The 115,658-nt window shown below is 45.2% G+C and overlaps 1 protein-coding gene across 4 annotated transcripts; it reads left to right on the top strand.

Moving 5' to 3' along the window:
* Positions 1–12,760: 12,760 nt before the first annotated feature.
* On the top strand, positions 12,761–76,986 carry LOC141272683 (amine oxidase [copper-containing] 3-like). Of its 4 annotated transcripts, none has more exons than XM_073683642.1 (4): positions 12,761–14,478; positions 54,510–54,795; positions 72,493–72,622; positions 74,218–76,986. In XM_073683642.1, exons 1-4 carry the CDS (start codon positions 12,897–12,899, stop codon positions 74,503–74,505), a joined length of 2,286 nt encoding a protein of 761 aa, XP_073539743.1. In that variant the 5' UTR covers positions 12,761–12,896; the 3' UTR covers positions 74,506–76,986. The 4 variants fall into 4 exon arrangements, with proteins under 4 accessions (XP_073539743.1, XP_073539746.1, XP_073539745.1 ...); XM_073683645.1 differs by lacking the exon at positions 12,761–14,478 and adding an exon at positions 15,814–15,950; XM_073683644.1 differs by lacking the exon at positions 12,761–14,478 and adding an exon at positions 20,454–22,165.
* Positions 76,987–115,658: the final 38,672 nt, after the last annotated feature.

Genomic DNA, 115,658 nt, shown 5'->3' with positions numbered 1-115,658 from the left:
AAAGTATCGGAACTCCGATACCGTGAATATCGGTCGATACCCGATATTTCAGTATCGGAATGCTCAACACTAGTAAGCAGCATGGGGGAATAGGTCTTCTTCAGTTTACAGCACAGACCTGGAGAGCTGATATTCCAGAAAAATTTGAAATTTATTTACAGGATCCATTGAAGGTCCCAGTTGTTAGACCCCCATGATCAAGTGATGTCCTCTCCTAGTAATATGCCATCTCTTTTTGAGGGGTAAACCTATATAAGGCTGAGTGCCCACGCAGCGTTTTTCAAGCGTTTATGCTGCGGAATTTCCGCAGCATAAACGCCTGTGAAACGCTAGGTAATCCGCACCCCATGGTCCCCAAGGGGATTCCGCATGTTCTATGCACATGCTGCGGATTTTTCCGCAGCGTTTATGCTGCGTACAAAAATCCGCAGCATGTCATTTAATTTTGCGGAAGAGCAGCGGAACTCCCGCCATTGACTTGCATTGAGACGCATAGAAACCGCAACTGTACATTTTTACAAGCGGCTTCTATGCGTCTCTATGTGCGGATGGTACCCAGTTCTGGAGGAGAGAAGACTCTCTTCCAGACCTGGGTATCATTGTACCTGTAAAAAAAAGAATAAAATAACAAAGTTTTTATTCACCTGTCCGGCGGCTTCTCTCTGAATGCCGGCATCGCTTGAAGACCTGCGGTGATGTCACAGTCATGTGACCGCAGGCCCTTCACCGCTCTGTCTCGCGATATGCCGGCAGCCAGGAACCAGACAGGAACGAGCGCTGCAGCCACGCCGGGGCCTCGGGGGTGAGTATAGCTTTATTTGTTTTCATTTTTACGGTTCACACTGTATAAATCCATGCTGTTTGCATGGATTTATACAGTGTGACCTAGTTGTCAAGCACTTTCCAAGTGATGCTATCGCCTGGAAAGCGCTTGTCAATCTGCATGTGGATCCACATGTATTCTGCAGGAAAAACGCATGCACAATCTGCATGCGTTTTTTCTGCCAGGGAGATGCAGAAATTTTCTGCTTAATTTCTGCATTGTGGGCACATAGCCTAAAACATGTATTGAAACTGTATTGTGTGTGTGTGTACTGATGTTAACCACCAGAGAGCAGCACAGTACATACTTTAGATCAAAGATGCACTGCCATTTTTAACACAGGCCACATTTAGATCTACCAATGGCAAATGCTGCACTACCACCTAAAGTAGTTTTATTTCTGATAACTTGCTCTTATTTGGAGAATGAGGGTCCGCGCTTCTCCTATTTAGCACTTTAGAGAAAAAGGATTGAGATGATCATACATAAGTGTAGCTTTTTCAGATTGTAGCTTCAGAGAATTACAGAAACAGCCGAGCATTTCATCGCTTGTAAATTAGGATGGAGGAGGTCACATTCCTGCAAAGCATCTTCTCTCCAGAGTAGTAAACAGAGGAGTTGCAATTACAGGCTGCATCTGGCCCCTGCGGCAGACAGTGCACCCCTGATTTGGCTCCATGGTCTCCCACCTAGAGCTACAGTTGCAATAAAAGCTATTCAACCCCCATTGCAATTTAGGTTTGTTAGCAGAAAGTTTGTAAATTTTTCTAATTGCAATAGACCAGTGAAAGCAGAACAATATACATAATTCAACATAAACTAATATAACAATTGGTTTCTTCAAATTCACTACAAAATGCCAGGTTTAATGACTACTGCAGTCTCAGAATTATTCAGGTCCTCCATAACAACCCTCTTTTGTGTTTAATAGAGCACCTCTAGCTGTTATGACTTGCTGTAAACATAATACACAGGCACCAGCTTCTGATGCGTTCCTGAGGATCTTCGCTATTCCTCTTGTTCAATAGCCTTTAGTTCACTAAATTGCTGGGTTTCCATGCTGCTACCGCCATCATCAAATACCAGATTGTCTATACCAAAACAGGATAGAAACAAGTTTAAAAATTTGGTGCGATGCTGGAAAGAAGTCTCTTGCTGCGTTCTTTGAAGGTTCTTTATTATCCCCCATGCGTTTCAATGCCGTAATGGCATCTTTATCAAGTGTAAAAAAAAAAACCACAGGTTAAGGTACCGTCACACTTAGCGACGCTACAGTGATCCCGATAACGATACGACCTGTCAGGGATCGTTGCTGCATCGCTGTGTGGTCGCTGGTGAGATGTCAAACAGTCAGATCTTCCCAACGACGCAGCAACGATACGGCGACCCGTAGCGACCTGTATAACGATGCAACGCAAATGCACGCCTATGTGTCTCAGTTCTGCGTCGCCAACGAGGTCATTGGTAAGGTGTCAAACACAGCGATGCATGCTACCCAGCGGGACTTCAACGATCAAAGAAATGTCCAGACCATTCCGACACGACCAGCGATCTCACAGCAGGGGCCTGGTCGCTGCTACGTGTCAAACGTATCGAGATCGCTGCTGAGGTCGCTGTTGCGTCACAAAACTTGTAACTCAGCAGTGATCTCGCTAGCGATCTCGCTTAGTGTGACGGGGGCTTTACTCGCAGTGGTACATGGAGATATTTATACACCAAAATGGGTTACAAAACCCTTTGGTACCACCCACTGAGGAGTTGGGATTCAAATAAAGGCCTGGAAGGCAGGAAGAATTGATACAAAAAAAATGGTGTACGGAGTACAAGAATTACTGCCATAAAGAGTTGATAGGACAAATGGTGTCTAACTATGGAAAATTAAGCATTAGAAATACCTGTAATGGAAAATTGCTAAGAGATGATTAAGAATGAATAAAAATATGAAGGAAGCGGAATTAGAACCTTGCAGAAGAATAACATCTAAAATAGGGAAGAGAAAGGGAGGACTAATATATAGCCATGTTAGCGATTGAATGGAGAGTGGGGTGGGGAAAAATAAGACAAGGATTGGTAAAGAGGTGGAGGAAACAACGATGTGGAGACAAAAGACATGGGCAGGACAAAAGGAGTTAGTTGGTGAGGAGAGAACACAGTACAAGTGTCTAACCTGGAAAGAGGCTGAACTGATAGAAGTATGAAGGAGAGTATAAGTTCAGCCTACCAATTGGGCAATTCCAGATGCAAGATTGCGTTTGGGTATATTAATGTTTTACCCTATTGTGTGCTTCTCCCTTCACAGTTACTGTTTCCTCAAAAATTGTCTATGGCAGACCTGGGCAAAGTGTGGGAATAAGCGACCCTTTGGCTATTCCAGTGCAGAAAATAGCAAAAGGCAATGGTACTCACCAGCCAAGGTTTCAAGAAAAAATGCACACCAGGACACGGCCGGCCCCCTTTTGTTAGAAGGAGGTAACACAGGTGCAGAATGCTAATGAACAATCGCCCTCACCCACTCTCACTGGAGGGGCGACTGTGTGAATTGCACCCTACTGCAAGTTTCATCTGTGTGCAGTTTTAGTGCTGGGCAGTCGCCCCTCCAGTGAGAGTGGGTGAGGGCGATTGTTCATCAGTATTCTGCACCTGTGTTACCTCCTTCTAACAAAAGGGGGCCGGCCGTGTCCTGGTGTGCATTTCTTCTTGAAACCTTGGCTAGTGTGTACCATTGCCTTTTGCTATTTTCTAAAAATTCTGTCTATTGTTCTGGCTATGCTGTCTGTTTCTATTCCAGTGCAGCCAGTGGACTAGCACAGCCAAAGGGTTGGCTATAGTAGCATCCTGCACCACATTCCCACCCCCCACTCAATCAGTGAGCCTATGCATCTGAGAGCACAACAGGCGAAATTACGTTGCTACAGTGCGCCAGCTGTGCCTCAATACACTGCACAGACATGAACAGTGGGGGAATGGGGTTAGGGGGAGTAGCTTTATTTTTTTTTTAATTGGGTTTGGCAGTACATTTTAGGGACCTCATACTATCCCCTAAGGAGGCTGTGTGGGGGCATCATTAACTATTTGGGGACATTATGTTGCGTAAGTGGGCTTTGTGGTGACAAGCTCTGTGAGGACATCATACAGTGTGGGGGGCTTTGTGAGGACATCATACTGTGTGAAGGGACTTGAGAGAACATGCTGTATGGTCTACTTTATCGGAACATCATACTATTTAAGGAGCTTTGTAGGTACATAAAAGGGGGGCATTTTGGGAGATCAGTGTTTGAGAGGACTTCCTACGTTTTTGAAGGGTTGTGTAAAGGATAATACTGTATATTCATCATGATACCAAAGCAGAATTACAGGAGCATATGATTTATTAACTTTTATAAAAAAGCAGTAAATTCTATGGTGTTTAGCTGTTACAAGTAAGAATGCTTGTTACATTAAGCCTTATCATAACATTTATTTTCAGTAGTAACGAGCCAACATGCCTAATTCTGCTCAATATTAAGTGATAACAATTAAAGGGGTAGTCCAGACTTAGCACAAAAGTCTGCAGTCACTCTGTGTCTGCAGACTTGTGAATCCTCACATCGCGTGCTATGAGGACTCTCCAGTGCTAGCAGCGAGATCAAGCGATCATGCAACCGCAAGTATGTGATATGCGACCTCACTTGTATTGCACGAGGCAGTGCATGTCTAGTCGGAATGTGGCCCGAAGTATGCATATTTGCAGTCACAAGACTGTTTGGACTCGCTGCCAGTATCCTAGCATTCTCACAGAATGTGCTGCACTCGATGAATTTGTGAGTCTAGAGTCTTATAGTGATTTTATATATACCCAAAAAAACTGGGAGCAGTATATTGATATCCCAGGATAAGAAGATGTATATTCTTATACCTTGTTAGCCAGTAGATAGAAAAATATTTAGATTTGAGAGTCCTCAGTGGTTGATACCTTTTAATGGCTAACTGAAAAGATGGTAACAAATTGCAAGCTTTCGAGACTACTCAGGTCTCTTCATCAGGCAAGTATAACACAAAAACCACGGAGGACTCTCAAATCTAAATATTTTTCTATCTACTGGCTAACACGGTACAAGAATATATATTTTCCCTATATCAAAATGGAGGATACCAGAATGTACCGCATCTTCATGGAACTTAAGCCACTTCTGAAGAAACAGGAAACTGGTACAGCGATGGGAAGTAAAATGGCTCCACAGTACGCAAATCTTTTCATGGCCAAGCTTGAAAGTGACTTTTTGTCCTCATATCCCATCAGGCCTCTGGCCTACTATCGTTTCATTGACGATATTTTAATCATCTGGACGGGGTCTGAGCAACAGCTGAAGATGTTCCATGAACACTTTAATCAATTTCATCCCACCATTAACCTAACACTCAACTACTCCTGTACTGAAATTAACTTTTTGGACACCATCTTCAAGCTACAGAACAATGAAATGGAGACATCCTTGTACCGGAAACCAATCGATCATCCTACATACCTTAAATGGGACAGTTTCCATCCAAAACACATAAAAAACTCTATTGTTTACAGCCAAGCCATCAGATACAATCGGATATGTTCCAACCAGATGGATAGAGACAAACACCTTGATGGCCACAAAGACCTTTTTGAATCAGGGCTACCATCCGAGAACAATTGAGAACCAGATTACAAGAGCCACCAGAATATCAAGGAATCATCTCCTACATTACAAAACTAAACAAGAAAGCAACCGGGTGCCTCTAGTAGTCACCAACAATCCAAATCTGGAGGCGCTAAGAAGAGCTGCACGGAAACTACAACCCTTACTACAAAAAGATGCCCAATTACTATCCATATTTCCAGACCCCCCACTTCTGTGTTTCAGGCAGCCCCCAAATCTAAGAAGCATCATTGTCCGAAGCTCCCTGTCATCTCCACCAGCTACAGGAACCTTTCCTTGCAACCAGAAAAAATGTAAAACCTGTCCATGTATAACGACCACAGACAAGATAAAGATCCCCAATTCACATCAGGACTATAAGATCCCAGGTACGTTCAGCTGTATCACATCTAATGTAGTGTACTTAATTATATGTACCAAATGTCCAGCTGGGGGTCTTTATGTAGGGGAGACAGGGCAAAAACTTAGAACAAGGATGAATCATCATCGCCACACAATAAAAGAAAAAACAATAGATCTGCCTGTAGCCAAGCATTTTTGTTCCCCTGATCACAGCATAAAAGATATGAAATTACTAGTATTAAAAGGTAACTTCAAATCTCAAAGAGAAAGAAGAGTCTCAGAATATAAACTGATGGTGACCTTTAACACTTTCAGAGCAGGAATGAATGTGTCACATGGATTATGTCATTCTACATCAACTAAGGAATGTGCTCCTCAGACTCTCAGACCTGTGAGGTCATCACAACACTGGACACAGGACAATAAAACCTTCACACTCCTTATCTATTAACTGCTAAAATATTTATAGCCAGAACTGTTTATTTCTTCCATAATAACTCTGTTTTTCATCACCTGTCTTACTTTTTCTTTTTTTTTTCTCTTGTGTGTTTATTGTGTATAAATATGTGACTCTTCAGATTTTGTGTTATACTAGCCTGATGAAGAGACCCAAGTAGTATCGAAAGCTTGCAATTTGTTACCATCTTTTCAGTTAGCCATTAAAAGGTATCAACCACTGAGGACTCTCAAATCTAAATATTTTTCCAGGATAAGAAGAGATTCAAGAAAAAAAAATGACATGTCTCCGTGTGGTTCACATGGTCCGTGTGAAAACACTTTCATGTGTGCAGCCCCATAGATTATAATGGGTATGCATATATACGTGTCTCTGGTACGTGTGTGAGTTGTCACCACACGTACCGGAAACATAGGCGTGTGAAGGGAGCCTTACTGTGCATCTGAAACTTCCATGCCTGCTGCCATCAAATCTATTTGCAGGTCTTCTGCAATTACTCAAGGCAGTCAGAGCTAACTTCTTAATGCCATGACCCAATATTGTAGCATGTTCCTTAACTTGAGACAACCCCTGAAAGGCGAATGTAGCTCTTAGAATTATTCAGTCTCCTAAATAGAATCCCTTTATAAGACTGCAGTAGTCAGTAAAAAAACAACAACACATATTAGTTGTGTTGAGCTATGTAAATTTGTTCTTGTTTGGTTTATTGCGAACAGCAATTAATTTTCTTTGGCACTGTAAGCAGATACAGGCATAATTGTTTTGGAATGAGGAGGTAGTTGTTGCACCTGGTGGCTGAGGGGCTAGGAAGGTCTTTTTGCCACACAGTGGGACATCATGCCCATGGTAGTTAGGGGGGTTGGGGGAGATACTGTGCCGGATTTAATTTTAAAGCCAAGGAGCTCGAAGATACTTCTTCTCTTTCAAAGTTGTAGTTTATTACTTGTAAGGGTGGTCTACTGTGTTGCTGTGAGGGGAAAACCCTGAAGTGGCCTTGGGGCTTGGCTGTTTGTGGCCTGTTCATTTGCTAAGGATGAAAGTACGTGGAGATTGTGCAGCAGTTCTCTATAGCTGTAGCATAGTATGGTTTACACTGTCATTCATTGCTGTTACCACCAGGGGCAGTACAATACCAAACAAAGTTGTACAATTGAGTCGTCTCTTGCCTTCAATTCAATATGACGACATAGGTGACAGGTTGTTCACATGTGGAGATGAGACCTTTGAGCTATTACAAATAACTGTACTAGTTTTACATAACTTTGGCTATGTGAGCTAGGAAGTTAAGTGATTATTACTGCTCTGTACTACACTGCAAATCAGTAGATTACATAATTGTGGAAGAAATTAGAGGTCAGAGCAGGATTAGGCCTCATGAAGTCCGAAGGATTTTTTTCTCGTATGCAAAAAAAACCTTTTTTTTTATTCTTTTTTTGGGTCCATGTATCCATTTTGTCTTTTTGTTTTTCTTATGTGAAAAAAAAATCAAAATTTATACCTATGAAACAGTAAGAGACGACAGATTGCACACACTACTTATATGGTGTCTGTTTTTACTGTTCATTTTTCACCGCTGGTGTCCTGGGTTCAAATCTTACCAAGGACAACATCTGCAAGGAGTTTGTATGTTTTCCCCGTGTTCACGTGGGTTTCCTCCGGGTTCTCCAGTTTCTTCCCACACTCCAAAGACATACTGATTGGGGCTCACAGTCTGAATTCCTTATGGGGACGGTGATGATAATGTGTGTGAAGGGCTGTGGAATATGACGGTGCTATATAAGCATATAAAATAAATACTTAAATATTGATTGGTTATACGACTTTACTGTGTGTATATTTGCCAGTGTTACCACCTAGCAGGTAACTAACCTGTCTTAAGTATGTCTAAAATGCTTTGTTCTTTCAGAAAACTTTACATAAATCAATAGTACAAGTGAATATAGGAAACATTTGTAACATATAGGAAACATTTGTAACATATCTAATCAGAGAAATATGATTCTTTCACCACTTACGAGAGACTTCTTCTTTCCCTCCTTCAAGGCTCCTGACCATCCACTAAAAAAAAACAACAAAAAAAAAACCCCAGCTTAAATCCATATTGCTCAAAGCAAAATAAATTGCCAGCACAGTGAGGTATCAGGCTACACCTCCTATTATGCTATATAGAGAGAACAGAGAAGGAGTGAACAGCACCCAGCACAGTGAGAAACAGGCACACATCCTGTTGCAGCTTCAAGCAAGGCTGCGTGCCCACTATGCGTTTTTCAAGCGGACTTTCCGCAGCGAAAACGCTTAAACACTTGGTAATACGTGCCCCATGGTCCCCAATGATAATCCGCATGTGCTGTGCACATGCTGTGGAAATTTCCGCTGCGGATTATCATTGCGGAAAAATACGCAGCATGTTCATTAATTTTGCGGACATGCAGCGTAATTGCCGCCATTGACTTGCATTGAATCGCATAATATCCGCATGAGCACATGTGGATATTAAGCGATTCAATGTGCGGATGGTACCCGGGTCTGGAGAAGAGGACGCTCTCATCCAGACTTGGGTACCTCAGAACCTGTTAAAAAAAGAATTTGAAATAAAAAATAAAGATTATACTCACATTCTGATGGCCCCCGGTCTTTTCTCCGCTGCGTTCAGTCTGTTGTACGGCTCGCGGTGGTGTGAAAGGACCTTTCATGACGTCATTTAGTCATGTGACAGGTCTAAAAGTAGATCTTTCTGCAAATATTAAACAAGTGTTCCGCTATTTTTTTTTCAATTAAACCTGCGTAAATGTTAGTGTAGTGCTATGTTTGTGTGATAATATACTCACTGATCGCTGTCTTCTCATGTACCTGACTCCATAATGACTTCACAGTAACAGTTCGTCTTTGCAAACTTCCATCTTCTCTGGTCTTCTGCAGCACATCCCGACAAGATGCCCTTAAAGATGAGTGTCATTATAATGTGCCTTGAATAAACCCTATGCTGTGCCCTTGAAAAAATGAATTGCTCCTCACTATGCTCCCTGCAAAAAATATTACCCCTCACGGTCCCGCTTACTTTGTATGGCCTCCACGCTATCCGCTTCTATAAAATATTCCCACCACATCATCCCCCTAATATACTATGACCACAACACTGTCCGCCATTGTGTATTATGACCATCACACTGCCGCTTTTATAAACTAAAACGCCACTGTCTACTGTTATAAATTATACCCACCCACTACACCTTCCTCAATTATGAACTGATTTCCACACTGTCCCCACATCATGCAGCCCTCTCTTCACAATGTTCCACTCGTGCTGTTCCCACTCCATACTGAGCCTTCCAAGCTGCCCCTCTCCATACTGTGCCCTCACACTGCCCCTCTCTATACTGACCCCCCCATGCTGCCTTTTCTCCGTACTGATATACCCATGCTGCCCCATCTCCATAATGAGACCCTTCATGCTGCCACCTCTCCACAATGAGACCTCCATGCTGCCTCTTCTCCATACTGCCATACTGTGACCCTTCACACTGCCCCACTTTTCATACGGAGTCCCCTACTTTGCCCCTCTCCATACTGGTGCCCTCTCTCCATACTGACCCGCCCATGCTGTACCCAGTCTATAGTAATAGCCCTCCTAACCCCAAGTCTACAGTAATAATCCCCTAAACCCTAGTCTATAGTAATAGTCCCCCCTACCGCCCTGACTACAGTAATAGTCCCCATAGCTCCCAGCCTACAGTGATAGCCCCCCTAACCCCCAGTCTACAGAAATATCCTCCACTAACCCTAGTCTACAGTAATAGCCCCCCTAACCCCTCGAATCTTCAGCTCTATGAGCCCTTACCTGCTCCTGTGTTTGTCCTTCCCTGGCTCTGGTGGCTGTTTCCTCCTGGTCACTGTCTTCTTCCAGGCTCCGGTGTCTGTCCTTCTCTGCGGACCCTGTTACGGATGCAGCACGATAAGATTACTTAATCGCGTTGCAGGTATGTCAGCAGCATTTGGACGTCACAGCACCTCAGAGCTGGGAGCTGATTGGCACTCTTCTGACCCGGAAGTGCCAGCGCATGCAAATTAATGAAGTTGCCTTCTCCCCCTTCAACCGAAAAGACAGCGGATTTACAGTGCATTGTGAAAGTATTTGGCCACCTTGAACTTTTCTACCTTTTGCCACATTTCTGGCTACAAACATAAAGATATAAAATTCTAATTTTTTGGGAAGAATCAACAACAAGTGGGACACAATCGTGAAGTGGAATGAAAACTCAAAAGTGGGGCGTGCAATATTATTCGGCCCCCTTGAGTTAATACTTTGTAGCGCCACCTTTTGCTGTGATTACAGCTGCAAGTCACTTGGGGTATGTATCAGTTTTACACATCGAGAGGCTGAAATTCTTGCCCATTCTGACTTGCAAAACAGCTTGAGCTCATTGAGGTTAGATGGAGGGCGTTTGTGAACAGCAATTTTCAGCTCTTTCCACAGATTCTCGATTGGATTCAGGTCTGGACTTTGAGTTGGCCATTCTAACACCTGGATACGTTTATTTTTGAACCATTCCATTGTAGATTTTGCTTTATGTTTGGGATCATTGTCTTGTTGGAAGATAAATCTCCGTCCCAGTCTCAGGTCTTTTGCAGACTCCCACAGGTTTTCTTCCAGAATGGTCATGTATTTGGCTCCATCCATCTTCCTATCAATTTTAACCATCTTCCCTGTCCCTGCTGAAGAAAAGCAGGCCCAAACCATGATGCTGTCACCACCATGTTTGACAGTGGGGATGGTGTTTTGAGGGTGATGAGCTGTGTTGCTTTTACACCAAACATATCGTTTTGCATTGTGGCCAGAAAGTTAGATTTTGGTTTCATCTGACCAGAGCACCTTATTCCACATGTTTGGTGTGTCTCCCAGGTGGCTTGTGGCAAACTTCGAACGAGACTTTTTATGGATATCTTTGAGAAATAGCTTTCTTCTAGCCACTCTTCCATACAGACCAGATTTGTGCAGTGTATGACTGATTGTTGTCCTATGGACAGACTCTCCCACCTCAGCTGCAGATCTCTGTAGTTCATCCAGAGTGATCATGGGCCTTTTGGCTGCATCTCTGATCAGTCTTCTCCTTGTTGGAGATGAAAGTTTAGAGGGACAGCGGGGTCTTGGTAGATTTATAGTGGTCTGATACTCCTTCCATTTCAATATGATCGCTTGCACAGTGCTCCTTGAGATGTTTAAAACTTGGAAAATCTTTTTGTATCCAAATCCTGCTTTAAACTTCGCCACAACAGTATCTCAGACATGCCTGCTGTGTTCCTTGGTCTTCATGATGCTCTCTGCACTTGAAACAGCACCCTGAGAATATCACAGAACAGGTGCATTTATAAGGAGACTTGATTACACATAGGTGGATTCTATTTATCATTACCAGTCATTTAGGACAACATTGGATCATTCAGAGATCCTCACTGAACTTCTGGAGTGAGTTTGCTGGACTGAAAGTAAAGGGGCCGAATAATATTGCACGCCCCACTTTTCAGTTTTTAATTTGTTAAAGTTTAAAATATCCAATAAATTTCGTTCCACTTCACGATTGTGTCCCACTTGTTGATTCTTCCCCCAAAAATTAGAATTTTATATCTTTATGTTTGAGGCCAGAAATGTGGCAAAAGTTAGAAAAGTTCAAGGGGGTCAAATACTTTCACAATGCACTGTATCTCATTGTCTAAAGGGGTAGGGGGGAGATTTAAAAAAAAAAAAAAACTACTTTACCTCCCTCTTTGTGTCGCCCCTGAAACCCGCCACCCTAGGCACCGGACTACCGGTACCTAGTAGCAAATGCTGGATACAAGTCAAATAATGGCCAGCGACCTTGTCATTCCTCATTAACTCACACACCACAGCCTATTCTGAAAGGTTAGCTGAAACAACAGGCACACTTGAAAGACTTGTAAGAAAATGATCGTTTAGTGGGAGCATAAAGAAAAACAGATTGTTTTCCCAGTACTTGTTTGCTGTTTTCTCCCTTATATTCAGACATTTTTGTATTTCCTCCCTCCCCTCGATAAGAGGCAGTTGCAGAGACTGTCATAAACATTGATGGACATCGGATTGTAAACGATTATTGCATGAACATTCACATATAATTTATGGCATCAATAAAATGAACAAAAGTAACTTTATAGAAATATATTATTGGCAAGGATGTTGTTAGACTGGGCTGGCATGATATAATATGTGTAGCATTTATGAATGAGGGCTTTGCACTAAAATTAAAAAAGACATTTGCCACTGTTTTTTTTTTAAAACAAAATTTCTTTGAGTGGCTTAAGCCTAAATGCATTGTTGTATCCCATGAAAAAATGTTTTGTGCATCTTCACGTTGCACGACTGTATATGTAGAGTCATGTGTGGATATGTTACAGGTTAGGGTTAATTAAAAGAGTTAAAACAAATCACATAATCTATTCTTCAGCATCTAGTTCCTTTCCTCCTCCCAGTTTTCTTGTAGGATTCAGCAAGTTAAATAGGCAGGAATGAGCGGTAGAAATTCCTTCTGAGCCAAGACACGGAGTTCAAACCTTTACACTGGAGGACCTGATGGTTTAATGAAAGGCAAACATGAATGTTAAAATAGTCACTACGTTTCTGATCCTGGCAGTTGTCACCATTTTAGCTTTGGTTTCTGTACTTCTGTTTGGATCCAGATTGAAATCTTGTAATTCTGGGGATCAGAAAACCTCTGTTTTCAAGCACAATGATCAGAGCTTGGTGTTTGCAGACCTAACACCTGAAGAACTGGCCCAGGTAGTGGATTATCTTAAGAAGAACATCAAGGAGAATCTAGTGGACATCTCTAATGCTGACCCTTCTTCCAACTGCATATATTCGGTGGAATTACTGCCTCCCAGCAAACAAAATGCCTTATCGTATCTAGACAAAGGAGGACCTAAGCCCAGGAGAGAAGCAATTGCTGTTGTATATTTTGGAAGTCATTCAGAACCTGAAATTAAGGAGTTTGTTGTGGGACCTCTTCCAAATCCTACATACAGGAATGATGTTACTCTTCAGAGATATAAAAACAAACTGCTTTATCATCGTAGACCAGTCATTGGCAGTGAGTACAAACAGATACGAAAGCACTTTCTTCTTAAAGAGTACAGCAAGGCAAAAAGTTTCCTCAAGGAAGTATTGGGCCATAATGAGTCCAACACTGAATTTTTTGCTGCTTTGACTAGCGCTCCAAGAGGTTTTGCATCTGGAGAGCGGAAAACCTGGTTTGGCCTCTTCTTTAACACACAAGGTAGTGGATATTTCCTGCATCCAACTGGGTTAGAAATTTTAATGAACCATAAGGACCTTAACTGTAGTAAGTGGAGTGTGGAAAGAGTGTTTTATAATGGTGAGTACTTTGAAAGCCTGTCTAAATTGGAGGAGAAATATAAGAAGGGACAATTGAAGGTAGTGAAATTGAAAATGCCACATCTTGAGAATAACATTGCTTCTCTGAATTCCCCAAAAAGTTCAGTCTCTGATATCCCTATGCAGTATGAACCACAAGGTGTTCGATATAGCGTGAAGAACAACCAGGTGCTCTTCCAACACTGGAGTTTTGCATTTGGGATTAATGTAAACAGAGGACTCAGGTTATATGATATCAAGTTTAAGGGGGAAAGGATAGTCTATGAGCTTAGCATCCAAGAAGCTATCTCTGTGTATGGGTCCAATGCTCCTGCTGGAATGTCAACAAGGTACATGGATGGACACTTTGGCATTGGTCGTTCTTCCTTCCAGTTGGTTCGTGGCATTGACTGTCCATATATTTCTACATTCATAGATACCCATTACTTGCTTGACTCAGACAGCTCTGTTCTTAACAAAGGATCCATTTGCATATTTGAACTAAACTCTGGTATTCCTTTGAGACGGCACTTCTCAACTCTTGGATCTTCTTACTACGGTGGTTTGGCCAACACTGTTTTAATTATTAGAACCATTGGCACGCTTGGAAACTATGATTATGTGTTTGACTTTATGTTCTATCAAAATGGGGCTATTGAGTCAAAAGTTCATGCAACAGGATATATAACGACATCTTTCTTCATGGATGGAGGAGTGCAACATGGAAATAGAGTGGGGCCTCATACTCTGGGGACCATCCATACACATTTTATAAACTATAAGGTAGACATGGATGTCGGAGGTAAGTAAACCTCTATATTTATATATTTAACCTCTTCAACCTTAATATTTTAACTATCAGTAGATGCTTCACAACAAGTTATCCACCAATAACCACAAACCTAAAGTAGTTCTTATTTAGGCTAAGGATAAAAGACATCACTGGTTGTGCCAAATGAAGATACGTGTTTTCATAATGTGGCCTTGCATTTAATGACTGTCAATTAATGGGGTTTCACTGTGACCCATGACCTACCACAACAAGAACATCTAACATGCTACATTGCCCCTATAGACCTCTAGGCAAGTAGCGTACAACTTATGACTGTCATGCAACTTGTTTGCGATTTGGCTGAATTTTACTGCCAAATTGTACCTATATAATATTTGCTCAGCAGTAAGTCACAGACCAGCTGCAAAAATATTTTTGGCTGTGCAACCTTCCTGAGATTTGCTGTCACAAAACCAGTGTCATGGTGTAGCTCTAGCCTTACTGCATTGGCAGCAACATCAGTGTCAAACTTCAGTAAGTAAATAGATAATCTTATTAGTATAGCAATTCCCCTGTATTCACTGGCTGAGTGAGCAGTCAAGTGATCACAAGCCTCTGATTTATTGCCCACTTGTGCTGGGAAAACAGGTGAATCATGACTGTGTGCGCATTGCACACTGACAATTTGGCAATCGGCAGTCACATAGAGTAACTGCAGAAATTTCTCTAGAGCCTGAAAAAAACTTTTAACCCATCACTTGCCAAATTAGCAATTTTCATTTTTTGTTTTTTGGACCTAATTAGAAAATCTTATTTGCTAGAAGCAAAAAATTAGGCGTCCCAAAAAAAGGACATTGGTAGGTAATGGGTTAAGGGAAAGCAGTAAATATGCAAAATGAGAAGAGATCCTGCTTTTAGCTTATACTATAAAGGGATATGGGAAGTGGTGCCAAAGATATAAAGTGCTGATTCTCTGCACTGGATAAGACTTTTGAATGTAAGCGGAATCTAAAAAGGGATTATGAACCCGTCACCCAGCCAATATGAGCGTTAATAAGTATATAACTACTATAAGGTAAGCAAATATGTAAAGATGCCCATATTACTACCAAGTAGATAAAGCAGAGATGCTTGTCTTCAGTAGAAAGTGTGTTTGTTTTTAACTCTTAAGGGTTTTTCCGTTCATAACTTTCTGTCCTCTATATGTCTACGCTGGATTAAAATAATATCAGTGTTGCTCTCTGTCTCCCAGAGTCCAGCACTATCTCTCCATCGCTGCGGCAGTATCTGGTTACTGGCTGCAATGGTGGTGACACGACTACAGCTCACATCAATGCTGCAGCCAATCACTAAGCTAAGGACTCATCACTACTGCAGCCTATCACCAAGCTGAGTGGTTAATGGCATCTACATAGCGTAGCCGTTGGGCTTAGTGATCACCATTGCAGCCAGCAAACAAAGACCAGAAAAGCGGGGGAGAGGCAGCTCTGGACTCTGTGAGAGTGAGTAACATTGATTTTATTACTTTAACAAAGCGCATGCCTACAAAGGATTTTATGTAAATGGAAAACCCCTTTAAGCTGACCATACACTTAAGATAAATGTTACCGATGTTTCTCCAATCCCTCCATACACATGCACACTTCCCTGAGCCAAGCATGCAGGTGTTGTGAATGAATAGTGGGCTTCATGATCAGTCATGTTTAAATCCGACAGCCTAATCTTTCATATACATTAATTGGTTGGCCAGTTTTGGGATGGGGTAGTTGTTGCTCCTGTTGGTTCAGGGGCTACAAAGGTCTTTTTGCCACATAGTAGGACATCATGTCCATGGTAGTTGGGGGGAGATACTGTTCTAGATTTAATTTTAAGGCCAAGGAGCTTGAAGTTACTTCTTATCTTTCAAATTTGTAGTTTATTACTTGTAATTGTGGTCTACTGTGTTGCTGTGCGGGGAAAACCCTAAAGTGGCCACGGGGCTTGGCTACTGTCTTTGGCCTCTTTGTTTGCTAAGGATGAAATGTAAGTACATGGAGATTGTGCTGCCGTTCTCTATAGCTTCAGCATAGTATGGCTTACACTTTGTGTCATTCATTACTGTTAACACCAGGGGTAGTACAATACCAAACAAAGTTGTACAATTCAGTGGTCTCTTGCCTTCAATTCAATGTGATGAAAGATTTCATAGGTGACAGGTTGTTCACATGTGGAGATACGTCTAAGGTCTCATTACAAATAACTGTACAGGTTTTACATAACTTTTGTTAAGTGAGATAGGAAGTTAAAGGAGTTGTCTGGGCTTTCTGTATAATTTGTGTATGTGTATCTAGGCTGCAGAATGTCGGCAGTTTTTAATATACTCCCTGTCTGCATGATGTCGTAGATAGCACACCTAGTCATGTGAGCAGCTCTCACCTGATTCTGGAGGAGCTGCTCACTCTCTGACTAGGAAAGAAAAGGCTTCTGCGTAGGTGAGTATAATGTGCTGTGTGCATCTGTAGTAGTGGTGGAGGCGATGGTCTGCCCCCTGACACTTCAAAGGGTTGGATGTGCGTTCTTAAAGATAGAACCCTCTGGGGCTGCAGTTTGGCCTCGGTAGGGTTTACTGTAACAGCCGACCCGGTAGAGGGAGGGGAAACTGAGTGCTAGTGTCAAGTGCAGAAAATGACAGTCAGTGTAGAGCAGTATAGTGAAAGTGGCAAGCATCAGCCTTGAGTTAAGGGCTGCTAGGGACAATGTGGGCCTAGAGTCCTGGACAGTTGATTGCCAGAGAACCCCTCCACAGTAGTCCCCTTTCCTGGCCTAGGAGACTCGAGAAAGACGTCGGGCCAGGGGGCACATTGTGTCTGCGAAGCTGCGGAAGATAACAGACTCAAACTCTTAGAGGCGGAGTGAGTTGGGATACAGATATACTGTCAATGGTAGAGAAGAATCCCTAGGGCTAGAGAAGATAGCAGAAGGGATGCTTTACCTAAATATGGAACCAGGGCTGAAGAAGTATTCAGTACTTGTGGGAAAGATGACAACCCTGTTGGGCCTTATCCTTTGTACCTGCCTTTAAATACTGTCAGTCTCCAAGTAAAGTTTTGGTTGTTTTTATGAGCCTTGTATCCCCTGGATTGATTGCTGCCCTGGTTCCAGAAGAGGAATTCCTGAAGTCAGAGGAGGCCTGTGGGCCATAAGTAAGTGGGTAGCGCCACATACACAGCAACACACCAGGATGGGGACACACTTTGTCTGTAGGGTGCCAGAGCGAGCGGAGGCAGCAACTTGCCCACGACTAGCTCTCTTGGACACCTTATCCATCCATCCGTTCCTCCCTCATCCATCCATCCATCCCTCCTTCATTCATTCATCCTTCCCTCATTCATCCTTTCCCTCATCCATTGCTCCCCCATCCATCCTTCATCCATCGCTCCCCCATCCATCCCTCATCCATCCATCCATGCATTACTATAGACTGAGGCTCTGCAGCAGCTGAAATGTATTATGTGGTATATATGTACAGTACAGACCAAAAGTTTGGACACACCTTCTCATTTAAAGATTTTTTGGTATTTTCATGACTATGAAAATTGTACATTCACACTCAAGGCATCAAAACTATGAATTAACACATGTGGAATTAGATACTTAACAAAAAAGTGTGAAACACCTGAAAATGTCTTATATTCTAGGTTCTTCAAAGTAGCCACCTTTTGCTTTGATGACTGCTTTGCACACTCTTGGCATTCTCTTGATGAGCTTCAAGAGGTAGTCACCGGAAATGGTCTTCCAACAATCTTGAAGGAGTTCCCAGAGATGCTTAGCACTTGTTGGCCCTTTTGCCTTCACTCTGCGGTATATATATCTGTATATATATCACTATAGACTGAGATTCTGCAGCAGCTAAAGTGTATCTCGTGGTATATATTGTAATGCAGCGGCTTGCTGTATTGCTAAAATGTCCATGGGGTGTGTTCTGGCTGACCATGTACCTCCCCATCAGGTGACTGATCAGATGACTGTGACAACATCACAGGTCCTGTGCGCACAGAGGGATATATATCTGGGGGGGAGGCAAGAGACCTGATCCCTGTGTCTGGGACACCATTAGTCCTGGAAGGCACGTGGCCTGGAGACCACGACTGGTGAGCCTTAAACCACAGCTTTGGCAGAACAGAGCTGATAGAAGCAGCTAAAACCCGGCAAAGGTAAAAACGGTGCTTTATATGGACATTGATGTTACCTTGCTCAAGTCTGTATCTGAAGCCAAGCGGGCATAGCTGCCACTGAAAAGGCTCTAGGATATTACATGTGTACATTCCTGCGAGCCACTGAGATGGACTATGTTATAAGCAGTTTATGATGTGTAATAAATTGCTGGGCTTTAGATTACGGGAAAACGTTGCATGTGTGCTTTAATTGACCCAGTGAAGTGAATGCCCCTCAACATGATCAATAGCGCTACCTCACAATTGGTTAGAGAATGCGGGCAACTGCAGCCTGGTTGCAAGGGGTAACGGCACATGACGACAAACGTGGATGCAAGCATCTGGCTGTGGCTTGGTGGGGCCACGAACATTAAAGCATGTGGCTGTAACTCGGCGGGGTTACGAAAATTGTCGTCAAACTCAAACCTGGTTTGCTGTGGCTTTTTTTTAAAAGTACCCACTACAGGTGTGGTTGTCCAAAAGGGGGCGGTGTCTCAAAAGGGGGTGGAGCATACAAAACCAGAATTGGTTACTGGTCGTGTGTTGGTACCGCCTAAAAATGACAATTCGACTGCTGATAACTGGGTAGCTCCAGTAGAAGGGGTTGTCATCAAAGTGGGAGGTGACTTGTTGGTCCACAACACCATGGGGAGTGACACAGACCCCACAGCTGACGGTGACACTACGAAAATAGAAAGAGCGTTCGGTCAGGAGGAGTTAAATGAGGTGAGAAAGTCCCCTTCTCATCGTCGAAGGCACAAGGGCCGCAAAAAAGTTGCTCCTGTAACCTTTGCTGAAAGGGTAAATAAAGAAAATGCAGTGCTGTGTGCCTTTATTCCGGGTGTGGATCCTCCTTTAGAAGCAGAGGAGATCAAGATGGATGAGGAGGTGACGTTGCCAGCAGCAACCTCCGGTACAGTATCAGACAACAAAGAAGATCAAGAGGAAGAGTTGGATGCAGTTCTGCTGATTCAGTACAAACAGGAATTTTTGTTCTGCTGATTCAGTTAAATATTATATACATTTCTCTTCATGTTTTTAATTAGAATCTAGAATAAAGATTTTGTTTATGAACACACTGCTATTATTTTGAACACTTCTATTATGCTATATAGAGAGGAAAGAGGAGGAGTGAAGAGCACCCATCACAGTGAGAAACAGGCAGACATTTTCGGCTGCAGCTTCAAGCAACTGTTTAACTTCGCTCCAGTGCTGGAGTCACAGCCACACAGCTCAGTACTGCTGTATAATGTCTTCCATGCTGCGGCTTCACTCTGTGAGAAAGAGGAGCAGCAATTCATCTTCCTGTGTCTGCTATTTAAGGGAGACATTATAGCAACTAGCCCCCTCCCACTAGTTGGGAAAAACTGCTAAAAAATTTAGGATGCAAGTCAAATAATGTCCAGAAACCGTGTCATTCCTCATGACGTCGCACATCACAGCCTATTTTGAAAGGTTAGCTGAAACAACAGGTACACTTGAAAGGCTTGTAAGAAAATGATAGTTTAGTGGGAGCATAAAGAAAAACAGATTGTAAAGAAGATTCCCTGTACTTGTTTGCTGTTCTCCTCACTTGAATGCAGACTTTACACTAAAAATATAAAAGACATTTGGCACTGTTTTTTAAAACAAAATTTCTTTGTGTGTGACTTAAGCCTAAGTACATCGTTGTGTCCCTTAAAGAAATGTTTCCTACAGCTTCATGTTGCAAGACTGTATAAGTAGAGTCAAAGCTGAATGTCTTACAGGTTAGGGTTAATTTAAAACGTTAAAAACAAATCACATCTATTCTTCAGCATCTAGTTCCTTTCCTCCTCCCAGTTTTCTTGTAGGATCCAGCAAGTTAAATAGGCAGGAATAAGCTGTAGAAATTCCTTCTGAGCCAAGGCACGGAGTTCAAACCCTTACACTGGAGGACCTGATGGTTTAATGGAAGGCAAACATGAATGTTAAAATAGTCACTACGCTTCTGATCCTGGCAGTTGTCACCATTTTAGCTTTGGTTTCTGTACTTCTGTTTGGATCCAGATTGAAATCTTGTAATTCTGGGGATCAGAAAACATCTGTTTTCAAGCACAATGTTCAGAGCTTGGTGTTTGCAGACCTAACACCTGAAGAACTGGCCCAGGTAGTGGATTATCTTAAGAAGAACATCAAGGAGAATCTAGTGGACATCTCTAATGCTGACCCTTCTTCCAACTGCATATATTCGGTGGAACTACTGCCTCCCAGAAAACAAGATGCCTTATCATACCTGGACAAAGGAGGACCAAAGCCCAGGAGAGAAGCAATTGCTGTTGTATATTTTGGAAGCCATTCAGAACCAGAAATTAAGGAGTTTGTTGTGGGACCTCTTCCAAATCCTACATACAGGAATGATGTTACTCTTCAGCGATATAAAAACAAGCTGCTTTATCATCGTAGACCAGTCATTGGCAGCGAGTACAATCAGATACGAAATCACTTTCTTCTTAAAGAGTATAGCAAGGCAAAAAGTTTCCTCAAGGAAGTATTGGGCCATAATGAGTCCAACACTGAATTTTTTGCTGCTTTGACTAGCGCTCCAAGAGGTTTTGCATCTGGAGAGAGGAACACCTGGTTTGGCCTCTTCTTTAACACACAAGGTAGTGGATTTTTCTTGCATCCAACTGGGTTAGAAATTTTAATGAACCATAAGGACCTTAACTGTAGTAAGTGGAGTGTGGAAAGAGTGTTTTATAATGGTGAGTACTTTGAAAGCCTGTCTAAATTGGAGGAGAAATATAAGAAGGGACAATTGAAGGTAGTGAAATTGAAAATGCCACATCTTGAGAATAACATTGCTTCTCTGAATTCCCCAAAAAGTTCAGTCTCTGATATCCCTATGCAGTATGAACCACAAGGTGCTCGATATAGCGTGAAGCACAACCAGGTGCTCTTCCAACACTGGAGTTTTGCATTTGGGATTAATGTAAACAGAGGACTCAGGTTATATGATATCAAGTTTAAGGGGGAAAGAATAGTATATGAGCTTAGCATCCAAGAAGCTATCTCTGTGTATGGGTCCAATGCTCCTACTGGAATGTCAACAAGGTACATGGATGGACACTTTGGCATTGGTCGTTTTTCCTTCCCGTTGGTTCGTGGCATTGACTGTCCTTATTTTTCTACATTCGTAGATAGCCATTACTTGCTTGACTCCGACAGCTCTGTTCTTAACAAAGGATCCATTTGCATATTTGAACTCAATTCTGGTATTCCTTTGAGACGGCACTTCTCAACTCTTGGATCTTCTTACTACGGTGGTTTGGCCAACACTGTTTTAATTATTAGAACCATTGCCACCCTTGGAAACTATGATTATGTGTTTGACTTTATGTTCTATCAAAATGGGGTTATTGAGTCAAAAGTTCATGCAACAGGATATATAAGTACATCTTTCTTCATGGATGGAGGCGTACAACATGGAAATAGAGTGGGGCCTCATACTCTGGGGACCATCCATACACATTTTATGAACTATAAGGTGGACATGGATGTCGGAGGTAAGTAAACCTCTATATTTATATATATATATATATATATATAACATCTTAAACCTTATTCTTTTTATAATCAGTAGATTCTTCACAACAATTTATCCGCCAATAACCACAAACTTAAAGCTTATTTAGACTAAGGATAAAAGGCAACACTGGTTGTGCCAAATGAAGATCAGCATTTTTCATATTGTGACCTTATATCTCATATGTCCGACTTTCCAGAGATTTGCTGTCACAAAACCAGTGTCATGGTGTAGTTCTAGCCTTACTGCATAGGCAGCTACATCAGTGTCAAACTTCAGTAAGTAAATAGATAATCTTATTAGTATAACAATTCCCCTGTATTCACTGCGTGAGTGAGCAGTCAAGTGATCACAAGCCTCTGATTTATTGCCTACTCGTGCTGGAAACACAGGTAAATCATGACTGTGTGCACATTGCAGACTGTCACAATTTGGACAGTGACTGCAGAAATTTCTCTAGAACCTGGAAAAAAATTTTAAGGGAAAGCAGTAAATATGCAAAATGAGAAAAGATCCTGCTTTTAGTTTACAATTACAATCTAAAGGGATAATGAAAGTGCTGCCAAAGATATAAAATGCTGATTCTGTGCACTGGATAAGGCTTTTGGATGTAAGCGTAATCTAAAGAAGGGATTATGAACCCATCACCCAGCCAATATAAGTGTAAATAAAGATATAACTACTATAAGGTAAGCAAAGTAAGTTTATATGCCCATATTACTACCAAGTAGATGAAGCAGAGATACTGTCTTCAGTAGACAGTATGTTTGTTTTTAACTCTTAATATTCTTAATGGGTTTTCCGTGTATAACTTTCTGTCCTCAATAAGCTGGCGCTGGATTAAAATAATAACATCAATGTTACTCTCTCCCTCTCCCAAAGTCCAGCACTGCCTCTCAGTCGCTGCACTGGTATCTGCTTACTGGCTGCAGTGGTGGTGACACGACTACAAAACTCATCAATGCTGCAGCCAATCACTAAGCTAAGCACTCATCACTGCTGCAGCCTATCACAAGACTTTGTGGTTTCTGCCGTTTGCATAGCACAGCCGCTGAGCTTAGTGATTGGCTGCAGCGGTGATGTGCGTTGTAATTGTGACTTCACCATTGCAGCCAGCAAACAGACATCAGAAAAGGGGAGGAGAGGCAGCTCTGGACCCTGTGAGGATGAGTAATATTGATTTTATTGAGCCAAGCATGCAGGTGTTGTGAATGAGTAGTATAGCTGCAGGGTCAGTCATGTATAAATTGAACAGCCTATGCAGAAGTTTGCAGTAGTCAAGGCGGGAGGTGATGAGGGTGAGCACTAGTGTTTTTGCAGATTCTTGATTGAGGAATGTGCGGATCCGGCAGATATTTTTGAGTTAGAGTTGGCAGAAAGTGGAAAGGGCTTGGATATGTGGTTTGCAGGAGAGATTAGAGTCCAGGGTTACCCCGAGGCAGCGAGCTTACAGGACTGGGAAGAGTGGGCAGCCATTGACTTTGATGGATAAGTCAGTTGTGGGGGTTGAGTGAGATGGGGGAAAGATGATAAGTTTTAGAAATCTAGCAGAGAAGAAAGATGAAATAGCGGACTCTGATTCTGGTTAGTAAGGAGGTGATATCAGGTCCAGAGAGATAGATCTGTGTGTTGTCAGCATAGAGGTGATACTGAAAGCCGTGAGACTCTGAGCTGTCCCAGGCCGAAGGTGTAGATGGAAAAGAGCAAGGGTCCTAGAACTGAGCCTTGGGGACACTGACAGGGGGCGAGATGAGGAGATGTATGAGTTGGAGAATCTGAATGTTCGGTCTGTTGGGTATGGGAGATCCAAGATAGGTCCAAGTCTATGATGACAAGATATGAGAGAATCTGTAGTAAGAGGGAATGGTCCACTATGTCGAAGGCAGGTGACAGGAAAGTAGTGTTGCTTGGATTTGGCAGTTACTAGGTCAGTGGTGACTTTAGTCAGGGCAGTTTTAGTGGAATGCTGCATATGGAAGCCAGATTGTAAGTGGTCAAAGAGGGAGCAGGAGGAGAGGTGGGAAGACAGTTCAAGATGGACTTGGTGTTCCAATAATTTTGAGGCATAGGGGAAAAGTGATATGGGGCGATAGCTAGACAGAGAGGATGAGTCAAGGGAAGGCTTTTAGAGGATGGGTGTGATCGAGGCATATTTGAAGGATGAGGGGAAGACATCAGTTATTAGTGACAGATTGAAGAGATGGGTAAGGTTTTGGATGAGGTGGGACGGGATTGGGTCAAGTTCGCAGGTGGTGAGATGTGATTTGGAGAGGAAAGAGGTAAGTTGATCTTCCGTAATGGCGGAGAAGCTGGTTTTGGGGGAGGAAGGTTGAGTAGATATGAGGAGGGCCTATGGGAACTTTAGGCAAAAGCTTTGCCTGATGGTGTCAATCTTCTGCTTGAAGAATGAGGTAAAGTCTTCAGTGGAGATGAGAGGGAGGGAGGAAGCACTAGGAAACGGAGAAGAGAATTGAAAGTACTGAATAACTGTTTAGGGTTGTGAGACAAGGAGGATATGAGAGATGAGAAGTATGTTTTGCTGCAGTGAGTGTCGACTTGAAAGCAATGAGGAAGTGTTTGAATGCAATGAAGTGCTCATTGGAGTGGGACCTTTTCCATCTCCACTCAGCAACCCTGGAATCCCATGTCAGTTCTTTAGTCAGGCTGGTGTGCCAGGGTTGCCTGTTGATTTAGCAAGCTTTGGTATGTGTGAAGGGGGCGACTGATTCGAGAGCTGCAGGTGTCGTAGTGTAATATAAAGCGGCAGCAGCATTTGTAGCTTGTAAGGAACTTATGTCTGTAAGAGGGAGAAGGGATTCCGAGAGTGAGTGTAGGTCGAGGTGTTTGAGATTTCTGAGAGGATGTTCAAGTTTGTGGAGTGGGAGTAGTGGACCTGGAGAGAAGAGGCAAGAGAATGTAAGTAGGTTGTGGTCAGGAAGAGGGAGAGGCATATGAGGTTAGATAGCGAACAGAGGAGGGTGAAGATGACATTCAGTGTGTGGCACTCTTTGCGAGTGGCTGTGGAAGACCATTGAGCAAGGCCGAATGAGGAAGTGAGAGATAAAAGCTTATATACAGCTCAATGGGAAGTGTCAATGGGGATGTTGAAGTCACCCATGACGATAGAGGGGATGTTAGCGGAAAGGAAGTGAAGTAGCCAGGTGGTGAAGTTGTCAAAGAAGGTGATGGCTGGCCCTGGGGGGTGGTAAATGACAGCCAGTTGGCGGGGCAATAGATGCGTACACCGTGCATCTCGAAAGAGAGGAGCGTAACGGAGGGCGGCAGTGAGATTTAGGTGCGAGAGCAGTTATCTGACAAGAGAAAACCAGCTCCTTCTCCATGCTTGCCGCTGAGAAGGGGGGTGTGGGAAAAGTGGAATCCACCGTACAAAAGTGCATCTGGAGAGTCTGTGTCAGAGGGGGTAAGCAAGTTTTCCGTGATCCCGAGGAAGGAAAGTTTATTAGTGATGAAAAGATCATGAATGTAGGAAAGTTTGTTGCAGACAGAGCGCACGTTCCATAGAGCTCCTGTTAGATGGATCGGGGAAGAGGTTGAATATAACATTAGAGAAGTTGTGAAAATTCTTGACAGATCGTGCATGAGAAGTGAAGGTGATTGTGAGGATGTGATGAGGAGGACCGGGTTTGGGAGAGATATCGCCGGCAGTGAGGAGATGCAGAGGAAGTGTTAGCAAGTGGGAGCAGGAGAGGGCATGAGGTGACTGTCTGTGTTTGGAGACAAAGAATTGTATGTTGAGGAACAGATCTGAGGGGAGGTGAGATGCATGGGGAGGATGAAGGGAGAGATAACCAGTTCATTACTAGATGTAGGGATTAGGGGGGTAAGTAGAAAGTGGAGGACTATAGGGGAGATAGTGAAAACAAACAGAAACATTTTTTTACTATGACTGTGTATTTAATTACCTTCAGTTCCAATTCTGATATAATTCAGTGCAGCACACGTGTATGATACACTTGCGTGATACTCTTGGCAGACTACATCGGCAGACTCCTTACTCACAATTTATTTGCAAACAAATACATTCAGGTGTGAAGCAGAGGTGAGAGGCCTGAGTTCATCTTTATCAGATAATTACAATTGAGACAGATGCAGCATATAACACAAGCAAAGTAAAACAGGTTGGTCATAAAGAAAAGTGGTGAGCGTAGGTCGTGCACTGGTCAGCTTACAAACATACCGACTTAATGCACACAGGAGAGGTAAGATTTATCACAGAGTTTGGAACGCTGGGTAACATACCTGTAAGAAGAATAGATAGCTAGATATTCTGATTAGAGTGCGATGGTTATAGATGACAAGGTACTTCTTATCTTTCAAAGTTGTAGTTTATTACTTGTAAGGGTGGTCTACTGTATTGCTGTGAGGGGAAAACCCTGAAGTGGCTTGGCTACTGTTTGTGGCCTCTTCGTTTGCTAAGGATGACAGTGGAGATTGTGCTGCAGTTCTCTATAGCTGTAGCATAGTATGGCTTACACTTTGTGTCATTCATTACTGTTACTACCCGGGGCAGTACAATACCAAACAAAGTTGTACAATTCAGCCGTCTCTTGCCTTCAATTCAATGTGATGACATAGGTGACAGGTTGTTCACATGTTGAGATACATCAAAGGTCTCATTACAAATAACTGTACTGGTTTTACATAACTTTGGCTATGTGAGCTAGGAAGTTAAGTGATTATTATCGCTCTTTTACTACACTGCAATTCAGTAATTACACAATTGTGGAAGAAATTCGAGGTCAACGCAAAGTTAGGCCTCATCAAAACATCTGTGGGGTTTTTTTGCAGATGAGAAAAAAATCTAAATTTTTTCTTTTTTGGTCCATATATCAGTTTGTCTTTTGTTTTTCTTGTATGAAAAAACAAATTAATCAAAACTTCAACCTATTAAACAGTAAGAAACATATTACACACAAATAAAACTTGTATGGTATCCAATTGCTGTTCATTTTTCACCTCTGAGGTCCTAGGTTCAAATCCCACCAAAGAGAACATCTGCAAGGAGTTTGTATGTTCTCCCCGTGTTTGTGTGGGTTTCCTTCGGTTTCCTCCCACATTCCAAAGACATACTGATAGGTAATTTAGATTGTGAGCCCCACTGGGGACAATGATGATAATGTGGAATTAATGGCGCTATGTAAGGGAGTAAAATAAATACAGAAATATTGATTGGTTATATGACTTCATTATGTATTTTCAGTGTGTATATTTTCCAGTTTTACCACCTAGCACTAACCTCGCTTAAATATGTCTGAAAGGCTTTCTGTTCTTTCAGAAAAATTTACATAAATTAATAGTACAAGTGAATATGGGAAACATTGTAATATATCTAATCAGAGAATTTTTTTTCTCCACTTACCACAGACCTCTTTCCCTCCTCCCAGCCTCCTTACCATCCACCAAAAAAAACAGCTTAAATCCATATTGCTCAAAGCAAAATGAACTGCCAGCACAGAGAGGTATCAGGCTGAGGAAAGAGGAGGAGTGAAGAGCACCCATCACAGTGAGAAACAGGCAGACACATCCTGTTGCAGCTTCATGCAACTGTTTAACTTCGCTCCAGTGCTGGAGTCACAGCCACATAGCTCAGTACTGCTGTATAATGTCTTCCATGTTGTTGCTTCTCTCTGTGTGTGCTACAGAAAAAGAGGAGCAGCAACTTCTCCCACTAGTTGGGAAAAACTGCGAAAAAAATTTAGGATGCAAGTCAAATAATGTCCAGAAACCGTGTCATTCCTCATGACGTCGCACATCACAGCCTATTTTGAAAGGTTAGCTGAAACAACAGGTACCATTGAAAGACTTGTAAGAAAATCATAGTTTAGTGGGAGAATAAAGAAAAACAGATTGTAAAGAAGATTCCCTGAACTTGTTCGCTTGTCGCCTCACTTATACTCAGAGAGTTTGCTATTTCTCCCTCCACTTGATAAAAGGCAGATGCAGAGAGTGTCATACACATCTGGTTGTAAAGGATTTTGCATGAACATTAACAAATCATTTATGGCATCAATAGAATGAACAAAAGTAACTTTTCATATATTTCTACATCGGCAGGAATGTAGTTAGACTGGGCTGGCATGATATAATATATATAACATTATGAATGAGGACTTTATACTAAAAATATAAAAGACATTTGGCACTGTTTTTTAAAACAAATTTTTTTTGTGAGTGGCTTAAGTACATCGTTGTATCCCTTAAAAAAAATGTTTCCTACAGTTTCATGTTGCAAGACTGCATATGTAGAGCTGGATATGTTACAGGCTAAGGTTAATTATAAAAGTTAAAAACAAATCACATAATCTATTCTTCAGCATCTAGTTCCTTTCCTCCTCCCAGTTTTCTTGTGGGATTCAGCAAGTTAAATAGGCAGGAATGAGTGGTAGAAATTCCTTCTGAGCCAAGGCACGGAGTTCAAACCTTTACACTGGAGGACCTGATGGTTTCATGAAAGGCAAACATGAATGTTAAAATAGTCACTACGCTTCTGATCCTGGCAGTTGTCACCATTTTAGCTTTGGTTTCTGTACTTCTGTTTGGATCCAGATTGAAATCTTGTAATTCTGGGGATCAGAAAACATCTGTTTTCAAGCACAATGATCAGAGCTTGGTGTTTGCAGACCTAACACCTGAAGAACTGGCCCAGGTAGTGGATTATCTTAAGAAGAACATCAAGGAGAATCTAGTGGACATCTCTAATGCTGACCCTTCTTCCAACTGCATATATTCGGTGGAATTACTGCCTCCCAGCAAACAAGATGCCTTATTGTACATAGACAAAGGAGGACCTAAGCCCAGGAGAGAAGCAATTGCTGTTGTATATTTTGGAAGTCATTCAGAACCTGAAATTAAGGAGTTTGTTGTGGGACCTCTTCCAAATCCTACATACAGGAATGATGTTACTCTTCAGAAATATAAAAACAAACTGCTTTATCATCGTAGACCAGTCATTGGCAGCGAGTACAATCTGATACGAAAGCACTTTCTTCTTAAAGAGTACAACAAGGCAAAAAGTTTCCTCAAGGAAGTATTGGGCCATAATGAGTCCAACACTGAATTTTTTGCTGCTTTGACTAGCGCTCCAAGAGGTTTTGCATCTGGAGAGCGGAAAACCTGGTTTGATCTCTTCTTTAACACACAAGGTAGTGGATATTTCCTACATCCATCTGGGTTAGAAATTTTATTGAACCATAAGGACCTTAACTTTAGTAAGTGGAGTGTGGAAAGAGTGTTTTATAATGGTGAGTACTTTGAAAGCCTGTCTAAATTAGAGGAGAAATATAAGAAGGGACAATTGAAGGTAGTGAAATTGAAAATGCCACATCTTGAGAATAACATTGCTTCTCTGAATTCCCCAAAAAGTTCAGTCTCTGCTATCCCTATGCAGTATGAACCACAAGGTGCTCGATATAGCGTGAAGCACAACCAGGTGCTCTTCCAACACTGGAGTTTTGCATTTGGGATTAATGTAAACCGAGGACTCAGGTTATATGATATCAAGTTTAAGGCGGAAAGAATAGTATATGAGCTTAGCATCCAAGAAGCTATCTCTGTGTATGGGTCCAATGCTCCTACTGGAATGTCAACAAGGTACATGGATGGACACTTTGGCATTGGTCGTTCTATCTTTCAGTTGGTTCGTGGCATTGATTGCCCCTATTTTGCTACATTCATAGATACCAATTACTTGCTTGACTCAGACAGCTCTGTTCTTAACAAAGGAACCATTTGCATATTTGAACTCAATTCTGGTATTCCTTTGAGACGGCACTTCTCAACTCTTGGATCTTCTTACTACGGTGGTTTGGCCAGCACTGTTTTGATTATTAGAACCATTGCCACCCTTGGAAACTATGATTATGTGTTTGACTTTATGTTCTATCAAAACGGGGTTATTGAGTCAAAAGTTCATGCAACAGGATATATAACTACATCTTTCTTCATGGATGGAGGCGTGCAACATGGAAATAGAGTGGGGCCTCATACTCTGGGGACCATCCATACACATTTTATAAACTATAAGGTGGACATGGATGTCGGAGGTAAGTAAACTTCTATATTTATATATTTAACCTCTTAAACCTTATTCTTTTTACAATCTGTAGATGCTTCACAACAATTTATCCACCAATAAACACAAACCTAAAGTAGTGCCAAATGAAGATCAGTGTTTTCATAATGTGACCTTGCATCTCATGACTGTCAATTAATGGGGTTTCACTGTGACTCATGACCTACCACAACAGGAACATCTAACATGCTACATTGCCCCTATAGACCTCAAGGCAAGTAGCGTACAATTTATGACTTTCATGTGACTTGTTTGTGATTTGGCTGAATTTTACTTCCAAGTTGTTGTTAGAAAAAACCTAACAGGAGAGTTCTATCTTGCTGGTCACATGACCTTTTTTGCCTATTTAATCCTGCTCCGCCCTCCTGGCCATGCTGGACTTCATTGTAATTTCTACTCTTTAGCTAGCCAGGTGCTTTGTAACCTTTCTCAGTCAGTTTTGCTAGGTCTTCGGACCTCTATGTTCTATGTTGCTTGTTTGTCTTTTTACTGCTACAATTTCTGCTAGGAGGTGTCCATCTTTCTCCCAGTCCCTAGTTCTTGTAGGGATCCCTTCCTCACATCTATAGGTCTTCGTTCAGACTAGCCGAGGGCTTTAGCGGGTCTGATCGCAGGATCAGGTTCCCCGTTACATCGTAGGGATCTAGCTTAGTTCTATTGTAGGGACAGATCTCCTGTCTTTCCTTAGTGCTTGTAGCAGATCATAACAGTTGTAGCGCTATAATATTTTCTCAGTAAGTCACAGACCAGCTGCAAATATATTCTTTGTTGTGCAACTTTCCTGAGATTTGCTGTCACAAATCCAGTGTCATAGTGTAGCTCTAGCCTTACTGCATTGGCAGCAACATCAGTGTTAAACTTCTGTAATTAAATAGATAATATTATTAGTATCACAATTCCCCTGTATTCACTGCGTGAGTGAGCAGTCAAGTGATCACAAGTGACCACAAGCTTCTGATTTATTGCCCACTTGTGCTAAGAAAACAGTGAATCATGACCATGTGCGCATTGCACACTGTGACAATTTGGCAATCTGCAGTCACATAGAGTAATTGCAGAAATTTCTCTAGAGCCTGAAAAAAACTTTTTTAGGGAAAAAAGTAAATATGCAAAATGAGAAAAAATCCTGCTGTTAGCTTACAATGTAAAGGGATATGGGAAGTGGTGCAAAAGATATAAAGTGCTGATTCTGTGTGTTACACGCCCGCCGCTAGGTTCAGGTAGGGGCAAGACAGGTTGCATGAATTCTTTGGAATCCTGAGGGAACCGTTACTCAGGGTGACCATAGACCATGTGCTGCAGCTTCTCTCAGGCACACAGGGGTATTGACCCTCAGGCACAGACACGTAGGTTGTTTCACTTGCTGACCAGATACACTTGACAAGAGTCCTCATAAATGGTAGAACAGTAGCATTTAATAAGAAGCCGCACAGCCAGTGCAAGTTAAGTCTTATGAGCAACAGGCTCCAGTGACAAACAGTACAGTTTCCTTAGCAGCACAGAAGTTCACAGTCTTCCCAGTAGTACAGGACAGCACAGTTCTATTGCAAAGGCACAATAATGAACACTGCATTCTTTACAGCACAGTGAGATGGAGGAGGGGGGGTTGCTGAGGCAGATGATCCCTGTGACACCATTTCTTCCAGTCCTTATCTTTCTGCCTGACAATACTCTGCACTGTTAGTTCAGGAACTCTACCTGACCTGTGCTTAGCTTCACTCCTGACTTGAATCCTTTTCACTTGCAGGGGCGCTTCTTTGAGATACAGAACACACACAGCACCTTTCCCTTTGGCTCCAGCCAGACAGTAAACAACTTCCCCACAATCCCCCTGGGGCTCTGCTAAAACACTCCCCATCTCCTGTGACTGTGTTAACCCCTCTAGTTGCTGAATGCTTCTGGAGCACAACACTTCCTGTTGCGTGCTTGTGACGCGCCCCTGGGCCTTCGTCGCGCGGCATCGTGCGCACGGGAGCTTACCCGGAGCCGGATCTGTTGAGGGTTGTAGTCTCGTGGCGGTGACCCGGTCCGTGCCCAGGGAGTCAAACTGAGCGGCGCTGTATTAGCGGTAGATGTTGTACGACTACGCCACCCGTTGATTGCGGCTATGAGGCCGCCGCTGCAGGGCAGACCGCTGAGGCCGGTGATATGATTGTGCAGCGTAGATGGTATAACCCCCAACGGGAGGGGTATGGCCTCAGGGCAGCAGATGTGAATGATGGTGGTGATGATGGTGCAGCAAGAAAGCTCAGAGACCTGTGATGCAGTTTCAGGGTCTTTACTCACGGGTGTTGTTCCGGTCACTCCAGCCAAGAGTGACCACCCGAGCCGTGCAGCGTCCACCAGGTGCGGGACTCGGCTAACCCCCAGGCAGTTCCGGAGCGTGGTCTTAAGCTCCCCTCTCTCTCTCTCTCTGGCCGTCCCCACCAGGGATCCACCTTTGTCCGGTTCCCTTGGGTCTCTCAATGGTAAAACCTTTTTATGGCTTTCCTGACCCTACTCGTGGTGTACCTTCCTGGTGAATGTGGTGAGGGTCGTGGCAAAACTTGACCACGACCTCCGGTTCCTGGTTAAGGATGTTTGCCTCTGCCAGTTTGGGATCCGGTACCTCTCTGTGCCAACCCTTCACCCTTTTTGGTCACTCTTGGGATCTCAGGGTTCCCTCTCTCCTTGCGTCTCTGGGCCTCTCTTTCTCCTTCTCTCTGCTTCAGGCCTGGCCCTGGAGCTGGGCCCAGCCAGAGCCACAGCTCCCTGTCAGCCCTCTCTGGCTGTACTCTCCCACAGCTTCTCCTCAGACTGACTGACTCTGACTCTAGATGGTGCCCACCATATATACTCCCTCTATGTGTGAGCCCAGGTGACTAGCACCCAATGGGCTCCTACCTCTATGCCCAGAGCCCCTCCCCTATCTGCCCCTACACTACTGGGATGTTCCTCCCCCCCTCCCACTCCAGCCAGGGACAGACGCTGTCGTACCTGCACATCTAACTGGTGGGAGTACCGTAGTTCTGTCCCCCGGAAATGGGATGAGTGTAGTGCATGCAGCTAACTGAGCTCAGTCCCACACTCCATCCTTACCCGGGAGTGGAATACCACACCTCTGGTTGAGGTGCAATACCCCTGTAGCAACCGAGTCCTCAGGGTGCTACATTCCCCCCTGGTAAACCACAGCACGTCCTCGGGCTGTAATAGAGCAAAACAATATAAAACATACAAAAATATTAAAGTGCACTTACATATAAAACATAACTATAACTCATCCCTTTATGGGAGGTACTTTTTTTTTTTTCTCTAAACGTTACAGGTATAAAACATTTTCCTTAGTCATAATAAAATATCTGACTGATGCCACCGGAACTCTTTTGGCACATAACTTCACATTATTACTCTAGCAGCATATAACTTTCAATATAATCTTGACTTCTGGCCACTGTGCAACTCGTGACCAGGTAAAAGTGCAACAGTCACAAAAAAACAGTTCCTTATAAAACCGGTAGGGGGTGCCTTAGGAAGCGCAACTATTTACAGGATGGCCACTCTCAGTCCTCGGCCAGTGGGGAAAAAGGGATGGCCGCTCACAGTCCTCAGCCTGGTTATGGATAGGGACACACGGGAACAATTCACTAGTCCCAACGGGGACCATATTCTATTTAGCAGCAGTTCTTGTACCCTACGGGTAACTATGTACAGTTCCACTTTACCGTACTTCAGTAACGGCATCCTCCTGCTCCTTCCCGCGGGTAGTCTTCAAACCCGTCCGGGTCCTCTTGTTTCTCTTCGTACTGTAGCTCTTCCTCGGTCAGTCGGTGCACATGAAGAGCATATGGTCCCTTAGCACACTGATGCCGGGTGAAGGTGACCTCGTCACCCGGGTAAAGGTCACGTCCTCTGTGTCCCTCCGGCAGATGACTCTCGACATCTCTGCGGGTGACAAAGACGTCGCCGGGGGTTCTGTGATCCCGGATAAAGCCCCAACCGTGCTCCAGTTGGAACTTGATTATGGTCCCGGTGGCGCGGGGACCGTGGGCTGCACGGGGGTTTCGCCGGGTCCGACGTTTCTGCTCTGGACTTGCAGCCGCTCCTCACGGACCCGCCTTTCCCGCCGTTCCCGGTCGAAGACCTCCAGCTGTTGCCGGCAGCACTCCGCTCGCTGGGCTGCGGCCGCCCGGGTCTCGTGGGTAAACCCAATGAGGTTTTCTCCGGTGGGGTCCCATTCGAATTGGGCCTCCTCCAACGGGAGCGGGACGATCTTGACAGGCGCCGGAGCTGGGATTAGGGGTTCACACAAGGGCCTTTCCCTCCGGAGTCGTGGGTTGGTATACTCCGGTGGCCATTCGAACGGCAGCCCGTCCGGGCTAGTGTGCTGCGCGTACAGGTCCTCGCCCAGTGGTGGCACTGTGGAGGTAGAGGGCGCTGTGGGGGCAGCGGCGCCCGGGGATTCCTGGCAATGCGTCCAGGCCGGAGGCATCCTGAATGTGAAGGGCGCTTTAGAGGCAGCGGCGCCTGGGTCCACCAGGTCTTGCGACCAGGCCGGTGGCATGATAGAGGTAGAGGGCACTTTGGAGACAGCGGCGCCCGGGGGTACTCGGCCCTGCGACCAGGCCGGGAGCGCTTCCTGCTTGGCCGCGCTCAGAGTTGAGGCGCGTGACGTCACAGGGGGCGTGGCCGCGGCTCCTGCCGCTTGAGGCCTAGTTTGGAGCGGTGGCGGTGCAGCAACGGGCACGGTAGGTGGGATTTCGGGCTCTGCAACGGGGAGCTGGGGCAGGCTTACGGCTACTTGGCTTGGGGTGGTGACGTCCCCTTTACCTGCTTCCATCTCTTCAGCTCCTTCCACGGCGTCATCTCCGGCCTTCGTCCCTCCTGCACCATCCTCAGAGGCTGTCAGACTCCTCGTCTCGGGTGGCGTCCTTTGCTGGCGGGTTCCAGCTTGCGTAGCCATCTCTCTGCTCCACTCTGCCAGCACCTCTCGCTGCACTCTGGCCATCCTCCGAGCCAAGCCCTCCAGTGCAGTCTGTGCATGCTCCCGATCTCGGGGGAGCTGTGCCAGAATCTCCACCAGGCCTTCTGGGGTGGCGGCCTGCAACTGTCTCCTGACCACAGGGTCGGTGCTGCCTGACTCTCCCTCCATCTCCGGGTGCGATCTTTCCAGACTCCTCCAGGCTGCACCCATCCTCTCTCTTTTGTTCTTGATCCGCCCACTTTTTGGGTGGTCCCGGGGCAACTTGGTGATTGTCAGTTCCAGGGGCAGCCCCCTCATTCTGATGGACATCTCTACCATTGCAGTCTCTGCTGGTGGGGGCGGTCTCCGCTTTTGGCGCTCTTCTGGGACCAGGCCCACGATGGGAGGTGGTCTCTTGCCACCCTCTGGCACGCCCATAATGGCGTCCGCTCTGCCAGGGCGGGAAATCGTCTCAGATGGCGGGAATCGTCTCCTAATGGCGGGAAACTCCGTGGATGGCGGGAAAAGGCTGCAGATGGCGGGCAACCGGCGGGAAATGATCCGAGATGGCGTCCAATGGCGGGGACCCTCCGGAACTGGCGGGAGACTTCTTCTTACGGTACATATAAACTTTTCTTCAGGCACGCAGTACCCGGTAGTTGTGGGCACGTAATCCTGCCGACTACGCCAAAGTTGACGCGCCCCTGGGCCTTCGTCGCGCGGCATCGCGCGCACGGGAGCTTACCCGGAGCCGGATCTGTTGAGGGTTGTAGTCTCGTGGCGGTGACCCGGTCCGTGCCCAGGGAGTCAAACTGAGCGGCGTTGTATTAGCGGTAGATGTTGTACGACTACGCCACCCGTTGATTGCGGCTATGAGGCCGCCGCTGCAGGGCAGACCGCTGAGGCCGGTGATATGATTGTGCAGCGTAGATGGTATAACCCCCAACGGGAGGGGTATGGCCTCAGGGCAGCAGATGTGAATGATGGTGCAGCAAGAAAGCTCAGAGACCTGTGATGCAGTTTCAGGGTCTTTACTCACGGGTGTTGTTCCGGTCACTCCGGCCAAGAGTGACCACCCGAGCCGTGCAGCGTCCACCAGGTGCGGGACTCGGCTAACCCCCAGGCAGTTCCGGAGCGTGGTCCTGAGCTCCCCTCTCTCTCTCTCTCTGGCCGTCCCCACCAGGGATCCACCTTTGTCCGGTTCCCTTGGGTCTCTCAATGGTAAAACCTTTTTATGGCTTTCCTGACCCTACTCGTGGTGTACCTTCCTGGTGAATGTGGTGAGGGTCGTGGCAAAACTTGACCACGACCTCCGGTTCCTGGTTAAGGATGTTTGCCTCCGCCAGTTTGGGATCCGGTACCTCTCTGTGCCAACCCTTCACCCTTTTTGGTCACTCTTGGGATCTCAGGGTTCCCTCTCTCCTTGCGTCTCTGGGCCTCTCTTTCTCCTTCTCTCTGCTTCAGGCCTGGCCCTGGAGCTGGGCCCAGCCAGAGCCACAGCTCCCTGTCAGCCCTCTCTGGCTGTACTCTCCCTCAGCTTCTCCTCAGACTGACTGACTCTGACTCTAGATGGTGCCCACCATATATACTCCCTCTATGTGTGAGCCCAGGTGACTAGCACCCAATGGGCTCCTACCTCTATGCCCAGAGCCCCTCCCCTATCTGCCCCTACACTACTGGGATGTTCCTCCCCCCCTCCCACTCCAGCCAGGGACAGACGCTGTCGTACCTGCACATCTAACTGGTGGGAGTACCGTAGTTCTGTCCCCCGGAAATGGGATGAGTGTAGTGCATGCAGCTAACTGAGCTCAGTCCCACACTCCATCCTTACCCGGGAGTGGAATACCACACCTCTGGTTGAGGTGCAATACCCCTGTAGCAACCGAGTCCTCAGGGTGCTACACTTGTGTTACTGCTAATTGTTGCTGAATGCTTTTAAAGCAACAGCACTATTTCTGCATGTCACACGCTGCAACAGCACTACTTCTGCATGTCACACTCTGCAACAGCACTACTTCTGCATGTCACATGTGCACTGGATAAGACATTTGGATGTAAGCGGAATCTAAAAAGGGATTATGAACCCGTCACCCAGACAATATAAGTTTTAATAAGGACATAACTACTGCAAGGTAAGCAAAGTAAGTAAAGATGCCCATATTACTGCCAAGTAGATAAAGCAGAGATACTTGTCTTCAGTAGACAGTATGTTTGTTTTTAATTCTTAGGCCACGGCCCCACTATCAGTATTTGGTCAGTATTCGGTCAGTATTTTTTCTCAGGAGTGGGTTATAAATGCAGAATAAGTGACTTGTTTCTGTATACCTTTTCTCTGATTGTTCCTCACCTGGTTTTGGCTCCCAAACATGAGAAAAAATACTGACAGAATACTGACAAAATACTGATAGTGGGGTCGTGGCCTTAAGGAGTTTTCCGTTCATAACTTTCTGTCCTTTATAGGCCGGCGCTGGATTAAAATAATAACATCAGTGTTGCTCTCTCACTCCCAGAGTCCAGCACTGCCTCTCCGTCGCTGCGGCAGTATCTGCTTACTGGCTGCAGTGGTCATGACACGACTACAGCGCATATCAATGCTGCAACCAATCACTAAGCTGAGTACACATCAATGATGCAGCCAATCACAAAGTTCAGCACTCCTCACTGCTGCAGCATATCACTAAACTTAGTGGTTCATGACATCTACATAGCATAGCAGCTGAGCTTAATGATTGGCTGCAGCGATGATGTGCACTGTAGTTGTGACTTCACCATTGTAGCCAGTGGGGACACGGAAGCTGCAGCCAGAACATGATACAACAATGTCACATCATCACTGGGATTAGCAGCATTTAAATGGTAACACAGGAGCAACTGGAAATAGCTCTGGTTGCTGCTGTTACAGGTATGTTGAGGGCTAAGTTCCTTAACCCACTCCATACATCACATCCAATATATGGCATACTATTGCATGTCGGTATAGGGTGAAAAGCCCTGTTCTCAGGATCAGTTGGATCTGACTAGATAGGTGATAACTTTTGATGTTGGAATTAATCCTCTAACACCCCATTCACTGTAAAGGATTTCATCTAATTTAATATATATTGCCCTTTTTTCATATTCCTGGCCTTTACCAATTGGAAATTCTCAATAACTACCATCTTCAGTAAATAAATCATGTTCAAGTAATGGACCAGATATTCATAGCCATAAATCAGAGGTGCACAAGCTTTTCTGGTCCAAGGGTCACATTGGCATGTTGAATCAAGGGCCGGAGACTTAAAACTTATAGGTGTATTACCATCTGAGACATTTCCAGCATGTCAAAATTATATGCCATGAATGCCTGATGGATAGTTGTAGAGAAACCAAAAACAAGAAAAATACCCAAATAACTGGAAGTAAATGGATAGATCGCACAGTACAAAAATAATAATAAATAATAAAGGGTATTTAGTTAACATAATTTTGATCAAAATAATGTAAAAGCTATCCCGCCACGTCACGGCAACCCTTATGGGACAGTCCTAACTCTAATATTAAAAACCTTACCATTTGTCAAGTGACATACACATGCACAAGGGCAGAGAGACTGGATCTCTAGTGTAAGCATAAGCCTGAGGCAGAATGAGCGTCTCAGCTCAGACAAAGGGCGGCCACACCCTTTTATATGCACTAAAGCATACTGAACTGCAAAGAAAAAACCTGGAGGTCTGAACTGAAACGTAAATTGATGTGCATGCAAAATGTAAATGCATGTTCACACAAGGGCATTAAACAGAGAGAATCCAAAAGCAAGAAAAATACCCAAATAACTGGAAGTAAATGGATAGATCGCACAGTACAAAAATAATAATAAATAATAAAGGGTATTTAGTTAACATAATTTTGATCAAAATAATGTAAAAGCTATCCCGCCACGTCACGGCAACCCTTATGGGACAGTCCTAACTCTAATATTAAAAACATTACCATTTGTCAAGTGACATACAGTACAGACCAAAAGTTTGGACACACCTTCTCATTTAAAGATTTTTCTGTATTTTCATGACTATGAAAATTGTACATTCACACTGAAGGCATCAAAACTATGAATTAACACATGTGGAATTATATACTTAACAAAAAAGTGTGAAACAACTGAAAATATGTCTTATATTCTAGGTTCTTCAAAGTAACCACTTTTTGCTTTGACGACTGCTTTGCACCCTCTTGGCATTCTCTTCATCAGCTTCAAGAGGTAGTCACCGGAAATGGTCTTCCAACAATCTTGAAGGAGTTCCCAGAGATGCATAGCACTTGTTGGCCCTTTTGCCTTCACTCTGCGGTCCAGCTCACCCCAAACCATCTCGATTGAGTTCAGGTCTGGTGACTGTGGAGGCCAGGTCATCTGGCGTAGCACCCCATCACTCTCCTTCTTGGTCAAATAGCCCTTACACAGCCTAGAGTTGTGTTTGGGGTCATTGTCCTGTTGAAAAATAAATGATGGTCCAACTAAACGCAAACCGGATGGAATAGCCTGCCACTGCAAGATGCTGTGGTAGCCATGCTGGTTCAGTATGCCTTCAATTTTGAATAAATCCCCAACAGTGTCACCAGCAAAGCACCCCCACACCATCACACCTCCTCAATGCTTCACGGTGGGAACCAGGCATGTAGAGTCCATCTGTTCACCTTTTCTGCGTCGCACAAAGACACGGTGGTTGGAACCAAAGATCTCAAATTTGGACTCCTCAGACCAAAGTGCAGATTTCCACTGGTCTAATGTCTATTCCTTGTGTTCTTTAGCCCAAACAAGTCTCTTCTGCTTGTTGCCTGTCCTTAGCAGTGGTTTCCTAGCAGCTATTTTACCATGAAGGCCTGCTGCACAAAGTCTCCTCTTAACAGTTGTTGAAGAGATGTGTCTGCTGCTAGAACGCTGTGTGGCATTGACCTGGTCTCTAATCTGAGCTGCTGTTAACCTGCGATTTCTGAGGCTGGTGACTCGGATAAACTTATCCTCAGAAGCAGAGGTGACTCTTAGTCTTCCTTTCCTGGGGCGGTCCTCATGTGAGCAAGTTTCTTTGTAGCGCTTGATGGTTTTTGCAACTGCACTTGGGGACACATTCAAAGTTTTCCCAATTTTTCACACTGACTGACCTTCATTTCTTAAAGTAATGATGGCCACTCGTTTTTCTGCTTTTTTCTTGCCATAATACAAATTCTAACAGTCTATTCAGTAGGACTATCAGCTGTGTATCCACCTGACTTCTGCACAACACAACTGATGGTCCCAACCCCATTTATTAGGCAAGAAATCCCACTTATTAAACCTGACAGGGCACACCTGTGAAGTGAAAACCATTTCCGGTGACTACCTCTTGAAGCTCAGCAAGAGAATGCCAAGAGTGTGCAAAGCAGTCATCAAAGCAAAAGTTGGCTACTTTGAAGAACCTAGAAAATAAGACCTATTTTCAGTTGTTTCACACTTTTTTGTAAAGTATATAATTCCACATATGCTAATTCATAGTTTTGATGCCTTCAGTGTGAATGTATAATTTTCATAGTCAAGAAAATACAGAAAAATCTTTAAATGAGAAGGTGTGTCCAAACTTTTGGTCTGTACTGTACACATGGACAAGGGCAGAGAGACTGGATCCCTAGTGTAAGCATAAGAGTGAGGCAGAATATATGGATAGTTGTAGAGAAAGGAGAACCTGCCCCTATGGGAATAATAGGGGTTATATTTTTCCGTAAGTAATGTGACATGCAAAAGTAGTGTCACATTCAGCAACTACTAGAAGTAACACAAGCACATGAGACGGGAAGTTTTGTGCTCCAGAAGCATCGAGCAATTAAAGGGGTTAACACAGTCACAGGAGAAGGGGAGTGTTTTAGCAGAGCCCCAGGGGGATTGTGGGGAAGTTGTTTACTGTCTAGCTGAAGCCGAAGAGAAAAGTGGTGTTTGTGTTGTATCTCACAGAAGTACCCCTGCAAGTGAAAAGGATTCAAGTCAGGAGTGAAGCTAAGCACAGGTCAGGTAGAGTTCCTGAACTAGCTGTGCAGAGTATTGTCAGGCAGAAAGATAAGGACTGGAAGAAATGGTGTCACAGGGATCATCTCCCTCAGCAAACCCCCCCTCCATCTCACTATGCTGTAAAGAATGCTGTGTTCATTAATGTGCCTTTGCATTAGAACTGTGCTGTCCTGTACTACTGGGAAGACTGTGAACTTCTGTGCTGCTAAGGAAACTGTACTGTTTGTCACTGGAGCCTGTTGCTCATAAGACTTAACTTGTACTCCCTGTGCAACTTCTTATTAAATGCTACTGTTCTACCGTTTATAAGGACTCTTGTCAAGTGTGTCTGGTCAGCAAGTGAAACAACCTACATGTCTGTGCCTGAGGGTTAATACCCCTGTGCAAAAATGGATGAGCTGGGGGAAAAAGAAGCTGAAGATGTCATGGGGCCATTCCTCCAGGAACTAACACAGTTTCTAACCAGTTTGAAGTTGGAGGATGGAGGGGCGGCACCAATTACCAAAAGCAGGAATCTCCCTCCACAAACTGAACTACAGGAATTGAAAGAACTATTCAAAGCCCTAACAACAGCCCTGCAGAAATCGACCAAAACCTCTGAACGGGTGATAGACTCAGACAGGAACTTTAACCTGCTGAGGTTAGATAAATAAGGGAGACAGTACTCTCGAACACCACAAATCACCATAAGGAAAGAATTCATGATCCTGGGACAGATTGGAGAGTGTGAAGAGAAAGAAAGACTGTCTTATAAGAACTTGTTGCACCAGATTGATGCAGGCTTACAGAAAGGCTACCAGCCAGATGAGATCGTTGAGGGGGTGGTGAAAGCGATCAGCCCAGGCCTGAACCTCCGTATTATGCTAGAAATGAAGAGTCAATTGAACTTGCAACAGCTGAAGATGAGTTTAAAAGGGCACTATAAAGAACAGAGTACTTCATAATTGCTCCACCGACTCATTAACCTCTCACAGAAAAATAATGAATCACCCCAAAATTTCTTGTTCAGAGCAATTGAACTGAAGGATAGACTGTTTGCATCCAGAGATGTAGAAGCGGAAGGGAAGTTTGATGCTGGACTAGTCCAGAAGATCAATGAGATCCTTGAGATCATTGGAAATGGGGTTAATCAGCAAAGACATCAAGTTGCAGCTGAAACAGTAACTAGAAGATCCTGGCATTCTGGACGAAGTCCTAATTGAAAAAAAATAATGAGGCAGCTAGTTTGGAGTCATAGAGCAAACAGAAGTTAAAGAAAGGTTCTGCTCCTAAAATCACCAAAATGAGTCAGCTGAAGTTGGAGAACCCTAGTGACCAGTCCAAAGTTCATCATAGAGACCGTCCAGTGCTACCTCCGAGAGTGAACCTTAAATCACCAACAAAAGAGAGGACCGCCAGCGCTGACTAGGAGGAAGTAATAGGAGAACTGCGAGCCGAGTTGATTGAGGTAAAAAAGTTGATTCATTCCAGGCCAAAACCGGTATCACTCAAACCCAGGAGTGGGTTCCAAAACAGAAGATACCCGGCTCGTGAAGCATGCCGTTCGTCAAATCAAAGTACGGTGTGTGTCCACTGTCTATGATGTGGTGAGGAAGAACATTATGCCAATGGTCACGGTCGTTTGGGTTAAAAGACAGGAGGCTACCAGTGCGAGGCAGCTGGTAACCGTAACCGCGACACGGAGGAGGCCCCAGAAGCTAATCCAAATCTCACCAAACCCCAGAACTGCGCATGAGGTAAAACGGCTGCGTCAGTACTATCCCCAAGTATGTTCCCGTGTACAACAGCTGCAAGGGAGACAGGGGCATCAGTTACTTAATGCCCAATGCGGAGGTCAAACGATGTACTCCTGGTAGGAGGATTCCTTGGTCCGTAAAGATAGCCTAATTGGTGAACAGTGCTTTATACAGTGCCAGCTAGATGGACTCCTAGTAAAAGCACTGTGGGACACAGGAGCCCAAGCTAGCCTTTTAAATGAAGAATGGAGAAGGCGCTACCTGCCACACACTTGCTTTCGGTCACTAAAAGAACTCTACAGCAAAGCCGTCAACCAGACCGAAATCCCTTTCATAGGCTGGATGGAAGTAACTTTCCAACTCAGGGCCACGAAGAATAGCAACGCCATCGAGCTTTTGGTACCTTTTCTCGTGACCAGTGATCAGAACGTGGCAGAGGATCCTATCCAGGCTTATAATGTAATCAGTGAGGTCATCACGAAACACAAGGCAGGGGCACTGGTGGTGAATGCATCGCTCGCCATACCCAAAGTCGTGGCGGAAAATGTCATTCATAGAGTAAAGAAAGCACAGAATACAATGGACCTAAAAGAAGTCAAAGTAGGCTGGCGCCCAACCATCATCCCTGCAAACCTAATGGTGGGTGTGAGGTGTGGAGTCCAGGTAGAACCGGGAAGAAAAGTTCAGAAAAGACTGCTCTTGCCAAAAGACTCCTCAGAACTTCCGGAAGGCCTAGTTGAATGTGAGGCTGTGCTTACGATTCCTACTGGTGGGTTTGCTCGAGTGACCGCACTGGTGAATACTACGAGACACGAAATTAGACTAGATCCAAAGACTGTGTTAGGTCACATCAAAATCGTTAAAATGGTATATCCAGCCAGTGTACGACCAGCCCAGGGGTCCGTAGTGAATTCAGTCTCCCCACCATGGAACAGGAGTTGCCCAGGGGAAGAACTTGCACGACCCACCTCAGAGTCCTGGGATCCCCCAGTACCCCTGGAACACTTGTGTGCTGAACAACGAGTGTCTTTCATTCTCCAAAGATGACTCTGATATAGGCTGTATCCCATCGTTGCAGTTGATAATCAATTTGAAAGACATGACCCCTGTAACCAGAAGTTACATGTCTGTCCCGAAACCATTACACCGTGAAGTGAAAGAGTATTTACAAGACCTAATCAACAGAGGTTGGGTCCTAAAGTCAAAATCATCTTATTCCTCTCCTATTGTTCGTGTTAGGAAGAAGGGCGGTACGTTGAAACTCTGCTGTGATTACCGGGAACTAAACCGAAAGTCAGTACCTGATTGGCACCCGATACCAAAGATTCAAGATAACCTGGATAACCTATCAGGAAGTAGCTGGTTCTCTGTCCTTGATCGGGGTAAAGCATGCCATCAAGGGTTTGTTGAAGAGTCCAGTAGACTTTTGACAGCATTCATCACACCGTGGGGATTATATGAGTGGATCCGCATACCGTCTGGGCTCAGTTCAGCTCCCGCAGAATTCCAGAGGAGCATGGAGACATGTGTAGAAGGATTGAGGGATGATATCTGTCAGCTGTACTTGGATGAGAATGTGGTACACATCAAAACCTGCCGGGAGCATATTGAGCATGTGAGGACCGTACTACAACGGTATCAACAACACGGAGTTAAGTTGACCCCAAAGAAGTGTGAACTGTTCAAAAGGCAAGTCCGATTTCTAGGGAAAATTGTGTCCGGAAAAGGATATAGCATGGACTCAGCAGAGATCGCTCTGTTACTGACCTTAAAAGACAAGCGACCCTCTACCGTCGGGGAGTTGAGGCAGATATTAGGATTCCTCTCATACTATCGTACTTGCGTTCAGAACTTCTCCAGGATTGCCACCCCACTATACCTCCTCTTGGGGGGAATGACAGAGATAACAACAGCCATGGAGAGAAAGAAGAAAGCGAGTAGAACGGGGCTTAAAAGAAACAACGCAGTTTCGTCCTAACAGCCCACTTTCTGGACAGCAGAGCACCAGGAAGTATTGGAAGAACTAGTAGACTACCTAGTAAAACCACCCAACCCATATTGGGATATCCTGATTTCAATTTCCCATTTGTTCTTCATTGTGACTCCTCTCAAGTTGGACTGGGAGCTGCGCTGTACCAGCATCAAGATGGAAAATTGAGGGTCATCGGTTACGGTTCGAGAACGTTGACAGACGCCGAGAAGAAGTACCATCTACATTCCGGAAAATTAGAGTTCCTGGCATTGAAATGGGCTATCTGTGAACGATTTAGAGATTATCTCTACTATAGCAAAGAGTTTGAGATATACACTGACAACAACCCTTTGACTTATGTCCTTACTACAGCGAAACAGAATGCAACGGGTCAGAGATGGGTTGCTGAACTAGCTGACTTCAATTTCAGCATCAAGTACAGGCCAGGAAAATGCAATGCGGATGCTGACGGATTTGCAAGAATGCCACTAGAGCCTGAGGAGTTCATGCAAGAATGCTCGGAGGAAGTCAGTCTGGAAGCAATTGAGAGCACTACCCAAGCAGTACAAGCTTATCAGGAGGAAGACGCACCATTGTGGTGTCCATTGACTGTGGAAACCACCATAAAAGCGAGAGAACAGGATCACCCCCAGTCTATTCAACAACTACCAAAAGGGAAAATCCGAAGAGCACAATAAGATAATTGGTAAAATACTACTTTATGTGGACCAAAATCAGTTTCCAAGTAAACGAGAGAGAGACAATGATTTAATAGCAGTATCTGTTTTACGTAAATAATGGACGAAGCTCTACCTCAGTGAAGACGGTATCCTGTATCGTAAAGGAGTACAAAACCGGCAGTTGGTACTACCCAGAGTATTCCGTAGGTTGGTCTTCAAAGTACTCCATGAAAACATGGGACACCTGGGAGTGGAAAGGACAACCAACTTGATCCGTGAATGTTTCTTCTGGCCCTACATACAGAGAGATATTGAGAGGTACGTGACCAGGGAGTGTGGGTGTCTGAAAGATAAACGTCCCAACACATCAACCCGGGCACATATGGGCAACATCCAAACTACGTATCTGTTTGAGATGGTCTCAATAGACTTTTTACATCTCGAGATGTGCAAGGGTGGTTATGAATACATCTTGGTGGTGATGGTGTTATGTTCTGCTACCAGAGCTAAGGAAAGAGAGGAGATCTGTCCCTACAATAGAACTCAGCTTAATCCCTACGATGTAACAGGGAACCTGATCCTGCGATCAGACCTGCTAAAGTCCTAAGCTAGTCTGTACGGAGACCTATAGATGTGGGGAAGGAATCCCTACAAGTACTAAGGACTGGGAGGAATATGGGACACCTCCTAACAGAAATAGTAGCAGACAGACGAACAAACAAAATATATAGAACATAGAGGTCAGTAGACCAAGCAAACTAACAGAGCAAGACACAGAGCACAGGCTAGCTAGAAAGTAGATATACAATGAAGTCCAGCAAAGCCAGAAGGGCGGAGCAGGCTTAAATAGGCCAACAAGGTCATGTGACCAGCAAAGGAAAAAAAAACTAAGAGCAAGGTTCTAACAGTACCCCCCCTTCTAAGAGGATCCTCCGGATCCCCTAGGACCAGGCTTATCAGGAAATCTCCTGTGAAACGCTCTGATAAGTCTGGACGCGGAAACATCATCCGACCTCACCCAAGAGTTATCCTCGGGTCCGAAACCTTTCCAGGCCACAAGATACTGCAAACTACCTCTATACAGTCTAGAGTTAAGGATGCGAGAAATTTCATATTCCCCGTCCTCCACCACCGGAGGAACAGAGGCAGAGGCGTCACAATCCGATTCAACAGCTTTTTTCAACAGAGAGACATGAAATACCGGATTAATTCTCCAGGAGGTAGGAACCTCCAACCTAACAGCAGATTGGTTGACAACCTGAAGCACCTTAAAGGGCCCTACAAACTTGGGACCCAATTTCTTAGAAGGAATCCTCAACCGCAGATTCCTAGAGGACAACCAAACCATGTCACCAACAGCGAACAAAACCTCCTGTCGTTTCCTATCAAAGTAGTCCTTAGATTTTCTGTTGGCCTCCTGAAGATTACCACGCACATCCGTCCAAACTCTCTCCAAATCACCGGAAAAATTCTCCTCCTCAGGCACGGCAGATCCCAACTTGGAGAACGATCCAAACGACGGATGTCTCCCAGAACAACAAAAAAAAGGCGAACAACCAGCAGAAGAAGATGTATGATTGTTCAGAGCAAATTCAGAAAGTGGCAGAAACTCAGACCACCCCTCTTGATTGTCTGTCACAAAACAACGCAAGAACTGCTCAACATCCTGGTTTTTCCTTTCTGTCTGGCCATTAGATTCAGGATGATATCCGGACGAGAACGATAAATGAACTCCCAACCTGTCACAAAAGGCCCGCCAAAAACGAGCCACGAACTGAGGACCCCTATCAGAAACAATGTCAGTAGGAACGCCATGAAGTCTGAGTCTGACAATTTCCTTGACAAAGGCCTTAGCGAGAGTTTTAGCGCAGGGCAGTTTGACAAAGGGAACCAAGTGACACATCTTGCTAAAACGGTCCACGACCACCCAGATGACAGTAAAACCCTCAGAGGGGGGAAGGTCAGTTATAAAGTCCATAGCCAAATGTGTCCAAGGAGTACTGGGAACCTCCAAAGGACAAAGCAACCCCGCAGCAGGAGTATGTGAGGACTTAGATCTAGCACATATAGTACATTGACGCACCCACTTAATGACTTCCTTCTGCCATCCAGGCCACCAAAAACTGCGACCCACCAGTCTCTTGGTCTCAGAGATTCCGGGATGACCTGCCAACCGAGATTCGTGACACTCAACAAACAAATCTCTCCTAAAGGTCCCAGGCACAAACAACCTCCCATGAGGAGTGTTAGAAGGGGCATTCTCCTGTGCTTTAAGAATCTCATTTTCCAAAACGGAGTCCAAAGCAGCTATCACAACACCTTCTTGTAAAATGTTCTCCTCTTTCTCAGCACCGACTATGGGAGAAAAACTGCGAGACAAGGCATCCGCCTTAACATTCTTAGTACCAGGGATGTAAATAACGGAGAAATTAAACCGCGAGAAAAACAGTGCCCACCTAGCCTGACGGGCATTCAGGCGCTTGGCAGCATCAAGATATATCAGATTTTTATGATCCGTAAGAACCTGAACGGGAAATTCCGCACCTTCCAAGAAGTGGCGCCAGTGTTCAAATGCGAGTTTAATAGCCAATAATTCCCGATTACCAATATCGTAATTCAGTTCAGTCTCCGAAAATTTTTTTGAAAAAAAGGCACAGGGATGTAATCCATCCCCGTTATCCTGAGACAATACTGCGCCAACCCCCACAGAGGAAGCATCAACCTCAGCCAAAAACGGCCTAGTAACATCAGGCTGCATAAGGATGGGAGCAGAGGTGAACCTCTCCTTGAGATACACAAAAGCTTCAATGGCCTCAGAAGACCACTGAACAGCATCAGCACCTTTCCTGGTGAGATCAGTCAGAGGTTTGACAATACTAGAAAAAATTTTTATGAATTTTCTGTAGTAATTGGCGAAACCCAAAAACCTCTGTATCGATTTCAAACCAATAGGCCTAGGCCATTCCTGCACAGCCTGAACCTTAACCGGATCCATCTCAAAACCTTTGCTGGAGATAATGTAGCCCAAAAAACTAATTCTCTGTACAGCGAACTCACATTTCTCCAGCTTAGCAAAAAGCGAATTGTCCATTAATAACTGTAATACCTCACGCACGCTCCGCCAATGAGACTCCAGATCCGGCGAATAAATCAAAATGTCATCCAAATACACAACCACATTTTTGCCGATCAAAGGTCTAAGGATGTCATTAATCAGATTCTGAAAAAATGCAGGAGCATTAGTAAGACCAAAAGGCATAACCAGATTCTCAAAATGACCCACAGGAGTGTTAAAAGCAGTCTTCCATTCGTCACCCTCCTTCATGCGCAACAGATTGTATGCCCCCTTAAGGTCAATTTTAGAGAACCACTTGGCCCCCATTAACTGGTTAAACAGATCAGGAATCAATGGCAGTAGGTAAGGATTGCGTACAGTAATTTTGTTAATCTCACGAAAATCCAGACAAGGACGTAAACCGCCGTCCTTTTTTTTTACAAAAAAAAATCCAACCGCCACAGGAGACTTAGAGGGCCTAATGTGACCGGCGGCCAAACTTGTCTGTATGTATTCCTCCAAAGCCTTCCTCTCAGGAATAGTAAGGTTAAATAAACGACTTTTAGGAAGAGTCGCTCCAGGGACAAATTCAATAGAACAATCATAGTCTCTATGGGGAGGCAAAACCTGCGATTCCTTCTCAGAAAAAACTCTCCAAAAATCCTGAATAGGAACAGGCAATTCTCCCCTATCCAAAGCTGTAATACGCCCGTTACAACACTTGTCATAACATTTATGGCTCCAGGATTTAATTTCACTGGTAGACCAATCCAGTACAGGATTGTGAAATTTTAACCAGGGCAATCCCAATATTACTGGAGAAGGCAAGTTATTCAAAACTACCAAATCCAATTTCTCATGGTGAACACCATTAATAGTGAGAGGAAATTCACAGACCTTGAGAGTAATATTCTTCAAAGGGGAACCATCCACAGAAACCACAGCAATGGGGGATGATAAAGGTTCAGGTTTTAAATTGAGTCTTTCCACGAATCCCCCATCAATTACATTCAGAGTAGACCCGCAATCAACAAATACCCGAAATTCCATTAATTTTTTCTGAGCAATCGTGGAAGCAGCTAAAAATATACCCTTGGAATTTAAACAGGCAATACGGGCGTGACTGACCATTTTTTTTTCTTTCTTCATACGAAGCTCACAGCCTTTAATCAAATGACCAGATTTTCCGCAATAGAAACACAAGCCTTCAGAAAATCGACGGTCTTTTTCTTGAGAGCGAGGTGTCACCGATCCAATCTCCATCGGTTCACCACTGTTAGTACACACATTCTCATAACCAGAAACTGACATAGCAGAGGATTTGCTCTCATTAACCCTTGCACGCAGTCTTCTATCCACCCGTATAGCTAATTGCATAGCCTGTTGCAAATCTTCAGGTGTAGTATAAGCAATTAGCAGGTCTTTAACCCTTTCACTGAGCCCAGCAAGAAATAGACTTTTCAGAGCAGAATCGTTCCACCCTGTTTGAGTAGACCAATGACGGAAATGAGTACAATATTTTTCCACATTACCTGATCCTTGTTTTAAACGTCTCAACTCAGTCTCAGCTGATGCGACACGGTCAGGATCATCATATAATAGTCCCAAAGCAGAAAAAAAACTATCCACTGATCTGAAGCATGTATCACTAGGTTGCAAAGAAAAGGCCCACTCCTGAGGCTCTTTGCGCAAAAGTGACATTATGAACCCTACGCGCTGGGATTCATCCCCAGAGGACTTAGGTCTCAAACGAAAATACAATAAGCAAGCATTTTTAAATGAAAAAAATTCTCGGTGTTCACCAAAAAATAAATCCGGCAAACATACCTTAGGCTCCAAGAAATGTGCTCCAGGACAGTTACTCACGTGCTGACGGAGCTCGGCCACCTCCAGAGAGAGTCCCTGCAGGCGATGAACCAAATCCTGAACCGACACCATGATGGAACAGAAAAATCTTTCCTTAGAGAATTTGCGGGCTGGACTTACTGTTATGTTCTGCTACCAGAGCTAAGGAAAGAGAGGAGATCTGTCCCTACGATAGAACTCAGCTTAATCCCTACGATGTAACAGGGAACCTGATCCTGCGATCAGACCTGCTAAAGTCCTAAGCTAGTCTGTACGGAGACCTATAGATGTGGGGAAGGAATCCCTACAAGTACTAAGGACTGGGAGGAATATGGGACACCTCCTAACAGAAATAGTAGCAGACAGACGAACAAACAAAATATATAGAACATAGAGGTCAGTAGACCAAGCAAACTAACAGAGCAAGACACAGAGCACAGGCTAGCTAGAAAGTAGATATACAATGAAGTCCAGCAAAGCCAGAAGGGCGGAGCAGGCTTAAATAGGCCAACAAGGTCATGTGACCAGCAAAGGAAAAAAAAACTAATAGCAAGGTTCTAACAGATGGACCATTTCATTCGATTTCCTCAAGCATATTCCACCACCAATAAATCAGGTCGAACAGCGACAGAGAAGATTTTCAATGATTTTGCTTTGAGGTTTGGGTTCCCTATGAGATTACACCATGACCAAGGAAGAGAATTTGAGAACCAGCTCTTTGCCAAGCTAGGAAAGAACTGTAGAATTCAGAGATCCCACACAACGCTCTATCACCCAGAGGGTAATGGGCAAGTGGAACGTTTTAACTGGACATTATTGTCAATATTGCGCACTTTAACAGCTGATGAGAAGAAAGACTGGAAGAGTTCCCTGTCAAAAGTGGTACATGCCTATAACTGTACAAAGAGCGATGCAACGGGTTACTCATCCTTTTTCCTATTGTAAGAACAATCGCCAAGACTGCCAATCGACATCATGTTCAATACTCCGGTGTCAGAGACTTATAGAACGTATCCGGAGTACGTTCGGAAATGGAAAGAACGGATGGCAGAGCCATACAACATAGCGTCCAAAGTGGTTACGCAAGGACAGAGCAAGAGTAAGGAGTACTTTGATCGAAAATGTTATGGAGCAGAATTGGCACCGGGAAGCCAGGTGCTAGTCAAGAACGTACGTGAGAAAGACGGTCCAGGAAAACTTTGTTCATACTGGGAAGACAAGGTGTATGTGGTCATAAGGAGGAAAGCTGATGACAGCCCAGTGTATGAAATCCGATTGGAAACGGGAGACAAGAAAGCAAGAATAGTCCATCGGAATTTACTGCTACCCTGTGATTATCTCCCACCACAACAAGACTTCCCAGAAGTAGACCGACATCGTCCGAGATCGACTAAGGGACCACCACAGACTGAAGCTCTGGAGGTGAATAGTGACCTTGAAAGTTCCTATGGAGAAGAACACACCGTTGTATTTCTCGGACCGGCAAGGAGAGGGATGTACCATCCTCAGGAAAGTGAACTAAGTCCTGAGGCTTCAGAGTTCATACCAAGGAGTACAGAATAAGTCCAATTCAGATCTGATGATCGAACACCGGCCACTGAAGAGACCAACCGACACTCAGGAGGAGCGGAATTACCAGACCTTTTGGAAACAAGCACCTCAGTAGAAGTACAGGAACTTACAGAGGCAGCTCCAAGAGCATCTGAGGAAGCACGGGAAATGAGTGCGGTGGAAGAAACTTCTGTGACCGAAGAACCCATCGTCTCTGAGGAAGAACCCACCAGGAGGATGTTGACTCAAGAAGTGAGGAGGCCCGTGATGCTGACGTATGAGACACTTGGTGAACCAAGTCAAGTGCCAAGGATGGTTGACTGGAAACGGGTATCTCTGCCTGCGGACCAGGTAACCCCACTTGAGTGGTGTTCAGCACCGAGAGGCAGTATGAAAGATGTTACCTGGTGGAAAGACTTGTTTTCATGCTTTGATTTTCCTTAAAAGACTTTGTAGAAACAAAGAACTGTTAAAGCATAGAGAGGGAGAGCTGATTGAAGAGATGCTGATTGTTTTAATTGTGTTGTTTATTTCTTACAGGCATCCTACGAGAAAAAGGTTATAAGATTAAGTTGTTATCAATGTTTATGAATGTTATACCAATTTCACAATGCCAATTTGTATATAAAGTTATCCAACTTTCATCAGTGTCTCAGAATTGGTCAGATTGACCAATTAAGACGAATATTGAGGATGACATTCAAAAAGGAGGGAAGAGTATGACATGTAGAAGTAGTGCTGCTGCTTTAAATGCATTCAGCAACTATTAGAAGTAACACAAGCACATGAGACAGGAAGTGTTGTGCTCCAGAAGCATCCAGCAACTAAAGTGGTTAACACAGTCACAGGAGAAGGGGAGCGTTTTAGCAGTTCCCCAGGGGGATTGTGGGGAAGTTGTTTACTGTCTAGCTGGAGCCGAAGAGAAAGGTGGTGTGTGTGTTGTATCTCACAGAAGTGCCCCTGCAAGTGAAAATGATTCAAGTCAGGAGTGAAGCTAAGGACAGGTCAGGTAGAGTTCCTGAACTAGCAGTGCAGAGTATTGTCAGGCAGAAAGATAAGGACTGGAAGAAATTGTGTCACAGGATTCATCTCCCTCAGCAAACCCTCCCCCACTCCTCCATCTCACTGTGCTCTAAAGAATGCTATGTTCATTAATATGCCTTTGCATTAGAACTGTGCTGTCCTGTACTACTGGGAAGACTGTGAACTGCTGTGCTGCTAAGGAAACTACGGTTTGTCACTGGAGCCTGTTGCTCATAAGTAACTTGTACTGGCTGTGCTGCTTTTTATTAAATGCTACTGTTCTACCGTTTATGAGGACTCTTGTCAAGTGTGTCTGGTCAACAAGTGAAACAACCTACGTGTCTGTGTCTGAGGGTCAATATCCCTGTGTGCCTGAGAGACGTTGCAGCACATGGTCTATGGTTTCCCTGAGTAATGGTTCCCCCTGGATTCCGAAGAATTAATGTAACCTGTCTCGCCCCTATCTGAACCTAGCGGCGTGCGTGTAACAGTAAGCACTTAGGAGAGGGGAAGGCCATCCGTGAATGTGGCTCTCCCCAATATAAAGTTAAAAGAAGTCAGTCAAATTGACTGTTCAAACCAAGTACAAGCGCTCTGTGCAACCTTGGTGTGGCCAATCATGGCCCTTCTTCACTCTATGAAGCCAGAGCTGTCAATCAAAGAAGGGGGAAGAGATAGGGTGAAGAGATAAAGGGAAAACAAGCAGGTGGGAAGGGGAACTTAATATGATTCGCCCCGCCATGATGCACTAAGTACCTGTGCTTGGTTTCAACAGTTATTCTGTGCTGACAGAGTCCTTTTAAATGCCATAAACTACAATGTATAGAGCTACAATCACAGGGGCCACCTATAAATCTCATATACATCTTGCTGGAGTAATAAAGAAAGGGTCAAGGGGCCCCATTCTCCTAAAATATATGGGGGATACAGAGATGTCTATGTGCCAACCCTCTTTTCTTTGTTATGGAAACTAAATGCAAACAGCCACACACCGACAAACATTTCTATGACCAAATGGATGGGGGCCTCATGGTACTTAGGTTGTGCTCCTCTGCCATAGATTACCAGTATGAGTGATCATTATCAGGCGATTTTGGACTTAATGATCCCTACATCTGTGATGGTCTTAGAGCTTGCACAGAATTAGAAAATATGACTTTGTGTCTTACATTATAGCTCTTCTTCACTGAAGTTAATGGGGTTCAGCTATAATACCTCACACTCTGTAGACAGGTCGGCAATGCTTTTGGGAGAAAGTATCCATGTTTTTTTAATCCTATACAATATTTTTCTTGAAAACTCTACGTACATGAGGACAAATTTAGAGCACAAGAAAAGTCACATTTCTTTGATGTGTTTTCTGTCATTTATGATTATGCATGATATCTTATTAACACTATGTGAATTTTTGCCTGTAGGAATAAATAATTCTCTGGTTGCTCATGATATGGAGTTTGAAGAATTGCAAGTTCCCTGGAATCCAGAAAGACATTTGCAGAGAACTAAGCTTACCAAGAAAGTGCTGGTTTCTGAAGACCAGGCAGCATTTGAGCAGCATGGCCCCATGCCTCGTTACATGCAGTTTGCCAGCAAACACAAGAATAAGTGGGATCATGAGCGTTCTTATAGGATCCAGATGGTCAGCTTTGCAGGAGATTATCTTCCAGAGAAAAGTTCTGTACACAACTCAATGAACTGGGCCAAGTAAGTGCAGTGTTGTAATGTCATTCAATATCTATCATCTATACGCTAGAGAATGACAAGTGCTTATTTAACACTTCTAATTGAGTAACACTTCTAATCAAGTGGGAATTGTCCAAAACACAGAAACATTTTTACTATGAGTCATGTTGAGGGCATTACTCTCAAAGTAAGTATTTTTGTGCCCTGTCCACCCTCTATCTCCGTTGCCTGATGACGTCTTCTTTATCAGAAGCTCTGACAGTGGAGATAGAAGCAGAGTGCCAGTGCTGCACTCACCTCTTCCATAGCGTCCATCAACCAGGATCTAGGACGTCTTCAAAGGGGGCAGCGATGTAAGAAACTAGTGAGTAACTGCAGCGCTACTCTCTGTGACATCCTGTTTCAGGAGGGGCAATGGACGCTGCCAGGCAGGGGCGGACACAGACTGTAGTGGGCCCCTGTGCAAGAAATTTTTGGGGGCCCCCCCCCCTGCGCTTCATAAGGCAACAAAGTTATGTAAACATAACCCCCCCATGTGCATCTCTCGCCCCCCCCCATGTGCAGCTCTCATCCCCCCCATGTGCAGCTCACCCCCCCGATGCATCTCTCATCCCCCCCCGTGCATCTCTCACCCCCCCATGTGCATCTCTCACCCCCCCATGTGCATCTCTCACCCCCCCATGTGCATCTCTCACCCCCCCATGTGCATCTCTCACCCCCCCATGTGCATCTCTCACCCCCCCATGTGCATCTCTCACCCCCCCATGTGCATCTCTCACCCCCCCATGTGCATCTCTCACCCCCCCATGTGCATCTCTCATCCCCCCTATGTGCATCTCTCATCCCCCCCATGTGCATCTCTCATCCCCCCATGTGCATCTCTCATCCCCCCCATGTGCATTTCTCATCCCCCCCATGTGCATCTCTCATCCCCCCATGTGCATCTCTCATCCCCCCCATGTGCATCTCTCATCCCCCCATGTGCATCTCTCATCCCCCCCATGTGCATCTCTCATCCCCCCCATGTGCATCTCTCATCCCCCCATGTGCATCTCTCATCCCCCCATGTGCATCTCTCACCCCCCCATGTGCATCTCTCACCCCCCCATGTGCATCTCTCACCCCCCCATGTGCATCTCTCATCCCCCCCATGTGCATCTCTCACCCCCCATGTGCATCTCTCATCCCCCCCCATGTGCATCTCTCACCCCCCCCCATGTGCATCTCTCATCCCCCCCACTCCTAGTTAATTAATTGTATTTAAGAAAAATAAAACTTGTTATACTTACCCCCATGCGATCCCTGCAGAATCCTGGCGCTCGTCCACGTCGCTGCCACCAGGCTCTCCTGACGTTCGGCCATGTGACGGTGCCACATACATAGCCAACAGCTTTTGTTTTGGCCAAAAGATTTTTAAAGCCGCCACCACGATAAGGTAGACTCTTCTGGCCGGGCCCTACTCTAACCTATTAAAATTTTCTTAAAATATCCAATACTCTTTTTAGATATATTTTTATTTAGTTTTCTTTAAGGGAATGTGTCATATACATTTTTTTTTTAAATGACCAATAATACCACATACAGGGAATACCGCCACACCATCACCAGACCACATATTACCACAACATAGTGACCGAATAATACCACACAGAAGGGAGAAAAACTGCCACACCATGACCAGACCACATATTACCACCACATTACTAATATTACCACCACATTACTAATATTACCATAAGTGTCATTATACACGGTAGCTCTATACATGGTATGTATAATGTAAGTGTCCAGGTAATCTAGTGATCACCAGTGACATTATACACAGGAGCTCTGTATATAGTGTCAGTGTACAGGTAATACAGTGATCACCAGTGACATTATACACAGGAGCTCTGTATATAGTGTACAGGTAATACAGGGATCACCAGTGACATTATACACAGGAGCTCTGTATATAGTGTACAGGTAATACAGGGATCACCAGTGACATTATACACAGGAGCTCTGTATATATTGTCAGTGTACAGGTAATACAGTGATCACCAGTGACATTATACACAGGAGCTCTGTATATAGTGTCAGTGTACAGGTAATACAGTGATCACCAGTGACATTATACACAGGAGCTCTGTATATAGTGTACAGGTAATACAGTGATCACCAGTGACATTATACACAGGAGCCCGGTACATAGTATATAGTGTAAGTGTACATGTAATGCACTGACTCACTGGTGACGTCTCTAGGTGAAGTCCTTCGGCTACGCTTTTCTCCTTCATCCAGCACAGACCGCCATCACGTCTTCCAGCCAGGACTCGTCTCTGCATAAAATAACACAGTTATCTAGAGCACATTCCCCAACTTCTACATTACGCAGCTGAATACAGACGTGCATCCACCATCAATATATGGTTAGTTATTATGCAACCTACCATTCCAAATATAAATTGTAATCCACCACGGTGCCCCCATTAACTGTAAATAGGCACTTAATATATAATTTAATTAGAACCTCTACTCTATACTTCCTGCTCCCCGCATTCATTATTTACATGCACCCCCTGCCCCAATTCATTATATCATGTCCGTGCTCTCCCCACCCCATCGTCATTTATCATTTACTCTCCCCCACCCCACATTCATTATGTGCAGCTCATTATCCCCCTACTCCTAATTCCCCCATGTGCAGCTCTCACCACCCCATGTGCACATCTCCCATCCCCCTCCCCCACATGTGCCCCTCTCTCACCCCCCCCACATGTGCCCCTCTCTCACCCCCCCCCACATGTGCACCTCTCTCATCCCCCCCATGTGCAGCTCTCACCACCCCCCCACGTGCCCCTCTCTCATCCCCCTCCCCCACATGTGCCCCTCTCTCACCCCCCCCCACATGTGCCCCTCTCTCATCCCCCCCATGTGCACCTCTCTCACCCCCCCCATGTGCACATCTCTCATCCCCCTCCCCCACATGTGCCCCTCTCTCATCCCCCTCCCCCCCATGTGCATCTCTCATCCCCCCATGTGCATCTCTCATCCCCCCCCATGTGCAGCTCTCACCACCCCCTCCATGTGCACCTCTCTCATCCCCCTCCCCCACATGTGCACCTCTCTCATCCCCCTCCCCCACATGTGCACCTCTCTCATCCCCCCCATGTGCATCTCTTATCTCCCCCCATGTGCATCTCTTATCCCCCTCCCCCATGTGCATCTCTTATCCCCCTCCCCCATGTGCATCTCTTATCCCCCTCCCCCATGTGCATCTCTTATCCCCCCCCACATGTGCACCTCTCTCATCCCCCTCCCCCCACATGTGCACCTCTCTCATCCCCCCCACCCCATGTGCACCTCTCTCACCCCCCCCACCCCATGTGCACCTCTCTCATCCCCCCCCCACCCCATGTGCATCTTTTATCATCTCCCCCCCATGTGCATCTCTTATCTCCCCCCCATGTGCATCTCTTATCTCCCCCCCATGTGCATCTCTTATCCCCCCCCATGTGCATCTCTTATCCCCCCCCACATGTGCACCTCTCTCATTCCCCTCCCCCCACATGTGCACCTCTCTCACCCCCCCCACCCCATGTGCACCTCTCTCATCCCCCCCACCCCATGTGCACCTCTCTCATCCCCCCCACCCCATGTGCATCTTTTATCATCTCCCCCCATGTGCATCTTTTATCATCTCCCCCCCCATGTGCATCTCTTATCTCCCCCCCCCCCCCACACACACACATGTGCATCTCCCATTCCCCCCACTCCTAGTAAATTGTATTTTGAAAAAAACAAAACTTGTTATACTTACCCCCATGCGATCCCTGCAGAATCCTGGCGCTCGTCCAAATCGCTGACACCAGGTTCTCCTGACTTCCGGCCATGTGACGGCGCTGTCACATGACCGGAAGTAAGGGGAATCATGAAGGCGCTGCCGCAGCAGCGCAGCGCAGCGCTGAGATGTCCCGGACCCGGCGCTTAGCATGGGGCCGGGGGCCCCATGAGGAGAGAGACTCACAAGAGGAGGGCCCCTACCGGCTGGGCCCCATACTGGAGTCAGGGCAGACATGCCCTGATGGCGGCCCTGCTTGAGGTTGGAGGGGCCCCCTCTCCCTCGGGGCCCCCGTTCAATGAACCGGCTGCACGGGCGGTAGTTCCGCCCCTGCTGCCAGGAATTAGAGCAGCCCCAGCCTCTTGTGCCGTCAGATTTGAAACTCCTCTTAAACGAAAAGTCGCAGGAAGTACAGTAAAAAATCCTATTTAGGGATTAGATAGATCGGGAAAAGGGTATGATACTGTGTAATAAAGCAAATTACAAAAATGGTTAGGGTGTAAGGACAGATATTTAGAAAATACATTTTAGTTGCTGGACCACCTCTTTAAAGAGGATCTGTCACTTGCTCAAAAAATTGAGTTTAATACCTTGTAGAGCTCCCCTTATTCTGCCATTTTTTCTACTTTGAGCTGCATCACTCCATTGTAGAGGTATTCACATTTGTTGTTTTAGGAGCGCAGTATGTGAAATCTTTCCTTGCAGGCACACTAGGCATTTCTTCAGAGTCTTCTCTGGTGGCATGTGCTTTCACTAGGTGTCTGTCGAGCTGTGATTGGGAAAGTCTGGGAGGGAGGGGTGAAAGTGCATGCTTCAAGAGAAAAAACATCCAGTTGCACTACAAGCAGAGATTTCACATAGTGTACTCCAGATGAAACAAATGTGGATATTTCTGCAATGGAGCAACACATTACAAAATGGAAAGAAGCGGCAGAATCAGGGGAGCTCAGGGACTTTAAGGCTGTGTGCCCACTATGCGTTTTTTAAGCATTTCCGCAGCGGCAGTTCCGCTGCAGAAACACTTAAAAGACGCTTGGTAGAAGGTCTGCAATGTACCCCAATGATAATCCGCATGTGCTGTGCACATGCTGCGGAAAGTTCCACTGCGGATTATCATTGTGGAAAAATCCGCAGCACCACCAATTATTTTGCATAATCGCGGCGTTTTCACCGCCATTGACTTGCATTGAATCGCTTAATATCCGCATGACTACAAGTGCACATGCGGATACTATGCGATTCAACGTGCGGATGGTACCTGGGTCTGGAGAAGAGGAGACTCTCATCCAGACCTGTAAAAAAAAAAAGAATTAAAATAAAAGATATACATTATAGTACCCTTCTGATGGTCCCCGGTCTCCATAGCGATGCGTCCTGGCTCCCCGGTAGCTCGGGATGGTCAAAAAGGACCTGCCATGACGTCATTTAGTCATGTGACAGGTCACGCGACCGCGGACGTTGGTCATAGAAGGTCCTTTTACACAACCACGAGACACCGGGAAGACCGGACGCATCGGATAAGGAGACCGGGGGCCATCGGAAGGTGAGTATATGTTTTTTTTTTTTTTTACCATTTTTATTCTTTTTTTTAACTAACTTGGTCACTTGACAACCCACATGCGAAATCGCATGATCAAAACGCTTCACTTACCCTTGTCCCTGGCAGGAAAAACGCATGTAAAATCCGCATGCATTTTTTCTGCCAGGGAGATGCAGAAAAAATCCTGAGCATTTCTGCATCGTGGGCACTTAGCCTAACACAGTATTTTAACCCAAAAAAATTTCAATGTGTGACTAGTCCTTTTTAACCACAAGAAATGCCATATAAGAGGTTTGCATAAGAAGCTAGCTTTGTAATTTTTAGACACTAAAGCAAAACTATTTAGTGTTGCCCGTTATCTATCATGTCACTCTTCTCATCTCCTCCAGCTTACATACAGGCAGGGTGCATTCTTGTCTCATGTCAGTGAATGATCATTTATCTTTTTATTTGTCCATAGTCATAAATACAATAGGTTTTGGAGATGGAGTTGTTTATGGGCCCTGGAGTCTAGGGCAACCCAAAAAGGTTCCTTTTGCCTATATGACAAAACAAGCACTATTTAGGGTCCATGATAATTGGGGACCCTGTTGTAGATTTTGTATTGGGACCAATAGCTTCAGGTTATGCCACTGTATTTGTCTTTTAGTTTGAAAGCACTCAGTCATATAGGCTCCATATACCTATAAGTTATTATTAACTATGATGTTGACCATTATGCATTCAAGTTCTTTCTATATGTAATGGGTAGAGATGAGCGTTGTTCTACTCGAACTGTTCGCCAATCTCAAATTCGAGCTGTTTTGGGCGGTGTTCGAGCCGTTCGGCGAACACGAACAATTTGAGAAAAATTTGGCTGTTCGAGGTTATGTTCGATAACTGTTCGTGCACCAAAATCATAACTGGATTTTTTCTCAGTAATGATGAAAATTAATGTTAATACGCAGTTTGAGTGTACAGCGGGGTGGGGGGAGGGGCAGGGGATGGATCTCTGCAGGAACAATGAAGATCTCCATTTTTTTTTCTCTTTCCCGCATTTACAGTGGGGAGGTGCAATCTGTCAGCCTATCAGCAGCGCACACACGGAGCGAAGTGCTTTTTTTCACACAAGCAAGGGCATGTGTCATTGGCAGTGTATGTCACATGTCCTTGCCCTATAAGACCAAGCCATTTTCCCCGTCGCCACCATTTTCTCACTGCTGCAGCTGCGTGTTAGACGGCACCGCTGTTGCTGTGTGCGCTATACCTTGTTAATTTCAAGCCAATTTTCGCACAAATCTACAGATAGCTTGGGAGTAGGGAATAGTTGTGATTGCAGTCCTTTTAAGGACTAGGTTACAGCATTTCCTACGACTTTTATCAGGCAGGTCTGTGCTCTTAAATAGATAGGTTGTGGGAGTAAAGACTAATTGTAATTGGAGTCCTTTTCAGGACTAGGTTACATCAGTTCCTATCAGTTTTTGCCAGGCAGGTCTGTGCCAGTGCTGTGCAAGTTTTTTTCACAGCATTTGGCTGAATCTAGCAAAGCTAATCCTTTTTGGCCTATTGCAGAGTGTGTTAGTCAGTGGAGTAGCCTATCTGTGTTGCAAGATATACCACCTGTGTATAGAATACCAATTTTTTTACTGCACCTAGTGAAGTAAAATCTTTTGGGCATAGCATCATTCTATTAGTCCATCTATACTGACCTCCATCAGGTTGCAAACTGAATCTAATTTTTTTCTGCATCTAGCTCTGAAAAAATATTTGGCCTTCTAGCAGTGTGTCGGACTTTCTCTATTAGTCCATCTATACTGACCTCCATCAGGTTGCAAATTAAAAATAATTTTTATCTGCATCTACAGTACCTCTGAAAAAATATTTGGGCTTCTAGCTGTGTGTGGGACTTGTTGTATTAGTCCATCTATACTGACCTCCATCAGGTTGCAAACTGAATATATTTTTTTCTGCATCTACCTCTGAAAAAATATTGGGCTTCTAGCTGTGTGTGGGTCTTGTTCTATTAATCCATCTATACAGACCTCCATCAGGTTGCAAACTGAATATAATTTTTTTCTGCATCTAGCTCTGAAAAAATATTTGGCCTTCTAGTAGTGTGTGGGACTTTCTCTGTTAGTCCATCTATACTGACCTCCATCAGGTTGCAAACTGAATATATTTTTTTCTGCATCTACCTCTGAAAAAATATTGGGCTTCTAGCTGTGTGTGGGTCTTGTTCTATTAATCCATCTATACTGACCTCCATCAGGTTGCAAACTGAATATAATTTTTTTCTGCATCTAGCTCTGAAAAAATATTTGGCCTTCTAGTAGTGTGTCGGACTTTCTCTATTAGTCCATCTATACTGACCTCCATCAGGTTGCAAATTAAAAATAATTTTTATCTGCATCTACAGTACCTCTGAAAAAATATTTGGGCTTCTAGCTGTGTGTGGGACTTGTTGTATTAGTCCATCTATACTGAGCTCCATCAGGTTGCAAACTGAATATATTTTTTTCTGCATCTACCTCTGAAAAAATATTGGGCTTCTAGCTGTGTGTGGGACTTGTTGTATTAGTCCATCTATACTGAACTCCATCAGGTTGCAAACTGAATATATTTTTTTCTGCATCTACCTCTGAAAAAATATTGGGCTTCTACCTGTGTGTGGGTCTTGTTCTATTAATCCATCTATACAGACCTCCATCAGGTTGCAAACTGAATCTAATTTTTTTCTGCATCTAGCTCTGAAAAACTATTTGGCCTTCTAGCAGTGTGTGGGACTTGTTCTATTAGTCCACCTATACTGACCTCCATCAGGTTGCAAATTAAAAATAATTTTTATCTGCATCTACAGTACCTCTGAAAAATATTTGGGCTTCTAGCTGTGTGTGGGACTTGTTGTTTTAGTCCATCTATACTGACCTCCATCAGGTTGCAAACTGAATATATTTTTTTATGCATCTACCTCTGAAAAAATATTGGGCTTCTAGCTGTGTGTGGGACTTGTTGTATTAGTCCATCTATACTGACCTCCATCAGGTTGCAAACTGAATATATTTTTTTCTGCATCTACCTCTGAAAAAATATTGGGCTTCTAGCTGTGTGTGGGTCTTGTTCTATTAATCCATCTATACAGACCTCCATCAGGTTGCAAACTGAATATAATTTTTTTCTGCATCTAGCTCTGAAAAAATATTTGGCCTTCTAGCAGTGTGTGGGACTTGTTCTATTAGTCCACCTATACTGACCTCCATCAGGTTGCAAATTCAAAATAATTTTTTGTATGCATCTAGCTCTGAAAAAATATTTGGCCTTCTAGCAGTGTGTGGGACTTTCTCTATTAGTCCATCTATACTGACCTCCATCAGGTTGCAAACTGAATTTATTTTTTTCTGCATCTACCTCTGAAAAAATATTGGGCTTCTAGCTGTGTGTGGGACTTGTTCTATTAATCCATCTATACAGACCTCCATCAGGTTGCAAACTGAATATATTTTTTTCTGCATCTACCTCTGAAAAAATATTGGGCTTCTAGCTGTGTGTGGGACTTGTTGTATTAGTCCATCTATACTGACCTCCATCAGGTTGTAAACTGAATATATTTTTTTCTGCATCTACCTCTGAAAAAATATTGGGCTACTAGCTGTGTGTGGGACTTGTTGTATTAGTCCATCTATACTGACCTCCATCAGGTTGCAAACTGAATATATTTTTTTCTGCATCTACCTCTGAAAAAATATTGGGCTTCTAGCTGTGTGTGGGACTTGTTGTATTAGTCCATCTATACTGACCTCCATCAGGTTGCAAATTGAATATAATTTTTTTCTGCATCTAACCCAGCCAATAGTTTTGGCCTAATACCACAGTTTGGCCACTCAGCTCTGCTCGGTTACCATCCATTGTTTTTTTGTGCAAACAACTCCAAAGTTGTGAATTAGTTAACCACCAAAATGAGTGGAAAAAGGCCTGCTGCTGGTGGAAAGGGGAATAGGCGTGTTGGGAAGGGGAAAAAAGGTTGTGTCCGTGGGGTAGGTGTTAAAGCAACAGTAACATCTGCAGAAGAAAGACCATCTTCCAGCCAAACTAAAATGTCTACTTCTTTTAGCGGACAATGTGATGAGATCCCTTTCTTACGGCCACGCCAATCGCTACAAATTCCAGATGAGGCACAAAAACAGCAGGTGCTTCAACGGATATCAAGTGCTCCTTTAAGTGGGCTCTCCTCCACATCAACTTCAACATCACAAATACTCCAGTCCTCAAAGGTGTCACCCAAATCGCACTTGCTTCCTCACAGCTCCCAAATCTCCAGCTGCCCGTCTGAGTATGAAGTAGAACAGATGGTTGAGTCTGCAGAGCTGTTTACTCATACTATAGCCTGGGAATCAGAGGTCGACTCCAGCGCTTCTGTGAATCCAGACGAGGAAATGATCTGCACTGATGCCCAGAATCTTTATGAGTCGGATCCAGGACCAGACGCAGAAGGTTCTGACCATAATGTAGACCCTCATTCCCAAACTGTAACTCCTGTTGGTGGAGACAATGAGGAAGACGATGATAAGACTCAAATACCTGATTGGAGCGACAACTTTAGTTTTTTGTCAGGGCAGGAACAGGTTGGCTCTGAGGACGACGGGTGTGATAACACACAGGGTGATGATGATGAGGTTGGAGATCCCACTTACTGTCAACCCACAGTCAGCCAAGAGATGAGGTCAGCAGAGGAGGTGGAGGAAGATGCTAGTGACGACGAGGTCAGGTTGCGCCTTCCTGGACAGAGACGTAGTACTGGAAGCACGTCAACAATTGCATCCTCAAACACAACTCTGCCTCTCACCACAAGTCGTGGTGGCTCTTCAGGTCGCATGGGTGCTAAGCCTTGCATAGCCTGGGCATTTTTTCAGATCGATAAAGATGACCCAACTCGTGTTATCTGTAACATTTGTCAGCAAAAGCTAAGTAGAGGCCAAAAAATACATAGTTTGAGTACTTCATGCATGAGCCGGCACATGGACATGAAGCATAAGTTGCAGTGGGAAGCTCAGTGTGCTACAATGCGGCCTAGCCGGCCGGGCCAACCACCGTCTGCCATATCTTGTGCATCCGCGGCCTCTTCATCCTCTGTGACTGGGGGGACAGCAGTCACACCTGTTTTGGGGCGCAGACCTGCCACCTCTTTACCCGCAACAGCCAGCGTGATTGGCAGGTCATCATTTTCTTTGGAGGTGGTAACACCAGCTGGTGTTGAGCGCTGTCCGACATCGATAGCACCACCTTTGGATCAAGGCAACCTAACATGTCCGCCTGCATCTTCCTCACAGACCGGCAGTTTGCCGGGGACACCCTTATCAACCCCGTCTAAGCACAATAGCCAGCCCTCGGTCCCTCAGATGTGGACAAGTAAAAGACCATTTCCTCCTAGCCATGAGAAAGCTAAGAGGTTGAATTTCACCATCTGCAAGCTCTTGGCTACAGAAATGCTGCCTTTCCGCCTGGTGGACACAGAGGATTTTCGAGACCTTATGTCCGTCGCAGTGCCCCAGTACCAGATGCCCAGTCGGCACTACTTCTCAAAGAAAGGTGTGCCTGCGCTCCACCAGCATGTCGCACACAACATCACCGCTTCTTTGAGAAACTCTGTGTGTGACAGGGTGCATTTCACCACAGACACTTGGACGAGTAGGCATGGACAGGGGCGTTACATGTCGCTGACTGGGCACTGGGTAACTATGGTGACAGCAGGACAAGGGGCTGCTGTCCAAGTCTTGCCGTCCCCACGAGTTGTGCGTCAATCCTCTTTATGTCAAAGTTCCTCCACTGCTTCTGCCTCCTCAACCTCCTCTCGGTCTTCCACCTGCACCCAAAGCCTGTCTGGTCATGCCACAAGCTTTCTAACTGCGCAGAAGGGATCCTGCACACCTCCTTACTATGCTGGCAGTAGGGCTCAACGTCATCAGGTGGTTTTTACTTTGAAATGTCTGGGAAATGTGAGTCACACAGCTGAGGAGTTGTGGTCAGCTCTGGAGAACCAATTTCATGAATGGCTGTCTCCACTGGACCTGAAACCAGGGAAGGCCGTGTGCGACAATGCTGCAAACCTGGGTGCGGCCCTTCGCCGGGGCAATGTCACACACGTGCCTTGTATGGCTCACGTGTTGAACCTGGTTGTCCAGCAATTTTTAGCCCACTATCCCAGACTAGATGGCCTTCTGCAGAGGGCACGGTCGCTGTGTGCTCACTTCCGCCGTTCGCATCCCGCAGCTCAGCGACTTACATCTCTACAGAAGTCGTTGGGCCTGCCACTTCACCGGCTAAAATGCGATGTGCCTACCCGGTGGAATTCAACTCTGCACATGTTGCAGCGACTGTGGCAGCACCGACAAGCCCTGGTGCAATACGTTCTGACGTATAGCCTGGGCCAACGAGATCCAGAGGTGGGGCAAATCACGCTGGAGGAGTGGTCTCAGATCAGGGACCTATGCACCCTTCTGCACAGTTTTGAAATGGCGACGAAGATGTTTAGTGCTGATGATGCCATTATCACCATGACTATTCCGGTGATTTACATGCTGGAGCACATGTTAAACAGAATTCGGAGTCAGGTGGTGGCACAAGAGGAGGTGGAGGAAGTAGAGGAGGAGGAGTTGTATGCGGAAGGGCTAACATCTGCAAGGTCCAGACGGTCGGCAGCACCAAGGCGGCAGGCATGTGAGGGTGGGGGAGATGGTTTTACCAGGGCGCATGGTAGCAGCCAAACTAGTGAGGAAGGTGCAGGAGCCGAGGAAGAAGTGGAGGACGAACTGATGGAAGACTCATCAGATGAGGGAGACCTTGATCACATTTCTGTTGTGCGAGGTTGGGGGGAGAGGACAGAGGAAGGAAGCATGATTGTTACCTCGTCACCAACACAACAGGGACTTGGTGCTCCTGGATGCGCAACACACATGAGTGCCTTCTTGCTGCACTACCTGCAACATGACCCTCGAATTGTGAGAATTAGAAATAATCCTGACTACTGGGTTGCCACACTGTTAGATCCCCGGTACAAAAGTAAATTTGCCGAAATTATTCCTGCCATAGAAAGGGATGCACGCATGCAGGAGTATCAGCAGAGACTGTTGCAGAATCTTACATGTGCTTTTCCACAAAACACCAGTGGTGCACGTAGTGAATCTCACAGTTCCAACTTGCCAACCGTGGGACCGTCAAGTGTTCAGCACTCAAACCGTAACAGAACCACAGTATCTGCTGGTAACATCAATTTTGCGGAATCATTTCACCACTTTTTTAGCCCATCCTTTGCAAGACCACAGGAGACAAGAAGTCTGACACATAGTCAACGCCTAGAGACGATGGTACAGGAGTATCTCCAAGTAAACATTGAAGCCACGACTGTGTCACTGGACCCTTGCTCTTTTTGGGCTTCCAATCTGGATAAATGGCCGGAGCTAGCCACTTACGCCTTGGAGATCTTGGCATGCTCCGCAGCCAGCGTTCTGTCTGAACGTGTGTTCAGCGCTGCTGGTGGTGTGCTGACAGATAAGCGCACGCGGCTCTCCACTGATAATGTAGACAGACTCACGTTCATAAAGATGAACAAATCATGGATCCGAAACGACTTTTCTACCCCTGTGTCATCCTGGGGAGAGTAAAAGCTTGATGATTGGTTAAAATCACCCTACCAACCGTTTTAAGCTTTCAAATTACTAATCATGTTTATCTGTATCTTGACTGGAAAATAATTTGGGCTTTGTAGCAGTGTGCAGCACTGATCCTATTAGGCCATCTATAATAAGCTCCACCAGATTTAAAATTAAAAATAATTTTTAGCTGCATCTAGCCCGGAAAATAATTTTGGGGCTCCGAGATGCGCAAGACACATAAGTGCCTTCTTGCTGCACTACCTGCAGCATGACCCTCATATTGTCAGAATTCGAAGTAATCATGACTACTGGGTTGCCACACTCTTAGATCCCCCAAACTTTTCGATCAACCTTTTCATTTTAATAAAGACCAAAAAAATGGTCATTTTTGAAATTATAAGCATTAGCAGGTTGTTAGAAACTGAAATCAAACAGTTTTCAACTCAAAACTTTATTCTAGGTGATGTTACATTTTCACATAGGACCCCTTGTTCGAAAGGAGCTTCTGAACTCTCTCGTCCATTGAATTTGTCAGGTTTTGGATGGTTTCTGCTTCAATTGTTTTGCATGAGGACAGAATACCCTCCCAGAGCTGTTGCTTAGATGTGAACTGCCTCCCGCCATCATAGACACTCCTTTTAATGATGCTCCAAAGGTTCTGAATGGGGTAGAGGTCAGGGGAGCATGGGGGTCACACCATAAGTTTGTCCCCTTTTATGCCCATATCAGCCAGAGATGCAGATGTTTTATGTGCAGCATGAGATGGTGCATTATCATGCAGAAAAATGATCTTGCTGTGAAATACACGGTTCTTCTTCTTGAACCATGGCAGGAAGTGCTGTTTGAGAAAATCCACATACATTATGGAGTTCATCTTTAGCGCCTTCAGGGATCCTAAAGGGGCCGACAATCTCTCTCCCCATGATTCCAGCCCAAAACATTACTCCACCTCCTCCTTGTTGGCGCTGTAGCCGTGTTTGCGTGGGGTGTCCATCAACCAGCCATCCTCCACTCCATCCATCTGGACCATCGAGCGCTGCACGGCACTCATCCGTGAACAAAACAGTTTTGAAATCAGTCTTCATGTAATGTTTGGCCCACTGGAGCCGTTTCTGCTTGTGTGAAGTGGATAGAGGAGGTCGACAGGATGGCGTATGCACAGCTGCAAACCTCTGAAGGACCCTGCATCTTGTTGTTCGGGGGACGTTGGAGGCACAAGCAGCTTCAAAAACTTGTCTGCTGCTATGACAAGGCTTTTTTGCCTCTGCTCTTTCAACCTGACGTAATTGCCTGTAGGAAAGAGTCCTCAATTTGCCCTTATCAGCACGCACACGTGTGTACTGTGAATCAGCTACATACTTCTTGATTGCCAAGACACTTCATCCTGATCATCGCACAATGTTGATTGTAGTCATGCCTTGACCTAAACACTCCACAATTTGTTGCTTCTCAGCAGCCGACACATCCTTTTTCTTTCCCATTTTGGCAGAAAATGTAGGCTGCTTAATAATGTGAGAGAGCCTTCTTAAGTAGTCTTGCCTTTCATTGGACACACCTGCCAAACTAATTAGCACAGGTGTCTGCAATTGCTTACAGTGATATAAAGAGCCCTGACACACATCACCATCAATGAGTTTAACTGACAAACAAACAAATTCTTCCCTTATCACTCCTAAACACTTTTTGCATAATAATTTGGAACGCAGTGTACATGTGCTTTTCCACAAAACACCAGTGGTTCACGTAGTGAATCTTACAGTTCTAACTTGCCAACCGTGGTCTGTATGGAATTGTTCAATAAAGGGCCCAAAATGAAGATAACATAGATGGGAGAGGTCTCTATGAATAGGAATTCCTAAGTATTTGATACCCTGTGAGGGCCAGGCAAAGGGAAAGTTGGACTGGATGGAATCCTATATGGATTTGGGGAGGGAGACATCGAGGGCCTCAGACTTCGCTGCATTGATTTTAAAATTTTACCATGTAACAAAGTGATCTATTTCAGCCATAACAGCAGGGATGGATATATGTGATTGAGTGATATATACTAGGACATCATCAGCAAATAGAGAGCACTTGTACTCGGTGCCTCCCACCTCAATCCACCTAATATTGGGGTTATGGCGAATTGATGAGAGCAGGTGCTCCGTCACTAGGATGTATAAGAGAGGGGACAGAGGACATCCCTGCCTTGTCCCATTGGTGATTGTGAAAGGTGATGAAAATGTTCTGACGCACCCCCTGGGCCTTGGGACACCCGGAGCCGGACCCTTTTTGGTGGATGCTGGTGGTTGTAGTCTTCGTGGCGGCGACCCGGTTCCGTGGCTCAGGGCGGTCAAACCAGTGGCGGAACTATTTATGTGGTTTTGATGTTTAAATGTCCGACTATGCCACCCGTGGATTGCGGTCAGAGTGAACCGCCGCTACAGGGCAGACCGCTGAGGCTGGTGTTGTGGGTGCAGCAGAGCGTAGCATAACTCCCCACGGGAGGAGTATAGCCTCAGGGCAGTGTATGCGGAGGATGGGGGTGATGGTGCAGGGCAGCAGCAGTAACGACACGGAGTCAGTGATGCAGTCCAGGGCCTTTACTCACAGTTCTTATTATCCAGACCACGTCTGCAGGTAACGGCTGCCCACGTCGTACTGTGCTCACCAGGTGAGGGGCTCAGACAACTCCCAGATAACTTTGGAGCACTTCACAGGACCCCCTTTGTGTGTCCTTTGTCTGGCCTTTCTTACCAACACTTCTGTCCGGCTGCCTCGGGCCTCCTCTTGGTAAACTTGGCGCCAGTTTCCCTGACCCTATGTGGTGCCTTCCTAGCGGGTGTAGCGAGGGGCTGCGCCACATAAAATGTCAGAGCCTCCGGTTTCTAGCTGAGGGTCGTTTCCTGCCTCCACTAGTTAGGGGACCGGTCTCCCCCTTTGGCCTGACCCCTCCACGCAGGTGGATTCGGGCGTGCGGTGGCGACTCGCCCGTCCACACCCCTGGGATCCCTTCATTCCTCGTTCCTGGAGCCTTCTCCGCTCCTCTTCCTTCCTTCTCCCTCTTCCAGGCCTGGGCCTCTGTTACTAGGCCCGCCTCCGGAGCAGAGCTCATGCAGAGCCCCTGCTCCCTGCCACTTCTGCTCAGACTTCTCTGCACTGAACTAAGATGGTGCCCACCTTTTATACTCCCTTCTCAATGCACCCAGGAACTGCTTCCTCCCTGCTCCTGCACTACAGGGTTCCCCTTCCTCAGTGTTCCCTCCCCCCACTCCAGCCAGGGACAGGGACTGTCGTGCCCATCTCAGGGGCATATTGGTCGCCCTGCCCCACGGCAATGTGGTGTAATGCATGCAGGTGTCGGGTCCTGATCCACACTCCATCCTTACCTGAGAGTGAGATATCACACCTCTGGGTGAGGTGCAATACGTCTGTAGCAACCGAGCCCTCAGGGTGCTACAGTTCCATTTATCTTCAGCCTAGGTGACGTATTGCGATACAGGGCCGTGATTTTGGCTATAAAAGGGTCCCCTAGACCCCTACCCCAAGCTTTTTAAGAGAATCATATATGGCGTGCCAGGAGACTCTATGGAATGCTTTCTCAGCATCCAACGAGAGTATCTAATTACAAATTTTTAACTGCATCTAGCCCAGGAAATACTTTGTGCCTAGTAGAAGTGTCTGCTAGTCAGCGGATTATCCCGGCTGTTAAGCAAGCTACACCACCTGTAGTTTAGACACTTAATTTTTTCAAAGGAAATGCTTCGGGACCATGGGATACTTAGTGAAGAGCATCAGGAGGCACCCCAAGGCATAGGGGCTGGGACTGGCAGTAGGATGCCTTGCGGTGGACAGCCGAGCTCGATCCTTATAAAAGATTTTTAACTGCAGCAGCTTTAGTGGACGCTACTGGAGCTGGAATTACCGCGGCTGCTGGCATGAGATTTGCCCTCCAATAGATCCTTGTAAATGGATTTAAAGTGTATTCATTCAAATTAGAGAGACAATTTAAATTAAAAAGCTTAGAGCTGCCTCCACCACAGGGGGGCTCGCTCGACCCACCAGCGGACAGGCACCAGTATTGGGAGAGGGGGGCTGGCCGTCAGGGTTCACCGCGGCTCTGGCACAAACCCGGCGACACGGAGGTGGCACGGGCAGGAGCGGACTGGCCGTGTCGGCTTCTCACTTTTTGGATTTTAGAAGGGCAGGACATGCCTATATCTGTGTCTCCCCCTCCTTTTACTCCTCCACCTCTTTTATTTTCGCATGACTATATGTACTTGTCACTTTTCCATGTGTTAGTTATGTCTTCTGAGCAGTTTGTCAGCTTTTGGACACCTTTGAAGGTGTTTTCTATGTGTTTCTATGTGTTTTTGTTTGCCTGCCATTGGTTTTAACGGTGTTCGAAGGTGTTCGACGAACAGTTCGGCGAACACACGGGTGTTCGACGAACCGAACCGAACTCGAACACTACGGGGGTGGCTCAACACTAGTAATGGGCTCCAAAGTGGAAGCTTGAAGCTCCTGGGCCCTAGTGTAAAATATGTAAAAAACCCCTACTTACAATGTGACATTTATAATAGTAGTGTTTCCATATGTGGCGCAAAGCCTTCTGAGCCCCCCAGACACAAGTTCACCTGTGCAATAGTTCTTTTCGTAACCTTATAGCTATGCTTTCCATAGGGTTTACTGTGAAGGTGAATTTCTTGGATCAGAGCCATTTCAATGTATACCCTTTGTCTTTCCAGGTATAGGTTGGCTGTAACCAAACACAAAGAAGTAGAGCAAACAAGCAGCAGCATTTATAACCAAAATGATCCATGGTCACCGGCAGTTCAGTTCTCTACCTTTATTGACAATGAAAGTATTCAAGATAAGGTGAGTGTCTGGGAACCTTAGGCCACATCAGTTTCCTTAGTGGCCTTTAAATATGTCATGTACAGATTGCCTTCTGGGGTGTAGTATAATCGCTACGTCATGTAGGTGGCACTAGAGTTCTAGTCCTCTTCCTCTCTGAAGAGACAATTTGCATATTTCCCAGAGGAGTATTGCGGCTTTAAAAGTCTCCTCACCTGACGTGCTTAACACGTCACTCTCCGCAAGGAGAAATATTACCCCTAGATACCGGTCTGACGCCTCTCATCCAGCTAAACCAGAACTCACACTTTGCACTGACGATGGGCAGTACCCCGAAACACAGTGTCTGCAAATTGAGTTTTTGGTCTTGGCTTTTTATCCTAAGTCATGTGATAAGGCTCATTAAGGGGTCACTATTGTCTTTTAGGATTGCTACTTCCTGTAGGTGGCACTAGAGTTCTAGTCCTCTTCGTCTCTGAAGAGACAATTTGCATATTTCCCAGAGGAGCATTGCGGCTTTAAAAGTGTCCTCACCTGACGTGCTTAACATGTCACTCTCCGCAAGGAGAAATATTACCCCTAGATACCGGGGTGTAGTACAGAAACTTAATCCAGTAACCTATTTGGGCAAAAACCACAACATAAATTGAAAGAAATGGGAATAAGACTTTCTTCTGATGATCATACCTGAACATGATCCCAGTCCGGCAAGTGCTCATAATCTTATATACCTCAAATTGTGGACATGACCATTTGGAAATGTAAAAGCTTCATGTGGCGTAATTTTCTGCCACTAACTATGCATTATATAGCCATACATGTTAGATAGAAATAGTTGATGGGTGAACATTTTTTAACTCCTTCCTGTGGCAACCAATTTTTGTGTTTGAGTTTTTGTTTTTCCTTCCCCTACTTCCAAGAGTCATAACTTTTTTATTTTTCTGTCATTGTAGCCATTTTTTGTTGGAAAATTTCTACTTTTGAATGACACCATTATTTTTTCCATACAATGTATTGGAAAACAAGAAAAAAATATTCCAAGTGCAATGATGGGGTAAAAATAAAAAAATGTGATTCTGCTGTAGATTTTTGGGTTCTGTTTTTACAGAGTTCATGGTGCAGTTAAAATGACCAGCAAAAAATGGGAGCTTTTTCCGGGTCCAATCGCTGCCATTTCAAATCATTGGTGACCTGTGATCATGTTGCGGTGGGGCTGATGGGTGCCCAAATTGATGCCTTACAGGATCATGTATCTTAAATGCCATTGTCCAAGATTGACAGTGACAGAGGTTTGAACAGCAGTGATTGGAGATTAGCTCTGATTGCTGCTGTTAGCGACAGATGCCAACTGTGTAATACACCTGGTATCTTCTGGGAATGGTTCGTGTTCAGCTCCTGAGCCCCCTCCGTACACCTGCATCCGGCGTGAGGCATACATGTATGTCACATGTCAGTAAGGGGATAAAATAAAAAAGTATATGGTGTTCTAGAATTTTGTCATAAATATTTTAGTTAATATTATAAATTACTGTTGTTTTGCACAGTTGTTAATGTTAGCAGGTAGGTTAATACTTGGTCATTGGAATCAAATTTAATACCTCATGTTTTATTTATAGGATTTGGTGGCTTGGATAACCACTGGTTTCTTGCACATTCCCCATGCAGAAGATATCCCTAACACAGTGACTGCGGGAAATGGAGTAGGCTTTTACCTTAGACCGTACAACTATTTCGATGAGGACCCTTCAGTCTTTTCGGCAGATGCTGTGTATTTCCAGCCTCATCAGGATCTCAGTTTATGCAGTGTTAATCCTCTAGCTTGTCTGTCACAAACAGCCTCATGTGCTCCGAAAACGCCTCCCTTTACTTACAATGGCTTTGATAACACATATATTGTAATCTAGCAAACTTGATATCTCTGAGGCTTTAAACTTCATTTTGTTTTATTTTTTAAATAAACCATAAAAATTGATGAGGCCAAATAAAAGTATTAGTACATCTCTAAATTCAGTTTCAGATTACATAGGAGTTCCGCACTAGTATAGCCAATTTTGGCAGTTTTCATAGAGGACAGGCACATAGTGATGGAGGTGTCATCAGATCCAGACGTTGGGTAGACAGATATCTGCCTGTTCTTGGACCACCGTGTAGAAATGATGAAGCAGGGTTTTGATCCCACTTTTTTTCTTAAGGCTACGGCCCCTCTATCAGTATTTGGTCAGTATTTATAAGCCAAAATCAGGAGTGGAACAATCAGAGAAAAGGTATGATAGAAACAAGTCACCAATTCTGCATTTGTCACCCACTCCTGGTTTTGGCTTACAAATAGTAAGGAAAAATACTGAGCAAATACTGATAGAGGGGTTGAAGCCTTAAATAGATAAGGATCAGTTCATCGTACAGCGATTTCCCAGATTTTTGAAAATCATGGTGTGCCTATATAAAGTTCCTCCAAAACCTTAAAAGCATTAGTATTCAGCCTCATTCATTGTATTTGGTTGAAATATCCAGTGTTGTCACATTGTAACCACATTTACTAACACATCTACAAATTAAAAAAAATAATAATTATTGAGCATAACCCTTTGTAGCATGAAGCATTGTACACTTTTCTCACCTTCAGGGCATGCTCACACTGGCGTATAACACAGCCGAGTGCTAACTGATTTTTTATTGGACAGCACTGGTACCAATGTTATACTATGGGGCAGAGCAGATCAGCGATTTTTTTTTCTCATGCTGATTAGGCATGAGAAGACAATTGCAGCCTGTTGTGAATGCATCCGATCAGATTACACGCACCCATACAAGTCTATGGGTGAGTGTGAAACATCAGACTGCACTCGGATATCATCTGACTGCAGTCCGATGTACCCACACAGAGACAATGGAGAAGATGGAGAAATTAAGTTCTCCATCTTCTCCGCATTTGTGCTGCAATTCTCATGCGAGAAAATCAGATGACACTCGAATCAAACTCTTACAGAGTGTGAGCAGAGTGTCATTAGCATAATCAGCCTGATTCTCTGGCATAAGAGAACCAACGCTCGTGTGAGCGAGCCCTAAAGGAAATCTGTCAAGAGGTATTTACTATTTAATCTGAGACCAGTTTAATGTAAGGGCAGAGATCCTGATTCCAGCCATGTATCACTTAACTGGGCTGTGTGTTGTTGTTTCAATAAAATCATGTTTTATCAGCAGGAGATTATCACTACAGGACTAGTTGTCTCTTGCGACTAATTGGCAGATTTCTGCCTATGCACATTGAACACAGACAACGACCAGTGATTTGGATAGGGTTATACAGGGCTCAGCATTCAGAGAACTTGTAGATCTGTAGCAGAGAAAACAGTGATTTTTATCAAAATCCCAGCATGAAGCTCAGTAAGTGACACATCACTGGAATCAGGGTCTCAGCCCCTAAATTATGCTGCTCTCAGATTACATAGTAATACTCTGGTGACAGATTTACTGTAATTCACATGTTAACTTTTCACATAAGAATTGTTTCCGTGTATTTCACAGATAGAACTCGTACCTATTATAGTCTATGGAGCTGTTCACATGTTTGTGTATTTTTGCGGACTGAGACATGTCCAATTTTCATCTGAGTAACTGACCAAACTTGCCAATGTAAGTTTATGGGTCCATGAAAAATAAGACAGCACTTGGATGCCATCTCTGTACTGTATTTTCCATGGTCTGTCTGATAGTGAAAGTTTGAGTAACCTGCATAATTATTTTATTTTTTTTTCATATGAGAAAAACTGATGAAACTCTGATGGCAAAAACTGACACACTGATTCAAGTCTAATGAAACTCTGATAAGAAAAGCTGATGAAACTTGGACCATTTTTTGCATATGAGAAAAATCACTGACGTCTGAATAAGCAATAAGATGCCTTTACACTGATAACCAGGAACGAGTGTACCTACTAAAGCTTGTTTCCCAGTTAACTGCTTATCTAAACAGATTGCCAATCACCTGACGGACAAGCGAAATAACTGTTCGTCAGGTGAAATGATTTTTAAGCTTGCTAAATGTTCTTGGGGGAACTTTGTCCTGTGTAAACAGGACATGCTCTGCCCTTAAAATGTATATGCTATGTGCACAGAACTATGTATTTATGATTGTTCTGTGCGCATGAAAGTGCGGTCGACCTTTTTACGTAGACTAGGAAATGCCTGCCAATTGGCTTGCGTGTAGGTACCATTCATTTTCCTGGTCAAAGTTCCAGTGAAAGACAGCTAAATTGGTGCAGTTAAAAGGGTTTTAAGTAAAATAATTTTTGGAAAAAGTGAAACAAATTATGAACTCAAAACAAAGATCTAAGGGATCTTGGATACTATATGTTTCTGTATTTCTCCCTGACAAATAAAAAGAATATCTCAACAGAAATTCTAGTGTTGTATTTTTTTATTTGCTCAATGTTTTCAATTGATAAAATGTAAGTCTTAGTATTCCATCCAGTCAGTAGAAAAAAAGTGGCATTAAAGAAGTTGTCCACCACTAGGACAACTCCTTGTCATCGCCCACACTTGGCCCCCATTAAAATAAAAAAGCTTATACTCACCCCCCGCAGTGTCGGCACTCACTCTCCCAGGTCTCCTGTGCTGCTGTTGTGACATGTGACCCCGGCGCCCAATCAGCGCTGGCGTTACTGTCCCCGCCTCCTGTCAAATTGAATATGAAGGGGAAGTTAGAGAGCAGCCACAGCCTGGACTTCCCCTTCATGTTCAATTTGACAGGAGGCGGGGACAGTAACGCCAGCGCTGATTGGGCACCGGAGTCACGTGTCACAGCAACCAAGTGAGTGCTGACACCTCTGGAACGGCGCCAGAACGGGAGGTGAGTATAGGCTTTTTTATTTTATCGGGGCCAAACATTTAGATCAAGAAGGGGTTGCCCAAGTAGTGGACAACCCCTTTAATGCTAGGAACACCTGTGCTATCCCATCTTGTCTTGCCTGTGTTTATCTTTCTGTAAAGGGTTGCATGATTGGTCCAATTCCAGTCAATTACAAACCATGTGAATGCCCAGAAAAGTTAAACTAATGGAAGATGAAGTTTCCTGGTAAAGCAGCCACTTTTTATTACCATATCAGCTAGACTCCTCCCAATCAAACATTGATGATACAGTATATCCTAGCAAAATGGCACCAACATCTATGCTGATTGCTAAACAACACATGTAATTTGGTGAATATACACTAAATGGACTGTATTGCGAAAAGCTATAAAGCAGAAATCTAGAGTGATATAAAGACGTCATGTGCACTGATGGGTTGCCAATGCACCAAGGGGCATGCTGAAGGCTTCTGTTGCTGCTATCTGCTGTATTGGTGCTCCTGTGAAATAGGAGACCAGATATTTTCCTGTATTTTGCAATACTGTTGAATTTCAGTATATAGAACAAGCAATGAAAGGTTCATGTCCCCTACGAGGATACAAAAAAATAAAATATACAGTATATATAAAAATATAAAAGTTTACTCTCCTTATCCATTCATAAAGAATAAAAAAAATAAACATATTTGTCTTCGCGGTGCCTGTAAAAGTCCAGTCTATCAAATTATAAAATTATTTAAATCATATGTTAATGCCCCCCCCCCAAAAAAAAGAAATAGAAAAGCACTTCCCCCTAAAAAGAACAAGAAATGCTCAAAACATCATATCATATGCACTACAAAATGGTATAAATTCAAATGTCACCTGTGCATACATAAACAAGCTCACATGCAGTCTTAGAAAATGGCTATGCAAACCAAATTATTTTTTTTACAATTGTAAGATGGTGACCGGGACGGTCATGCGCCTCTTTCCCTTTTGTGAATATATTGTTCTACTCTGTCTTTATATATACTGTGTGCAGAATTATTAGGCAAGTTGTATTTTAGAGGATTATTTTTATTATTGATCAACAACTATGTTCTCAATCAACCCAAAAGATTCATAAATATCCAAGCTTAATATTTTTGGAAGTTGGAGTGGTTTTTTTTTTGGATTTGGCTATCTTAGGAGGATATCTGTTTGTACAGGTAACTATTACTGTGCAGAATTATTAGGCAACTTAATAAAAAACAAATATAATCCCATCTCACTTGTTTATTTTCACCAGGTAAACCAATATCAGTGCACAAAACTTAGAAATAAACATTTCTGACATACAAAAACAAAAACAATTAGTGATCAATATAGCCACCTTTCTTTATGATGACACTCAACAGCCTTCCATCCATAGATTCTGTCAGTTGCTTGATCTGTTTTCGATCAACATTGCATGCAGCAGCCACTACAGCCTCCCAGACACTGTTCTGAGAGGTGTACTGTTTTCCCTCCCTGTAGATCTCACATTTTATGATGGACCACAGGTTCTCTATGGGGTTCAGATCAGGTGAACAAGGGGGCCATGTCATTATTTTTTCTTCTTTTAGACCTTTACTGGCCAGCCATGCTGTGGAGTAGTTGGATGCATGTGATGGAGCATTGTCCTGCATGAAAATCATGTTTTTCTTGAACGATACCGACTTCTTCCTTACCACTGCTTGAAGAAGTTGTCTTCCAGAAACTGGCAGTAGGTCTGGAAGTTGAGCTTCACTCCATCCTCAACCCGAAAAGGTCCCACAAGTTCATCTTTGATGATACCAGCCCATACCAGTACCCCACCTCCACCTTGCTGGCGTCTGAGTTGAAGTGGAGCTCTCTGCCCCTTACTGATCCAGCCTCTGGCCCATCCATCTGGCCCATCAAGAGTCACTCTCATTTCATCAGTCCATAAAACCTTTGAAAAATCAGTCTTAAGATATTTTTTGACCCATTCTTGACGTTTTATCTTATGTTTCTTGCTCAAAGGTGGTCGTTTTTCAGCCTTCCTTACCTTGGCTATGTCCCTGAGTATCGCACACCTTGTGCTTTTTGATACTCCAGTAACGTTGCAGCTCTGAAATATGGCAAAACTGGTGGTGAATGGCATCTTGGCAGCTTCACGCTTGATTTTCCTCAATTCATGGGCAGTTATTTTGCGCTTTTTTTGGCCAACACGCTTCTTGCAACCCTGTTGGCTATTTGCCATGAAACGCTTGATTGTTCGGTGAAAACGCTTCAAAAGTTTGGAAATTTCAAGACTGCTACATCCCTCTGCAAGACATCTCACAACTTTGGACTTTTCAGAGCCGTCAAATCTCTCTTCTGACCCATTTTGCCAAAGGAAAGGAAGTTGCGTAATAATTAAGCACACCTTATACAGGGTGTTGATGTCATTAGTCAACACCCCTCCTCATTACAGAGATGCACATCACCAGATTTACTTAATTGGTAGTTGGCTCTCAAGCCTATGCAGCTTGGAGTAGGACAACATGTATAAAAAGTATCAAAGTGATCAAAATACGCATTTGCCTAATAATTCTGCACGCGGTGTATGAATATATAAATGTCTAATGTCTGTTACAGGGACAGTATATGTTAGGAGTGGATGGTATATTAGATTAGGAACTGGGTACAGTGCAGTGGTGGGCACAACAGGATAGAAATAGTTAATATATTTAGTAATAGCTCCAGTGTAGAAGGAGCCGGGATAGTAACAGAGTAGTTTGCCAAGCAACCGACGGAGACGGTTGATGATTGGTCCAGTTGAAAAGTGGGAGGAGTTTTGGCCAAAGGAGAGCAATGGTTATTCCTGTCAGAAATCAGTTCTGTCAGAGATGTCGTAGTTAGTGGTAACGTTTAAGTCTGTGCTGGAGGAAGACTGAGGAGAAGTTCAGGGCCCTGGGGGCCGAAGGTCAATAGAGATACAGACAGATGATTGGAAAAGAGTTAGGCAGCTTGGGGAACGATAAAGCGGACAACTCTGAGGAAAACTCCCTAAACGTCCGAGGTCTATGGCGTGTAGAAGGACTGATGGAGACAGCCTTCACTACTCCCAAGGTGGGGAGAATGGGCGGGGACATACCTGAGGAGAATAGGACCGTGTTCTGGGAAGCTATGGTACCGGGGAAACTAACTCTGAGGACAGGAAGGGACAGAAGAGAGGATAAAAACTGTAACAGAGCTGCTTAAAAGACTATCTGTGACTAAAACTGAACAAACGGAGTTAACCCCTTTATGACCGGAGCATTTTCCGTTTTTGCATTTTCGTTTTTTTCTCCCTTTGTTCCCAGAGCCATAGCGTTTTTATTTTTTGGGCAATATGGCCATGTGAGGGCTTATTTTTTGCGGAACGAGTTGTACTTTTAAACGTCATTACTGGTTTTACCATATCGTGTACTGGAAAACGGGAAAAAAAATTCCAAGTGTGATGAAATTGCAAAAAAATGCAATACCACAGATGTTTTTTTTTTTTTTTTTTACCACGTTCACTGAATGCTAAAACTGACCTGCCATTATTATTCTCCAGGTCATTACGAGTTCGTAGATACCTAACATGTATAGGTTCTTTTTTATTTAAGTGGTGAAAATAAAATCCAAAATTTGCTAAAAAAAAATAAATAAAAAAATGGCGCCATTTTCCGAGACCCATAGCGTCTCCATTTTTATGAATCTGGGGCCGGGTGAGGGCTTATTTTTTGTGCACCGAGCTGAAGTTTGTATTGATACCATTTTGAGGTAGATCCGATGTTTTGATCGCCCGTTATTGCATTTTATTGCAATGTTGCGGCGACCAAAAAAACATAATTCTGGCGTTTAATTTTTTTTTTTATCATTTCGCCGTTTACCGATCGGATTAATTCTTTTTTTATATTGATAGATCGGGCGATTCTGAACACGGCGATACCAAATATGTGTATGTGGGATTTATTTTTTATCATTTTATTTTGAATGGGGCAAAAGGGGGGTGATTTAAACTTTTATATTTTTTTAATTTTTTTCATATTTTTAAAAACTTTTTTTTTTCACTTTTTGCTGCTTCTATAGTCTCTAGTGTTGAGCGAACATGCTCGACACTGCTCGGTACTCCCCCGAGTATCACGCTACTCGGGATGTTCGGCGAGCACCGAGCATTTCCGGGTTACTCGGGCGGGAGCTCGGGTCTCCGCCCTGCATGTTTGGCGCTCTTTACAGAGCCAATGAACATGCAGGGATTGTCAGCCAGTCACTGTAATGCCGCAGCCATATTAGTTGTGGGCATTACATTGATTGGCTGGCCGCACAGCGTTACCTCGAGTATTTAAAACCGGGCGCCGCCATCTTGGACACAGACGGCTGTGATCAGACAGTGTAGGGACAGCGCTGCTGATTTAGGGAGAGATATATACTGCAAAATAGTTAGTGTAGGGTCTGTAAAGGCTGCCAGATCAAACAAACAGTCCTTCTCAGGACTAAAATCCATCCCAGATATCAGACAGGCAGGCAGGCTGTATAGGAGACGCAGTGGTTATACCAGCAAACGCTGCATTACTGTCCTGTGTGCTCCTGTTGCTGAAATTGCTGGACTTAGCTCCAGGTCTCGGGGGCCAGGAAAAATCCTTTTTTTTTCATCTAAATCCTCTTTTTTTTTTCCTCCTTCACACTGTACAAATACCCATCTTATTAACCTTTTGGTGTCCCCAAAATATATCTGTTGAAAATAGTCTGGTGTAGGCCCGAGAAATAGAAGTGTGGTTTTGCAGTTCCACGGGTCAAATCTCTATATTATCCTGCTTTTGGCATTTTTTGCTGTAAAGAAAAACAGTAGTGTCTCCTGATTGTTCAGGCACAAATATATCTGCTGAAAATAGTCTGGTGTAGGCCCGAGAAATAGAAGTGTGGTTTTGCAGTTCCACGCGTCAAATCTCTGTATTATCCTGCTTTTGGCATTTTTTGCCGTAAAGAAAAACAGTAGTGTCTCCTGATTGTTCAGACACAAATATATCTGTTGAAAATAGTCTGGTGTAGGCCCGAGAAATAGAAGTGTGGTTTTGCAGTTCCACGCGTCAAATCTCTGTATTATCTTGCTTTTGCCATTTTTTGCCGTAAAGAAAAACAGTAGTGTCTCCTGATTGTTCAGACACAAATATATCTGTTGAAAATAGTCTGGTGAAGGCCAGAGAAATAGAAGTGTGGTTTTGCGGTTCCACGGTATTATCCACTTTTGGGCCATTTTTACCTAAAAAAAACCTCCCAAAAAAACAGTTTGAGTGTGTCGCTCACTGTTCAGCCACAAATATATCTATTTAAAATTGTCTGGTATACCCCAGTAAACAATAACTGTGGTTTTGCCATTCCATGGTAAAAAATCTCTATTATTCAGCTTTTGGTATTTTTTCCATAAAGAAAAACAGTAATAGTTTCTCCCTGAGTTTTCAGATTGTTTAAAAGAGTCGGGTGTAGGCCAGAGAAATAGAACTGTGGTTTTCCTCTTCCACGGTTCTAATCTACTTTTTATTACCCTTTTTCCATTGATAGTGCGAGTGTAAGCTATTTTGCTTCCTTTACAATGGGCAAGGCGCGTGGGCAAGGGACGTGGAACTGGACGTTCTGGTGATGGTGCGTGCAGAGGACGGGGCCGTGGCCAAGGTGAAAATGTGCCACAACCAACAGCCACATCTTATCGCTCCCACTTCTTGACCGAATTACTAGGGAAGCACAGAACAACCCCAGTATTGTGAACTGATCAGTGTGAACAGGTTATTAATTGGATAGCAGATAATACTTCCAGTTACCTGAGCACCATCACCTCCAGTCTGTCTTCCACACAGTCAACTCTTAGTAGCCGTGAGTCTAGACCGCATACTCCTCCTCACCCTGATGCTCCTTCCTCCCACCATGCCGAGTGTCGTCAGACAGCAACTGATCCCACACTTGGACACTCTGAAGAGCTGTTCACTGGTCCATTTCCATATTTGTGCCCCTCGCCTGCTCCGCTTGAAGTGGTGAAAGAGGAGATCCCATGTAGCGTGCCCAAATATTTGTACAGCCACAGCCACAGGAAGTCGACACTGGCAATTTGTCACAAGTAGTGTTGAGCGATACCTTCCGATATCGGGAAATATCGTATCGGATTGGATCGTACCGATACCCAAAAAATATCGGATATCGCCGATTCCGATACCGGAAACCAATGCAAGTCAATGGGACACAAATATCGGAATAAAAATAAACCCTTTCTTTCCTTGTAGGCTAATTCTATATGAAGGAAAACAACTAAGAATAATGTAGAATGTATTACATGAAAAGCCGACAATTCAGCAGCGGCATACACCAGTACCCGACAATTTAGAACAGAAAGAATAGAACATCACACATAGATTAGATAGATAGAAACATGTCAGTCACATATATAAGAAGTACAGTGACAGTGCTGCTTACTGTACTTGTCATTTAGTGTTAAAATAAAGGATTTATTAAAAAAAAAAGTGTTTTCATGCACCGTCTCTTTAAAAAAGCCGGCCGGCAATTCAGCATCGGTACCCGACAATTTAGAATAGAAAGAATAGAGAATCACACATAGATTAGATAGATAGAAACATGTCAGTCACATATATAAGAAGTACAGTGATAGTATTGATTACTGTACTTGTCATTTAGTGTTAAAATGAAGGATTTATTAAAAAAAAAAATTGGCGTGGGGTTCCGCGTAATTTTAGTCTCTAGCGGAGGTTAAGCAGATGGCTGGGGCAGATGTTTGAAGCCTGGGAAGGGGGTAATACCCACGGAGCTTCCCAGGCTACTAATATCAGCCCCCAGCTGAATACCTAGCCTTTACTAGCTATTAAAATGGGGGACCCCCCAAAAAATGACGTGGGGTCCCACTTATTTTAATAGCTAGCAAAGGCTAGGCAGACAGCTGGGGGCTGATATTAATAGCCCAGGAAGGGTGCCATGAATATTGGCCCCCTCCCAGGCTAGAAACACCAGCCGTCAGCCGCCCCAGAAATGGCACATCCATAGGATGCACCAATTCTGGCACTTAGCCTCGCTCTTCCCACTGCCCTGTAGCGGTGGCAGTGGGGTAATAGGGCTGGGGTTGATGTCAGCTTATAATGCCAGCTGACATCAAGCCCAGGTTAGTAATGGAGTCGTCTATAAGACACCCCCATTACTAACCCCATAGTCAAAGTTAATGCAGGCACGTGGAGGCCACACACAATACTGAGCCTCATTTTGACTTGTTTTAAGGACATTACATTGAAGTTGGATTAGCCTGTAGTGTGTTTTTCCACTTTAATTTTCCCGGTGTCTCCAAATCCAGGCCTCCATTCGTTAATAAATTTGATTTCCATTGATGATTTTTGTGTGATTTTGTTGTCAGCACATTCAACTTTGTACAGAACAAAGTATTCAATGAGAATATTTCATTCATTCAGATCTAGGATGTGTTATTTGAGTGTTCCCTTTATTTTTTTGAGCAGTGTATAATAACAAATACGGGCAGTCAGCTTCCAATACCTGCTCGCTGACTGATTCCTCAAGTTCCTGCTAAAGAAGGCAAGCAGTCACATACCTACACCAAGTACCTGGAGTGACGGAACTCCTCACCAGCCTCAAGGCTGTGCGGAAACTAGGTTCCACAACCACCGGGGCCATTCGGTCTCCAGCCACTCCGTGTCCAGTGCCTGCTACTGAAACTGATCCCACTGGAAGCGAGACAATGCATCAGCTATTGAGTTCTGAAGCCCAGACACATGATCAGCATGAAACCATACACTGAAATCTAGAAATCTGAGCACTAGATGGCGCAACAAAGATAAAACCAATAGCGAATTGGCTGAAAAATTGTTAATGCAGTGCACTACACTTAGATTGTCACAAAAGAAGCGTACCCTCCTGTTCCTGAGCTCTGTCTACCAGACCTTCAAAGCTACAATGATAGGAAACATTTCTAACAATGCCAAATTCCTGATCAAACTTGCAGCTTTCCATGTCTCCTGATATTCACCCACACACCATCTACCATCAAAGTAGGCACTGAAGCCACAAGAACCGGACGCGTCCATGAACACCACAAGTCGACTTTAGACACTACCTGATCTAATCATACTGACCTTCCATTGTATGATTAAAGAAACTGTGCCCAAACAGCCAATTCCGCTTTGTGCTCTGCGTTTAATCGCACATAGTGCATAGGAGCCTTAGTACCAGCCATAGCCTCGGCCAATCTCCTTGAGAACACTCTGCCCATGTGCCCACCATGGGAAGAATTCTGCAATCATAATTGAGCTTGCCCAAAAGAGATTGTAATTGGCCTGCACCGCATCCTACAGACAAACCTTCAAATCCCTTAACTTATCCACCAGTAAGCGGCATTCCATCTTAACAGTTTCCAGCTCAATACCTGAAAACGTGAAAACCGTTGAAAGGCTCCATTTTTTTTCCGGAGCTAAAGGAATAACAAAATGGGGAGCCACCTGCTAAATCATCCTAAGCAACAATTCACAAACTGTGGAACCAGCCTGACGGTACACAAAAAGTCATCTAAGTAGTGCAAAACAGAATTCACTTCAGATTCTTCCTTCACTACCTACTCAATGAAACAACTAAACTTTTCAAAGTATGAGCACGAAATCGAACAACCCAGCGATAAACAACAATCCATATAAAATTTACCTTCCCAAGAACAACCGAGAAATTAAAAACTCTCTGGAAGTACCAGCAGTAAGCGAAACACAGATTCATTGTCTGTTTTTGCCAAAAGAACCCCTTTGCCTAACTTTCCCACTCAGTCCACCCCCTTGTCAAACGAAACGTAAGAAACAGACACCAACTCAGGATCGATTCCGTCATTAACTCAATTGCCAGGAGGATACTGCAAATGATGTATTACCCTAAATTTGTTAGGCTCCTTTTTTGGGACCACCCCCAATGGGGAGACACACAAATAAGACCAGGGGAGCTCCAAAAAGGGGCCCGCCATACACAAGCAACCTCCTTATCCAGTTTGTCTTTGACCACTGTCGCATGAACACAAGCAGACAAAAAATTCTTTGGTGGCATGACACATGGCCCTCCATTTGATGGGATCTTAAAACCAAACCTGAACCCTCCCTTAACAAATCAGCCGCCTCCTTATCCAGATACCTGTTTAGAAACGGCAGCATCCGATCTACTTTAACATGCGTTGTCCCTTTTTGAAAAATTCTAACCTGGTATGCCTTTACCTTTTTTAAAACACTTAGCGTGACTGGGGGACCCTCCACAACCTGAACATTCGTTTTAAACTTGCAGGATGAGCTGAAACAGCATTCTCGCTCATTAAACTATCAACCCAGGCCTTTACGGGAACCTGCCGAGGATGTCACTGTATTAGCGGCACCCCGGGAGCTCCCGGGAAAGGACTGTGATGCCAACCTAGGCGCTGCTATCAACCATAACCACAAGCTAATATCTTTATGGTCCCACCGTAAGCTCGGACGGACCGCCTTCCTTTGCCTAAACTGTTCATCATAGCAAAGCCAGACCATACCATAATAAATGCAATATGCTTCACCAATTGAATCCAAATAGCAGAACAATGCTGAACAGTTATCAGGAGCTTTCTCACCAATAACACTCGCCAATGTAGTGAATGCCTGTAACCAGTTATGAAATATAGGAGGAATGAGGTGATAATGCCTGCGTTCCTCCTCATTCTTCTTACTTTCATCTGGTTTCCCCCTATACAGGTTAAACTTCTCCAGTGGTAGAAAAGAAAAAATGTCAACATTTTCACCTTTACATATTTTCTCTCTAACCTCTTGCTTTAAATGAGCCATAGAAGGGCCATTAAAGCACACATAAACCTTGCCCCTAGCTCACACATAAACCTCCCGATTGTTTCTCATCCTGGCACTTCTCACAGGTCTGCCAGACCTGCAATGCCGCACTCCTGTTGCCAGGGGAGACTGCATCTCCCTACTGCCAATCACCGCCGTCTGGGCCCAGCTCGAATATGCCAGCCGCACTTCTGGGTGTACAGCGCGATCATGTGACATGAGAGACGTCACCATGATCTCGCACTGTAATCCTGGTGGGGTGTCTAGTGACATCACTCCCCTCCTGGGCCAGGCAGACACCACAAACTCCTTCCAGCGCGACATGCGGCAGCTGCAGGTTGGGGCAGTATCATTGTCCCTGTTGGGTCCCTTGAGGGGGTCTGAATTCTGCACCTGGTCTGGGGGTCACCTCAGGGCTCAGTCTCTCCAGAGGCCTAGACTTCCCCAAGCGCTTCTGAGGTGCTGTAGCAGCAGTCACCTCATCGGCCCCTTTTGCACTGCACTGTTCCCGCTTGCCCTGGAGCCACCGCTGTCCTCTGCTCTCAGCCAAACAGTGCCTCCATTTTCCAGATCCAAGGTGCTGATGTTCTAGGTACAATGGCCACTGCAGAAGAAGGTCGTCCCCTAATGGTAAGCCCTTAAATACCCTTTAATTGGAGACTCCCCCCCCCCACCAATTAGGTAAGCCCCATGCCCCTGGTTCTACCTCTCCACCTCCCTTTAGTATTTTGGCTCCATAAACATTCTCCACCATTAGACCCTTAGCACCCACAACTCAGGCCTGGCAAACATCCTGAGTCATGAGGCCCTCCCTTGAGCCCCGGTGGGGGTAAAGTCCGGGCCTTAGTTTTCCAAACGAACACAAAAAGGATTACCTACCTTTCAACTTAGCATAATAGGGATTACTCACAGATAGTCAAACTATTAAATAACATCTACCTATATTATATTAGGATAAAACTCTTTTAAAACTCTTTAAACATTTTGTCTGGAGGTATTAGATGTGCGGCTAGGAAAACCACTAATAGAGACAATTTTGTTTCTCCTAGTTTTTACAGTAGTAATATTGGACACATTAACATTACAATTGGCTTAATATTAAGGGCTCGTATAAATGTCGAGAAAATAATCTTTGTAAAACCATGTTAAAAACTAAGAGGTTTTCCAGTAATACCAATAGAATCTGTCACATTAATGCGTATATTAATTGTAATACCACACATGGGCAGCATAGTGGCTAGCCTTACAGGTCTTACTTAGAAGGGAGGTGTACTGTATTTTGCAACTAAATGTGCAGCACCCCGAGGTCTGGTTGCCACAGTGGCAGCAATGTCATGTCTGAGAGCAGGTGGGAGGTTCCCTGGTTGGGGAAAATTAGCATGCAGCACCTCCTGCCTCAGTCCAGGGAGGGGAGAAATCTGCCCTTTATAAACTGGATCTGGGGCGGGGTTAGGAGAGAACAGTCAGAGAACAGAGAGAGAACAGTCTAGCCTGGAGATAGTTCCAGAGATAGGGACAGGTCAGCAGCAGGCTGAGGAGTCCCTGTAGGCAGAGGAGGAACACAAGGCCAGGAGGGGAGCTAATAGAGCTCGTCCTGGCTAGAGACTTACAGAGGCGGACACTGGAGTCCGAGGCTGTGAGGGTTATAAGTCCAGCAGCAGAAAACCACCACGCAGGGGACTTCAAGTCCTCTGGCCCAAGGAAGCCCGGAGGCTCAGCCACATGAGAGGGACCACCATTGCCCCGGAGGGGTGAGAAGCACGGAAGGCCCGAGTCGCCAGTCATACAGGCGAGAGTAACACGGTACACTCAGAGACGTGGGCTACCACCACACTACAGCGGGATAGCCAAGAAAGAGTGAAGTCAGCACGGTAGGCCTACAAACTCCCCCTGACCAGCGGGATTTCCCAGTTGCTCTCAGACTGACCAGGCCTCCATTGTTAACCTGTATTCCGGACAGGTCCCTTAATACCATCAACAGTAGAGACCCTGAATTGCATGACAGACTCCGTGTGGTTACTGCTGCTCCCGCGCACCATCACCCCCAACATCCCTATTTACTGCCCTGAGGCTATACTCCTCCCGTGGGGAGTTATATTACCCTCTGCTGCACCCACAACACCAGCCTCAGCGGTCTGCCCTGCAGCGGCGGTTCACTCTGACCGCAATCCACGGGTGGCGAAGTCGGACATTCAACATATAGACTGGCCATTTGAGTTGACCACCCTGAGCCACGGAACCGGGTCCCCGCAACGCAAGGACTACAACCCCCAGCATCCACAAAAGGTCCGGTTCCGGGTATCCCCACGCACACACGGCCCAGGGGGCGCGTCAAATGCATGCTTTCCCCCAGGTTTGAATTATCGTTCTGATCTAATGTATTTATTTTGGGACACATGTATTATATATGTATTTAATATTCTGTCCAAATCAGGGGCGGACACAGACTGTAGTGGGCCCCTGTGCAAGAAATTTTTGGGCCCCCCCCCGCCCTTCATAGGGCTACAAAGTTATGTAAACATAACCCCCCCATGTGCAGCTCTCATCTCCCCCGTGCATCTCTCATCCCCCCATGTGCATCTCATCCCCCCCGTGCATCTCTCATCCCCCCCATGTGCAGCTCTCATCCCCCCATGTGCAGCTCTCACCCCCCCATGCATCTCCTCCCCCCGTGCATCTCACCCCCCCTCGTGCATCTCACCTCCCCGTGCATCTCATCCCCCCGTGCATCTCTCATCCCCCCCGTGCATCTCTGATTCCCCTCACTCCTAGTTAATTAATTATATTTAAAAAAAGATAAAGCTTGTTATACTTACCCCCATGCGATCCCTGCAGAATCCTGGCGCTCATCCACGTCGCTGCCACCAGGTTCTCCTGACTTCCGGCCATGTGACGGCGCCGTCACATGACCGGAAGCCAGGGGAATCATGAAGGCACTGCCGCAGCAGCGCTGCACTGCTGCACAGAGGAAAGCAGAGCTGAGATGTCCTGGCGCTTAGCGCTCAGCATGGGGCCGGGGGCCCAGGGCCGGCTCCAGGTTTTTGTGGGCCCCGGGCGAAAGAGTCTCAGTGGGCCCCTTTAACACATACCACAATTCATGATGCACAGATACAGAAGAGAAATATATATATAGTACAATGCAAAGATTTCACTTCTTACATTACATGAGTGATATCTATTGTAAATTCCACAATAGCTCAGAAACCAGCGAATCGCTCCACACAGTATCCTGCCCCCATAAAATGCTCCATACAGGAGACTGGCCCCCATAAAATGCTCCATACAGAATACTGGCCCCCATAAAATGCTCCATATAGGATACTTGTTCCCATATAACGCTCCATACAGGATACTGGCCCCCATATAACGCTCCATAAAGAATACTGGCCCCCATATAACGCTCCATACAGGATACTGGCCCCCATATAATGCTCCATACAGAATATTGGCCCCCATATAATGCTCCATACAGAATACTGGCTCCCATATAACGCTCCATACAGGATACTGGCCCCCATATAATGCTCCATGCAGAATACTGGCCCCCATAAAATGCTCCATACAGAATACTGGCCCCCATATAATGCTCCATACGGAATACTGGCCCCCATATAACACTCCATACAGGATACTGGCCCCCATATAACGCTCCATACGGAATACTGGCCCCCATATAACGCTCCATACAGGATACTGGCCCCCATATAACGCTCCATACAAAATACTGGCCCCCATATAACGCTCCATGCAGGATACTGGCCCCCATATAACGCTTCATGCAGGATACTGGCCCCCATATAACGCTCCATACAGGATACTGGCCCCCATATAACGCTCCATGCAGGCTGTTACCCACACATAATACCCCACGCAGGCTGTTCCCCCAACATAATGCCCCACGCAGGCTGTTCCCCCCACATAATGCCCCATGCAGGCTGTTCCCCCCATATAGGATGTCACCCCCCCCTTATAATGCCCCATGCAGGATGACACACACCCCCTTCCTTATAATGCCCTATGCAGGATGTCACACACCCCCCTCCCTTATAATGCCCCATGCTGGATGTCACACACACCCCCTCTCTTATAATGCCCATTCAGGATGTCCCCCCCCCTCCCTTATAATGCCCCATGCAGGATGTCACACACACCCCCCTCCCTTATAATGCCCCATGCAGGATGTCACCCCCCTCCTTTATAATGCCCCATGCAGGATGTCACCCCCCCTTATAATGCCCCATACAGCATGTCACACACCCCAGCCTCCCCCCACTCCCTTATACTGCCACAGGCCTCCATATAATAAAAAAAAAATCAAATACTCACCTCACGTCTCACCTGCTGCCGCTGCTACAGACTCCATCATCGCCGGCCTCATCCCGCTCTGCGCTGTGACTGCTCAGGAGAGAGCTTGGTGTAAAGATGTCACCGCGCCCTCTGACCTGAGACGTCACAGTGCAGCAGCCGCGGAGGATGCAGGAGCTGCTGCGGCGGCATGGGGAGGGGTAAGTATTGTGCCAGGTGCTGGGGCCCTGAGCAAGCGGGGGGAAAGGGCGCTGACACCACTCCTCCACTCACGGGTCCCATAGCGCGCGGGGTGCCCGACGGTGAGGGTCCCCTCCGCCTGCTCAGGGCCCCGGCATTTGCCCGGGTGCTGATGCCGGCCCTGCAGGGGCCCCATGAGGAGACGCACAAGAGGGGGGCCCCAACAGGGCTCCGAGGGGGCCCCGACCGGCCAGGCCCCATAATGGTGTCAGGACAGTCATGCCCTGATGGCGGCCCTGCTGGAGGCTGGAGGGGCCCCCTCTCCCTCGGGGCCCTCGTTCAATGAACGGGCTGCACGGACGGTAGGTCCGCCCCTGGTCCAAATTTCTTTTGATTTATTTACAACATGTATATTATGTTAAGTTATTTATTTAAATTAGGGGTGTATCCTTTTTTCCTAATTAGTTTCGGGGGAATCGAATGTGTATAAATAACGGTTCTATATTCGTTCCAGTCAATATGCCTACGAGTAAGGACACATTGGTAAGGTTTTCTGGGGGGTCTCTTTTACCCCCTTTGTACCTTCCCCCTTTTGCCCCCCTTTTTTAATGCAGTAACCTCGGTCTGATTTTTTGGATTTTAATGGACACTAATAAAATGGATTTTTAATAACCTCTTTTTGCTGCCAGATTACCACCTTTTTCACCTACATTTTGTTTTTAAGGAGGTCTTGTCACTTGCTCGAAAAAAGTAGATAAATCCCTTAGCTCCCCTAATTCTACTGTTTTTCACTGCGTCATTTCATTGCACAGATATTCACACTTGTTTCTTCTGGAGTGCTGGATGTGAAATCTATGCTTGCAGTCTAACTTGGCGTTTCTTCACAGTATTCCCCCCCCCCTCTTAGACTGCAAATCACAGCTCAGCAGCATCTGAGACTGATATACTGCTAGAAGTGATTGGCAGCATCTGGGGGGTGAGGTAAAAGCGCATGCACATGTACCTAGAAAAGACTTTGATGAAACACCCAGTTGCACTACAAGCAGAGATTTCACATACTGTACTACAAAAGAAACAAATGTGACTATCTCTGTAATGGAGTGATGCAACAGAAAAAAGTAGCAAACTCAAGGAAGCGCAAGGATTTTTCACAAGCTATAAAACTAATTTTTTGAGCAAGTAATAGGTCCTCTTTAGTGATGAGCGAGCACTAAAATGCTCGGGTCGAGCAAATTGGAATGCTCGGGTGCTCGTCCCGAGCAACGAACCCAATGTAAGTCTATGGGAAACTCGAGCATTTTTCAGGCGGCTCCCCCTGGCGGTCTGCAGAGGGCCTAAAAATTGCCCAAATCGATGAGAACAGTGCTCAAATAACATGGGAACAGCATGGGGAAGACCCCTGGAAGCAGGCTCAGACTGGCCTGGCGGGGTGCCGGTAAATTTCCCGGTGGGCCCAGGGCCCCCTGCAGAGAAGACAGAGGAGAATTAAAAAAAAAGAATGGAAAAAAAAGTGGTCGCGGGCCCTTTAAGGGCACGCACACGCACTCTCACCGCCGCGATGCCCAGGACAGTAGCGGGAGGGGCCTGGGAGCAGAAGAGCAGAGCAGGGGCTGCACTGCAGCGTCACACTCAGCAGACAGGGCCGCACATCTGCTAAAACCGCGCCCTGCACTGCAGTCTCCCGCCTTAGGAGCGCATCTGTACTGTACAGGTAGTGTAATATTTGTGTGTGTTTGTATGAATTTGATGAATTTGTGTGTATATGCTGCCTGCATGTGTGTGTATATGCCTGTGTGTGTGTGTATATGCCTGTGTGTGTGTGCGTATATGCCTGTGTGTGTGTGTGTATATGCCCGTGTGTGTGTGTATATGCCTGTGTGTGTAAATGCCTGTGTGTGTGTATATGCCTGTGTGTGTGTATGCCTGTGTGTGTATATGCCTGTGTGTGTATATGCCTGCATGTGTGTATATGCCTGTGTGTGTATATGACTGTGTGTGTATATGCCTGTGTGTGTATATGCCTGTGTGTGTGTGTTTATGCCTGCGTGTGTGTGTGTATATATGCCTGCATGTGTGTACAGTGTGTGTGTGTATATGCCTGCATGTGTGTATATATATACCTGCATATATGTGTGTGTAGTGTGTGTATATGCCTGCATGTGTGTGTGGTGTGTTTATGCCTGCATGCGTGTGTGTGTGTATATGCCTGCATGTGTGTGTGTGTGTGGTGTGTTTATGCCTGCATGCGTGTGTGCATATGCCTGCATGTGTGTACAGTGTGTGTGTATATGCCTGCATGTGTGTGTATATATATACCTGCATATATGTGTGTGTAGTGTGTGTATATGCCTGCTTGTGTGTGTGTGTGTGTGGTGTGTTTATGCCTGTATGCGTGTGTGTGTGTATATGCCTGCATGAGTGTGTGTGTGTGTGTGGTGTGTTTATGCCTGCATTCGTGTGTGTCTGTATATGCCTGCATGCGTGTGTGTGTGTGTAGTGTGTACACTGTGTTCTAAATTATTATGCAAATAATATTTTCTCAGATTTTCCCAAATTACCTATATGAATTGCAGTCATTGTAATTTTCCAGTCAAATAACTATTAGAGTACAATAGAAAGGTTTTTGTACAAACTGCCTATGATAACAGTATATTTTAAAAAAAATAAAACACTCAAACTGCACTCAAAATGCATGTTCCAAATTATTATGCACAGCAGAGTTTTCAACCTTTTCATTTTAATAAAGAACAAAAAAATGGTCATTTTTGAAATTATAACCATAAGCAGGTTATTACAAACTGAAATCAAACAGTTTTCAACTCAAAACTTTATTCTAGGTGATGTTACATTTGCACATAGGACCCCTTGTCCGAAAGGAGCTTCTGAACTCTCTCGTCCATTGAATTTGTCAGGTTTTGGATGGTTCCTGCTTTAATTGTTTTGCATGAGGACAGAATACCCTCCCAGAGCTGTTGCTTAGATGTGAACTGCCTCCCGCCATCATAGACACTCCTTTTGATGATGCTCCAGAGGTTCTCAATAGGGTTGAGGTCAGGGGAGCATGGGGGCCACACCATAAGTTTGTCCCCTTTTATGCCCATAGCAGCCAGAGATGCAGATGTGTTATGTGCAGCATGAGACGGGGCATTATCATGCATGAAAATGATCTTGCTGCCGAATGCACGGTTCTTCTTCTTGAACCATGGCAGGAAGTTCTGTTTGAGAAACTCAACATACAGTGGTGGCCAAAAGTATTGGCACCCCTGCAATTCTGTCAGATAATACTCAGTTTCTTCCTAAAAATGATTGCAATCACAAATTCTTTGGTACTATTATCTTCATTTAATTTGTCTTCAATGAAAAAACACAAAAAGAATTGCCCTAAAGCCAAATTGGATATAATTCCACACCAAACCTAAAAAAGGGGGTGGACAAAAGTATTGGCACTGTTTGAAAAATCATGTGATGCTTCTCTAATTCGTGTAATTAACAGCACCTATAACTTACCTGTGGCACCTAACAGGTGTTGGCAATAACTAAATCACACTTGCAGCCAGTTAACATGGATTAACGTTGACTCAACCTCTGTCCTGTGTCCTTGTGTGTACCACATTGAGCATGGAGAAAAGAAAGAAGACCAAAGAACTGTCTGAGGACTTGAGAAACCAAATTGTGAGGAAGCATGAGCAATCTCAAGGCTGCAAGTCCATCTCCAAAGACCTGAATGCTCCTGTGTCTTCCGTGCGCAGTGTCATCAAGAAGTTTAAAGCCCATGGCACTGTGGCTAACCTCCCTAGATGTGGACGGAAAAGAAAAATTGACGAGAGATTTCAACGCAAGATTGTGCAGATGGTGGATAAAGAACCTCGACTAACATCCAAACAAGTTCAAGCTGCTCTGCAGTCCGAGGGTACAACAGTGTCAACCCGTACTATCCATCGGCGTCTGAATGAAAAGGGACTGTATGGTAGTATACCCAGGAAGACCCCACTTCTTATCCCGAGACATAAAAAAGCCAGGCTGGAGTTTGCCAAAACTTACCTGAGAAAGCCTAAAACGAAAGCTGGGTCTCCCTCAGAGGTCATGGGTCTTCCAGCAGGACAATGACCTAAAACACACTTCCAAAAGCACTATAAAATGGTTTGAGAGAAAGCACTGGAGACTTCTAAGGTGGCCAGCAATGAGTCCAGACCTGAATCCCATAGAACACCTGTGGAGATCTCAAAATGGCAGTTTGGAGAAGGCACCCTTCAAATATCAGGGACCTGAAGCAGTTTGCCAAAGAAGAATGGTCAACAATTCCAGCAGAGCATTGTAAGAAACTCATTGATGGTTACCGGAAGCGGTTGTTCGCAGCTATTTTGGCTAAAGGTTGTGCAACCAAGTATTAGGCTGAGGGTGCCAATACTTTTGTCTGGCCCATTTTGGGAGTTTTGTGTGAAATGATCAATAATTTGATTTTGCTTCATTCTCTTTTGTGTTTTTTCCTTGCAAGCAAATTAAATGAAGATAATAAGACCAAGGAATTTGTGATTGCAATCATTTTCAGGAAGAAACTGAGCATTATCTGACAGAATTGCAGGGGTGCCAATACTTTTGGCCACCACTGTACATTATGGAGTTCATCTTTACCCCTTCAGGGGTCCTAAAGGGGCCGACAATCTCTCTCCCCATGATTCCAGCCCAAAACATTACTCCACCTCCTCCTTGTTGGCGCCGTAGCCGTGTTTGCATGGGGTGTCCATCAACCAGCCATCCTCCACTCCATCCATCTGGACCATCGAGCGCTGCACGGCACTCATCGGTGAACAAAACAGTTCGATGGTCCAGATGGATGGAGTGGGCATAAAAGGGGACAAACTTATGATGTGGCTCCCATGCTCCCTTGACCTCAACCCCATTGAGAACCTCTGGAGCATCATCAAAAGGAGTGTCTATGATGGCGGGAGGCAGTTCACATCTAAGCAACAGCTCTGGGAGGGTATTCTGTCCTCATGCAAAACAATTGAAGCAGAAAACATCCAAAACCTGACAAATTCAATGGACGAGAGAGTTCAGAAGCTCCTTTCGGACAAGGGGTCCTATGTGCAAATGTGACATCACCTAGAATCAAGTTTTGAGTTGAAAACTGTTTGATTTCAGTTTGTAATAACCTGCTTATGCTTATAATTTCAAAAATGACCATTTTTTTGTTCTTTATTAAAATGAAAAGGTTGAAAACTCTGCTGTGCATAATAATTTGGAACATGCATTTTGAGTGCAGTTTGAGTATTTTATTTTTTTTAAAAATATACTGTTATCATAGGCAGTTTGTACAAAAACCTTTCAATTGTACTCTAATAGTTATTTGACTGGAAAATTACAATGACTGCAATTCATATAGGTAATTTGGGAAAATCTGAGAAAATATTATTTGCATAATAATTTGGAACACAGTGTATATGCCTGCATGTGTTTATGTGTATGTATTTGAGTGCCTGCATGTCTACATGTGTATATGTGTCTTCAATTGTGTGCGTGCTTCCCTGTGTGTCTGCATTTTTGTGTGTGATTGTCTGAGTGTGTCTGTGCATGACTGTGTGTGCATTTCTGTGTGTGCTTGCCTGCATGTGTACGTGTCCCCATTTCTGTGAGTATGTGTATCTGTGTGTGTATATTAGGGCTCTTTCACATGTCCTGATATTTACGGGACTGGAGATATCCGTGTCATCCGTGTGACACATACCGGCGCTTGGGAATCAGTGTATGTTAGCGCTGTTCCCAAGAGCCGGGTGCCGAGCGCTGCCCTCATCATAGATCCCTGCTGGTGCTGCGATCAGCAGCAGCAGGGTCAATGATGAGAGTAGTAGTCTACTCCCGCCGTGTCCAACTGTAAAAATAGGAATAAAATAAAAAATTCCTTATACTCACCTCTCCTAAGTGTCACCCGCAGTAATCCGTACGAGTGCTCAGGCCGAGGGGAATGACTCCTGCAGCGAGAAGGCCCCAGGGCTGCGCTCAGTGATTGACAGGGCACCGCTTGTTGAGCGCAGCTCCAGGGTCCACTCGCTGCAGGAGTTATTCTCCTCGGCGTGAGCGCTCGCATGGATTACAGCAGGTGACACTTAGGAGAGGTGAGTATAAGGATTTTTTAATTGTATTCCTATTTTTACATTTGGACACGGCGGGAGTAGACTACTATACTCATCATTGACCCTGCTGCTGCTGATTGCAGCACCGGCATTGATCTATGATGAGGGCAGCGCTCAGCACCCGGTGCTTGGGAACAGCGCTAACTGTCATCAGTGTGCGGGACGTTTTGCGGGAGGTGCAGCAGGTAAAAAACAGACATGTCAGCGTGTTTTGCCCAGGGACACCACATGGTCTGTCTGTGGAAAGTGGACACACACTGACATGTGCACATTCATTTGAATGGGTCTACATGTACCAATTTCTCTGGTACTTGTGGAAACTGTCACCGCACGTACTGACGGGTGAAAGAGCCCTTAGTATGTGTCTGTGTGCGCTTGTTTTCTTGTGTGTAAGCGCGCTTCTGCATGTCTGTGTGCTCTTCCGAAGATTTATTATATTTGGGGAGAGATGGGAGAGAAATTTTAGGAGACAGAATGGGGAGATGTGTGAAGAAACAGTATGGTGAACTAGAGGAGCGGTGGGAATGGGTGCGGGAACAGAATGGGGAAGGGGGGTGTATGAGGAAACAGTATGGAGAGTGGGGGAATAGTGTGAGGAGACAGTATGGAGGGAGAAAAGTGTGAGGTGACGCAGCACAGAGACTAGGTAGTGTGGGGGAAGGTATAGAGAAGCGGCAGTATAGGGGAAACAGTGTGAGGGCACAGCAAGGAGGGAACAGTATGCTGAGGAGGGGGAATGTGATGAAGGGGCACAGTATAGAGACTGGGCAGTATAGGGGAGGCACAGTGTGAGAGGACAGTGTGAAGAGGGGGCCCAGTATGGTAAGGAGAGGACAGTGTGGAGAGCAGGTACCATAAGAGGGGTAGAGTGTATGTCATGTTTTGTGCAGGGAGCATTGTAAGAGTTAGGTTTATTCAGGGGCTCAGTGTAGATATTTTTATTCAGGAGCATTATAATGACACTGCTATCTTTAAGGGCATCGTGTCGGGATAAGCTGCAGAAGACCGGAGAAGATGGAAGTTTGCAGAGACGAGCTGTGGATGAGAAAATTATCATGGAGTCTGGACAAGAGGAAGAAAAGAGAGAACGACTCTAATCAGAGAAGACGTCTCAGGTAAGATACCTGGATGTAAATGTTCATTTGTGATCCTGCCTGTGTCTCATCAGTTCTGTGGTTCCTGTATGGTCCGCAGTCTGATGATGACTGATAACAACTCCCAGTATCTCTATTGTTAATTACATACTGGGAGTTGGAGGTTTATGCGATACAAAGATATATGGGTCTGACCTGACATTACAATTGATGGTGGTTCAGATGATGTATTCATGTACTTATGTGTTTGTGCGCGTCTGTGTGTTTGCACGCGTCTGTGTGTTTGCGCGCATGTTTTGCGGCGGTAGATAGAAGCAACACATGGAGGGTTTACCTAACAAACAGGCAATTCCTGCATGTGTTGCGTCTGCCTACCGCCGCAAAACATGCTAACCCGGGGACTCGAGCATATTAGTAGAGCACTACAAGATACTCAGATAACACCCAAGCATGCTGGGATCACACCTTATCCGACCACGCTCGCTCAGCACTAGTTGCCAGGTGCTGCTGCCATGTTAGTCATTCAATGAAGCTCAGCCTGAGGTTGGGCTCTATGGAAGTGTCACAATCAAGGTGCCGGACATTATTGCAGCACCCTCACTTTGTAGTTCGCGGTGACTGTAATGTCTCCCTCCTCCTCCTTGCACCAACCCAATAACAGGAAGCGAGTGGCGGCAGGGAGAATAAAATGTAATTTTCTCCGTGTAGCCAACGCTTTTCAATAAGCCGTCTAACCAGGCTTTAAACCATATTTACCTGCAGATTACCCCTATATCTGCAGATAAATAGCGTTTTTCAAGGTGACAAGTTACCATTAAAGGGACTCTGGCAGTACGGAATGACTGTTCGAACAAAGTCCTGCCGCTCGGTGCTCCACAGCGTGGCCAATCATGTAACTATAGTGCATTATAGAAAAGCATAACAAGTAGTAAAACCGTTTATGGTGGGCTGTAGTGTGGGCCCCTAGAGTCAGTTCCCCTGGTGGGCCCAAGGCACCCCAGTCCGACCCTGCCTGGAAGCATCTCTGACTCCCAGATCACTGCTGTCAGCGACGTGGTCAGAGTATTACACCACTTTTACGGACTCACAATAAAACATACAAAAACGAAACCAAAATGGATTTTCCTGGGAAAAATGCTAAGGAACATCCTTTCCAGGGTAATGACTTGTATATAAGGCAAAATAAATAACCAAAAACAAAAATACTCCTCCACAACTTGGGCTATGTTCACACGTAGCGTTTTTGATGCGTTTTTGCACTTTTGAATTGCTTTCAACCAAGACAAATGCATTCACGAGGAAATGTCATTTTAACATTTTACAACCTTATGTAGCCATGTGGTGTGTGACGCATCATCAGACACATGCATACAGTGCTGAAAAGACGTGGGAACAGCATGGGGAAGACCTCTGGAAGCATCTCTGACTCCCAGGTCACTGCCTAAAAGTGTGCCCATCATAAGTGATCCTTGGTGCATGCGAAGATGCCTCCCGCCATGCACCTGTCATTGCAGACTTGCAACAATCACTGTCCACGTCCTTGTCCCACTGCAGCGTTCAGTTGTCCCTACCCCATTCCTTGGAATGCAAGCGCAAGTATGCAGCCAGCCACCCACCCACCCACAGGCTGAAACACTAAACTGCCAGATTTCTGGGCAGCTCTTTGCACTTGAAATATGGCCTTTTAAGCTCGTGAAGGCGGAAGCTTTTCACAACCTCATGCCGGGGGCGGCCGGGTGTCCATACTCGGTCCCCAGCTGCCACTATATTTCCTGGTATCGCCTCCACCTTCCACAAGCACGGGTCCCACAACATTACCCGTGCCCTCCCCAGTGCTCTTACTGGGAAGGAACGCCTAACCACAAACACGTTGACAGGTGAATGTGGCTAGGGATGGTACGGAGCCAGTCCACAACTTTTTTTGCTAAGAGTTGTATTTAGCTCGGTGAAAGGACTGGCATAGAGGGAAACCGTATCTACCCTGCGTGTCATTTCTCCCAGGAAGTCCTGTAATTGAGCTTGTTGCAGAAGCAATGGCAGCCCGTCCAACATCAACTCGCACTTTTCGGTGGTGCTTTGACACACACACACATCTTTCTTTGCGTATTTAATTTCTTGAATACAGAGTTGGACAATGGCCTGATCTGTAATGTGCTTTGATAAATAACATGCATAAGCATGGCCGATCCACATTAAAAAAGCAGCCATAGAGTGTCCGGGAACCTTCCCCCACACTTTTCTTAGCCAGGGCTGCTTTTTGGCAGGGTTGGACGGGCTCACCAGAGAACCGGAGACTCCTCCAGCGGGCCCTGGCTTCTCCTTCAGGAGAGTTCATAGTGCCGAGGTGAGGCCATGATGATGATAGAGGCCACCATCTGCTTAGTTTTCTGTTACTTGGAAGGCAAGTGCAAGTATGCAGCCAGCCACCCACCCACAGGCCGCAACACTAAACTGCCAGATTTCTGGGCAACTCTTTGCACTTGAAATATGGCCTTTTAAGCTCGTGGAGGTGGAAGCTTTTCACAAACTCATGCCGGCGGCGGCTGGGTGTTCATACTCGGTCCCCAGCAGCCACTATATTTCCCGGTATCGCCTCTGCCTTCCACAAGCACTGGTCCCACAACATTACCCGTGCCCTCCCCAGTGCACTTACTGGGAAGGACCGCCTAACCACAAATACGTGGACAGGTGAATGTGGCTAGGGACTGTACGGAGCCCGTCCACAACTTTTTTTGCTACAAGTTGTATTTAGCTCGGTGAAAGGACTGGCATAGAGGGAAACCGTATCTACCCTGCGTGTCATTTCTCCCAGGAAGTCCTCTAAAGCTGCTTGCACTTGAAATGTGGCCTGAACATTACTGCTGGTACTTTTCTGTGGGAATTTGCTTGCCTCCTACCAGCCTGGAATATTTCCAGCAAACTCTGGTACGATTCCATGGTATTAGCACTGCCCCCAGTACCAGTAGCAAAGCCATCCCCAATTTCCTTCTCAGGAATTTTATTTGGTAGACTGAGTGGCTGCCCAAATACATTTTCTCACAAAGGAGCTGAAGATAGAGTGGCAGTAGGTGCAAGTTTCTCCAGCCTGTTAGATATTAGAGGGTGAACGGCAGCACATTGGATCAGTGGTTAGCACTGAAGCCTTGCAGCGCTGGGATCCTGGGTTCAAATCCCAGCAAGGACAACATCTGCAAGGACTTTGTATGTTCTCCCCGTGTTTGCGTGTGTTTCCTCCTCAGTAAAAAAGCAGCCATAGAGTGTCCGGGAACCTTCCCACACACTTTTCTTAGCCAGGACTGCTTCTCAGTAGGGTTGGATGGTCCCACCAGAGAATCCTCTGGTGTGCCTTGGCTTCTACCTCAGGAGAGTTCATGATAGCGCTAATTTTGCAGCTGCTATGGGGCTCTTGAGCGGATGAGAAAGGTTAGCCCTCAGAATCAAATCCTCTGGTGGGCACAATGTTTTTCAATCTGAAACAGTTTCTCAGTGAGAGTTGTATTTCACCACAGCCATATTCTTTACCTTGGTGAAAAGGCTGGCATAGAGGGAAACCGTATCTACCCCGGCTGTTATTTCTCCGTCACCAGGTTCCGCCCATTGTCACACACGACCATGCCTGGCTGTATGTTCAGCGGTGAGAGACACAGATCAGGCTGCTGTGTTACAGCTTTCAACAACTCTGCAGCGCTGGGCGGTTTGTCAATTAAGCATTAAGCATGTTATCTTCAGCACAGCCTGTTGCCACTTGGCCAAGGCAGTGCTGCAGTGCTGTCAGCTTGTGACTGATGTGATTATTTCGGAGATGGAGGAGGAGGTGCATGAGCTGAACAATGTGATTACATTGAGGTTAAATTCGTGACGCTGTTTTTTATACTAAGAAAGATCCTATTGTTTTGTTTTTTTACGTTATTTTTTAAGACAAATGCATTCACCGGGAAATGTCATTTTAACATTTTACAACCTTATCTGGCAATGTGGTGTGTGACACATCATCAGACACATACTTTTTTATTTATGATGGAGGGACTCTGAAAGTCATAAAGCCTATTTTTACAGGGCCGTCAGATGGCCCTTACTATTCTTAAAAGGCCAGCAGCTATTGTTAGAGAGCCATCAGCCGGCTATGCTTTGTTGTTCCCATTATTAACAAGTGGGTCTCCTATACTGTTATTGCGTATCCAGTGACTGCAAGGGCTGCCAAAATTTGGGAAAAACCCCACTAAGAATTTTAAAAACACATAGAGCAGGGCCACAGTAACAAGGTACGACATGTTCCCATTAGAAAGGAGAGGGTCTGCTATACAGTTATAGGGTATGCAGTGAGTCCAACGGCTGACCAATTTTAGGAAAAACCTCACTAAGAATTTAAAGACACACAGAGCAGGGCCACAGTAATGACAAATTCCCATTAGAAAGGAGAGAGTCTCCCATAGTGTTGGCCTATGCAGTGAATGCAAGGGCTGCCAAAAATTTGGAGGCACTTCAATGCCCCTTGGAAGAGACGTGGAGGAGGGCCTCATAAAAAAATGTTCCCATTAGAAAGGAGCGGGCCTCCTATACTTGTAATGCCCATGCACTAAGTGTATGGGCTGACAAACATTTACCCCTGGGGGGCCATACATGAACATACTGTATAAAAAAAAATTTTCACGGGCATCATAAACACCCTTTAAAAAAATTATGTGGGTGTTGCATCACGGAGCACGGTCACCCTGGTGATATGGTGGTGGAGGATGAGAAGAAGGAGGAGGACAAGAGCAAATAGACAAAATCAGGAAGCGTATACCCATGTGTGGGTGTGAAAAGGTGCATGGGAATACACCTCCCAAGAAAAGACACTGGATCTGAGATTATGTTACGCTGCTATCATTCGGTGGTGTTGAGAAGTCTGGCCCAATCCAGCCCTTGTTCATTTTTATAAGAGTCAGCCTATAAGCATTTTCAGTTGACAGGCGGATGCGCTTATCAGTTATAATTCCACAAGCGACACTAAAAACCCGCTCTGATAAAACTCTGGCGGCAGGGCAGGCCAGGACCTCCAAGGCATAGAGAGACAGTTCATTCCACGTATCCAGCTTGGATACCCAATAATTATAAGGCACAGAGGAATCACGGAGGACGTTGGTACGGTCGGCAAGGTACTCCCTCAGCATCTTCCCAAACTTTGCACTTCTTGTGAGAGAACTCCGCGCCTCAGGGCCTGTGCGATGGGAGGGTCTGAGAAAACTCTCCCAGAACTTTGACAGTGTTCCCTGCCTCTGCTGGATTGAAGTTGTGTCTCTCTCGTCTGTACTCCTTGGTTATCCAACGAAGTGTGCCCTCTGTCGCCAGCATTTTCAGATGGGAATTTTTTTAATAGTTCCGCAACAAGGGCCTTCTGGTACTGCCCCATTTTTGTAGAACTGTCCACCTCAGGAATAAGAGATATAAAGTTCTCCTTGTAGCGTGGGTCAAGAAGTGTCACCAACCAGTAATGACTGTCACCCAAAATTTGGAGAATGCGAGGGTCATGGGAAAGGCAGCGTAACATAAACTCAGCCATGCATGTCAGACTACTAACAGGCAAGACTTCCGTGTCCTCACCAAGATGATGACTGACCATGCTCTCCTCCTCCTCCTCTCTGTCCTCTGGCCATCCATGCTGAACAGATGGTATGACAGCTGTGCAGGTAGTACCGTCTATAGTGCATGAAACTAGCTCCTGTCCTTCCTCCTCCTCCTCCTCTTCCTCATTGTCACCCAATCCACGTTGGGATGAGATGACACTTGGCTGTGTGTAATCACCCTGTATGGTTCCTTGCTCCATCTCATCGTGCTCCGCATGCAATGCATCCTCTTTGATTGTGAGCAGAGACTGTTTCAGAAGACAGAAAAGCGGGATGGTGATGCTAATTATGCCGTCATCGCCGCTCACCATCTTGGTGAAGTCCTCAAAGTTTTGGAGGATGGTACATATGTCTGACATCCATGTCCACTCCTAAGGTCTTATGTGTGGAGTCTGAACTGAATACCGACGGCCTTGTTGATGCTGGTACTCAACAACTGCCCTCTTCTGCTCACAAATCCTTCCCAACATCTGCAGTGTAGAGTTCCAACGCGTGGGGACATCACATACCAGTCTGTGAGATGGAAGCAGCAAACGGTGCTGAAACACTTCAAAGGCGGCTTAAGCTGTAGCTGACTTTCTAAAATGGGCACACAGGCGGCGTACTTTAACAAGCAGATCCGGCAGCTCCGGGTAGGATTTGAGAAACCACTGAACCACGAGGTTAAGCACATGGGCCAGGCATGGTACGTGTGTGAGCTCGCCTCGTCTCAGAGCCGCCACCAGGTTCCGGCCATTGTCACACACGACCATGCCTGGCTGTAGGTTCAGTAGTGTGAGCCACAGACCTGCCTGCTCTTTCAGAGCTGTCCACAACTCTTCAGCATTGTGTGGTTTTTCAGCTAAGCATATTAGCTTCAGCACAGCCTGTTGCCGCTTGGACGAGGCAGTGTTGCAGTTCTTCCAGCTTGTGACTGATGTGGTCATTTCGGAGATGTAGGCTGAAGAGGAGGAGGATGAGGTGCAGGAGCTGTAGACCGTGGGGGCAACCCTGATTGACCTGGGGCCCGCAATCCTTGGCGTCGGGAGGACGTGTTCCGTCCCAAGGTCCGACTGGGTCCCAGCTTCCACTATGTTAACCCAGTGTGCCGTCAGCGAGATGTACCGTGCCTGCCCACAAGCACTTGTCCACGTTCCGTGGTTAGGTGGACTTTACCGGTAACTGCGTTGTTGAGAGCACGGCTAATGTTTTGGGACACGTGCTTGTGTAATGCGGGGACGGCACACCGGGAGAAATAGTGGCGGCTGGGGACCGAGTACCGAGGGACGGCCGCCGCCATTAGGTTGCGGAATGCTTCCGTCTCCACGAGCCTAAAAAGCAACATTTAGAGCGCAAGGAGTCGTGAAATGTGAGAATTTAGTAGTGTGGTCTGTGGGGCATTGGCTGCATATTTGCGCTTGCGTTCCAAGGACTGGGGTATGGACAACTGAACGCTGCGCTGGGAAAAGGACATGGACGTGCTTCCTGATGCTGCTACTTGAGAGTGTTTAACGACAGGTGCAGGGCGGGAGGCGTCTTCGCATGCACCATGGACAGGGGATTGGCTTGCAAGCACAACAGCGGAAGAAGCAATCGTGCCACCTGCAGACACTGTATCTGGACACTGGGGTTTGGCCCACAAAGTAAGGTGCTTTGCTGCTATGTGCCTGATCATGCTGGTGGTGGTCAGGCTGGTCGTTTTGCCACCCCTGCTGATGCTGGCCTAGCAGGTGGTGCAAATGGCATTTTTGGGGTTATCGGCAGAGTCTTTAAAAACAACCAGACTCAGGAAGACCTAACAGTTGTACTGGCTACTTCCTTCATGTTAGTGTTACAGGGAACGGTTGCCTGCCTTTTGTCTGTGGCCACCACACTACTTCTTCCTGCCTGTTGGGGTGCTCTGCCTCACTCCCTCTGTGTTCTGCTGTCCTCGCTCTGCATGTCATCCTGCCACGTTGGGTCAGCTACTATATCATCCACCACCTCGTCTTCCACTTCTGCACCCTGGTCCTCCTCTTGACTTTCTGGCAATTGTGTCTCATCATCGTCCACCTCTTGTGACACTTTCCCACCGTCGCCCTCGTGTGACCGTGGCTGATCAAACATTTACACGCGATCTCCTCTTGCCCCGCTTCAAGTGGACCAGGCGAGAGGCCCGAATCTATAAATGAAAAAGTGAACAGCTCTTCAGAGTGTCCAAGTATGGGATCAGTTGTCTCTGGGTACTTGGCATGGTGGGAGGAAGGAAGATCAGGGTGAGGAATATGCGGTCCAGACTCATGGCTACTGAGACTTGACCGTGTGGAAGACAGGGTGGTGGTGGTGGCTAAGTGACTGGAAGCATTATCCGCTATCCCACCAACAACCTTTTGACACTGCTCTGGGTTCAATAGTGTTGTGCTGCGGTCCCCTAGAAATTGGGACAGGAAGGTCAGGCGAGAAGATGTGGGTGTTTGTTGTGGCACAATTTCGGCTTCCCACGGCCCTGTCCTCGGCCTTTGTATGCACTATTACCATCACGTCCAGTTCCCCGCCCCTTGCCACGTGCCTTGCCCATTTTAAATGGAGGACAGTATCTGCTCAGGAACCAGTACCAGGCTCTCACGCAGGAGAACCATGAAGAAATACAGCAAGATAAGACTTTGCCCACAATGAATAAACTTGTAAGCCCTCAGAATCCTCCTGGATGGAGAAAGAAAAATGTTGTGAAGAAAAAACGGAGAGTGGTGGTCATGGGGGATTCCCTGTTGAAAGGAACAGAGGTCGCTTTCTGCAGACCAGACATAACCTCAAGAGAAATTTGCTGTCTTCCAGGAGCAAAAATTATCAAGACTCTTCAGACCTACAGATCACTACCCATTCCTGCTAATACATGTGGGGACAAATGACACCGCAAGAAAGGACCTGGAAACCATCTGCAGTGACTTTGAAGACTTAGGCAAGAAAGTGAAAGAATTGTGAGTGCAGGTGGTCTTCTCATCCATCCTCCCAGTGGATGGCCATGGAACAATGAGGTGGAATAAGATTCTACAGGTGAACAACTGGCTACGTCGATGGTGCCATCAACAAGGATTTGGATTACTGGATCACGGAATGAATTACCTATATGATGGACTACTTGCTAGAGATGGGGTGCACCTTACAAAGACTGGAAAACATGTATTTGGAAGTTGCCTTGCTGCACTCATCAGGAGAGCTTTAAACTAGAGCAATGTGGGAAGGGAAGCAAAAGGCCAGAAAAAGCTATACAGCTGACAAATACTATTGAGATCTCTGCTACTGGAAGTGGAAAAGAAGAACAAAGACAAAAAAATCTAAATAATAAAAATATGGGAGGAAGAGAAACCAATCACAAACTAAAATGTTTTTATACAAATGCACAAAGTATGGGCAACAAACAAGGAGAATTGGAACTACTAACGCAGGAAAAGTAATATGATGTCATTGGAATCACTGAAACTTGGTGGGACGATACACATGATTGGAATACAAGGCTTAAAGGATACAACTTATTTGAAAGAAGCAGACTTGATAAATGAGGAGGAGGTGTCGCATTGTATGTTAGGAAAGCGTATATCTGCACAGAGATTGAAGCAGAGACTGGGAGTTCTGTGGAAACTGTTTGGGTAAGAATACAAGGAGAGAACAACGGAAAGGACATCATTGCAGGCATTTACTACAGGCCACCTGGGCAAGCTGAAGATACGTGACTCGGCCCCCAGGGCCGTGGGGTACTCGGCAGCCAGGCCTCTGGTTGCCGGGGGATATCACGGTGGCTGGCCCGGTCCGTGGCCCAGGGCGGTCACTCAAAAGGGGGTAATTATTTTATAGGGGATTTGTCGTGACGCCACCTGTAGTGTTTGGTGAGGATCACCAGCACTGCAACAGTCTTCTGAGGCAGATGATAGGGCAGCTTGTGATGGGACGGCTCCCCACAGGTGGAGCAGGCCTCAGGGCCTCAGGGCAGTGTAAAAATGAATGGAGGTGCGCTGGGCGTTGTAGTGCAGGGAGGGAAATGGGTGAAAGAAAGGGACGGAGGCAGTTCGATTCAGTCATCCAAGATTTACTCACAGTTCTTAGACAGTCTGCAGGCGCACTGTACTGTTGCAAGCCTCCCGCGTCGCACTGCATTCACCGGGCAGGGGTTCAGTCCTTCCTCAGGCAGCTTGGGTGTACCTGGCAGAACCCCACTTTCTTATGTACCTTTCTAGACCGACTTCACGCTGGGTCTTTCTCCCTACTGCCCTGCGCTTCCCACTGTGAATCCTGTTCGGGTGCTGCGAGGTCCCCCCCTGTCCGTCGGAGTTGCTCAGACCTGCTTGACCTTACTTGGATTGGAGTGGGGTTTTGGCTACTGGCCATAGAAGTCAGAAGCCTCCGGTTTTTCGAGCCGAGGCTTGAAGCTGCATGACTGGGCCAGGGGCCAGTCCACTTCTTGCGGCCTAGATCCTCCTGACACCTGGTTGGTTCGGGGTGTACGGGTGCCCCCTGCACTCACCGTACCCCCTAGGATCCCTTCTTCAGAACGGAGCTTACTCCCTGCTCCCCTCATGGGCCTCAGTCCTAGGCACTTGTGGTGGAGCAGAGCTCCTAGAGAGACTCTGCTCCCGCATTGTTCCTACTGACACACTGTCCTCCAATTCCTGTCACTGTTAAGATGTGTACCCTTTATATATCTACTGTATGAGTGCTCCCATGAACTACTTCCTCCACCCACACCCACTACTGGTTCTCCCTACCTTTGGGTCCCCCCCCACTCCAGCCAGGGGCAGGGCTCAGCAGAAAACTACATTGCGTCTTGCCCCTCCTGCTGGCCTGGAGCAGTCTAGTGTTGGATGTAGGTGTTGGGGTTCCGTGCAGCACTCCCTCCTTACCCGAGTGAAGGGAGACACCACACCTCTGGGTGAGGTGCAGTACCTCTCTGGCAACTGAACCCTCAGGGGCACCACATATGGATGAACTCTTTATGTATCAAATGACCAAGTTCTCCAAAAAATATGACGTAGTGGTCATGGGAGATTTCAACTATCCAGAAATTTGTTGGGAATCTCTTTCAAGTAAAGCTAACAGGTCAAGCAAATTCTTATCCTCTCTTGCTGACAATTTTATCTTCCAAAAGGTAGGGGAGAAAACAAGGGGATCTGCTACTTTGGATCTAATCCTTATAAACAGGGAGGAAATGGTTGAGGAGGTAAAAGTGGCTGGAACCCTAGGAGGCAGCGATCATGCTATTATAGAATTTTGGATAACTAGAGGAGGAAGACATGTAAAGACTCAAACTTCAAGGTTAGATTTCAGAAAGGCAGATTTTAAGCGACTCAGAAAGAGAATACGAGGGATCCAATGGCTGGATGTCCTTAAGGACAAAAATGTCCAGGAAGGATGGGAAATTTTTAAAAATGAGATTCACAAAGCACAATCGTTAACAATCCCGAAAAGTAGGAAGAATGGGAAGCATTTATGAAACCAGGATGGATGAACACAGAACTTAAACACATGCTAAAAAGAAAGAAAGACATTTTTATCAAATGGAAAGAGGGAGGCATATCTAAAGAAGATTATAATGCAGTCTGCAGATCCTGTAGGGCACGTATCAGGTTAGCTAAAGCTGACAATGAATTAAGGCTTGCAAGAGATGTCAAAAGCAATAAAAAAGGATTTGGGGGGTATGTCAAAAGTAAAAGAAAAGTCAAAGATGCTATAGGATTTTTACAGGATGAAAATGGTGAAATGGTAAGAAAGGATGTTGAGAAGGCCGAACTTTTTAATTCCAATTTTGCATTTGTTTTCTCTAAGAAAGAAAATGTAACATCAACTGATCTTCACTGTCCTATTAAAGGAATAGAAGAATCCAAGTTATCTGTAAACAGAGAGATTGTGAGGGAATATTTAGCTAACATAAATGAGTTCAAGTCTCCAGGTCCAGATGAATTACACCCCAGAGTACTGAAGGAGATCGTAGAAGAAATTTTAGAACCACTCTCCATAATCTTTGAAAATTCTTGGAGAACAGGAGAAGTCCCAGAAGACTGGAGAAGAGCAAATGTTATTCCTATCTTCAAAAAGGGGAAGAAGGTGGACCCAGGGAACTATAGGCCAGTGAGTCTGACTTCTATACCAGGAAAGATCTTTGAACAAATTATTAAACAACATGTATGTAAGTACCTGGATAAGAATAAAGTGATTAACCAGAGTCAGCATGGGTTTGTAACTAACAAGTCATGTCAGACTAACTTAATTTCCTTCTATGACAGAATCACTGACTGGGTGGATCAGGGAAATGCTGTAGATATAGTATATCTTGACTTCAGCAAAGCATTTGACAAAGTATCTCACACCATCCTTATTGAAAAAATTACCAAGTATGGAATGGACAAGGCAACTGTTAGGTGGATTCATAACTGGCTTAGTGATTGGACTCAAAGAGTGGTCGTAAATGGCTTCACATCCAGTTGGATGAATGTCTCAAGTGGGGTACCACAGGGCTCTGTCCTGGGACCTGTATTGTTCACATCTTTATCAATGATTTAGATAAAGAAATTGAGGGTTAACTGATTAAATTTGCTGATGACCCAAAGCTAGGAGGGATAGCTAATACTAGAGAAGAGACCTAAATAAACTGGAGCAGTGGGCAGTAACTAACAGAATGTTTTTTAACAGGGAAAAATGCAAAGTATTACATCTGGGCAATAAAAATGAAAAAAGCATATACAAAATGGGAGGAATAGAGCTAAGCAACAGTACATGTGAAAAAGACTTAGGTATACTAATAGATCATAGACTGAACATGAGTCAACAGTTTGATGCAGCAGCAAAAAAGGCAAATACAATTCTGGGATGTATTAACAGAAGCATACAGTCTAGATCACGTGAAGTCATTATCGGACTTTACTCCTCTTTGGTCAGACCTCATCTGGAATACTGCGTGCAGTTTTGGGCACCACATTTTAAAAAAGACATCGACAAACTGGAGCAAGTTCAGAGAAGACGACCAGAATGGTGACCGGTCTGCAAACCATGTCCTATGAAGAATGGTTACAGGATTTGGGAATGTTTAGCTTGCAAAAAAGAAGACCGATAGGAGACTTAATAGCTGTCTACACATATCTCTAGGGCTGTCACATTGTAGAAGGATCATCTTTATTCTCATTTGCACAAGGAAAGACTAGAAGCAATGGAATGAAACTGAATGGGAGGAGACACAGATTAGATATTAGAAAAAACTTTTTGACAGGTTGATCAATGAGTGGAACAGGCTGCCACGAGAGGTGGTGAGTTCCCCTTCAATGGACGTCTTCAAACAGAGGCCGGACAGATATCTATCTGAGATGATTTAGTGAATCCTGCTTTGAGCAGGAGGTTGGACCAGATGACCCAGAAGGTCCCCTCCAACTCTACCATTCTATGATTCTATGATTTAAAGGAAATTTTTAATGGAGGCCAGAAATGACAGTATTTTTCTGACAACGTATATGTGATCCATTTGACGGAGAAAACACGGTTTTAAATGCCTGGCCTGTAGGTAACTAGTTTGAACAGCAAACTGGTGTGAATTGCTTCAATGACACACTAAAGGAAATTTTTAATGGAGGCCAGAAATGGCAGTATTTTCTGACAACGTATATGTGATCCGTTTGATGGAGAAAACACAGTTTTAAATAGCTGGATTTCTAATATGGAAAGGACCTGGCTGTATTCTGCAGAGCCAACAAGCAAATGGTGCAGAAAAAATGGTGTTCTCTGGATTGCTTTTTAAGCAAATAATGAGGATTAAGATCCAAAGAAAAGTATTCCTGGCCCCTGAGAACTGGGCCTTTGTTATAGAAATATCTAACAGCAGCAGAAGGCAGAATTGGAATGGAGCCTCTTGTGCTATATGCACTGCTGTCTGCTATATACACTGCCTGCCTATACACCCTGCCTGCTTGATATCTCTGCAGATGGATTAGTCCTCAGAAGGACTGTTTGTTAAGATGGATATGTGTAATGTACGGTTTTTCTCCCTACACTACCTAATATACAAGCAAATCTCTCCCTGACACAGCAGCAGCTCTCCCTACACTGTCTGACCCGGAGTCACTGTGATGAGCATGGCGGCGCCAGGTCTGATATAGACCTGATGACGCTGTGCGGCCAGCCAATTACTGTAATGCCCACAACAAACATGGCTACGGCATTGCAGTGCATGGCAGGCAATCCCTGCATGTTCATTGGCTCTCTAAAGAGCGCCAAACAAGCAGGGAGGGGACCCGAGTTGCCGCCCAAGCAACCCGGAAATGAGATGCTCGGGTGAGCACCAAGCAGTAGCGAGCATGCTCGCTCATCACTAGTCCTCTTTCATCTAAAATATATAAAAAAAACTAAAAGTTTGGTATTGCCATGGTCATACTGACCTGAATAATCATATTGCCAGATCATTTTTACTATATAATAATTGCTGTAAAACAAAACCCAAAAAATAATCACGGCATTTCATTTTTTACACCATTTCACCCAACTTGAATTTTTGTCATGTTTTTCAGTACATTATAAGGTAAAAGTGTCCTGCACAAAACAACCACTTCTAAGGCTGGGTTACATACCGTTTTCTGCTACATTCAGTGGCTCTGTCATGGAACACAGGACAAAACAATGTCTATTTTCTTTCTACATAATGATTATATAGTGGAAAGTATCAGTATTAGTGATGACCTCGCTACTGCTCAGTACTTGCCCAAGCATCTCACTGTTTGAGATTCTCGGTGAGTACTTCCGGGATGTTCAGGCGGGAGATTGAGTTCCCACCCCACATGTTGGGCACCGTTTTAACAGCGAATAAACATGCAGGGATTGCCTGCCACTCACTGTAATGCCGCAGCCAGTTGGTTGTGGCATTGCAGTGATTGGCTGGCCGCCTAGTGTCATTGGGTCTATATCAGACCTGGTGACCCTCTGCTCGTTACAGTCTACCCTTCAGACAGGCAGAGTAGGGAGAGGTGCTGCTGAGTTAGAGAGAGAGTTGGCCGTTTATTAGTTAGGTATAGGTATTCCACAGCAAGATATATATACATCGGAACTAACAGGCCTTCTAAGGACTAATCCAGCTGCATATATTCTTACTGGTGATAGCAGCAGTTAGGCTGGCAGAGTTTGTGGACAGTGTATACAGCAGAATACTGTCCATTGCATGTTCTGTCTTCTGCTGTTACAGATATCCATAGCCTTAGATATCAGGGGTAATTTTTTTTTGCTCACAATCCTGATTGTTTGCTTAAAAAGCAATATAGTGCACCATTTGTACTGCTCCATTTGCTTGTTAGCAGAATACAGTCATATTTGTTTGATTTTATTCGCATTGCTGTATTGTGGAAGCAGAGAAACTTGTTCATTATCAGACGTGATCCCATATTACTGCAGTAATAATACAGACATTTTGTGGAGCGTGCCAAATATTATACTCCATTTCAAGTCTGCCAGCTGTGTGTTGTTGAACCTATTCACACTTGGTCATCGTGGTCATCACACGTGATCCCATATTACTGCGCTAATAATACAGACATTCTGTGGAGTGTGCCAAATATACTCCATTTCAAGTCTGCCAGCTGTGTGTTATTGAACCTATTCACACTTGGTCATTGACCAATACCACACTACAAGGCCACTGCCTAAAACCGTGGTCATCACACTTGATCCCATATTACTGCGGTAATAATACAGACATTTTGTGGAGCGTGCCAAATATTACACTCCATTTAAAATGGGCAAGGCGTGTGGCAAGGGACGGGGAAGTGGACGTGATGGTGATGGCGCACACAGAGGCCAAGGCCATGGGCAAGATGAAACTGTGGCTGCTGAGGTAGCACAACAAACACCCACATCATGTCGAACTACCTTCCTGTTCCAATTTCTAGGGGGCCGCAGAATACCACTCTTGAAGCCAGAGCAATGTGAAAAGATTGTTAGTTGGATAGCAGACAATGCTTCCAGTTAGTTTGTCACCATCACCATCCTGTCTTCCACATGGTCCAGTCTCAGTAGCCATGAGTCTGGACCACATATTCCTCACCCTGAGTGAGTCTGGACCACATATTCCTCACCCTGATCCTCCTTCCTCGCACTATGCTGAGTGCCCGGAGACAAGTGATCCCACACTTGGACACTCCGAAGAGCTGTTCACTTTTCCATTTATAGATTTTGGCCTCTCACCCAGCCCGCTTTATATATTATATATTTATATAAATATTTGAGCAGCCATGGTCATACGAAGGCGATGGTGGGAAACTGTCACAAGAGGTGGATGATAATGAGGATGATGAGACACAATTGCTAGCAAGTCAGGAGGAGGCCCAGGGTGCGTACTTGGAAGACCAGGTGGTGAATGATGAAGTCACTGACCCAACCTGGCAAGGCGACATGCATAGCGAGGACAGCAGCACAGAGGGGGAGGGAGGTGTATCCCCCCAAACAGACAGAAACAAGTAGTGGGGTGGCCACAGACACAAGGCGGGCAACTGTTCCCCGGAACACCAACACGAGGGAAGTTGCAAGTCCAACTGTTAGGTCTTCCAGAGTCTGGCTCTTTTTTAAAGACTGTCCAGATAACCCCAAAAAGGCCATTCGCAACATCTGCCATGCCAGCATCAGCAGGGGCAGCAAAACTACCAGCCTGACCACAACCAGCATGCTCAGGCACATGACAGCTAAGCACCCGACTCGTTGGGCCATATGCCAGTGTAGTAGTTGTGAAGGCAGTAGCTTCCCTCTAGCACTAAAAGGGTTAAAGAGTATGTTCCCGACAGTTAGATCTCTCTGGGCTGTAGTTAGGTCCAGTCAAGGGGTTAGCTGTGATAATCCAGCCCAGTAGAGGGAGGGGGAACTTAGTGCTATTGTTGAGCACAGGAAGTGAATAGCTCATTTAGTGTACAGGGCTTCAGACAAGCGACAGGCTCCATATACTGGCTGCTAGGGAAGATGTGGGCCTAGGATCGGAAACAGTGGATCATCAGACAAGTGAATCCTTCCACAAGAGTGCCCTTAGCCAGCCTGGGAACCTCGAGAGAGTCGTCGAGGACCTGGGGGCACATTCTGTCTGCAGGCTGCAGAAGAAGTTAGGACTC

This window comes from Phyllobates terribilis, unplaced genomic scaffold (genome assembly GCF_046119375.1).
Source record: "Phyllobates terribilis strain yellow unplaced genomic scaffold, ASM4611937v1 Scaffold_5__5_contigs__length_657084704, whole genome shotgun sequence".
Lineage (NCBI taxonomy): Eukaryota > Metazoa > Chordata > Amphibia > Anura > Dendrobatidae > Phyllobates > Phyllobates terribilis.
This window is presented reverse-complemented; position numbering and strand designations above follow the sequence as displayed.

What these genes read in the sequence shown, in the direction of transcription:
- LOC141272683 (XM_073683642.1), top strand. Translation starts at nt 12,897, where the DNA reads ATGAATGTTAAAATAGTCACTACGTTTCTGATCCTGGCAGTTGTCACC. An exon ending in GGTAGACATGGATGTCGGAG is followed by an intron (nt 14,479 to 54,509) that starts GTAAGTAAACCT and finishes TTTTGCCTGTAG; the next exon opens with GAATAAATAATTCTCTGGTT. An exon ending in ATGAAAGTATTCAAGATAAG is followed by an intron (nt 72,623 to 74,217) that starts GTGAGTGTCTGG and finishes TTTTATTTATAG; the next exon opens with GATTTGGTGGCTTGGATAAC.